We start from the raw sequence: 125,000 nt of genomic DNA, 5'->3' as shown, positions 1-125,000 counted from the left end.
ATCAGCAACCAGGCAAGTGACATATCGCTTGTTTGAAAAATCGCTCACTTTGGCTCTATTCTTGCAAAATTTCGTGCACTTATCTCCTATTTTGACCTATTTTTATTGGTCAAAATCATTGGTCAAAGTTTCATTGGTCAAAGTTTCATTGGTCAAAGTTTCAGAATTGACACTGACGTCCTTGACATTTTCCTTTCCTTTCCAGTAACACCAACCATTAATTAATTGAAAGAAATTAAATGACTGAGGAAATGATTAAAACTTAAGAAAATTACATTAGTTATGAATAAATAACTTAGACACTTACTCATTTGCAGAGGGAGACATCACAAGCGGTGCCAAAAAATTTAAATCTCATCCCCTCCATCGCTGGTGATGTATCTGGACAATTTTTCGCAATCTATCTGCGAGAGTTCATTCGCTCACTGTATGTTAGGAAGAGGTGTTATGCATTTGGTTGTGTGTGTGTGTGTGTGTGTGTGTGTGTGTGTGTGTGTGTGTGTGTGTGTGTGTGTGTGTGTGTGTGTGCCTGCCTGCCTGTGCGTGCGCTGACCTAAACCCCAGATGAACATTAGTAGTCAAAGCAGGAAATACATTCAATCCCTCAAGTCTGGCCTCTCAAGCCTTTGCTTGCTGTCATTAAGGGATGGCCACCTCTTTGTCTCACTGCAATTTCTGGATCACTGTCTAAATATTATTTTTGCCTGCAATGCAATGACTGTATTTCACACTCTGACACTGTAAAAATGACTATATTTGCTGATGATACAACACTGGTGGCACTGATTTCCTGTACTGATGAGACAGCTTATAGAAAGGAGGTCTCCTCTCTTGTCAGCTGATGTAGCAATAACAATCTGGAACTGAACATCAACAAAATTAAAAGAACTTCTGTTTGACTTTTGTAAAAATCAGAGAGAGCTACTACCGCTGGCCATTAACAACTAGGTGGTTGAGAGAGTGGATCATTTCAAACTCCTTGGGACTACCATCTCCTCCCTGAAAAGGGAAGACAACTCCACCACCATCCAGAAGAAAGCTCACCTAAGGCTATTCCTTCTATGGCAGCGTAGGAAATTTGGAGTGTAGTCTTTGTTGAGCTTTCTTCTGGATGGTGGGGAAGTTGTCTTCCCTTTTCAGGGAGGAGATGGTAGTCCCAAGGAGAACTGATTCACTCGCTCTACCACCTAGTTGTTAATGGCAAGCAGTAGTAGCTGTCCCTGATTTTTACAAAAGTCAACCACAAGTTCTTTAATTTTGTTGATGTTCAGTTCCAGATTGTTATTGCTACTCTACAGCCCACAAGAGGAAAAAAAAACTATTGGACAGAGTCGTGTGCACAGTTTCAAAAAGAATGGGCTGCGAACTCTCCACCAATCTGAATTATACCATATTCGCATCCAGCGAAAGGTTTTAAAATTTTACTGCTCACACCCAGCCAACCCCCTATTCAACCATCTCCCTTCAAGGTAAAAGACTCTGCAGTACTAAGACCAGAACATCTCACACTTCCACAATAGCACTTACCCTGAAGAAAACCGCATCCTAAATGCTTCACTGATTGTACAAGTATAGACTCCTTAAGAACATGCACTTTAATTTGTCACTTTAAGGGTATGGGACATATGGTTGTATTAACTGAATTATAATTGTAACAGTATGTTTCTGTAAACACTCCTCGTATGCATTGTGTCATTATATGTTTACTGTAGTTATCTTTGAGCACACAGAAACAAATTCCAAATCAACAGTAAAGTTGATATGGCAATAAATGATTGAATCTTGAATCTTGGAAGTGGCATAGTCTCCAATGTTAAAACTCTGCTATGAAAATACTATTTCAAGAGTATAATAAATCACCATCCCAGCTGGAAATCATCTCAGTACCTACAACTAAAACATTCCCCATGGCTGAGCTGTGGTTTCATGCCATTATGAATGAAAGTCAATCAGCAGAGCAGCCATTCATTTTATATCACGGAAACTGTGATGGTTAAACACATTTGAATGCTTATAATAAGGACTTTGAAATTATGATAGCCTGATCTCTATCATTTCATATCAGACTTGGTCGCTTTCGCGTGAGGGTTCACCTAAGAGGCTGCACATCTACAGGCTGATAGGCAAAACGCTTCATTAGGTAGATTTTTTTAGCTTGAGCGCTGTATATTTAAAAATGTTTTCCATATTTCCCATTCAGTCGACTTGGGCGCTGTGCAAAAGTCTTATAATGGCAGGAAACACAGTTTTTTTCTGTCCGCGAGTGTGTATATATATTTATATTTCCCATATTTCCCTTCTCCCGGTAGGTGAAAAAAGGGGTGGTTTGTCGCCCAGTTGGAACACCAGAGAAGGGGAGATATGCCTGGCGGAGATCTGCACTCTACTGAGCGCTCTCCTCTAGCTAGTTTAATGAATGGATGACGCAGTTCTTCCCACCAAGAACTGTGGTTTCAGAGACCATAATTCATAACTACATCATCCATAACTCATCGTTCCATCCTTCATATTCCCAAAAGCACCAGATTTATGATCATCTCTTCCTATGTCTATGTGTCACATTATACAACTTGTACTTTAATCTTTTGTTTTATCAGGATGGCCTTCTTGTTCTGCCCCCATTCAGACCCAGCTCTTTGGCTGGGCACACTCCTTTAGCTGGACAGATGTTTTCCCAATAGAACAAACGATAACATTCAGAACACACTGAGTTCATGGAAGAAAAGGCAACTTATTTGTAGTGTTTTTATAATGCTCACTTCATTGAGTTTCTTTGACATTGAGCAATTTAAGATATATGCCTGGAAAGTGTTTTTTAGACTTTTTATATGGTATTTTTTGGACGGGCATGAGCATAATTTCCTGGTCTCCCCGCCTTGCAGCCAACTGATTAGTAACTAGGTAATGCAGGTCCAGAGTACACAGATTAGATAGATGTGCTTGGTGCAGAGTTGATAGATGTCTCATGTAAAGACTAGCAACTGATTTCACCACAGTTGTAACGTTGTCAAATGAGACCACCCCAAATCTCATATAAAGGCAATCTTTAACCAGCACTCAGCAGACTGTTGCTTAATTAAGCAGAACTGTTTGATTTGAAGAAGGCTGTGGGCCAACATGTAAACACAAAATTATCTGTATTTCAAATCTCAATCTATTTTTACCTTTGTTTTGTTCGTCAGCAGGGATATTTAAGCAACATTAAGTTGACTTTTTTTCTGCGTTGTTGGACACTGACTGTGTTAACAATTTGAGCCTTTGGTTCAGTCTGCTGTGCGCCAAAATCAACATGAAACGACCAAAACTCAAAAAGTCTCCGTTGCAAACCTTTTCATTTGTCTCCAGTCATACATAGATGCAGACATGGGATATTGAGTATGAAGCCGAAGCTGGCCATTTCTACAGCATGACTTCCCCTGGCAAGAAAAAGGTCATAGAAATAGCCCAGGATGTTTTGAAGTGAAAGGATATCAAAAGCTACTCGTGTGTGCACATATACGAGAGAGGGAACTTGAACGTTCTTGGATCCTGAAATCAAATTTCCTTTTGCTGTACTGGTGGATTGTCCCCCCCCCTTTTTTTTCTCCCACTTGGCCAATTACCCCACTCTTCTGAGCTGTCCTTGTCGCTGCTCCACCCCCTCTGCTGATCCGGGGAGGGCTGCAGACTACCACGTCTCCTCCCATACATGTGGAGTCACCAGCCGCTTCTTTTCACCTGACAGTGAGGAGTTTCACCAGGAGGATGGAGCACGTGGGAGGATCACGCTATTCCCCCCAGTTTCCTCTGCTCCCCGAACAGGCGCCTCAACCGACCAGAGGAGGCGCTAGTGCAGTGACCAGGACACATACCCACATCCAGCTTCCCACCTGCAGACACGACCAATTGTGTCTGTAGGGACACCTGACCAAGCCAGAGGTAACACGGGGATTCGAACCAGCGATCTCCATGTTGGTAGGCAACGGAATAGACTGCTATGCTACCCGGACTGCTCTACTAGTGGATTGTTAAAGATAAAATGAAATTCAGACACCTTAGCAGCACCTGCATGCTGGAATGCATTGCCTCGGTTGTCTCGGCGCCAAAAAGAGCTAGAGTTGTGCGTGCTAAAAGCCAAGTGACTGGACTGGAAGAGACAGCTGCCCCCAAGTCTGACTACATTATCTAGTCACTTCTAGTAAGTTGCAGTGGCACACCTGACATCCCCAGTATCTCTGATCACTTGTTGGCGAGCGAGAATCTGTTAGTCAAAAGCCTCTGACCTCCTCCAGCCAATTCGAAGTAGTCCCTAGAGTTCAACCCTCCTTCACTACCTTCAGTTCACTTTGTTTGTTCCTTGTGTATCAGACCCAAGATTTACCCAACGACAGCAGACAATAGCTCTGAAAACCACTGCCAACAACAACAACAACAACAACAAAACCTTTTTAAGTGGGGCTGACAATTAGACGGCAGTGCAGGCCAACTAAATAATCTAGGTTGCATCATGACTGCATGTCTTGGTGTAGAAGTTTCTCATGCACGTCAACCACTTTGACATTTGTCTCAGGCAATCAAGAAACTTTATCCCCTCCTAAAGAGCGAGCCAGTCAGACGTTAATGAAAAGGGCATTTGCACGGCTGCCATGAGTGGCGACAGAGAGGGATGAAGAGGGGAGTGAGAGAGAGAAGAGAATGGATAGAATGAAGGGAGGAGGGAGCACTGAGGTAGTGCTCTTAAATCTGCATAATCCCCTTGAGAACAAAGGGCCGACGGGGTAGGGATGAGTGTGGACCACCCTGTTTCTGGCAAACCCCAAACAGAGAAGATAGGGGCAGAGGCGGCGCTATGCTACTGACAAGATGTGGCATTTACAGAGCAGCAGTGGAGCCAGTGTGGTCGAATTCCTCTGGATCACCGTCCTGCACACATGCACATGCACCCACACGCTGGAGGAGGAGGCATGCATAAACAGATCCACTGACAATACATACAAACACCTAGGATAGAGAATACATGCATACTCACAGAAGTGAAATGCTTTCACAGAGAGACACACACACACGCATACACACATTTTCTCACTATGGCATATCACACATCTTAAACACTGGCTATTTTGATCAGCAGCTCAAGCAGCCATCTTGCAAACCTGTTTCCTTCCTGTTTTTCCTGTTCCTACCTTTCCAGCCCCTCCGCACTCTCATCTTCTCTTTCTCTCTATTTAGTTGCTAATGCAGAAACTTAGTACGAGTTAAACTTGGTAGCTTACGAGTAGGTTTTTTTTTCCTTCAGTGTACCACTCTTTATAATCTGCATAGCCTCCAAGCTAATGCATTACTTGTGTTTGTAATCATCCTTCATTTGAGCGCTGGAACCATATGGCTCCCAAAACGCTGTTAACTTTCTCATATATCAGAGACCTGATGAGACCGTGAAGTGTTATTTGCGGATATCCGTGCACCACAGTGATTTCATGTGGTCACAGATGTAGTAAAAGACTCGTACGGTTCCCGAACCGGCACATCTAGTAACTAATGCCACTTACACGTTATAGTACAGCTGCTGAGAATGAGCAACGCATCCAGTTGTAGCAAGATGACAAAACCCAGGACATTACCCACACATGCCTTGACACATTCATGGCTTTTACAGCTTGATAAAGCAACAGTTTCTTGCTCAGGATACTGTACTTTATTTGCTTCTTTCAGAATCAGAATCAGTTTTATTTGGCCAAGTATGTGCAGGCCTACACATACAGGGAGTTTGACTCCGGTTCCTCCATTGAGCTCCATGTACTTACACAGAGCTAAAACAAAGACAACAAGGTTAACATAAACATTTAACATTTATCTATTAAAAAGTATATTCTATAAAAAACAATGACTTTGAACCAGGAAGACAATAGTGCAATGGTGCAGAGTGCAAAGATGCTGGAATATCTTGGCATGCTGCACTTTCTTCATTTTTATTCTTTCTTTCTATCTATCTATCTATCTATCTATCTATCTATCTATCTATCTATCTATCTATCTATCTATCTATCTATCTATCTATCTATCTATCTATCTATCTATCTGACTGTATGACTGTATTGTCAGTACATATCAGTGATGATCTGGCAGGAAGAAAAGGACACTCAACTCTCCTTAATCAATTTGTAGGTATGTAAATTGTATTTTTTTTCCCCCACCTAAGACTATTTGCGAAAGCGAGGGCACTTTGTGGAAGAACTAAGGTGTAGGAGTCCACATGCTTTTGGAGCATATCTGTGTTTGGTTTGAACTGTGAACTGTATAAATTGCAGCGTGGGGATTAAATTGGCTGGGCAGTGGAAATACTGAAAACTTTGACTTGATTTTCTGCTTTGCTGGGGTCCGTGCCAAGCTATGTATTGTAGGTCAGCTAAGCAAAAGTCCGTTATTATCAGTGAACCCTGCACTTGTAATTTATTTTTTGAAATTAGTGTTTTCTTATGTCATCCTCACTGGCCTGCGTCCGGACCATCCCATGTAATTTGTTGTTATTTAACAATAATCTGGTGCAGCTGTGAATGGCTCATTGTTTGGCCTCATCGCAGATCTCGGCGATCTTAGAAAAACACAACTTACAAAAGCATTTCTCTAATTCTATAGAAGCGCACGAGGCGCAGAAGACTTCGACACCTGTTTTCCATTTCTCCCTCAGCAAAGAGATGACGGTCTAATTGGGGTCACATGGCATCGTTCACAGTCTTTCTCATTTCTATCATGATTGTGTTCTTGAATTATAACCAACACCATGAAATTCCAGCGTTCATAAAAGCAAGCGAAAGCGAGACATATCACTGTTGCGTTAGAACATTTCAAGGGCAGAAGCACGTGGCTTACAGCAAAACCATGCCAAACTTTAAACTCCTACACACAATGACAACCAATTTCTTACTTAAAAACGTGCAAAAGACACGTAATTGTCTATTGCATATTTCATTGTACAGAGTTGTTCTTACTGTGCACAAATTTGCCATTGATAGTAACTAATATGTATTTTTATTTCATATAATTATAATTTTACATAATTAGAATTTCTGCCAATGCACTCCTGCAATCTATAAAAATTTTTTTTTTTTTGGTTGGAGTTTTCCCCCTTTTTCTCCCCAATTGTACTTGGCCAATTACCCCACTCTTCTGAGCCGTCCCGGTCGCTGCTCCACCCTCTCTGCCAATCCGGGGAGGGCTGCAGACTACCACATGCCTCCTCCGATACATGTGGAGTCACCAGCCGCTTCTTTTCACCTGACAGTGAGGAGTTTCGCCAGGGGGACGGAGCACATGGGAGGAGCACGCTATTCCTTCCAGTTCCCCCTTCCCCCCAAACAGGCACCCCGACCGACCAGAGGAGGCGCTAGTGCAGCGAACAGGGCACATACCCACATCCGGCTTCCCACCTGCAGACACGACCAATTGCGTCTGTAGAGATGCCCGACCAAGTCGGAGGTAATGCAGGGGTTCGAACCAGCGATCCCTGTGTTGGTAGGCAATGGAATAGACCACCACGCCACCCAGACACCCCCTGCAATCTATAAACTATGATACCAAATTAATATCTGACGTCATACTCGTGCATTTTAGCATTAGCTAGCTGCAATTCCAGAAAGGGCTCTTATCCAGGACCACCAGAGGCATGCGTAGTGACCAAGGATTCAATACGGTGGGCAAATGTATGCACGCAGGCTGGCCTTCAATTGTAAAAGGGTCACATTCACCCCTCGATTGGGCAACACATTGGCGGTCACAAGTATGACTGTCCTTCAGGACGCCTGCACATGACAGCTTTTTTTTTTTCTTCTTATTTTTCCCTTTTTCTCCCAATTTAGTGGCCAATCGCTCCCTATTTTAGTTCAAACACCCACCCTCGTACTGCATGCATTCACCAACTGCATCTCTCTGGCCAGCAGTCTCGAAGGAGACACCTCGCCACTTTTGTGACAAGGCAAATCCAGGCCGAACCACTGCTTTTTCCGACACACCCAGAGACGCATTCATGTGACGAACACAAGCCGACTCCACCCCCCTCCCGAAGACAGTGTTGCCAATTATTGCTGCTTCATCGATTCCGGCCATAGTCGGATCTGATGAGACAGGGGCGCGAACCCCAGTCCCCAGTGGGCAACTGCCATGTGACAGCTTTTTATATGGAGAGGCTGATGTGCCTGCAACCACCACACGGTCCTTGACAGGGGGTGGCCAGAGTCCAATGGCATGGAGAACCAAGACGATTGGGGACCATCCTCTATTCCAGCCTTCACCCGCCTTCACTGCCGTTGTGACCTGGAGACATCTCCCGCCAGTTCCGCTGTTGAGGTCTTTGTTGGATCTTTGTTGAATCGTGCTTCGTCTGAAACCTCCCCCTTGACCTATCCGCCTTGGGTGATCCTACCAGGAGCCAAGCTCCGGACGGCATAGCTCTTGGGATCATTGGTACATGCAAGCTTCTCCACCACAGCAAGGTGGCAATCCAGGTCAACACACACACACACACACACACACACACACACACACACACACACACACACACACACACACACACACACACACACTCATCATGTGTGTTTGTGCACTCAGACACAAAATTTCTGTCCCTTCTTCACCGAGCCGCTCCAAATATCGTTCGTTCGTTCGTTCTCTCTCTCTCTCTCTCTCTCTCTCTCTCTCTCTCTCTCTCTCTCTCTCTCTCTCTCTCTCTCTCTCTCTCTCTCTCTCTCTCTCTCTCTCCTCTCTCTCTCTCTCTCCCTGTTTCTCTCTCTCTTTCTCTGTCCCATAACACCCAGGTCCATCAACTTTTGACACAGTGAACCAGACACAACTACTGTAAACTGGCGTTCTTAATCACTGCCCAGACTCGAGGGGTGAGGAAATGACTAACAGAGGAAGAGCAAGACACATGTGCTTCTTCTAAAGCACTAGGGGAGCTTTAGGCCTTCACTTATAATTACATATATCCCATTAGAAATATGGTGTGGCCCAGGCGTGGGGGATCTAAAGGTGCTGGCCACTTTAAGCTGTGTACCCCATGCAAAACACCTTGTTGCTATTATGGCTATAAAAAAAAAGCTCACATCAAACCTTTAAACTGCATTGCCCCATAAGATCTCATTTTTATGGGGCTTGAGTCTGTGAAGCCGGCAGCGAGGAAACGTTCACCCAGTATGTGTCTGCTTGTTCAGACTTCAACTCTAAGGGTTCCCTCAGGAAGAGTCTAGCAGGGCTTAACAAGGCCTCGGTGAGAGAATTAAACTTGATTGCTGCTGGAAACCAAACTCTGACACTCAGCTCATTTCGTCTTACTAAACATAAATGCATTCACCGCACTATGGGGACTGAGTTCAAACTGCGGCGGAGGGCTGTATAATCAAAGCTTTTCACTCATCTGAAATGATTGTCATCAAGGTACCTTGTCATCCTTGAATACCATCTCTTTAGGTGTCTTGGCCATCTGCTATATCTTTATACTGCTATACTTGCAGTGCAAAGATTTGGACTGCATGTATAGACCATGGCATTTAAATGGTGCATCGTGGACAACGCTGCAATTTTCTGCAGGCGAGCGTTTCTCTCAGGTCACTTACTCACTCCTCTGAAGGCGAGAGCTACTGAATCCGCCTTTAGTCTCGCAGCACAGTGGCCCGTTGGTTAGCACTGTTGCCTCACAGCAAGAAGGTGCTGGGTTCGAACCCCAGGCCGTCCCAAGTCCTTTCTGTGTGGAGTTTGTATGCTCTCCCTGTGTCTGCATGGGTTTCCTCCAGGTGCTCCGGTTTCCTCCCACCATCAAAAATCAGAATCCGAATACTTTATTCATCCCCGAGGGGAAGACGTGCATGTTAGGGTTAATACTCCTGTCTGTGCCCCTGAGCAAGGCAATGGAGAGAAGAACTGCAGTTGGTCCCCGGGCGCTGCAGCTGCCCACTGCTCCTATTCAATAGGATGGGTTAAATGCAGAGGATGAATGTCATTGCAACCTGTACAATGACAAAATAAAGTGGCTTTCTTTCTTTAGTTATGTGCGTTATTATCATCATCATCATTATTATTATTATTATTTTAGAGGGGTTGTCCACAAACTTTCCCTCCCATGTTTTTCATCTGCAGCAGCCGTTGCTTGTGTGCTTGGCACAGCCTCCGGGCATGTGGTGGAGATCTCTTTCCATGTAAAATAAAACACGGAGATGTTCAAAAATGAAAGGTGGCATCACTTTTAAAGCTATCGTTATGTGGGGGAGGAGTGTCTGAGAAATTCCCTCCACAAAGGAAAACAGGGGCGGCCGTGTGTTTTTGTAGTTCTGTGCTTTGGACTCATCTTGAGGTTAGTCAAACTTCCCTCGTTGCCTCTGATAGCATCTCGTTGACGTTTTTCCTCGTTGCAAAACTGCAAATGCTGAGGGGCACTGAGCTCTGATGAGGCGACTTGGCCGCTCCCAAGTGATAGAAAGTAAACAAGAGCACAGTCCAACAACCTACTTTGCACAGAGTTTGAGAGAACAATGGAATAAAAGAGGTCTTGTTAGTCTAGCCGGTGCTGCCAGAGTACACTGCTAGTTTGACCTGATTACTGGGACTTAAACCAGTCGGAGGGATGACGAGGGGCGGAGCGCCACTGTTTAAATGACCTCTATAGACACGACAACCCAATGCTAAGCATGCACACTCATTTGGCATTCAGCTATGGCGATGCCCACGCAACCCCGGAGAGGCAGTCGCCCTGAATCCTCCCAAACACTTCTCTTTCACAAACAACTATTATGCTCGCCAAAGAAATAACACGTTGTCCTTGCAAGAGTTATAGGCTATGCATTGAGCTGAAATGCTCTCTTATTTGCATGCCAGGCATCAACAAAGTCCTCCCTTTTACCATACTTTTGGCCAGTGCTGTGTTGATATAGCATATATATACCTTTCAACCCTGCAGCAGCAATGTTATTTAATCATACCTAACCAATGTCTCAGCCTATAACTGCCTGCTCCCTAATAAGAAAAAGAAATGGTGTTCCAGGATGAGAAACACACACACACACACACACACACACACATGCACACACACCACGCAGACTGAGTGAGAGGCTGATAATATCTGCAGGGAGACCTTGCTCTCATCATCAGTAGGAAGTGTCACTGTGGGATTTGAACAAAGAGACACCAAATTACTTTACCTTTGAAGTGAAAGGCGAGGATTAACCTCCCCGGCAGAATTTTTATAATAATAATAATAATGATGTTATGCATTGGCCATCTAGGTTTGTCCCTTCTGAGATACTGTCACGCTTCCCTTGTGTACCTTGTGTGTTACGGTTATGCGGATTCGGGGGTTTCGACAAGAATACATACGACCACATGAAATACTCCTCCGTCTCCTGCCTCTATTTGAGGTTACACTCAAGTAGAAATAGGAGTATACAACAAATGATCATACATTTTATTTGTGGCCGCCTTTCAGAGCACTCGAGGGCACCTTACAGAACACAGTAAGAAAAGAAAAAAATGGAGCCACCAACACCACAGGCTAACATTGGGGTTGTCATAAAGGTGTGCATTGTTGACACGGATGAATGTATATTTTATCTCGTGTGAAAACCATAGCTTGCTACAGGGCGAGCCTCACAAGATACGCTGAGAGCAGGCGAAGTTGGAGATGCTGCGTAGGAAATGATGAGCTGTTACACTTGGGTGTGGCATGGTTGGTGGGAGCATGCCTCTTTCAAGACTAAAATACTGACGTCATAAATCCCAGATTGACGATTAATTCTTTCGCCTCCTCCACATGACCATGCACTTAGATCTATGTAGTAGGTCCAAGTGCATGTTCACACTGCACAAGTGCATGCTAGTATGGAACCTTTTGATGGTTTTGAGACCCTCCTCGCTGTCTGTGCTGTTTTGCTTGTGTCTTGTAAGACATGCAAAATCCATCTGTGCAACGTCATCCTATCATTGCTGGCAACCTCAAAGCTTGCTCGAGGCACATGTGTTTCTTGTGTACCAAACGCCAAATGGAATTGCCATCAAACCTATCCTGCAGCATTAGAGAACCAGAGCTCCTCAACTAGATAAAGTCTGGTCCCGTTAAGAGCACACAACAGACTATAACTCTCAAACCGAGGGATGCGTTCAGAACAGCAATATTGGTTTCACGATAAGCTGTCCTGGAGTCAAGAAACTCAGTAATGTTCAGTTTAGTATCATTAGCCTTCATCTCTCGCCAAGAAACCATTTCTTGAACAATCTGACCAGATACTGACCATGGGGTCACACAGGCAGCCTTTAGACAAAAAAAAAAAAACACAAAAAAGACATGCAAGACACACACATGCACGTTTAAAGAGCTGATCTGAAATCTGATCCAGCAAAAGGGGGATGGTGAAAGGAAAGTTACAGCAACCTCATGTGCTACACTGAGAGACCATCTCTAAAAAAACGCTTCACGAACAGATAAACCACACAATAGAATTGATTACCCAAGGATAACAAAGCTGAAGCTTATAAAGTCGTCGTCTCGGTCTTTAGTCTGGCCCGATGTGCAGAAAATCAGCTGATAGGACTTGAGCGTTGCCTTTTTGGCCAGATAAAACCTGCACCTTGTGCTCAGAGAACAGAGAAATCTCGCCTGGCTCCTTTTATATGTCCGTTTAAACGTCTCATTTGCCCCATTTAGGCTAATGCCATTGGTGGAATGTGCTATTTTACATAATCAGGATGATTTATGTCTTTTTTTGTAGTACTGTCAAAGCAACTTGATAGTGGTTATGCAATACCAAAAGTATAGTTTTTGAGATTTCTGAAAACAAAGGGCCCTTCATCTTTCATGGGTAACACATGACACAATAGATAGCGAGCACATTTGCAGCCACAGTAATGCATAAATTAGAATATCATCACCACTCCCAACCCTCTGAGGGAGAACAGAATACATCAAACTTTGCTCGATTTTTTTTTCCGTTCACAAGTTGATTGAGGTTTTGGATGCTATTTCGTTGTTGTCACCCACTCCACTGTTTTCCGTACGACTGCTGCCCGCGTGGTGAGTTTCATGTTTGGCTTCAGGCTCATCAACCATTCTGACTGTGGCGGGCCGCTATAGGGATCATTTGTTTGCCACCGGCCCGTTTCCCCTAGCAACATGCTTTGAAATTCACCACGGTGATGACTGTTCACAAGAGGAAGGGCCAAAATCTATTTGATGAAAAAAAACAAGAGGGGAAAAGACAATCAGACAGGACAGAATGACTTTTCCCCGATGCTCATTTCTTACTGAAAACCACACCTCACCCGGAAATAATGAGTGGTATGAATAATGAATTGTAACATCTCTTTCAAAAGGACTCGGCAGCAAATGAGAGTAGTGTATTCCCGTCTGCTGCTTTGCGTTTTACAGGGCAGTAATGTACTGGCATCCCAGAGACGGGGGCAGCTATAACCGTGTGGCTGTGCTGCGTGTTTATCACAGCCTGCTGTAATGGGAAAGGGTCTGTGGACTGTTAACTCTGCCACTTACACAGGACAAAAATGGATTGTCGATCAGGCGAAGACCGACCCCATTATACCCTGCAAGGTCCCATACAGAACTTCCCCCGTGTGTGTGTGTGTGTGTGTGTGTGTGTGTGTGTGTGTGTGTGTGTGTGTGTGTGTGTGTGTGTGTGATCACTGTCAGACCGGAGTTCTCATTTCACAGATAGATAGATAGATAGATAGATAGATAGATAGATAGATAGATAGATAGATAGATTTACTGACCACAGACCGACAGACAGGCAAATAGAGAGACAGACAGACAGACAGACAGACAGAGGGTCAGTGGTGAAGTACGTAGGTGGGAGTGGGCATGGGACAATGACCTCCCTGCTCCTTTAAGAGTAAGCATACGTCGATGGGGAAACCAGAGCCACAACAGCAGACAGCCGTGCAGAAGTTCGCGAGGCAGAGCGGTGTGAGTGACAGACGGCAGCGTGTCTGTGTGTGCGCGCGTGTGTATGTCTGTGTGTGTGTGTGTGTGTGTGCGCGCGCGCGTATACGCCGGAGAGGATTTTGCGCTCGAGTGTTTGGGATCGCAAGAGCAAGTCCACAAAAAAACAACAAAAAAACCAAAACATGTTTTCCTTTTCCTCTCACAAATAGTGTTTGGTAAGTTCACTCGGGCTGTTGTCGTTGCCTTTGGCCGCGTTTTGAAGCATTACGGGAGTCGGACCGGCGAGTCTGTGAACTTTACCGCCGAGCATGTCGCGAGTGGTTGTCTCGGTCGTGCGTTGCCGCGTGAGCGTCAGGTTCGTCATTTGAAAGGCGTCAGTAGGTTTTGCGCGTGCTGTTGTGTCGAGTTTACCGACGCGCTTATTCCCTCCATGTCGCCGTCTATGGCTCGGCGATCTCCGCGACGAGCGATCGAGTTAGCTGTGTTTTGAGAAGTCGGCTGTCGTCGTATTCAGTCGGCAGGTGTCGACGGGAGGTATAAATTGGGGGCTGCTGGGTGGCGAAGTTACGCTCGCGTTCCCCCTCATCCAGAGGGTGTGAAGGCTGAGTAGTCTGCGTGCGGAGAAGTTGTGAAATTAGAGACGCTGATCCGACAGCAGACGGGGGCATTATTATAAGAAAGCCTCCCGCTAATGGGCTGCAGCTATATTACGTTACGTTTTACGTGTCACCCAATACACCGGCACCGACCGTTTGCCTGCCTGTTATCACCAGTGCATCAGACAGCTGGTATCGTTGCTTAAAGACTCGATGCCTCCATGTCTCAAGTCAATCCAATCGACAGGTGTGTTGCACTCAGTAAGTAGGCCTGCAGCCGAAGTTATGGAAATGCATAGGCACCGTGCTCTGTTCAGATGTTTGTTTTTTTGATTCCTTCTTGCATGACCGGTTTACTGTGCAGCCTGCCTGCTAAAACAACCAAACTAACCAGATAGCTGGGGAAGCAATATTTGCATTGATTCCTCAGCACCGCTCCTCATATTTGGAGCCCAACCGTTTTCCAATTCCCCTTCGCCCCACATTTGTGTGGAGTAACTCCAGATGTTGTTTGTGTATTGTTTTTTTCCTGGTAGATCAAGGATGATATGACCAGCTGATCATGATTGTGAACAACCGCAGAAACGAGCCCGGTTCATCCACAGAGGTTGCACAATCGTGTTGTTTCTCTGTCCACATGATGTGTGATATTCGTACAAAGCCCTGGTCCCACATCCGGAGTCAGACCGAAGACTCTGTGGCGAAAATGACCACGCTGGCAGTGTTGTAGAAACACGGGGGCCCCTTTTCCCCTTTCCCAAGTTGAAGGTCAAGTTATCAGCTCGACCCCTTTGGATCTACTTTGCTTGAGGCAGCAACATCCTAAAACACCCCCCTCCCTCTCCATTCCTCTCGGTGGCAAACGTGCGTCGTCATCTTTGACAGCGATGACGGTAACCGCTGAGGCGCTGGCAGTCGTTAACGTCAGTGTCCTGTCAGGTAAGGAGACAACAATGGATCATCCCTGCAAAATGGTACCAAGTTGACGACCAGCTCTTCCCGTTTTTCTGGTGCTGTGCGACTTGACAATTGTGATAAGCTGTAGTGTATTTTGACCGCTTATGCATTTGTGTGCAGCCTTCTGGCAGGCCGCTATAGATCACTAACCTAGACTCTGTTTTTATCCTCATGAGGATCAGTGTGTGTGTGTGTGTGTGTGTGTGTGTGTGTGTGTGTGTGTGTGTGTGTGTGTGTGTGGTGGGGGGGTGCGCGCATTCATGCATGCACAAAGTGGATGTGCACGCACGCATAAGGTGTGTGCGGGTGCATGCACAAGGGGTGCATGCGTGCACTCACCCAACTACAATACAGTATACTATCCTGTTGAGAGTTACCAGGTTCTCTCTCTCTGTATTTCGGAGCAAGATATTGCCAGCAGAGGTTAGTTACATAAGCCTGTTGGGCGTTACATCATTGTTTTGGGGGGCCTCTGACCAGAGAATTGGGGCTTCAGCTTGGATGGGTCCAGGGGGGCCGTTGCCTCCCATAGACCTTATTTCTGAGGGGAGGCTGAGGGCTATTGGAAGCAGATGCTGGATGTTTCTCCCTCCCATGCTGGGAGACATGAGTCAGTTTGTTGTTAAATGGGGCTCCACCTGTAACATGGACATAAAAACTGGAGTATAGAGTTACCGCATGTATTCTGTGGCTTTTATGTTTTATTTATTTATTTATTCATTTTGACTGGCTGATGAAGACGGACGATTACGGTGGCCAGTGTTGCTGTGGTATCAAAAAGTAAATATGTGAAACAACATTTTTTTCATTGGTGTATACTTCCACAACCAGCCCCTCTCTTTTGTTCCAATAGGAAATCTATCTGCGAAGTTCGCAGAGACATGTAGTATAAAGATGTAGTGGGTCAGACCCGGTTTCGAAATGTATGGCTTCGTTTGTAAAGCATCTTATGTGAAATCTCCAAATTGAAATATTCAATACAATTTTGCAGTCTACACCAGTACCCTCGCCGTCCCTCCAATTTCTGTATACATGGGTGTGATGTTCGGAGTTAGTGGATGACTTCCTCTTGGTGCTTGTGTGATCTGCTCTGGAAATCCCAGACAAACAGAACGGAGGTAACATGAAGATGAAAGGCCAACAAGACTTTTACCTATGGCAAACAGTGAGCTTTTAAATGCACGACTTCACTGTGTGGCCCCATATTGTGTTCCAGATCACCGCTTTCATGCAAACATGTCTGTGCAGTGCGGTCGAGTCGCCCCTATTCTGTATCCTGCATTCAGCAACACCCCTTGCCTGACTCTCCTTAGGGGATTTTCTGAAAATGTCCCACCGAGGCGAAGACAGAAGTGCATTATGGGCTTGGCTTGGCATCAGTGGGGCTGCAGGGTTGTTGGGTTCAGAGTCCTTACCATACAGTAGGCACAACCACGGACTTGTTTGTCCTATTAACTAAAACAAAACGAGGAGATGGTTCCTTAATTGGCCAGTGGCTAGCCTAAGGTCACAGAGACAATGGTGCAGTATTGTCCATAAAATTACTGCAATGTGGTCTGCATCTGGATTTTAAGTGCTGTTCATTGCTGATGGCTTGAGGGCAGCTAAATGTGTGTGTGTGTGTGTGTGTGTGTGTGTGTGTGTGTGTGTGTGTGCGCACACATTTATAATCAATTCTTGGCCTTCTAGTGTTTACATTTTATTTAATCAGATCCAGATCCATACTTTTCAGTGTCAAAATAAACAATTGACGTGCATTTGCTGACTTGGTGTGTCATTAACCAAGACCAGTCCTGTGTGCATTTAGCCAGATGTTGGATATCGGGGGCAAAAACACAAGAGAACAAATGCAAAGCAAACAAAAGACCCAACATGAAAATACGAGATGTGTTGTTGTTTTTTTCCCCGAGAATGTCAACTTTAATAGATAACTGATTGTTGCACTAAGTGCTTTTAAAGTGGTTTGTTATGCAACAATAGTCAACAAATGTGGTTTGAGTGAATAAAATGTTGTATCAAAACAGTATTTTGATAACCTTTTCTGATTTAGCTGAGCCTTTTTTTTTTGTTTTGCATACAATTTCATTATGTGGAAATGAGACTGGACTGGGTTGAAGTTTGGGTTCTCAGGGCTGTCCTAATGAGCGCTTTGCATGTTTTATTTCTACTGTCCTGGTGGGCAGAAGAACAACCTGGTGCTGCTTAGTCTGCAGGATCTGGTCAGAGTTTCACCTCCCTCACAGCCTGCTAAGATGCTAAGTGAATGGTATTTTGTTTGCAGGACCAAGTGGCGTGCTCAGAAGATCGGATGCGGGGGGAAGAAAGATGAACATCTCTGAACACTTCTCTATGGGCATCTTGTAAGTACGTCTGTTAAATTCACATCTTCTCCTTGTAAAAAACAAAAAAAACTGCTTTCAACGAATTCATGTCCACTTTTTTTTTTTTGTTGGAGACAAGCTTAGGAAACAGACTCAATCGAAACGATATCGCTTGCAGCCAAGAATCACTGTTCATCAGAATCAGAATCGGTTTTATTTGGCCAAGTATATGTAGGCCCACACGTACAGTGATTTTGACTCCAGTTCCTCCATTGCTCTTCAAGTACTTACACCGAATAGACATACAGCTAAAACAAGGTAAACAAACATTCAACTACTATGTACAGATATTGATGTATATGAAAAAGTACATTATAAAAAAAAAGCAATGATGTAACAGGAGAACATAGTGCAATGGTGCAGAGTGCAAAGATGCTGGAGTAAATGTTAACAGGTTACTTTATATATATATATATATATATATATATAGATGGACATGACAGAATATGCATGTACAGTATATACAGCATGCCAGAATACGCATGTACAGTATATATAGCATGGTTAGATTTATTTTTGACAATATGTTTAAACTGTGTTTAAACTACAAGATATATAATTGTGTGTATATATATATAATTTAGATATTTAGTCGTGCGTGTGTGTGTGTGTGTGTGTGTGTGTGTGTGTGTGTGTGTATACATGCGCACACACACACACACACACACACAAACAATTTGTAGGTTCAGTGGATGTTCAGTGTTGCAGATATATTGCACGGGGATTGTTTCTCACACCGTATGACTGTTTTAAGTGTTCATCAGTGTGATGGCCTGCAGCAAGAAAGCATGACATAGCCATGACATAGCCAGTTGGGCACAGTTGGAAATGATGGTGTTGGCTGCTCTCTTGAGACACACACATACATATACACGCATACACACACACACACACACACACACACACACACACTGCTGTCAGTTATGCTTTGGTTGACCTCTGGTCGACCTTTTTCTGTTTTGGCATCTTTGCATCGGTCATTTTATGTTGGTCAGTGGTAACTATTTGTCAGTGACATCATGTGTAGCCGTGATGTGGTGAATCAACAACAGACCCAAGCTGTGTAGACTCCAAACTTTACTTTGTCACCATGGCAACGGCATGATGGGTCAGGGTTAGTGGTGTGTGTGTGTGTGTGTGTGTGTGTGTGTGTGTGTGTGTGTGTGTGTGTGTGTGTGTGTGTGTGTGTAAGGTGGAGGACTACGTGTTTGTTCAGAAGGGCTCGTCCCTCAACATGCTCTTTCAATTAGCCTGTCCTCCAGAGCCTGGCTGCCTCTATTTGGGCCAACCCTCCACACCCGTCACTAACCAAAACACTTTGTGTTAAGCTGAAGCTTTGGGTTTCACCTTCACCTCTGAGCTGGAACAGGGACTTTCTTCAGTATCAGTTAATCAGAATTGTTGTTTTATACATAAATATACAATGTGCTTTACATAAGAAGATTACAGAGATGGACATAAGATATACATAATGTAAAGGCTACCAAAAATGCATAGTCTGTGAATATGAAGCCCGATCTAAGGTTGAATGCATGCATGTAGATCTGACGGGCAGCGTTGGGGAGGTATACGGACCCATATTAGGGTAAAGGGAAGATGTCTGGGGGTTGTTAGGGTTGGGTTTTGTCCCACCTTGATGGGTAAAGGAAGTGTGTGTGTGTGTGTGTGTGTGTGTGTGTTCTACTGGTTAAGGGTGAGTTGGGGTCGATGCCTGTAGTTGGCCACATCATATGGCTGTACAGCACTGTGAGGGAGTTTATTGCCTCTAACCATACACTTGTGTGCCACCTCCATCCTTGTCAGCAGGTCCAATTAGCTGTATAGTTGCTGTTTCAGCTTCTTGGTTACATTCTAGTGTTTGGTCTTGTTAAGTTTTGTTGCCTGAAGGGAGGTGGGTTTCAGGAGAAGGGGATCTTGTGCCAAAAGACCTGAGGGGCTCTGCCAGAAGACCGCCATATTTAGCTCATAAACTAAGCTCGTTTGCTCGCGTTTCTCTTCAGTGTTTGTAATTGGCAGGCCAGCGATCCTCCTACTGTTGCTGTCCATGTCTTGCTCCAGTTTGCTGTAAGTTGACGTGAGCTTGGCCGACGTGGTTTCCTTGCTTGAGTACAGAGATCACCCCTGCGTGCCAGAATGACATTCCTCTACGTCGGCATGGATACTCGAGTGATGTAAATCAACTCGGTCAATTAAAATTCTTACATGCAATATCTCATTCTTTCGCTTGCACCTTGTGTGTGTGCGTGTGCGTGTGTGTGTGTGTGTGCGTGTGCGTGTGTGTGTGCGTGTGTGCGTGCGTGTGCGCGCGCGCTTAAATATTTGAGTGAATTTCAAGGGATTGGGAGCATGATCCAGAAAGGGCCGGTGTGGGTGCAGGTCTTTGTTCAATCAAGCAGTTACACACCTGAGTCTACAAATCAAGGTCGTTGGCAAAGACTATTGGTTGATTAATAGAATCGGGTGTGTAACTGCTTGGTTGGAACAAAGACCTGCACCCACCCCGGCCCCCTTCTGGATCATGTTGCCCATCCCCGCACGGTATAATTTGGTCATTCTTGGTCATCTATAATTTTTGAGGCATTTATTTATTTTACTTTTGCTCATGTGTATGGATAACATGCCCCTCGAATAACCTAATATGCTACTGGCATTAACACACAAGCACTCCATTGTTTGTTTTGTATGTCTTGTACATGCTGAGATGATGATTGGAGTTTAGCAGCTGCTGTGTTGACATAACAGACACTGCATTGCCTAGAGGACACATGCGCACATTGTTTCAGCTGGCCTAAGATTCGAGATTCTTTATTTGTTACGTCTCATTATAAACGTATGAGAGAGTAAAATTCTTGCGTTTCGGCTCCTTAACACTGCAGCAACAATGGCAATAAAAAACAACAGAGCAAAAAAGCAGTAATAATGAAAATAAATTGTGTGTGTGTGTGTGTGTGTGTGGTAAAGGTCTCGGGAGAATAACACTTTGAGGATCCTAATGGTCTTCTGTCAGACAGCTGGTGCTATTGCTCCTCGTTCTGCAAAGTTTGATCCAGTCACCATGCTTAAAATAACCCTCTCATATCCAGCCCCTATTGTTTGGGCCTGCCGAAAGCACATGCATGAAACCATGAGACTTTTCGACACATGCGTATCAACTAAAAGACCGGGATGTTTGTTGTTTAAAACCCCCCATATGTGGTTTATCAAAATAAATATACACTATAATAGCTGCCTCTCCTGTTGGCGTGAGTTAGACCTGACTTTTTGATTAGATTTGATTTTTTTTAACTATAAGCAGATCTGAACTGAAAAGAATCTGGAATAATTCTCGTTGGATAGAAACATTGGGAACGATAAAATGTGGGGTTTGCTGCACGGGAAAATGCAAGAAGGGCCAGAATGTTTAAAGCGACACCTCGGAGTATATGAACTGAAGTTTTCAATACTGATGTTGGTGTTGTAATTATTTACAAATACTTCTTGAATTGACCGACACGGTAGAGAGGGATGCTGCAGGCAGAGCTGAGGGTTGCGCGTGACATTCACGTCCCTCTCAAAGGGGCCGCTATTGAGCGGTATTGGGTGCTGCCCTGTTTTGGTAATGTTTTTTTTCCATAGCTAGGCTGTTGGCAATGATCTCACAATGGCGATGAGTTAAAAGAGTCGTCATGAAGCGTAGATTTTTGACTCGGCAACTGTTTTGAGATGACACACTCATGCAACACACGTACACCTACACCTGGTGCTGCTCATCATCGCCCTGTCCAACACCGTCCTGGACAGCTTGCCTTTTATAGGAAAGCATTCACACAACGCCCGGGGGTGTGTGTGTATGTGTGAGTGTGTGTGTGTGTGTGTGTGTGTGTGTGTGTGCAACACCACTCATCGCATATAAGTTAGCTATTTAGCTATAATTAATCCTATAAACTCGGTTTTTCTTACTGCTGAGAATCATTTTTAAAAAATCAAATGCTACAAATGGGGCTGAATTGATGAAAGTGATGTGTGGTGAGGAAGCTCCTTCACTTTGCAGGAGATTGGTAGCAGTGTTTGGTAACGGTCATTAACGGCCTTTGGCCCCTTCATAATTGAGATGTTGAGTCCTCGACTGCATCAGTGCCCATGAGCAAACCTTTGACCCATCAGTCCCCGGCGGCTCCTCTTCTGAGGCCTGCTGTACCGAGGATGCCAGACGGGCTGAGAAGATGCCCTGCTAGCATGTTTTCCAACGCGGCAAATCGTGTTGTTTACTGTGAAGAAGCTGACTCATTTGAAGTTACACAGGATTAGACAGATGCTTTGGTGAAACATGACAGATTGTGTTTATCTTAAGAAAAGAAACGATGTTTTCAGTCCAAGGCAGTTGATGGTATTTATGTGGGTAGGCCTTTTCGGCAACTTCTATTGCCGACCCCAACCTGTCATCTGATCATTCACGTAAGAACCCCGAGTGTACTTAACCTCTGACCTGGAAGGAAACCATATCCAAGCTGTCGAGGGGGAGTGATGTAGGACGCTGCCCCTGGTTTTGTCAGTTAACATTGTTGGCTTTAATTCATGAGGGGAACTTTTTCTGCCTGTACTGGTGCTTTCTCTTTTTTCTTTTTTCTTTTCATGTTTTACTGTCTCTCTGTTTGGCTCATCCTGGCAGTTGGACAGAACACAGAGAGATTCCTCCCTTCTGTCTACGGCAGTTGACTCACTCCCAATTAAACCAAATTGGAACAAATGGCCGTTCCAATTTCTTTTCATCAGTGTCATGGTGTCCGTTAGCGCTGTCAGACAGACTCCAGGTGTACGTCTCCTCGTCGCTGACACATGGCTGGCCGGGATCCTGGTGACCAGACCACTGCCCGGGCTTACTGGGCCAACACTGGTGTCCCTGCCAAACCCGTCCCTGTGGTTACTGGTGAGCCGCCGGTTGATCTCTTTTTGGTCACGTGACTACCAGCCCACCCCAAGTCCAACTGTACACCCTGGCAATCTCACTCCTTCTGTCTTCGTCAGTGGGTTTCACATGCCTCACCATCTCTTTATTAAATCTGTCCTTCCTGCTTTCTCTCACTGGACTCGCATTCGGTCTAGTCGCCAATAAGGACAGAGATACGTACACTGGAAAAGAGGGACACTATGAAAGGTACAGTCCCCCTTTTTGTCCTCTCGTTTTCTCATCTGGACCAATATCTTATCGTTTGGTCTCTTGTCACCGTTTTCTATTTGGTGTGATCAGTGCTGAGTGAGTGCCATCATCGCTCATTGTAGTGGACATATCCGCTCGTTAATGCACCACAAAAGCTCGTTTATCTGCCTTTTGTGGGTCAGGGGCCCGCGCAGCCGAACTTGATGGGAAGAGGGGTCTGGTTTGTGTAACGGCAATCCCGCCTCCATCGAGTAGACGTGTGGGTCATCGCAGAGCGGGATGGATGGGGGGGGGGGGGGATGGGGCAAAGGGGCTGGGCTCTGTCAGGATATGGTTTCTGTACTCTGTTTCTGTTTTTGGAGAAAAAACAAACAAACAAATAATAATTCCTGCTTTGTTCACCTGACTTGTGATTTCTGTCTCAATACCATTTCGTTCTCTCCGTCTGGCAGATATACTCTTTCACTCCCTCTGTCACCTTTTCTGAAATCCGTTACTCTCACCCCTCGCCTCTTTATCTCCCTCACTCTTATCCTACTCATAGACTGTGTCTATTTGTGGCCAAGGAATAGTGTGTGTGTGTGTGTGTGTGTGTGTGTGTGTGTGTGTGTGTGTGTGTGTGTGTGTGTGTGTGTGTGTGTGTGAGTGAGCACCAAGTTTTTCTATCCTAATGGGGATATTTGGTTTCTATTAGGATAGAAAAACCTGAAACCACCTACCTCATGGGGACATTTTATGGGTCCCCATGAGGAAAAGGGTCTATTTTAGTAGAATTTGGGTTTAGGGTTCAGAATAGGATTCGATTAAGTTTAGGTTAAGGTTAAGCATGTGGTCAATGAGGGGTCCCTGTGTGTGTGTGTGTGTGTGTGTGTGTGTGTGTGTGTGTGTGTGTGTGTGTGTGTGTGTGTGTGTGGTGGACTCTTCCTAGAGCTCTTGTCAGCTGACTTGCTGTGTGTGGGCGTGATATGCGGTTCATTAGGAGTATGATGGGGAATTGATTATGTAGCAATAGGGAGAGCTTTTTTTATATATATAAACCCACTTCTGGCTTCTTCGACTGATCACCAAGGATCTTGAAGCAACATTTTATGTCTGGGTCACACTTGTGGGAGTGATGGAGAGCACTTTGGTCTTCTTTTGCCATAATATAAACTTTTTTTTTTTACCATCACTAAAAGATCAGAGGTAATGGGAAAATCAGGTTATAATACTTGAGTATTGCTTTGATTGTTGTTTCTTGTCTTTTTAATTTTATTTGGTGCTCTTGAAAAGAAATGCGTGATTGTTTTGTGCGTCTCTTTATTTTTTCCAACCTGTTCTCATGTTGTTTTTCCTTTTTATCCATCCGTTGTTTTTTTTTTCTTTTCTGAACACTCGAGTTTACTCGCTCACTTTAATTGGGTGTGATGGCTCCTGCTCAGAGCTTGGAGTGAATGGTGACCCGATGATGTCGCTTGGGTCCACGTCCACGGCTGAGTAGGCCCAGTCTGATCTGTAGTCTCAGTAGGGAACAATGGGCCTCATTCATCAATTAATCATACTTACAAATTTGTTCTTACACATCCATGGGATTTTTAGCCCTGAAATTTCTCTGAGACCAGCGTAGAACCTGATTAACCCCTGAATTTAGACACCGATTGGCTAACGCTGATGTCTTTGCAAGCCTTGGTGATTGCTCGTTGCAAGCGATAGATAATAGATAGACAGACAATAGATGTTAGGGGGACGGAATTACAAATAACCATCAGGCTTTGTGTCTTTTGTCTGTCGGGCAAACTTCAGGGCTAAAAAATTCCATGGGTATTTGAGAACAAATTGATGAATGAGTGCCAGTTGGTCCTTCCACTGCTGCCTCCATGGCTCTGAAGGCTCGGCACAGAGGAACACTTTAATTGGAGTATTTCTTTTGTGTGTCCTGTATCACATTTTGGAGAACGCTATTGTGTAAAACAAACTGGTCAGCGTGAGAGATTGCCTGCATGTCTGATCTGTCTTGAAGTGGAGAGGTGGGTTTAGACATACACATATATTTCCAGTTTATCTCTGTCCCCGAGAGGTTGTTGTGGTCTGTCTTCAGCTGTTTACGGAAAAATAAGAAACACGATCTTTTGCCCTCAGCCTTTGCGTCTGTGCTGACAGCACAGTTTGGTCGGGGGCATGTGAGCAATCAACATTTCTCTGTCACCCGCTAAAGCATAAATGTTTCTGCGTTGCTAATTAGCCTTCGGAGCTGCTGAACCCCTTTAGCTGTCAGAGCTAGCAGTAAGCTCTCGAAAAGCTCAAAGCAAAGCCCCTCGTGTTGACCGGCCTCTGAAGAGCCTCCAAACTTGGCCTTGTTCCCAGCCTCTCCTTCCCAGCTAGCCGAGAAAGCAAGTATCGTCTCTGGGATTTTCCGTTTGCATACAGCCATAAATAAACCACTCGGGGGGGGGGGGGGGTCATACGGTGGGGCAGGAAATGGTGTTTTGATGGAGGGACTAGAAAACAGGAGTGGAATATGGCAAGGTTGTCAATTCTGAGGCTTTACCTGGTTTCCAGCGCTAGAGGGTGCTGTTTGATATAAAACTCAACCCAAAGGAGCAAAGACGAGGGGTCAGTGTTGGGCAATGCTGTTTTTTTTTACCTCTGATAAAGGTGCAAATAACTCTCACCATTATGACTCTTTGACAGTCCTCTGAGAAGGGCTGAACAATGTATCTCTTCAGAATCCTCATTGCCTATTGAACATGTGTTAATTGCAATGCATGTTTGTTTGTAGCACATTTCATACACACAAGGCAGCTGCTTTACATAAGGGCATAACAAGACATTAAATAAACACAGAATAAGATCAAAATAAAATTTCAAAAACTAAATTAAATAATGAAAAGGCAGAGGGATAAAGTAGTTAGAAAGGCTAATGAGGTGGAGGCAGAGCTTCCCAATATTCACATTGCAAAGGATGCAATATAAAGCAAGTTGGGCCAATTAAGTCACGTTAAGGCTTGAACTCTTATTGCTTGATAGAGAAATGAAATCTAGGAAAGTCTGCTTTTTTATGACAGCTCTTGAAGAAAATAAATAAGTTATAGCGCATGTGACAAATAATATAATTTTAGTTGGATTTGACAGCTCCCTTATTTCCCCCCACTGAAATCAGCCTGATCATTGCTAGAGTGATGAATTCTATGCAAATGGAGCTTTGGAAGTTACAAGCTGCACATATCTGGTGAAAGTATACTTTCTATTCTGTGTATAGCAACTCAACCCCGTAGCACTTGTGTGAGTTTGCTACCATCTAATGGTGAAATACCATCTGTAAGAGCTGGGCTCATCTTGGGACCAAAGGACATAAGCGTAGGATAATCATGGCTGCAGCGAATAAAATGAATGATGGGTCTGTTTAATTAAGATGTTGCAATGAGCAAGCATTGGCAAAACTACTGACTGTCGTCTGTGCTTGCTTATTTCCACAATTAAATCAAATTTAGATGGGCTTTCAACTTTTTAGATGGTAGTAAACACAAAATTGGTATAGTGTTTAGTTATTGCAATTGTATTATATCGCAAAAAAAGCCAGTGTGTTTGTTTTCAATATTGTTCAGCCCAATCTGAGGTTTGAAATATTCTATGATGGGATAAGTGTATAATATGGTATGTATAATAAAAGGCTCATGGTGAAATTGCAGTAACTATAAATCAGTCAGCCTGTCTCTCTACCTCTATTGTCTCCTGTTGACTGGCACCTTCCCAGTGCTCTTCTCCTTGCCCACTGTGTCCTTTATTCAGTGGCCAACTGTAACTGAGTCCTGTCCTTATCTTTGTATGGGTTTGATTCCTTTCCTTCCTCTCCATCTGGCCAATGCTCTACTAAATGGGAGTTTTGGACCTTAAATGTGTAATGATCAGTATGATGAATGAGCGGTTTGTCTGCTGGTTGAAGTGGTTGTTTACATCAGGTGTTTTTTTGTTTGGTTTTCCTCTCAACATGTCTTTGACCACTCAATATTCACCAAAGTCAAACTGGATGCCGTAAATACTTAATAATGTGCTTTTGAAACCCAGTTTTGTACAAAGCTTTTAATGTGCCACCATTGAGCTTGCTTTGCTTTTCCTTAAGCACTTGGAGAAAGAGGCCGGAGAACTTTTTCCAAGTTGGGTGATGAGGTGTCTGGCTGGCAGGGTTAATCTCTGCATGTTGGTTTTAAAAGCCTTTTGCCCCCACTGTGAGGGCTGGCATACTCCGTTGGCCCGGAGCAGTGGCATACCGCCACCCCGTCACTGTGAATCAACGGCTAGATATAACGCGTCAGATCAACCGCCTCCCATAGCTCACATTACAAACCCCCTATACCGTTCATCCCACCCATCTGGGTCGACGGTATGCTGTTGTGATGGCAGTCTCAAAATAGCACCCAGCTGAACCTTGCTATTGCTTGCTGTAGGTAGACCTTGACCTACATGGAGCTGTCACCTCTGCAGCCTCTGAGGATGGCTATAGTTTCCACTATCCAGTGCCGTGTTGTTGGCGATTGGGGTAAAATGTTTACCCCAGTCTCATGGAGAGGGTATGGCACATGCTGTATCTCACATCTTGGGCTTTGTGTTGAGGAAACTGTCAGGGCATAATTGGTACATCAGTATGTCAACGAGTTATTTTGCATGTGGCCAGTAGGACAGCTGATTTGATCCCCGTGATTTGGGGTAGTCTATTTTGGGGAGATCAAGTGCTATCAAAACCTCATCATCCATGACCTAAAGTGGGTTTTGGCATCCTTCACATAAAATACGGGCTGCATCTTTTTGGCCCAGGGTTCATGTATGCAGAAAGAAGCACAGAAATGCCAAAACACTTTGGCATCCACAGAGTAGGTTTATCTGCACTACTCTGTATCTGTGGTACTTTGTGTATGTTTTTCCCCTTGAGATTGACTCTTTTAAACATGTCTGTGAATGTTCTCATTCATCCAGGTCATAGTTATCCAAAGGAATTGAATCAAGTGCAACTGGACTTGGTTATATAGCCGTGAAGAGGATATATAACCTGCCTGTATAAAGAGGCAAAACTCTTTTAAACATGCTACAACTCCGGCCATATGAGTCATGAGTCAAATTTATGATCCATAACACAGGAAACACTAATTCTATGACGAGTGATATCACTTTCTTTTCATTTTATTGTTGACGTACGTCATTGTTATATTAGTCTTACGAGTAGAAATACACACCAACCTCTTTTTTCCCCCCGTTGTTTATTTTCATTTTAGCTTTGCCTTCTCTTTCTTTCATTCACTCCCATTGCCTATCGGCCACTCCTGTCTTTCGTCATTTGATTGATATGACCTGGCACTGATGGAGCGGGAAAGCACCGGTCTAAATTTATCAACACCCCTCTTCCCCCATCCCCCTTCCCCTTTTCAGTTTGGGTCCACTGCAGAGCTAGCCACCACACTTGTTCGCCCAAAGACGGATGTTGGCGAGCGGGGGTGAAGGGGTGTGTGGGGGGCGTTGGTCACGCCACTGGATCTGTCACTCATGCCTTATGTCCCAAGAGTCCCTGTCTCACCAGCCTTCAGAGCCCTGACCTTCCCCGGCACTGATATTAGTAGACCCTGAGAGACACTAAAAGACTTGTTCCCCTCAGTCCCATAAGACCAATTCTCTCAAACGACATGGCTTTCAATGCAGTCTGAGAAGAAGACCTGCTCGAAAGAGGTAAATAGTCACTTTTGGTCCGACCGCCTCGATGTTAGGTTGTGTTGTGTGTTGAACCGTCGCTTTACTCGTCATTCAGCTTTTCGTGATTTAGTATCAAATATGCTCTCAGTATTCCCATTGATGGTCGGGTGTAATCTTGATTCCTAATCTACTTTTAACGTAGCTTTACCATGTGTAGCTATGTGCTGTGGAAATGAGTGTGGTGGCATTGTCTTGTCTTCCAATATTAGCTGACAGTTTGCTATCAGAGGACGGGGATTTAATGATATGGGAAAATATCACCATACAGCTGACTTCTTGAGTTTTGATTTCATATTGGATACTACTTCAAATTTGTTAACAGGGGCTTCACTGTTGATCTCATGCTGTGATCACATGTTGTGTGAGTTTAAACATGAAAATATCTGTAAAATATCTAAACATCGGTTTTAATTTCCAGTCACCTTTGTGGAATCGATCTACTCGAAATCCATATTTGCATAAGGGTGCCCAGTAGCAAAGTTTTTCACTGGGTGAAGTATTTTGGAAGTGTGTATTTTTTTTTTTTTGTGCTTCATATTTAGTGGCTTTTGCTAATGTAATGGGGACAAGTGGGTAAACATAATAGTGGGCTTCTTTTTGTGTGTGGAAATAGTGGGCTTCTTTTTGCGTGTTTAATTCAGTAGTGAATGATGGGCTTTGAGACGGCAGTTGTTCATTGTATCCCACCTGCTCTCACTCAGTCAGAAAATGCAGACAGAAATAGCATACTGCCTCACAGCAAAACATGCACACATGCAGATATGCGCCTGCACAGACACACTGACACCCTTACTGCAAATCCAAGTTTTATACCCGCATGCTCTTTGTCCTTGATCATGACCCATGTTAAATCATACACTTTCAAATAAGATCTGCTTAAGGTGGAGAAACTACAGGTTTTTGTCTGAGAAATGTGTGGTTGCTGACCTTTACTCAGGAAAACCAGTTAAAAACAGTTGCTATCATGGTGCAGATTTAGGTCTGGTGTCATGACAGGACTGGCGTCCCAACACTTGCATATGTACGCGCTCAACTCACCCCTGTTTGCATTCATGTGCATCATTCAATGACACGTCACGCCCTTAGTGATGCGTTTTTATTTTTAGGGCACGCTCCAAAAATACAACGGCCCCGGGTTAGAGTCACTTAATTGGCTAAGGGGCTGATCTGATTCCCGGCTCGGGCGAGGAACCGTAAAGCAGGACTGTGATGCAGCCGGAGCCGCCTTCTGTTACACATCTTCAGCTGGTAACTGTTAGTCCAGTTGTGTCACCACCGCCACCTTGATGGTGTTTGTAATGGTGTCAGGTGGTTGTGGCCGTCACAGTAGCTTCACTTGTATCTGAAGCATCTGATCTTCTGGATGGATATCATGGTTCCTGCTTATTAAGGATGTGAACTTGGGAATGGATTGTGTGTTGGGGTGGAGAATGTATTATTATTATTAATATTTTTTATCATTGTATCAGTGTTTCAGCAGATAACACTGTTTATCGTTTTGAGAGTTTGGATTAATCCACCGTTCGTGTGTCATGGGGAGCTGACTGGCTTCATTTGATGGCCTGTTAATGTGTTAAGTCTGTTATCCAAAGCCAGTAAATGAGGGTGAAAGATAACTGAGAAATGAATAAACAGTCTCACATCCATCACTGTTGCATCTTAATGAGAAGTGGTTCATGGTGTAGATGGAGGCACCACTACTAAACATGTCTCATAATGGTGCTATTTTAGCTGGCTCATCCCCATGTCAGTTACATACTGAGTAGATGTAAACAACTTGGTTTTGTTTGCAGCCCTTCTCAGTCACTATAGACAAAACAGCCATAGCAAGTAAAAGTTCAAAATTAAAGAGGAAACGTTCACCGAATTTACTCCATGGCAGACCTTGCATCGTGGAAATTTAGACATGTTTGTCTGCCAAATCTATCAACTTTGACCTCACATGGACTGATGGTGTTGTGTGGAGTTATCGAATATTAACCGTACAGGAGCTGGGGTGCTGAGTGTATGGATCACTTGCCCTCCCTTGTTGTGGTAACTTGATCCCCCAACCCTCGACAGCAGAGTTCATGTGAAACCAAGGGCCTGGGCGGGGGTTAAACTCCCTGAGAAAAATGCCCCACGTCTCAGTGGTCCGCCATCCCGTAACACCGTTATGGCCCTGGGCCAGGCTTTATGAAGCAAGTCCTGGATAACTTGTTAGGTCAGCTGAGAGACTTATCCTTGGTGACTTTGCTTTGCTGAGGGTCTTAAGTGTGTAGATTTACCCCTCAAAAACACCTTGCATTTATTTTTGACCCGCCACTCCCAGTTTGAAAGCTAATTAGTGGTGCTTCATAATGAGCCACTAATAGAAAGAAGTACCTTGAGCGAGGGGGGAGGGGCTCTGGGGGGGGGGCTCTGCCCATGGCGTTGACCTCCAACTTAAACTCTGGAACGAGCCGTTTCAGATGCTGCAGACTCAATTTAAGACCAAGAAAATTCCAGCCGGAACTCGAGCACAGTCATGGTCTCCGTGTTTAGGACGTGACTTGATTAATGACTCAGATATTGAAAACATTTGCACACAGAATACATGCAGCAGCCATGAGTAGTTGTGGAGAGAGAGAGAGCAGAGGAAATATCACACGGCACCCTACTAACTGTCACGGCCTTCTCTAGAAGATTCCCACGAGGTCGGTCGCGTATCTGGTTGCAGTTCTCCCATAATGTCTTATGATCAGGCACTTCAAACCGAGCTGTAAAAATGACAACGGCTACACTCGTGTGACAAGACTTCATGTCATGTTGATGTTGTTTTGGACTCCCCCACCATGAGACGTCTCCAGTTTGGATGATGTGCTGCAGGATATCATTTTCTTTTATTTTTTTCTTTTTCAAAGTAACTGTTTGTTCCATCAACTGCACTGAGCATCACAAGAGGATTTGGAGGACAGAAGGAGGTAGAAGAAACAGAGGAAGAGAGAAGACGAGGGTGAACAGTTGAGCTGTGGCAACAATAGGCCTGCAGAAACCAGCTGTGTGTTGACAACCTGTCGACAAGCCCATTTAGATGCAGACACACAAACACAAACGCGTGCACACAGCCTGCACAAAAGGGAACAAACTGCTGTGGTTTGGATCACATGGTGGGAGAGAGATCCAGGGAAAACTTGGTTGAATTGCACAAAAAAAAAAAAGAGGGGCCATGACTTATTTTCAATTCGTCTGCATGTAACACACTCTGGTCTCCCTGTGTGGTTAAACATCTTTTTTTTGTTTTATAAACTACAGACAGATGCCAGTTATTCTTGTTTCATAATATGTCAACAAAGCAGAGACATCCACCATTGTTTATAGCCCATAAACTTCCCAGTTCTTTCCGTGGGAAATAGGTGTACGTTGCCAGACTCTGCTGCCGCTTCAGTTTGTTTGTCCTCAGGCCAACCTCGCATTTTGTTGACTGTTATGGTCAAATCCCTTAGGGGAAATGAGAGCTCTACACTTTCCAGTCGTTTCTCCATCTTCTCCTCCTATCCTGGTTCCCATCCTCTAAACAAGGCGGGATGACAGCTCTTGGGAAGGTGTCCGGCAGTTGGAAAAAATGCCACAAATTCCCTGGCAAATGTGGATCGGTGAAGGATGCTGGTGGTGTAGCTGCTCTGACCAGATGTGTTCTCACTCTCTCTGTCTCTCACTCTCTTTCGCTGTATCTGTCTCTGTCTCTCACGTGCACACACTTGTGCTCTTTTAACAACAGAAATATCTGTCTGTGTGTGTGTGTGTGTGTGTGTGTGTGTGTGTGTGTGTGTGTGTGTGTGTGTGTGTGTGTGTGTGTGTGTGCATATATACACACTTGGGTGCAGATCTTCCATCAGGGCTCCATTTCAAATCAGATACTGTCGACGTGTATTTCAGGTGCATCACACGCCTCGAGGATCACATCATCGTTTCATATCGCCAGCAGATGGTCCTATACTGCCTTTCATGATGGCAACACATTTTTACCACATTCACGTTAATACAGTCAGTATTTTCATGGTTGCCCTGAGGAAAGGAGGAAAGCATAGATCAATTTAAGGTACTTTATCTCATGTTAAAAGTGGAGTTGCGGAAGAACAGGTGAAATATGAGATGTTTGGGGTATTGTGCTGCTGCAACTGTGAATCCATGAAGTTCATTTTTGCACCTCGCCATGATCTCATGAACCGAATGTTTTGAGGCAAAGCATTGGAGTGACGCTAAATCAAGAAAACTTTCAGAGCTTGTATTTTGATCTGAGCAAAGCAAAAAGTTGTTCCTCTGAGCACAATTTGAGAAGGATGAGAAGACGGTTTGAGTTCCCACATTGGTGTTAAACTGAACTCGTGGCTAAAACAAGTGTGCGACCTATTCAAGAAGATGTTTATGTTGATGGTAGCTGGTTTGTAGCCTGTGCACAAATATATGCTGCACCCTTTGAGAGAACGCTTAGGCAAGATTGCAAAGCAGACATTGCTGGACCCCTTGGAATGACTCACATAGAGCCACTGAAGTCCTTGATAAGGACGTCATATCTGTTTTCTTTTTAGATAGCCTATACTGGCATGTCTGTATTTCAGTGTTGGACCACTGCATAAAAGGACAGACCTTTCTTTGTCTGTCTATTTACAGCAGTATGACTTGAGTTTTAAAGACGTGACAACAGAAAGTCGATAAGCAGGTAGGAACTTGTAGTCCAGGAGTGTCGAATGAAGTTTTATCATATCTGAGCTCAGAGGCCAGTGAAGAGTCAAGATACCAGTGAAGGTACATATATGTGATCCTTATGCAAACCTACTAATTCGTTTAACCTGCCGGGGGTAAATTTGAACTTAGCTTACACATACTAACACTTGCAAAAATACAAAAAAATGGTATTTGTCTTCCTTTCTGCAGGAGACTAGTGGTCGCTCATATAGTGACTCTGATCCCTGGAGTTGTCAATGGGTTATTGGAGTAAATGTAAACCTTTTGTTTCTGGGTGCACCACTCTCAATGGTGAAAGGGTAGAGAGAAGAATCTGTTTGTGTCATACTGGAATCCCATCATGCTTTGTAAAAGACATCAAACAATGCTGCCAATGGCGTTTTAGCCCTGGTTTTCCCCTCTTAAACCCCCTTTATGTATGACTATGAATATCTTTACCTTTCGTTCCCCACCCCCCACCCCATCTGAATTTATGGCTGACTAGCGCGGGCGCGAGTTCTGTGATGTGTCTGCAGAGACAGCATGGCCAAGTGCACTGGATCCATCCGCCGCTCTCTCGCCAGAATAGATGGATATCTTTCCTGTGGGATGCCATAAATCTGGACTTTATTTCTGAGAAGACTGTGAAAGAGCCCAGAGCAGGATACGGGCTCTGCTAATGCTTATTTCTCTCTTTTTCTGTCTGCTCTGTCTTCTCTTCATAAAATGATTTTCCAATCATGAAACGGGTGCAAACATTAAGTATTTCTTCCTTAGCCGACCTGTCGGGATGCTTCTTTTCGTTAAAGGTCATCCTAAGTGCAACAAGGACCATCTGGCAGTGTTTATCTGATGATGGGCCATTGACGGCTCATGTGAAGCTGTCCAGGCTGAAATAGCTAGACTTTGATTGTCTGGACGACCGAGCATCTGTGGTGATTATTCGTGGAGAGGTGCAGCTCTGATATGATATTTAACACGACTCTCCGTGGCTCTTGTACTGTTTAATTTCAAGATGCAGAAGTGCCTGTCTTGGATAGCCTTGCTGTGACAGGGCTGTATCAGTTTCACCACTTTATAATCAAGTCTTGCTGTCAGCTCACGTGGATCCCTTCCATTTTCATTCTGATTGACCTTTGAGCTAGTTTTTGTTCTCTGCTGTCATGTCTCTTAACCATTTTAGGCTACTTTTATATGCCCGCGAACATCTGTGCTTTTTTTTTTTACTTGTGCATGCTTGTGTATACATTTTTGGACTGTTGCGCTTCAGTCCTGCAGTCCACTTCAGAGATCTCAAAGCAAAATGTGCACTGTTGCATCATAGTCACGGCCTGCACAGTCTTGCCCATCTTTTGCAGTGAGGAGTTGTCATCTTTAATAACAGGGTAGAACCAGTCATTTGTCAACTGATCTCATACCTGTAGCAGGTGAATCATAAAGACAAACATCATTCACAACTCTGACTGCCGATCATCCAGTCAGCAGGTAGTGATGAGCAGTGTGCTGTGGACGATGGCAAGAGTAATAAGGCCATATTTGGTGTGTGTGTGTGTGTGTGTGTGTGTGTGTGTGTGTGTGTGTGTGTGTGTGTGTGTTTGAAATCAACAGTGACCCTGTATTTATTTTGCAAAGGTGTGTCAGAAGGACACATTTCTAGATCTCTCCTCTCTCATCAGCCGCTTCTCCGGGGGTCGGGTCGCGGTGGCAGCAAGCTAAGTAGGGCACTCCAGACGTCCACTCTCCAGCTCCTCTTATGAGATCCCAAGGCGTTCCCAGGCCAGAATGGACATGTAGTCCCTCCAGCGAGTTCTGGGTATACCCCGGGGTCTCCTCCCAGTTGGTCCTCCTGGACAAGTCTGCGATGCCGGAAGTCGGCACGCCACAGTTCCTGCCTTTGCCTGCTGCCCAGCCTGCATTGAACCCTACCCAAATGCTCATCACCGTGGGTGGTGGGTCCACAGGGTAACATTTCTAGATCATGTGACATTTTAGTAAGCTGAACATCTCCAAGGGGAGATTGAGTCAATGACTCAACATGCATCTAGTCACTAGGTATCTCAGGCATCAGAATAGGTTTGCAAATGATGCGCTATACCTAGTCGATCAGTCCTACTACCCTGTCTCTTGGAAACCCTGGCCTGCACCCCAGCTAAAAATTGATAGAATGAAACTGGAAGTTATTTTAGGCCATACTCTTGAGCTTATAGTCTTACAGGAGTCAATCTAACTCGGGAGCTAGCCAAAGTTTCCAGTTCTTTTACACGTTCAGTGCCAAGTCGTGCCAGTGACGTCGACCAGTCCTCACTTCAGCACTTTGTGGTGACATAAAGGAATGTTAAGTGTCTCATGGCCTGTATACTTCCTTATACCAATTATTCCTCAAATTCAAACTTAATTCTAATCATTAAGAAGGAGGAATTTGTCATTTCTATTTGTTTTATGTAGCAAATCAAATATGGTCAACTGAAGAAAATGCATATATTCTATATTCAACCCAGGAGTAAATCCAGTTGCCTCAAAACAGGATCAGTTTCATATGCATTCTTTCAAAAGTGGAGTTAGTGTCATGATTCACAAGTGTGAAACGAAAATGAAAAATTTCACCTAGTTCTGTTACTAGGAAACAAGTGACGGAAACTTTTCACGCCTAGTGATGTAAATAACAGGTCCAAGTTTTGCATGCAGGTAGGCTTTTTAACATCCTGTCTCTTCTAGCCGGAATTGGCAGGTTCGCTGTGTGCGCTTTTGTGCACAGTATGAGCTCACACGCGAGAGCAGATGAGCTCACCTCCTAGAGGCATCCAGATATGCCACCTCTGAAATGCACACACCCTAGTCTTGGTGCATTATGGAGGTGAACACACACAAAACAAACGTGCACAAACGGATACATGCACACCTGCCTAGATTTTAATAGCCAGATTAGAAGATTTATATGATTGGACAAATGTTACATCATAGAATTGTTCGTTGTGTGCGCTCGATGTGTTTTTGCATGCTTTTGGGCCAGCTCCATTTATATGAACGCATACCTCGTGGGGATCAGTGCTCATGTATGCCGTTTCTTTGTAAAGTGGGGGGTGAAATTCAGTCTCACGGTTCTTAGTGGTTTTACGTTTTCTTTATTCCCTCAATCTGAAGCCACAGAAATGACAACTTGACATTTGTGACCTGTCCTTTAAATCTGGCTTGTTTTGATGCCCAAGTCTTTTCATGGCGATGGTTTGTGTCTGTGTGTTGCGGGGAGATAAGATTGTGGTCACTCTTTTCAGGATAGGGTTTGAGAGGCAGCACTGGACTGCCAGGTACAGCAGTCCAGTACTGCTCACAGCAGAGAACGAATGATCATCATGCTGTCATGGCAGATATGGACTGAGGTGTGCCTGCAAGTGTATTTTTGTTTTTGTTTTTTTTTTTGTCCTTTTTCTGGTTTTTAGTTTCAGCACGGTCATGAGGGAGCAGACTCATGTAAGGCTCTTCGCTCACTGGCTTCCAAGGAATCGCAGTTTGCAAGCGGTGTGTAACAAAACATATAAATGCACACTCACATGCAGATGTTTGATGACTGTATTAAAGAGCGGTGGGGAGAGTTCTGAAACCATCCATAAATCAGTTAGCCCCCCCGCTCCCCACTATTCTTGGGGTTGCAGAAACATTCAACATAATGAAACCGTTCTCACAAACTCCCACAGCACCACTCACAGCTGATTTCACATTCTCTGTTTCCATTCTTTGCTCTCTCTGTCTCTCTCTGTCTCTCTCTTTCTCTCTCTCTCTCTCTCTCTCTCTCTCTCTCTCTCTCTCAGAAGGTGGGAACCCTGTTATTGTCCCTACCTCTTCTCTGCATGCTGCCGCTTTTTATTTTGCCCCCGCTGTGAGATGAGGGGAATTTCTCATTCGTCTGAGAGGGTCATTTTAACTTTCAGCTCCTCTCTGTCTCTCTCTCTCTCTATCGCTCGCTCACTTTACTTTGCCACACACACCCCTTTTTCTCCCTCCTCTGCCTGACGCTCTGCACCGGTTTCCCTGGCATCCCGTTCCCTTTTCACGAGCCAAGGGAACACAGCGCACTCCAGGGACTTCTTAATTATCAAGCTCCCCCCCCCACCCTTCACTTACCTCTCTCTCTCCCTCTTACACACACAATCTCTTCCCTGTCCATCCTGTTGAGCCTCCACTCTGCAGGATGCTGGGCTCTTTGCTCCAGTCTGTTAGCACAGTAGGGATGGGGCCTGATTTGCTTGTCTTGGCTAATGAGCTTAGCCTGCATTGAGCAGCTTTTAGCCCCTCAGCTTGTTTAGTGGGTAGCAGTTAGCCTGTCGTAGCTGGTGAGAGGGACAAGAGAAGAGGAGCAGCTCTCAGAAGGGGCTGCGCTGCAGCCACAGCTTCACCGCCCTCTCTCTCTTTGTCTCTCTCTCTGTCTCTCTCTCTCTCTCTGTCTGCCTGTCTGTATGTGTCTGTCTGTCTGTGTCTCTCTCGCTCTCTGTGACCGCTACTTGTACCTCCGCTGCCGCTGAGACTTGGATCAGCTCCCGTGCTCTCTCTCTCTCTCTCCCCTCCCTGTCCCCCCGCTCTCTCTCTCTCTCTCTCTCTCTCTCTCTCTCTCTCTCTCTCTCTCTCTCTCAAACCTTTCTGTCCCAGGGCACTGAGGAGCTGCGATTGTAGCTGCATCACCTCCCATGCAGCTGCCTGTCTACTTCTGCCCTTCATTCTACCTCTTTTTCCATCTCCTTTACCCCCTGTTCTCTCTACTTTGACCTCTCTGCCCCACCCCTGCAAGCTCCCTTACCTTATTGCCAAAATGTACCGGAACCCGTGGATCTCCAATTATCTGAGCCATGTCAAGTTTTGCAGCCAAGGTAAGGCAAGCAGCCCGGGCCTTATCGGTTTGGGTTAGAGCTGAGATTTTAACCTGAGGCTGGGTGTTTGGGACAGCATAGAGGGGTATCGAAGGCTGGATGCTGGAGCTGTAGGGAGTTGGCAGGCTGCAAACTGCAGGCTTTCTCTCTCTCTCTCTCTGTCTCTCTCTCTGTCTCTCGCTCTCTCTCGCTCTCTCTCCAGTTCTCCCTGTCTCTGTCCATTCATTGGCCCTGTTTTTCAGCCAGCTGCCCTTGCACTGCAGCTGTAGCCTCCAAGGACACAGCAAGGGACTCTTAGCACTGCAGGAGGCTTTGTAGGGAGGGAACTATTTCTGGGTGTCGTAGCTACTTTGTCTGAGACTTATTTAGGAGAGTGATGTTACTGTACATAGACTGTGTATGCACAGAGTTACATGGGCATGTTTTTTTTTCACGCTTCAGTACTTGCATGTGAGCCAAGGCCTGCGTGTGTGTTAGTGTGAGATAGATGACCTAGGCTTAATGCATGTTTGATTTACCATAGGTCCATGTGTTTTGGTCTGCGAGTGGTTTCCCGTTCCCACTCTCCTCAGTAATATTTCCAGAGTGTGGATTGAGTGTTGCAATATGGCTTGCCATGGTTAAATGTTTGGGAATCCACAACAGGTGTCCCACAGATTCAGACTTCCCCACACCCCTGATCTGGGATGGCATTTTCCAGCCCGTCGCAAGAGCAAGGAGCCTGGTGTCAGGGTTTGGGGGAGCGAGGTTGTGTTGAAGCCTATTTGGGAGTTTTGGTTACTGTTCCACATTTAACACATGTAACCGCGTTTAAAAATGCACTTGTCCCATCCAGCTGCCTTTTCTGCATTGTTTTCATTTATTGATTCAGTTTAAGTGCAAACCCAACTTGGAGTTGAAGCCGTTTTGTACAGTCGCTGGCTTTGGCATTTAGGATCTGATAGGCTTATTGTCCCCTCACTTTGTTAAGTCCACTGTTTTAAGGTCTGTCCAGCCAGGATTTGTGCTTCCTTGCCATTGATCCCTTTGTTTTTTAGTGCTTAACGTCATAAAGCCCCATCAGTGAGTCCTCTGTTACCTCTTGAGTCTCCTAGCAATCAGGTTGAATACAGAGCAGGTGGGACCTGGTGGGCGGCAGGGGCTCTATAAGCCTATGCATGTTTTAACACATGCACACACACATACACATACACACACACATATACACACACACACACACACACACACACAGTGATGTAATGCCATGGTTTAGGAGTGACACATTTCCTTTTGGGCTTGCTCTAATCCCAGGCGTGGAAGTTAATCCCACACTTTAAATTAGACATATGCTCACCCCGGATGCCTCTTTGGGAACCACAAATTGCAATTGTGATCGAGCAGCAACAGTATGTGTGTGTGACTGCTTATAAAGTCGTTTGTCTCGACATCAGTTCTGTTTTTATCATATGCAGTCACTCAGTTATTGCCCCTTGTAAAAGCTGTGGGGTTCAATGGGGACGCAGGTTATAGGACCGTTCATCAGAGAGGAGACCTGCCAAACATGGCTGCCTTCAGTTTCTGCATGGTCAATGTTGTACAGTCTTCGCGCCTCACTCCTTTTGATAGTGTCACATGAAAGGGCATCCTCGCTTCGGAGGTTGACTGGAGCGCTGCTGAATCATGAAATCATTTTATCCCCCTTGGTTTATGGGTGTCGACCCTTTTTTCTTTACGTCCCCGTCAACGCACTTGAGCCATCGATGGTGCCGTGGTATTTCTCCCACGTCGCACCTGCAGCAGCTTTACCCACCGCCGTGGTTCTGTAGATCACAGCTCGCATCAAAGGCCACCATCGCCGAGGTTTTTATGTCGGTGTGTGGAATGAGGACTGCGTTAAGGCAATGGGCTTTTCAGAGGTTACCTGCCATCCTGTATGGGTTAGAAATACCGGTCGGGCTTATGGATCTGATAAGTCAGAGGGCCCAGAATCCACGTCTGGAAAGTGATAACAAGCTTATGTTGCTGTCCAGGCCTGCAAGCTGTCTTTGCACTTGTCGTTTCACGGTCTCAGTCTAGGCTAATATCAGTCATAATATTAGTGAATACCTGATATCAAAGCCGTGTTTTGGTCAACTTTTATTACTTGCATGAGCCCAGTATCTTCTGTTGGCATTAACCTAGTTTAAAATCAATTTTTACATTCTCGAAAATGTGTTTTGTGTTTATGGGCGAAATTTATCGTCAGTCATCGTTTTTCTCAATAATTGAAAAGTTGAAAATCTCACCTCAATGGCACATTATTCTAATGAATTGGCGCTTTTGCCAATTTAGGAGTGAATGTGTGTTATGATAAAACTTGTGGTTTTGTAACTCTGGTAGTTAAACAATGTCAGTTTGGTGTTGGCGCACTTGTCAAGACAGATCCCTGAATTTAGATAACCGGGATTATGATTCAAGTCATGTCGGGAATTAGTTGTTTTTCCTTCAGTGATATTCCTCCCAGCTGAATCAATACACAACTATCCAAAACAGATCCAGGCACATAGCCCTCTCCAAATAACCCCCCCTTTTCTTTTTTTGCCTCAAATGATGTTTTGCTTGTAGGAGGGGATTTAAGCATCAATCCAAACATCCCTCATAAGGACTAACAGATCCGGGGTGGGGGTTCGCGGTGGTTTCAGGGAGAGATTGGGTGTCCGGGTAGGGGTGTGTCAGGCGGCCCTGAGGTGAACTTGGAGAGGGTGGTCTCCGGATAGAAGTGGAACCAGATGCTTGTCCCAAAATTGCATCCGCTGGCCACTCTTGTGGTCCAGGGCAGCCAACACGGCACGTTTGAGGTTTGCAGTCAATAACTGAACTGGACACCAGCGTTCCTTAAAGGGATATTCCGAAGAAATTGCATTCCTTAAAAGGCTGTTTCTAATGCTTAATATGCATTAATGCCTTTTTTTTTTCTGGGTAAGGAAGCTTTAATGATGTCTTTTTCCCCACAGGCAGGTGCTCATCTCATAGTTTAACCTACCATGTTACTCACGTCATTTGCCTAATAAACACCAGACGGTCATTAGCTAAACATGTTAGTAATGACCCCTCTTCTGTGTCGCTGTAATTGAGTTAAACTGTGATGGGATTCTAGGAGCGTTTTTATCCCATGGCTGCAAAAGAGCAACGGTGTATATCATTAGGATGTAGCCACCGGGCAACATGGAGTTGAATTTGTATGCGTTCACTTCATACCTTTCTCCACTGTCTTCGTTTTGTCTGCCTGCTTCCTATTTCTGGCTTGTTCGGGAATCCTGCTCTGTGACAATGTTGTAATCAGCCGCTGGCACCGTCCCAACCACCCAGTAAGACAACCTTTAACGTGTGATTAGACGTTATAGCGTATGTCTCAATGACACACAGGCAGCCACTCCTCCACAGAGCGCCTTGAGCGATGACCTCATACGCCGCACGCGGGCTGACACTTCTGGTGGACTATTTGTGCATCAAGAGCAATGGGGCTTGTGTATGTGCTGTGGGGGGTGGGGGGTTTCTTGCAAGACAGATGTTACTTTGGTCACTGGTTTCTTCCAGTGCACACTTCTTCTTTTTATTATTCTTACAATGCTTTGCAACACATCTCTCAACATTTAATCCTGAGTCATTTAGGCGAGCGCATTTTTCACTTTGGCCCGTCAGATACAGTTTCTTTTCCCTGTGGGTGGTCATTTGATTAAGGTGGTGTAGTGTAATGGCGTCCTGAGGAGAATATTTATTTGATCTTCAGATGTCTATCTGCAACGTGCAATTCTTTTCCACATCAGGGCCAAAATTGACGTTGAGCATTGCCTGTCTGCTGTGGTTGTGCTCGGCTGATAAAGAGCATTACCTCATCTTAAATGTCGTCCCTCTTTGTTCCACCCTCAGGACTTGGAAGTGAGACACCCATCAAACTTGGCAACCCCAGATTACTCCAGAAGAGGGCTCTGAGGTAAGAAATGTACGAAAACGGGGCTATTTCAGATAATATAACATGGAAGTGCTTTTGAGTCTTCATATAGTAAGACAATGCTAAATGCTTGCAATGCTACCTGTAATATGTGGTCTCAAGATCACTTCCCATGTGTTTGTTTGCATGAGCTTCATTTTTGTTTGCACGTGTGTGTCTTTTTGTACATATGACGGTGAGAGTGAAAACAGACAGCAGGATGTCAGACGAAGCTCTGCTGCATCACGCAGGGCTGCTGTCCAAGTTCAGTGAGAAAGTGAATGATAAGGTCATTGTGCTGCAAGGCTGTGTAAAAGCTACCGACTGCAGCATTACTGGGATTGCATATTGTCTCGTTGTTGGCGAGGCATCAAGTAGCCCACCCTGCCGAGATGCATAACTTCCTATTTATTTGTACAATGTACAGTTTTGACTTAACAGTGGTGAGAACCAAAAATGGACAAATGCTATTCAGAGAATAAAACAATCCGTGTACATTAACCAGAGATTGCTTTTTGGAAGGGATAAGACGTATAGCCGTGAAAAAAAGCTGCTGTTGTAGTAGCAAGGCTCTTGCTTGTCATCACCCATGGCTATGTCTGTCAGCACATTTGCAGCTCTGTTGCAAACTAGTTGTTGGGATGGACATAACCACAAAATTATGCTTTTGCATTTCTTGCTTGTTACTTCCCTAAGACTATCGACTGCCAAATTTCATAGCTATATCATAACTTGGGTTGTGGTTTTGAGTTCGAGTCCACAAATGGTTCCAGAATATTTCATAAAATGGCTGTGTGTCTGTACATTGAGCAAGTTTAATGCCTCCCCACAATGTGTCAATAGATAAATATTGTAGGACACAAGACTTGATGCAGAATACACTATTCTGTTACAGGTTAAAACACAAATGCATGGTTTGGATGAGGAACTGATAGTTTTTGAAGTCATCCCAAATTTACTCCCCTATTAACTGGATTCTTGAACGTCATTCAAACTGATCCTGCTGCCAGCACTGCTTTTCTTTTTTATGACCTGGATATCTCTAATCTCAGTGCTTAACATTCGCTGAATAAACCCATTGCAATTGCTAAAAAATTCAACTTATAAACACATGATTGTGTTACAACTCAGCCCTGCATCAATTATGGTTGATATTTTCTCTGCGCCCCCCCAGTTTCCAGAAAGAGTTCTCAATTGACGAGAAGGACAACCTTGCCAAAAGCACCAAGGATATAGATGTCAGTCTCTTGGCCAATCTCCCTAAAGGTGAGTAAGGGTTTTGTGTTTCTGCTTGCTTGCATGTAACCCTCCAAATGTTGACTTTCCCAAGGCTCTGTTGGTCAGCTTTCTGTTTTTCCATTGTGCAACAGCGGCCTCCATGCCAAGTGGATTTCTGACTAGATTATCTAAAAGTTTAATCCTCAGATGTTACTTAATATTATATTAAGCATTCCAATTTTGGTTAACTCAAACGTAGGTCACTTGAGACATCTTTTTTCATAGGCCACTGCAGGGATGGCTGGTACACATGGGCTAACAGGGCTAAGCCCTCCCAATTTTTTACAATAAAGATGATAAAGTTGTTAAAAAATCTTAGATTGTTTAGCATTTTGGTGGAACCTCGAGCAACAGCAGCACCAAATAGTCACAAGAAAAACACAGTAAACATTTAAATGGGTTTTATTTTTTGACAGCCAAAATACAGTAGCATTAGCTTCCATTCATCTTCGTTGTGATGTCTTCGTGAGTGACAGGCATCGCGTCATGCCCCCTTGATTTGCTGATCATTTGAGCTAAATTCATTCAACCCTTAAGCCGCTGACTTCCCCCCGCCGTTTTCTACCCAATTGTACTTGGCCAATTACCCCACTCTTCCGAGTCGTCCAGTTGCTGCTCCACCCCTCTGCCAATCCGGGGAGGGCTGCAGACTACCACATGCCTCCTTCGATACATGTGGAATAGACCGCCACACCACCTGGACGCCCCAGGCTGCTGACTTTTGACAAATGACAGCGGAAGTACAAAGAGTGACAGGTGTCATGGCACCCCCCCCTCAGGCTACTGACCTTTGACCAATGAGAATGGACAAACAGAGTAAAGCTAGGATCAGACTACATGATATTTTTGTCTTTCACGATGGTCACAGTATCAGATTAGGCAATCATAGTGCCGTACATATTTGCCGCGTCTTGGCTGGGAGACTGGCAATACTACAAGTATGACCCTGACCAATCATCGTATGCTGTCTTTCACAGTCTTGCGTGAGTTCATAGGTCATCGGGGAGGAAGGTCGAAAAATTGTCAGTCATGGCTACAGAAGAAAAAGAAGAAAAAACGATTGTGGACACTGTTGCGGCTAGTGCTACTGGGGAATGATAACCTAGCATAGCTTAACCAGCTCCTCACCAGCTTGCTGAAGTGTCTCTGCTATTTCTCACCAACATTTAACCAATCTTTTTTGACTCTATCATGGTCGTCCCTCAAGGAAGTGTAAAAAAAGGCAGGGGTATTGTTGCCGCTGCTCAATGAACCTTTCTTAGGTTTCGTTTTTCCACCTGACAGCAGCAATAGCAGCATTCCTCTTTCTGTTTGTCATGTTAACATACGTGCACCAGAGAGCACTCTGTCATCCTATTGGTCAGCGTCAAGGAACACGTCGTAGGAGATGTCAGACTGGGCAGGAAAATACAAACAATTCTGACATGCTAGCCTTTTCGTTGGTTTGTAGTGGGGCGTCCGAGATGCCACATCGCTCTTCTTCAATTATGTCACACTACACTGGGTAAAGACGCCCATTCGTCATTGTCGACATTCATAATTAGGCCCAACGCTGGAAATTTGTCGGCGACAGCAAAATCATATCAAAATTGGGCTGAAATTGTGTAGTCTGATCCCGGCATAATGGTACTGTGAGGTACTACTTGTGCGAGAGTGGAGAGGGGAAGGTGAGCGCAGGCATTAGCATGAACAAGGTGGAGATTTACTTTATCATCCATTTTCTTTGACATCTTTGGAGGGGAAAATTAGAAGTGAAGAGACAGGAGACACATCGTTCAAAGATGCTCAAATAAAACACAAAAAGACAAACAACAAAATCATAAGTTTGTGTTACTTGGTTTCAACGAAAGGACTGGCCAACTGCAAGTGTAGCTAAGAATTCACTTTTCTGTTTCCCATGCTTGCTTTGTGGAGGGGACACAGCTTGGACCTAACAATGACTTGTGGTTTGAAACATTTATCTGACAAAATTAGGAAATGTGTGTATATGTGTGTGGGAGAGAGAGAGAGAGAGAAAGACAGACAGAGAGAATTTTTTGGAATCAGACCATTCTTGTGGGTATTTCTCTGTAGTGTTGTTGTAGAGCACTTGCTATACAAGGTATATAGTGTCATTGCTGTAACTCGGTATCTCGGATGTGATTCTGCTGTTGCTGCAGCGTGAACTATTAATTGGTATAATGCATTTGTTAGCCCGCCCACCCAACATCTCCACCAGCCGTCACTGTGCCACTGAGTGGTGAGTACAGCCAGGGGCTTGATGAGCTGCTTAAGAGAGGCTGCTCACTGAGTAGGAATGACCTTTTTTTTTTACTGCAGAAGTTAATGTGTTTTATTAAATTGATTTCAGATTGAATGAAAAGAATAATTTAGCATCAAAAGGGACTCGGGTGGGGGGGGGCTTTCAATGCAGTGTAAATAGACTTCAGTTTATAATGTAAATCGCTGATGAAGGGGAGTCAAGGATCAAGTTTCCCACCTCACTCTACTTTAGATGACATTACAGCACAATTCTGCATTCACAACAGAAGACTGTTTGTGTGTGCATGTATACTTTGCAATATTTCTTTGAATACTGTTGCCATTTCCATCCAAACACTGTGTGAGATTTTTGATAGTGGATGTTGGGATCTTTTTAAATTCAATTTCACACTTAGTATACTTTGTAGTCTGTGACAACTGTTTGTTTTCACCCATAATCCAGTCTCCAGTTAGTAGATAAAAGTTGTAAACGAATATGCAAGAAGAGGCCCAGTCTAGTACTGGCGTCTTTATAATTCATTACAGATCGTCTGTAATTATTTGTCACCATTATATCAGGAACATCAGTGCCAGGACAATTCAGCTCTTTTTCTGTTTTTTAAAACCAGAGTCTGTAATGTCAAGTATTGGTGACTCAATTTTTTTACATTTTTTTACCCCCCTTTTTCTCCCCAATTGTACCTGGCCAATCACCCCGCTCTCACCCCATAAACCGTCCTGGTCGCAGCGACCAGAACAAATACCCGCAGACACAGCCAATTATATCTGTAGGGACACCCGACCAAGCCAGAGGTAGCACTGGGATTCGAACCGGAATAGATCGCTATGCTACCCAGACACCCAACTTAATTTATCTCATTATTTTGTTATTTTATTGTACTGTACATGACTGTTGTTTTGTTGTTGTGAGGTGTAGCTGTGGGGTGATGCTACACCCCTCCTATCCTCGATTCACCTGCTGAAAGTTACAAAAGGTGACTTTCTTGTACAGTAAAAATGTTGCAGGGTCGGCAGCAATGCTGAATCCTTTTTTTCAATTTAGAGCTCTCCATCTTTTGAACGCAAGGCTGATATTTGATGTAAGGGGAGGTTGGGGGCTCGGTTGTGCAAAATGTTGGCACAGTGCAAATCAATGAAAAGTCAATGAAAGAAGCAATACGGTGCAACAAGCTGCTCTATCACCCCAAGAAATGCAAGGCGAGGGAAGTGGTCACTTACTCGAGCTGAAAAATGTTCAACTCGAGTAACGATTTCTCATGTAATGAACTAGTCAGCATGGCTGACGTAGCCAGGATTTTAGAAATGGTGAGGTCATGAGTGACATTCCTTCTAGTCGGGTTTGCGGCACCCCCCCCCCCGAGAAAATTTTGAAGACTATAGTATAAATCTGTATTTAAATGCATTCTGAGAGTAACAGTAAACACTTAGGAAATATTGTCAGACATAGATGAAAATTAGACTAGAATCCAACGCAAGTTAAGTCACAAATATAGCCAATTTTGAAATTGCTCTTTTTCAGCTCAGTTCCTTACTGTATTGAAATCATTTTCACTCTCAAACAAATTGAGCAGAGGAGCGCATCTGCAGTATCTTCCAGGTTTTGCCCTAAATTATAACCTGACAAGTGTTCGAACACTCGTTACTCAAATTCAACCAGACAATAAGCCATAATCTAAAAGGTACACATGGCGTAACAGTGAAAAATTAGTGTATGAAATATAGTAGAACAAAGGAAGAAGCTTAATTTACTAAAGATATTTGACTGTTATGACCAGGACCACTGAACCCAACCACAACATAAAAAGGCAAGATAAAAAAAATATCTTTAAAAAAAAAGTAGACTTTATTTAAATAATAAGATGAGTGTGTGTGTGTGTGTGTGTGTGTGTGTGTGTGTGTGTGTGTGTGTGTGTGTGTGTGTGTGTGTGTGTGTGTGTGTGAATTAGTGTTTACAAAAGCTAAAAAAAAAAGTGAAAATCCATGGTGGCAACACCTATCTGCCAAACAAGAAAGAAAAGAATCATAACAATGGAAGCAGCTGACCGCAGCCTATCAGTGACTCATTTCCTGACTATTTCTTGTCTGTAAAGATTCTGGTACATGAAGGCGCAGCATTAGAGAGCAAAGGGAATCAGGAAATCTTGTCATCCCAAAATCTTTAACAGCACAATGACCCAGAAGAGACTGACTTCTCTCTCATAGATGCGAACATAGTATTTATTTTGGACATGGGCTATATATGCCCCGATGTGATCCTTCATCCCCATGAACCTCGTGCAAGTCCTGGCAAGGGCCACTTTGGGAGTAAGCTACTGTCATGCTGTGTATACTATAGCGTATGAACCTATTTCCCACCATGAATATTTTTGCCACTGAAAATGTCAGAGTAGAAACTCCTAATTGATTCTGTGCACAGAAGTTTGCCATGCACATGAGAAAGCATGGCAAAGCATGATGGTTGCACATGTCATGTTTTGAAAGCCTATAGATTAATAGTTTGTGAGCTCAGGTCTTAAATGCAGTTACTGCCTCTGTTCCTGTGGTGTAACTCGTAGTTACCTGTTTTGATTGTGTGGGTCAGGTGGAATACAGTCTATGGAAGGCCATAGCCAGGCCTATCATTCATTCCATTTACCAATCTTGCTTTGAGGTGTAGGCTATATATCTGGCGCATGCCTCCTTATTTATTGCCATTCTATATTGTTCCTAAGAGGATTTGCATCATCCGTGTTACCAATACCAGAATGACAGAATGTGTTGTTGCCTCAAGTGAAGGAGTTGAAGTATCTCAGGATTTTGTTCATGAGTGAGGGTAGGATGGAGCGGGAGATTGACAGGTGGATTGGTGCAGCATCAGCAGTAATGCGGACATTGTACCGGACCGTTGTGGTGAAGAGGGAGCTGAGCCGGAAAGCAAAGCTCTTAATTTACCAGTCAGTCTTCATTCCAACCCTCACCTATGGTCATGAGCTTTGGGTAGTGACTGAAAGGGTGAGATCGTGGATACAAGTGGCTGAAATGAGTTTCCTCCATGGGGTGTCTGGGCTCAGCCTTAGAGATAGGTTGAGGAGCTTAGACATCCGGAGGGAGCTTGTAGTAGAGCCGCTGCTCCTTCACTTTGAAAGGAGCCAGTTGAGATGGTCCGGGCATCTGATTAGGATGCCTCCTGGGCGCCTTCCTTTGGAGGTTTTCCGGGTACATCCAACTGGGAGGAGACCCCGGGGTAGACCCAGAACTCGCTGGAGGGACTACATGTCCAGTCTGGTCTGGGAACGCCTTGGGATTCCCCAGGAGGAGCTGGAGGGCTTGCGGGGGAGAGGGCACGTCTGGAGTGCCCTACTTGGTGTGCTGCCAATGCGACCCAACCCCGGAGAAGAGGCTGATGATGAGTTGAGAGATTACCAGTACCATATTGGTAAGGCCAGTCATGTGTACTTTGAAAGTGCAGCCTGTAGTCAGACACAGTGTTGGCTGATCTTGTAGTAAGTGTTGCATGTATGTAGGTTACGGCCTCCTCGCCCACAGAGTGAATAGAATGACAGGACCGTACTGTACGTGCACAACTCATTACATGTATGTCACATAACGTAATGTGTTGTGCCCTCGCTTGATGATGCCAACCTTTGTTCACAACACACCATACAACTATGTAGTTTTAGCAGTTCGTCACGTTAACATTGTATGAAATATATTTATATTAATTTTTTTTTAAAAAAGACCAGGAAAAATACCGAGGACATGACCTCGGTGTCCTAAATGGTAGCTATGGGCCTGGCTCCCTCTCAGTCAGTTCGGGGCTGAGGGTCTTGGTTGAAGTTCCTGTTAAGTACCATATGTTTACTTTGCGGGTGTTGACTTACCATTGTTTTGTCAACTATAAGAAAAGATTTATACATGGTGTGTGTCTTGGGGCATACAGCGGCTTGTTGCATCGTTTTGCCTCCTTTCGTTTACTTTTCATCGGTTTGCACTGTGCCATAATTTGGCATTGAGTTTGAAGTGAATGCAGTGTAAAACGTGGGTGCTTTTGTGACCAACCTGCACAACAAACCAAAATGAAGCAAAACGGTGGGGGGGGGGGGGGTTGCATAGAGGTCACGAATTCCACACATTATGGATTCTGCTTTTGAGCTATGATATTTTATCTTTTCTTCCTTCAGTTTCTGAACTGAGAAAGCGATTTGAAGGCATTACTACAAGTGCAAGCGATTGGGAGATGAACAGGTAAGAGGAAACTGTTAATGATGTATTTCTATGACTGCATGGGTGTACAGGATTGGTTTGTGGCATGTACTGTTGAGGTAATGGTAATGTAGATAGCCATGAACAATAACATGGCTGAGGTTGGTAAATCTTCCTTCTTGCCCGCTTGTGTGCAGGAAGGAGCGTATTGCCCGACGGTTGGAGGGTATAGAGGGTGAGGTACATCCCTCTCTGTTGCCCAGCTTGGTGGCCAATCGGCTTTTGGAGGAGGACACCCCACGATACACACGTGCCTCGGACCCCTTTGAGCCCTGTGGTGGTGAGATAATAGTACTTGGCCTAACTATATAGTTAACGTAATGGTTAAAAAACAAGTTACTGTGAAACATCAACATCTATTCAATATTTAAACCCATATTATGAGTTCCAGTGGGTTTATATGGGGGCGGCAATGTCTCACGAGGTGTAGCAGGTTGTTCGGTAACTAGAGGGTTGCTGGTTCCTCTGCTCCTCCTGGAAAAAATGTCTGTGTCCCTAAGCAAGACACCTAACCCCTAACTGCTCTCGATGAGCTGGTTGTTACCTTGCATGGTTGACACTGCCGTGTGTGTGTGTGTGTGTGTGTGTGTGTCCAAGTGTGAGAATGTGTTTGTTATGTTGTGTGTGTGCAAATGTGTGAGGCATTAATTGTAAAACACTTTGGAAAAAAAGTTCTACATAAATGTAGTCCAAGGGCGTCCGGGTAGTGTAGCGGTCTATTCTGCTGCCTACCAACACGGTGATCGCAGGTTCAAATCCCCATGTTACCTCCGGCTTGGTCAGGCATCCCTACAGACACAGTTGGCCATGTCTGCAGGTGGGAAGCCGGATATGGGTATGTGTCCTGGTCGCTGCACTAGCGCCTCCTCGGGTCGGTCGGGGGGCCTGTTCCGGGTGGGGGGGACTGGGGGGAATAGCGTGATCCTCCCACACGCTACGTCCCCCTGGCAAAACTCCTTACTGTCAGGTGAAAAGAAGCAGCTGGCGACTCCACATGTATTGGAGGAGGCATGTGGTAGTCTGCAGCCTTCCCCAGATCAGCGGCAGAGGGGGTGGAGCAGTGACTGGGACAACTCGGAAGAGTGGGGTAATTGACCGGATACAATTGGGGAGAAAAAGGTGGGAAAAAAACCCAAAAATAATAATAAAAAGAATAAAATAATGTAGTCCATTTACTATTTATATATCTTTAAAAGTCTTTTACCCAAAACGCATGAATAGAAACACAATTTTGCATGTTTCTCCTTTTGCTGTCTCATGTCAGTGTTGCTCTATGGGAATAACAATCTTTTGTTCTCCAGTCACAGTCCAACGATATGGCTCTGAGGACTTGGACAGCACAGACATGCAGCTAACTGCTCCAGAGCTGCAGTCCAGAGCCCGGTGTCAACCCGAACTTCAGTCATCTGTGCACCACGAGCCTGGCTACAGCTCTGGCTCTACCCCTGAACTTGAGTCCAAGGCTGAGCGCATCGCCCGCTACAAGGCCGAGCGTCGGCGGCAGCTAGCTGAGCGCTATGGCATCTCTTTGGATACAGAGCCGGACGTGGACTGCTCTGCACGCTACGCGCGTGGCCGGAAAGAGTCCGATGGCTCAGAGAGGCGTGGCAGGGGGGAGTTGTTGGGGGAGGAAGGGAGAGATATCACCTTGAGTTCCTATGCCAACACTTCTGCCATCAGCCCCAGAGCTGGCCGCACTGCACTCCAGTACAGCTATCCGGATTCAGGCTTTGAGTCAAGCCGGTCCAGGGTCGACTCGCTCACTGAGAGGGAGCGGCTGATGAACATGGAGAATCAGCGCAGGGCTCAGCAGGAGAAGGCTTTGCCCACCGACCCAGCATCCTCTTCCTCATACATGGACGTGATGTCATCATCTCAGTCCGCCAGGTTGCCTGCTAAGGATTACATGGTCACAGGGGTACCACCCAGCTCACCAAAGCTGAGCAGACACCCAACCCAGTCTTCGCCAAAACATGGGGTGTCCCCTGGGGACATATTCATCGAACAACAGGCCACTTCTGGGCTCAGCAGACAGGGGTGAGTTATCTCCATGTTTGTCTTACAATGTTATCTATCTTTGTTAATTAGATAGTTGATGGACACACACATACCCAATCAGTCTTTTTGTTGTTGCTTTGATAACTTATTCCCAGTCAAAATCATAAGATCTCTTAAAACATTACAAGACTTTAGAATAGAATAGAAGTTCTTATATGGTTGAGTCCCATTAATGGCAGGTAGCAAGCATCTTCCTCCTGAAGTGTCTTTGGCTGATAGGGAACCTGTCTTGCTCACTGGGATGGTTATCTGTAGTCGACCCAGTATGCTGGTGGAGTATTCACTGATATACACACAGGTCATAACTTCGTTTCTTTCTTCTTCTTTTTTTTAAATTTTTTTCCCCCTTTTGCTCCCCAATTGTACCTGGCCAATTACCCCACTCTTCTGAGCTGTTCCCGGTCGCTGCTCCACCCCATCTGCCGATCCAGGGAGGGCTGCAGACTACCACATGCCTCCTCCGATACATGTGGCGTCACCGGCCGCTTCTTTTCACCTGACAGTGAGGAGTTTCGCCAGGGGGACGTAGCGCGTGGGAGGATCACACTATTCCCCCCAGTTCCCGCTCCGCCCTGAGCAGGCGAGGAGGAGGCGCTAGTGCAGAGGAGGCGCTAGTGCAGTGACCAAGACACTTACCCATATCTGGCTTCCCACCTGCAGACAAGGCCAATTGTGTCTGTAGGGACGCCTGACCAGGCCGGATAACTTTGTTTATTGAGTTTTGGTATTCTACAGCCAGCCCAGCCCAGGAGAGCTCATGGCCTGTCACTCTCGATCTGAGATACATGCTGTGCTTCCACATCCGACCAGGATGTCGTCTTTTATCAGCCTCCCTTTTTTTGTCCTGTATCATCCTCCTTCTCCCCTTTTCCTTCCTTATCACTTTCTCTCCCTCACTCCTTACCCACTCCGTTCCCTCCCTCTTCTGATGCCCCCCCCCCAGTTCAAAACCTGGCTGCTCTGTGTGTTTTATGAAGGGGGTATTGTGTTACAGGGCAGCTCAGTGTGACGCTGTGGTCAGAACGGTGACTGCAGAGCACAGCTGGGCCTGATTTCAAGTCCAGTGAGAACTAGGGAAAGCATTGCAGAGACACGGAAGAGACATTCCCCTCTACATCTCTGTTTTTCACTCTTTTCTGTGGTTTTCCTCGTGTTTTTCTTTCATATCTTTGTCTATTTTCTTGTTCGTTTCTCATCAAATCTCAACCTCTCCACTTGGCGTTCTCCCTCCCATCTCTTTCTCATTTTTTCTTGTTTACTTTTTTCTTTGTCTTTCTCTCTATCTCTCTTTTTATTATTATTATTATGGGTTTGCTAAGACAAATGGCTCAGTGTCAAGGGGACAGTATGACTCACTGTCTTTGGTCTGTGTTTGAGGGGGATGGCATTTCCTCTTGAATATCTGCGCCGATAGATAAGGTCTTAGGTACAGACAGAACCGATTTGAAGGGACACCCCTTCCTTTAATACAACAATAGGTGATTGATGGTCAAGAATTCGTCGGATGTGTCCACTTTTCCATATACCGTCGGTAGAGTGCGTAGCTGTTTTTACAAGATGTGTGTGTTTGTTTTCATAGCTATGGCTGTTCGTTTTATTGTCCCCATTTCACTGCATGTGATACCTCTCCAAATACTAGAGAAACGGCAAACGACTGTCTAGTGGATCCCTTTCTGATGTATGAGTCAGCATCTCATGCTGGTCAAGCTAGCTCAGTGTGAACTCTGTGAGGTGTGCTTGTCCGTTTGGATTTGTGCACTACCACACAAGTGAACACTGACACTGAAGTATCCATGGCCCACCCACCCACTCATATGCATTCTCATTGGTGCAGTGCAGGGATGAAACTGAGCAGTGATTGGTTCCTCGAGACCGATGCTGAGGGTGACACCCATTCTCTTATCAACTGGCCATCCAGGTACCGCCCACCCCGGGGCGCACGGCTGAGTCTGACTGACACCCTCCCCCCAATCCCATCAACATTAACCTTTATCCTCTCATTCAACTGGATTACCAATAACTCATGGACCCATATGAGCAGTGTTTCTTAAACCATAGGCCTCGGTGGGACCCAGAATGCATTGGATGGTTCACAACAGGGCGACACAGAGCACTAACATCTTTCAGTTAACCTAAAGTTGAACAGGAAAAATGACATTTGCTTAGGTTGGGTCCCAACTAAAACAAGGTTTAAGAACCCCTGCTTTTGAAATGTGCAAGTCACCTGACATCACATAAAGACCAAATCATCCTTCATCCTTAATCCTCGTAAGTCCCAGTTTCCTTTGGTGGCAATCATAACTCTGCTCCCCTTCGTGTATCATGGACATGTTGTGAATGTGCAAATAACCCTAGTGTTGAAAAAAAATGTGGAAAAAAAACCCATCTATAAAAAAACAACAACATGCTTTTGTTAAACAAATGGCATTCAACGTAGGAAAGATGGTCGGGTTGCTGCAGTATTGCTCCTTTTCCCCAAGTAACACTGGTTTTATGTCAATGACTATGGGTTTAAGGCAAAACCCTCAGAGTAAACACTTTTCTGTGTGTGTGTGTGTGTGTGTGTGTGTGTGTGTGTGTGTGTGTGTGTGTGTGTGTGTGTCTCACTCTCTCTTTCTTACTCTTTCTCTGTTGCTTTATCTGCTGGTTTAGCAAGAAGAGGGTGAGGTAGATGCACAGTGTCCAATATCCTCTTTCTCTCTTTAAACGGATATGCTCACACACAAAGAAAACTGTAGATTAGTGCGGATATTAACGCATATTACTATCAGATCCTTTTTTCAAAGAAACTACACAACAATCATCCTTCTCTCAGGCATAACTGCAGCTTTGAATTTTGTGTACAGCTATAGTCGGTTTTGTTTTGGCAGCAACTATTATAATTGTGAATGAGGTGTGTGTGTGTGTGTGTGTGTGTGTGTGTGTGTGTGTGTGTGTGTGTGTGTGTGTGTGTGTGTGTGTGGTGAAAATGTTGTTAACTGCCCCCCTCTTTCCCTGAAGAGTACGAGTTAGGGAGAGGCTCGCCAGGGAGGAGGGCCACCAGAAGAGCCCAGAACTGGGAAGTGTTGTGGATGCCCCTGTGTACCGCAGACACCTCCAGTCCCAGACTGCCTCACGCCACCATACAGAACCGCCAAGCTCTCAGCTCACCCGGTCTGGGCAAACTGAGGGGCATGAGGGAGGTGGATACCCCAGCTATCTGTCCATGGCTACTAGCACTGCCCCTAAGGTGCAGCAGCAGCCCTTGGACGGAAAAGAGGAAGACTCCCAGGAGATGAAGACAAAGAGCCTTTTAAAGAGTAGGAGAGCCATGCTGCCCTCAGAGATCTTCTACAGGGAGACGAGCACTGAAGACCCACGGAGAGGAAGGGGGGATGAGTTCCTAGGCAAGACCAGGGAGGTTGAGGTGGATGCTCCTGCAAGAGGAGGCTTTGGCGGTAGAACCAGGCAACGGCGGGAGGATGTAGCTGATCCCGTCAGACCCACGGAGCACGTATCCCGCCTGCAGGCTGCCGAGAGCAGAGCTAGAGAGCGGGAGAACGCTATCTACAGCCACAGAGGCCTCGCTCCCTCCTACAACCAGCCTAATGTGGCCCATACAACAGTGTCTGACAGTTGCACCTCCAACCCAGTCTCGACATGCTCCCCGCCAGACACTGGGGCTCCACAAGGGCCCAGTCAAAGAAACCTGCACCACCAGTCCTCGGGGTCCAGAGCTGTCAGGGAGGGGGAGAGTTCCCAAGCTAGCAAGGAGAGGATAAGTGAAAAAGAGGATCACCAGGACTCCAAGATCTCCGTGGCCCAGCTCAGACACTCCTTCTTAGAGAGCACCAGCATCCCCTCGGCCACCAGAAGACCTGAGCTGTAGGTGGTACAGTAGAAAGATGCACTGCAATGTCCACCGCCTTGGAACTCATCAGTGTTTGTCAACTAACATCGCCTGCCTAATGAATGTCTAACAATCAACTAAACCTGGTTTGGTGATAATGCAAACCTGTGGATGATTCTGTTGTGCGTTTTCTAATCTGTAGAAATATTCATGCCTCATATGCTCATGAGCTGCCAATAGCCCATTAAAATGTATTGGCTACTGCATTTTGTTTGGTTCATAACTGCATCTAATGAAAGGGGGTATTTGTGTGTGTGTGTGTGTGTGTGTGTGTGTGTGTGTGTGTGTGTGTGTGTGTGTGTGCGGGCGCGCACTCCAGCTACTAGAGTAAATTGGGCTCTAACCGCTAACAATCAGCATGACTTGGCCTTTGCTCACACACTCAATTTAAATACCAGAGGTGTGGTTGCCAGAACATTCGAAGTATAACCCACAGCTCTGTTTTTTAAATGATGCCATCTCTTCTGCTCCTTCACATCCTTACTACACTGACCTTTCTGTTCTTTTGTGGGTATCTGTTTGTTCACCTTGGACACCCTTCCCTTGGGTGGTCTCGCAGAGAGGCCGAGGTAGACGGGCTGCCGGTGTGCCCTGAGGCCCCTTGGAGAGGGGAGAGGGAAAGGGGGCGCAGGCCCAGGCAGTATATCTACCCCGGGGAGGGTAGGAAGACCTCAGACAGATTTAGGACCCAGCCCATCACCACTGCTGAACGCCAGGAGACTGATAGGTATCTGGCTTGGTCTTGAATAAGCACGGCTTGATGTGCACAAGGATCAGTCAGGCTGGATAATGTCCACTTGATCATTTTATGCATGTCAAACGAAGCTGTAACAATGTTTGCTTGTGTCAAATTTGATTTAAAAAAAATATCCTAATCAGGTTTCTGTGACCTTAGCTAACCAATCAGTCACCTAATCAACAGTTAGCTTCTTACTGCACAATAAATCTATATTAAGTGATTAGGTGCTAATCAGATAAATGCCATGAATTGAATTAAAATACACTACATGGCAATGGGGGGCCCTCCACACACTTTTCACAAAGTATGTTTTGCTCCCAAACTCAAGGTAGACAAATGGTAGCTTAAAGCCTTTTGATCGGGCCTAACATTAGCCACTACATGTGACCGTACCAGGTTTGCATGAATCGGCCTTTGTTGACCTTTTCTTACTGAGGCTGTTGAACCTGTACACTTCTAATACGAGCTAATTTGCCAGCTTAGTTCGCTCTGCTAGACTCTTGAATTTCCTGTGATTTCCTCTGCTAACACATGCCACCACGTATACAATACACCTCAGCGAAAACTGCTTTGTCCCGCTGCATGTCTCCACCGGCTCTGTGCACAGCCGCTGCTTTTCTGCCCTTAACTACCGACATGACCGAATAGTGTACCGGACCGGCAACTAACTTGTGTTGATGTTTGTCTTTCCTCCTCTTTCCTTCCCATCTGTGAAGGTCCTGTGTGAGTTCAGATTTTCCAGAAGGTAAGTAGTACTTTGAACTTGATGAATGATATTTAAACTATCATGACTTCAAATAGCTGCACGTTCTTGGCCGGCGCCATAGAAGAACTTGGTGTGAATCATGTTGGGTTGTAAAATCAGCAAGTTTAGCATGCTGAGTAAACTGAATTTGTTTATTCACTGTAGAAGTGTTATATTATTAGACAGTAATATAAGGAGTGGGTCACTTTAAGTCTTTTATTACTTTATCATATCACTATAACATTACCTTGTTATCAACTTTTGAGTCTAATGCATCATTAGTTTTAAATGTTTAACATTGTTTGTGGACATTTTCTTACAGTTTTTAGTTTCCTTTAATCTAATTTTGTGAAGCGTAGACGTGATAATCAAAGGGGTTTTTAATGTTGAACTGAGCTTTCGATGTAGTTGAAGCCATTAGGATGATGTTTAATTTTTGCAAAATGGCATTTTGTCGGTGCTGGATGTGTTGCGTGACGGCATTTAATTAGATTCCATATTTCAGAAAAAAAAGCCTCCCCAAAAGTGAATGCGACACCTCATTAATGACGGGGTGTGTGTGATGGGTGAGGTCAGTGATATGTGACATAAAGATGCACACGGTTTGAAACGAAGGACTCGGACGAGCTAAACTCAGCTGCTCTCTGTAGGAGGATTTCCCATTACTGTGGACAGCCTGTGGTGCGAATAAACACCCAGTAATATTTTTATTTTAACATAAATAACATGCTTATCTAGAAATTCAGAGAAACCAAGGTGGGGCTAAAACCCAACGAATAAAAGTTGACTTTTCAGTGGTTTACATTAAAGCTCCAAGAATAAGCAGGAGGGCGGAGGCAAAATGACTCAAACCTCTTAGTTTAGCAGTATTTTTAATGGGAAAGCGCAACATTTTGAAGTGGGGGTTTATGGAGTCATTACTGGTGCTCACAGTAGCATAACATCACAGCAGCTCCACTGAGAGCAGAACCACCTCATCTGCTTCTTATAAGCAGACATTCACTCAATACGCTCCCAGACGATCTGGAATAAGAGGGAGCAGAGCTCAGCACTGCCGCACTGGTCAAAGGGAATAGTTACTAGGTGATGTCATGTCATCTGTCTTGCTGTGTGTGTGTGTGTGTGTGTGTGTGTGTGTGTGTGTGTGTGTGCGCGCGCGCGTGCGCGTGCGTGCTTAGAGCCATGCCCCTTGCACCTGTCTAGTCTTGCATAGTCTTCCCAATGACGGCACTCACAAGTGTTGAGATGTGGTTTATCTGAGCTTTCAACTAAAATGCCAGATGCTAATGGTGTTTGCAATGAAGGAAAACACGGTTTCGTTGTCCTAAGATCTTAATTATGATTTTGAGTATGTTACCCTGTTAACACTTGTACTACATAGGGAAGAGACAGATGTATTATATTCCAACAGAATGCCATGATTTTCCCCCCCATGTATTAAGCTCATTTATCATTCAAATCAGCTTCTTCTTTTTTTTCAAGCTAAAGTCTATCTAAAATGTCCTCTGGCAACCCGTGAGCCAAATGGTTACGGTGCATGCCACATAACCACAACATCCCTGGTTCGATTCCAGCCAGTGACCTTTGCTGCGTGTCGTACCCATCTCTCTTCCTTTGTTTCCTGTCTGCCACTTCACTATCATCTATCAAAGGCAAAAAAAATGGCTAAAAAAATATATATTTAAAAATGTCCTCTGAGACTCTTGTTAGACCTCTTGATTTAATTCCTATGTTGTGGAGTGGAAATGGTTGTGTGTTTCCAAACCCCTGCTGTCTCCCTCTCTCTCTATAGCTGATGAAGAGAAGCTTGATGAGCGGGCCAAGCTGAGTGTAGCAGCCAAGCGGTCTCTCTTCAGGGTAAGATTCAGCATCTGCCAGCTTGTCCCGTCATTTCTTAAACCACTTTATTGCATTTGCACAAATGGATACACAAGTGAGTGAGTTAGCATTCCTCTCTGACTACACGTACTGTACAGTTGTGTACTGGTGCTGGGCAACATGCACGGAGAGATGTGCTAACAATCAAGGGTGCAGATGTTGACGTTTTTTTCGTTTTCATATTTTCTTTTATTTATTTGAATGGATCTGTCTGTCCTTTCCACACTTTGAGGCTTTGAGAGCAGGACTTTTCCAGCACACATGGCTTGATTTTATTACACTGGTGGATCTCATTTGACAAAGGATTCAACGGGAACAAGGAATTTAAAGGAGCACATTACCAAAAACCGCCCCCAGTATGACCACTGTACAGTAATAAACTCATCATTATTGTCTCTCGGGGATGATCTTAGTTACTCATTCATCATGTATCTTTGATCACTCATTTCTTTAGTCGCACATTATCTTAATCTACTCCGGTGGCCAAGCCAATCGAGTCACCAACTCCGGCCCCACTCTCAATGCAAACAATCCTTTGTTCAAATCTAAAAGCCCACAATCAATATGACAGTTTTACTTTTCAGCCAACTCCAAAACATCTGGGTAAACGCTGCTAGCAGAACACTTTGGCCAGCTCGCGGTGTACTGAAAAAAATAACATTTCTTTTATTTCAATTTTTATTTGCGTTATTATTTTGTATTTAGCAGTATAATGAGTTACCTGATTTCCTCTGTCCCAACACCCATGTGCAGGAGTTGGAGAAGAGCATTGATGCTGGAGTTCCCAAATTGAGGTCCAGGAATGCGGCGGTGGAGAGGAGGCTGAGACGGACCCAGGACCGCTCCCGAACACAGCCGGTCACCACGGAGGAGGTGGTCATCGCTGCCACGTAATGCAACTCTCTAAATCCTCACACTCCTTCAAAATACTGTGTATTTCTTTTTCTAATTTGTCAAATATGAGAAATTGTTTTCAAAAGTAGTTACTTAATGGTTCTTGAAAAGTAAAATCAAGTGCATCCCAAGCACTGCAGATATTCGGAGCCTCTATATACAGTCGTGAGCTGTTGCCACTCTCATTTTCCAACATTGAACATCACTTTTTCAGCAACAGAGGTGACCTGAAATTTCATTTCTAAAGTTAACTCTATCAATACTGGAATGAAATTTTGCAGCAACACCTTTTTTAGATGTGGTTGTAGCCTAGAACATTTGTCATTCAAATGCAAGGCCACACTGCACCAATTATTAATTAATCAGTGGCTTCATTGCTGTACCGCCACACCATCAGCATGGTCTAAATGCCTTTATCCAAAATTTTTGACTTTACCCTTTTTAATTCATCACCTGGAAGTGATCTTGCATCCTCCCTCTCAGTCCCTTGTCTGTTCTTTCCGTCACCTATATGTGTGATTGTGTCCCCGTCCACGGCTGTTTTTTGTGTAGCGTCTCCACTGTCGTGACACAAATGGCGCCTGTGCACACTGCTGTAGCACGCATTCCTAGCCCTACGTTAGTCTGCAGTACTCTGCCCCCCTACAGGTATATGGCACACACACGTGCATGGGTATGAAGAGTCAAACTGACCCGTGACTAACACGATGGCAGCCTCACTGACGGTTGCATTTCATTCAGCACATTAGTGTTGCCTTGACAGAATGGCGGTGTCACAGCTAAGTAGTCCAATTTGAGTGTTTGATGCCATTCATGGATTTGGAACGTAAAACTGACTGTGTGTCTGTGGTGAATTTGCTCCAAGTGGTTTATAATTGGGGTTTTTTTTTGGATTTTTGGTGCCCTCCTGTGTCATGGAAGGAAACTACAGGACTGACTTTTTACTAAATGATTAAAATAATTTGGACTTGTTTGTTTTTTGTTCACTACCATTGGAAAATGTGTATGTTGTTAGTTTTGAGCATGGTTTACTTTGCATGTCGTCTTCCCTGTTTTGGAATTATTCTGATCTAACCTTTGAATCGACACCTCAGTGGTGATTACATCAGTTACTTTGCATTTTGTTCATCTTGGATACGCTCGGCTTTATATTACTATCCTCCGGTATGCATGCCATTTGCCAGCTTGCATGTGCAGCTTCCATGTTTACCAGAAGCCTTGTCTCCCTTTCTTCTCTTCTATATCTGGCTTTGCTTCAACACCCCAGCCTGCAGGCTACCTCGCACCAGAGCTCCACAGCTCGGGAGCAAGCGCAGGACACCTGGCAGATCCAGGATGTCCAGGAAGTCCAGCGCACCAAGCAGATCTCCCCAGGGAAGGAGGAGGGCCATGGCCAGATGCTGAGTCAGGACCGAGTGCAGGAGGAGCCCGACCTCTACACCCTCAGCCTGGCAGAGAAGATGGCGCTGTTCAACCGCCTCGCTCAGCCACCCTCCAGGGTCACCCGCACCAGAGGGGATACACGCCATCGCCGGGCCAATGCCCGCTACCAGACTCAACCTGTCACACAGGGGGACATGGAGCAGGTGGGGGGGAATAGATGACTTATGGTATCTCCAATAGAAAGCAGTTTTCTGTGTCTACTTATGTTGAAGGAAACTATGTAAGGTTGTACTCTTTTTACCTCACTTTACTTTGGACCAGTGCAAGCACATGCCTTTTCTTTTTAGTTTTTACAGTATGTTAAGTCTAATCTCACAAAACAAGCCTCAGCTAATCTCCTTATGGCACGGAACAGTAACGGTTTCAGCGAAAGTCCGTTTTAACCTAGTGGAGTTCATTCATGTCCGTATGGAGAGAATATATCAGGACTCACTGTTTTGTGGACAGAGTGGTAAAAACACCCTCTATTGTATAGGTTCTGTTTTAGTTTCTTCCAAAGGGCAATGTAATAAGACATTTAGTACATGTGCGTCTCTGCTTCAGGAGGCCTCAGACATAGACATCAGTGATGAACAAGAACTGTGTGACAGCCCGATAGAGCACCTACAAGTAAGGCTCCTCCATCTTTGTGGCTCAACTGGCTGCTGCAAGTGACACACTTGACTATTTTCATCAATGGTCATGTGTCTCTTTGAACATGTCCCATCTCCATGCTGATTTCATTGTGTATGGACAGTATATCAGTGCATGGCCCAGCTTGTAAGTCTGATTCAGTGGCACTTGTGGCTTTTTTGTACTGTACGTCAGCTCTTCATCAGTCCGCTTTCTCAATGAGAAGGCTGTGATGTGCGGATGATGGAGGTTGCTGCTGGCTGTATTCCAACTAAGCATGGGTATGAAAGAAGCCTCTTTGGTGGAGCAGAGGAGTAACACAAGAGTTCATGGCTTCATGCCGTCTTCACCCACGAATGGTCGGAGAGCTGCTATTTGTCATTAGCTCATTCAGATCGCCACCGCATCATGGAGGGGAATAACGCGGCAAAAGAGAAGCAGACATGATAAATAGGAGTTAGCGAAACCTTTGAAAATAAAACACCACTTGAAACGTAGTTTGTCAATCTGAAATTGTGTGTTTCAAGGCTGGGCTTGACATGGAGCAGTTTTTAAACCCTTGTCCATCTTCTATGATGACGGTGCATCCTGACTGAGAATGCAGTTGGGGGAAAAACATTTTTCACTTGGCTATGTAGATATTACCATTTTATACTCCTTTATAAAATCTCATTGGAAGATCAGATTCATTAACTGTTCAGTGATGGTGATGCCCTTGGACTTGGGTGTTTATTTATTCATTTATTTATGTTTCGTCATCTGGCTGCAGACGGATGCATTGTGCTCAGTCTTTATTCTTGGTTTCCTATGGATGTTGGGGTGTGGGTGGGGGTTGCTGGCATGGCTTTGTGACGTGGGCTGTGATTGACCGTGCAGACAAGCAGCCCTTTGAAGCACAGGAAGTCCAGTGAGTCAGTTAAGTAGTGATTACTCAGCGTGATTCTGCACCATTGTCTGCGTTGCCTGGCCTGTTTCTCTGTTGGACGGGATGCCTCGCTGCTATGGCTGCTTCTACTGAGCTGAAGTGACCCACTTTCTCTCTCCTTCTTTTTCTTTCTGTCTGTATCTCTGTGTCTCTCTGTATCCTCTCTCTCACTGCCTCTATGCTACACAGCTTCAGAACGGATTGGCGTCCAAGTTTGTGAACCTCCCATCCTCCTCCTCCTCTGCTCTGAGACCAGGAGGCACCGTCTCCTCAGATCACGCCGGAGACATCCATCTCACCAGGGTAGGAGCGCCGAATGACTATGCCCCCAGCCACTATGAGAGGCCTTTACCCGCTCACCACCCCAGCTCCCTAACCCAGTCAACTGAGGGCCCAGGCAGGAGGTCCCAAGTCTCTGTGGACCAGCAGATCCATCCCCACAAGGCAGTTGCCGGCCGAGCCGTACTGCCAGGAGAGGAGCCCGATCTGGAAGGAGGGAAAAGGAAGCTGTCCTTTCCTGAAGAAGCAGACAGACAGGCTGCCCAGTCCCAGCTCCACTCCCAGCTCCACTCCCAGACTGGGAGAGAGAGGGCGGAGGAGGAGCCACAGCGTCCGGCAAGGGGGAGGAGAGACGACGCTTTCCAGAGCTCAGAGAGCCAAACGCCTCAGGAGAGACGGGAGCAGAAGGGTTACATGAAGGAGAGCCACTCCTCACAAGAACTACATTACCCAGACACCCACAGGAGCAAAACCATCAGCGGAGGTAAGAACAGCACCCAGGGATTATTTTAGCTTTTTTTTTTTAATTCTCTTTTTGCTGTTGCACTTTATTTTGTAGAAAATTTTGTTCACTTTCAAAATATGGGGCTAACAAAGCAGTTAACCTGTGTTTTGATACTCTGTGCTAAATCAGGTTTCAATTCAGGGAAAGGGAATCACATACATACATACATACATACACATCTATATGTGCACATACATATACATTCATTTGCATCATGTAGATATTATAATAGTAATAAGATAAAGTGGTAATAAGTCATATTTTCCCATGTCTTACATATATAGTATGGATCATACTTTTTTATTGATGACATCCTTTCCCTTTTTTTTTTTCTTTCGTGTTACTGTAATTCGACTAGAAAACATTTTAAGAAAGCTCTTGTCTGCAGTCCTCTACTAATGAAAGCTGGATGCAGGATGAAAGCAAAAAGTGGGACACATATAAAGACTACTACTAATTATTTACAGGGTGAACATAATGAAGAGGATGTGAGAAAACCACCTTCACTTGAAAAGGCAGTCATCGACTGTCTGCCTTTTAACCCCATATCCTGTTTTGTCTGTGAAAACTGTTTTCACATAGGTTGTGGTTTTCAGGTTTTCCTTCATTTGACTGAACTGATGCGACTCTAGCTCGGTATTGGGTAACGTCAGTGTGCATCCGTGCCCTGCCAGACCTTGGACATAACTAGTGCGATAAAACATGTCACAAGCTAGATGGCGGGGAGAGGGCTAACTGTCCAGGCCAGCGTTTTGATGAGGAGAGTCCAACTCAAAGAGACACACATGCAGACACAGAATGGACAACCATGTGTCGGAGGACGAGACGGAGCGAGCCGTTGGCGTTTCTATGAGGCATTGCATGCTGTTACGGTTATTGTTGTTGCGTACACAACTTGTGAACCACTCGGGCCGAGAGGTTAGAAGCTGTGAACAGTGTCTGTGCTGTTTCTCGGCAGTTAATGAGAGCTTGTCATTAAGTGTGAAGGGTGTTTTCACCCACGCTGCCTTGTGTGCTGCTGAGTTTGCATCGTATTTGTGCACGTGTGAGTGAGTGCGAGAGAGAGAGAGAGAGAGAGCGCCAGGGTGAGAGCTATGATTTTTGTTGTATGGCTGTTGGTCAAACCTGCTTACTAGTAAGAGGTTATTGATTGCCCTCTTCTTTGTGTGTGTGTGTGTGTGTGTGTGTGTGTGTGTGTGTGTGTGTGTGTGTGTGTGTGTGTGTGTGTGTGTGTATGTGTGTGCACCCACCCTCAGAGCTGCTGGAGTCTAGCGTGGTACCATCTAAAGCAGCATCTGCTTCACCCTGGAGTGTGTCCCAGCCTCCAGCAGGGGACACACACATAGACAGCAGCGGACACTCACCCAGCCTGGTCCAGCCTGAGCAAGGAGACGAGCTGACAGATGCAATGACAGCCAGACAGATGTCAATCAAAGAGAGGTGAGCGTTTGGGCTTAGTCGGTGAAGCTTTTTTCTTTTCCCACTGACATAAACATGTGTGTGTGTGAATGAAAGATGAGTAGAAGAGATATTTTTCACTTTGTGTGTATCACAACTATATTTCTTTACTTTCCTTAATGACCATGTCTAGGTACTGTCATTTTTGTCAACACAATAGAATCTGCAAGTTTTAATGTCAGCAGTCTTTAAATGCGGTTAAACGAGGGAGAGGAGAACAACTCATCTTGAGTCCCCTAGTGAAATAAATGTAGGTTACTGGGAGGGAAAAAAAATGTGTGTCAGAGAGAGCAAACGGTACTCTGTGTTTTTATTTTGAGCCACTGCAGTTCGACTCCTCAAGACGACTGACAGCAATATTAACAGCAGCAGTTAGACAGAGTTTTTATAACCATGGAATTGGTAGTGATAGTTTGGGTATTCCAGTCCCAATTAAAATATTTATAAGGAAAGATGACTTTTTCTCATACGGTGAGAGGACTGTTGGGGGGGGGGGCTGCGGCATTTATTCTAGTGCACAACACTCCAAAAGCCTCCGAGATGATTCAAATTGATGGCCATAGTGAGACATTGTCTCACTAAACTTTTTTTTCAGCCATCATTCAATTTGGCGAGGGTCATGCATTGCCCCAAATGGTAATCACTGCTCATCTCGTTGACCATAAAATGACATTATCAAGCATTACCTGTGAGTTGTGGTGTAACTAAGAGATAATCTTGATAGATTGTCTACTCTGTATATTCTAATTCTATGACTGACACCATTGCTGTGTCCAAGTGGGAAAAGGAATCTGGGTGAGCCGTTTCTATTAACTGTCACTGTACTCTTCTGTAAGGAATACAGTAGATCATTCATATGTTACATGCATGATATGCATGCTAGGGTTAATACTCCTGCCTGTGTCCCTGACCAAGGCAATAGGACAAAGAACTGGAGTTGGTCCCCGGGCGCTGCAGCTGCCCACTGCTGCTATACAATAGGATGGGTTAAATGCAGAAAGCAAATTTCATTGTAACCTACAATGACAAACTAAAGTGGCTTTCTTCTTCTTAATCTTAGTCTCCTGTTAGAAGTGGTGTTGGTTATTTCTCACATCGTGGTTTACGGCAGCAGTTGAGTTCAGTCCTGTAGTTTACTTGACTTTCATGTTATCTGTCATTTAACCGGTATGCATATCAATAAATCCTTAAGTGAACATTTTTCAATTTTGTCATTTCTTTTCCACGTTGTGCATTTCATCTTCACAACTGAGGCCCGGTATTGGATTTCCCATAAAATCAAAGGATTATATAAGTCCAGTTATGTCAGACCTGCTGGTCTGACCGGTAAACATGTGAGGCCACAGATTGATTGATGACATAATGGAATTAAGACTGGTGACAATATCTGCAGTGATCAGGAGGGAAATCACACACTGTGTTTACTGTCATTATGTGTTTGTGTGAGTGCCGCCACGGCTGTTTATCTGTGTAATTTCTAATAGTCCTTTTATTCTGAATTCAGTATGTTTTTTTTATCCTCTATCATTAGGTTGGACAGAGTTATTATGGTTGGTGATTTTAATATTTTTTTGTAGCTTTGCTGCTGATTTTCTTAAGGTCACGGAGTCTTTTAATTTTATTCAACATGTCTCTTTTTCCAACCACATTAAGGGTCGTACCTTGGACCTTGTTTTTACACTTGGTTTAAATATTGATTCAGTTTGCTCTGAGGAGCTGCATATTACTGACCATGAATGTGTTTTGTTCAGCCGGTCTTTTTATTTAGAGTCTCTGCCTAGTAAATGTGTAAATTGCTCTTGCATCATAAATCGCCTCTCAGCTGAGAAGTTTTCTACAGCTTTTAACCGAAGCACAGTGTTGTCTTATAAAGCTGACGTTGCTTGTCTGGGCCATTCCTTTAATACCCATTGCTCTGCTGTTTTGGAGAAAGTGGCTCCTAAATAAATGAGACTTGTTCCCTCCGTCAATTCCTCCCCCTGGGTACACTATTCGTTGTTTCTGGCATAAATATCGAAGGGTAGAGCGACTGTGGAAGTTCATCAAGCTCCATGTTCGCTGTCTCTCTTAGAAAAACTTAACTGATTTTAACATGGTTAAGGATGCAGGAATGTCTTATTTTGATAACCTAATGTCCTCCAGTAAACCCAGCCCTGAAGTCCTGTTTGACACCATCGACAACATTGTCACTCCTGCACCTCCTGATGTGCCTATCTTTTCAAATAACAATTGATGTAAATTTCTCTTTCTTTGTGGATACTATTAGAGATGACAGGGCTAGCATCATCCCCCTCCCACTCCTTTTTCTGCTTATCCAACTTGCGTGTCAATCTTGGGCTGCTTCTCTGCTATTTCCTTGCAAGCCCTCATTGATCTGGTGGGCAGTATGAACCTTTCCTCACGCCCTGTAGAGATTTTACCAACTCGCCTGCTTAAAAATGTACTTGGGTCTATTTGTCCATGCCTGGAATGGCTCCCTGCAATCTGGTTGTGTCCCAGCTTATTTTGAACATGCAATTGTCCAGCTTCTTTTGAAAAAACCAAACTATAAGCCTATATCTAAGCTGCCTTTTATCTCCAAAATTATAGAGAAAGTTGTTCCCAAACAGTTTACTGCTGTCTTGACTGCATACAACCTTTTAGATAAATTCCAATCTGGCTTCTGTCCGAAGCGTTCCAGTGAAACTTCTCCGAGTCTCCAGCGACATAATGATTCCCTCTGATGTGTTTTGGTTCTGCTGGATCTTAGCGCAGCTTTTGATACTGTAGATCACAGCATCCTGACTGAAAGGCTTAGGCAGTGGGTGGGTGTCTCTGGGAATGCCCTGGACTGGTTATCCTCCTATCGCTTGGATAGGGGTTTTGCTGTGTCGCTTGACCCCTACATGTCTTAAACTGCTTCTCTTTCCTGTTGTGTGCCTCAGGGTTCTGTCTTGGGTCCTGTGGTCCTGTGTGTGTGTGTGTGTGTGTATATGTGTGTGTATGTAGATATATACACTCACCGGCCACTTTATTAGGCACACCTGTCCAACTGCTCGTTAACGCAAATTTCTAATCAGCCAATCACATGGCAGCAACTCAATGCATTTAGGCATGTAGACATGGTCAAGACGATCTGCTGCAGTTCAAACCGAGCATCAGAATGGGGAAGAAAGGTGATTTAAGTGACTTTGAACGTGGCATGGTTGTGGGTGCCAGACGGGCTGGTCTGAGTATTTCAGAAACTGCTGATCTACTGGGATTTTCACGCACAACCATCTCTAGGGTTTGCAGAGAATGGTCCGAAAAAAAGAAAATATCCAGTGAGCGGCAGTTCTGTGGGCGAAAATGCCTTGTTGATGCCAGAGGTCAGAGGAGAATGGCCAGACTGGTTCGAGCTGATAGAAAGGCAACAGTAACTCAAATAACCACTCATTACAACCGAGGTATGCAGAAGAGCATCTCTGAACGCACAACACGTCGAACCTTGAGGCAGATGGGCTACAGCGGCAGAAGACCACACCGGGTGCCACTCCTGTCAGCTAAGAACAGGAAACTGAGGCTACAATTCGCACAGGCTCACCAAAATTGGACAATAGAAGATTGGAAAAATGTTGCCTGGTCTGATGAGTCTCGATTTCTGCTGCGACATTCGGATGGTAAGGTCAGAATTTGGCGTCAACAACATGAAAGCATGGATCCATCCTGCCTTGTATCAACGGTTCAGGCTGGTGGTGGTGGTGTAATGGTGTGGTGGATATTTTCTTGGCACACTTTGGGCCCCTTAGTACCAATTGAGCATCGTGTCAACGCCACAGCCTACCTGAGTATTGTTGCTGACCATGTCCATCCCTTTATGACCACAGTGTTCCCATCTTCTGATGGCTACTTCCAGCAGGATAACGCGCCATGTCATAAAGCTCGAATCATCTCAGACTGGTTTCTTGAACATGACAATGAGTTCACTGTACTCAAATGGCCTCCACAGTCACCAGATCTCAATCCAATAGAGCACCTTTGGGATGTGGTGGACCGGGAGATTCGCATCATGGATGTGCAGCCGACAAATCTGCAGCAACTGCATGATGCTATCGTGTCAATATGGACCAAACTCTCTGAGGAATGTTTCCAGTACCTTGTTGAATCTATGCCACGAAGGATTAAGGCAGTTCTGAAGGCAAAAGGGGGTCCAACCCGGTACTAGCAAGGTGTAACTAATAAAGTGGCCAGTGAGTGTATATATATATATATATATATATATATATATATATATATATATATATATATATTCTTCCCTTAGCAAATTCAAAGATATCTCATATCACTGTTATGCTGATGATATTCAGCTGTATGTCTCTCTTAAGCCTGATAAGACTGACAAACTGTCTGTTTTGCACGATTGTCTGAGTGCCATTAAGGACTGGATTGCTAACAACCTTTTACAGCTAAATGCAGATAAGACTTAGGTCCTTATTATTAGTTCAGATAGTATATTTTTCAAGGTTGCTCAGTCTGTTGGGTCCCTTTCTTCAGCTGTGCAGTCTAACCTTAAAAATCTCATTGTTAGGCTATGTACTTCAATCATCATATTAAGTCATTGACGCGTACATTTCTCTTCCATTTACGAAACGTTGCCAAACTCAGGTCTGTTGTATCACAACCAGAGCTAGAGATGATCATTCATGCCTTTATATCATCCCTGCTAAACTACCACAATTACCTTTTCACCTGCCCCAGCAAGTCATTCCTGGACCATCTACATGTGGTCCAGAATGCTGCTGCAAGGCTGTTGACCAGGTCCAGCAGGACGACTCACATCACACCCATCTTATCTTCTTTACATTGGCTTCTCATTAAGTTTAGGATTCATTTTAAGGTTCTTTTCACATATAGAGCCCTGCATGGTCAGGTATCTGTGTACATCTGTGACCTGCTCCAGCCTTATATCACCAGTAGGCGGCTTAGGTCTTTTGACCAGGGCTTACTGGTTGTCCCTCGCTCTCAACTGAAAACTAAAGGTGATCATGCCTTTAAAGTTGTGGCTCTGACATTGTGGAATGCTCTTTCTATAGACATACAAGCTATGGTCTCTGCTGACTTCTTTAAAAAGCAGCTGAAGACTCATTTATTCAAACTGGCCTTTGTCTCACCCTATGCTGTGTACTGTAATTTTGTGTTTTTAAGGTTTTTTTGTCGCTTATGTTTTGTTGTTTGTTCCTTTTTTACTGTTTTTGTGGTCTTTTTCTAACAATTTTGCTCTTGTGAAGCGCTTTGTGACCTGTGCTGTGAAAGGTGCTATACTAAATAAACCTTACTTGCTAATTTCACACGCATTTGTTCACATTTCACACATTCTCTCATCTTGCCAACATGTTCCCGAGCCTCTCCCTCTAGAAGAATTTCACCGTATGTATGAGCGAGGTCCCTCTCTCGTGTATGTCCTAGATACAGCTGGAGATCTCTATTCAGTGTTACTTTTATCCTGTTTTTTTGGGGGGGGGCATTGTTGTCAAACCCCTTCACCAAGAACAAGGACAATCCCCTCTTTTTTTTTTGGACACAGAGGGGTAGTTGTAAGAGTGGCAGGGGTCAACGCCTACAACCCAACCCCCTCCTCTGCCTTTCTGACTAAGCTTGTTCCCATCTGAAAAATGACGGCTTAATAATTGAACCTCTTGTTCTTTATACAGTATGGTGTATGTTTTTGTGTGCCTCGGTATGTTTGTATGCATCATAGGGGATCCCTTCTCTAATGCCCCTCTCATACTCAACTGGCATGATTTAAATGCCTACTTGTGCATCGCTAACCCCAATATTGCGCCCTTGACATCACTTCTACTGTATATTTAATTCAGTAGTTTAAGTAAAATCCTAGTTCTTCGTCTAATCCATAACTCTGCTTTTTGAAGCTGACCTTAGCTGAAAGATGGAAGAACCTAAGAGCTAACTTAACTGTGAGCCCAGTGCTAGTTGACAATGACTGACATTTCTAAGTAATGTTTGGTCTGAATGTACTCAAGCTGTCACCGGTGTGTTTAACCATGTTCCAGAAATGAACAGTATTTCTAACCATGACTGCTAAATGATACACTATCTCACTCTGCTTAGTGTCTGTTAGCGTCACTGCAAACAGTCTGCGGTAAAGCACATTCCGCGCAGACTCGGAGGACTGTTGGGAACAGGAAACATCCCTGTTTTTGTTCAACTCAGTGTTGTGACAGTCTGAGGTGACAGCTAATGAGAAGTGAGGATGAAGTTTCGACAAGGCCCTTCATTTAGACCCTGTGCAGCGGGCTCTGTCTCCGTTCTGATTATTAACTGTTATCATTAGTACTATCTGCACAGTGATTTTCATGTGTGTGATTGTATACAAGAGTGCGACATCCCTTTAACGTGAGCCTGAGATTTTTCAATCTGCTCTCCACCATTACTCTCATCACCCTCCACAGGCTGGCGTTGCTGAAGAAGAGCGGTGAAGAGGACTGGAGGAACAGAATCAACAAGAAGCAGGATGTGGTGAAAGTCGCGGTGTCCGAACGCCATGCTCAGCTATGGGAGATGGAGCAGAGCTTCAAGAAGAAGGTAACCACCTGATCTCTATACACCCAAGGGCGACCGTATATAAAGAGCATGTTTATGAAGCGGCTGTGATGACGGTACGGCGGCGGCAACATTTCACTGGGGCTTCTGTAACATGATCTGCTCCAGCTCTAGATACTTAAAATGATTTAAAGATGCCGTGAGGTTTATTTTCTCTGTCATCCTTTTGAAATCGGGCCATTAATTGTAGCGATATGGAGACACTTGTGATTTATTGTCATTTTCTCAGACATGCAACACTGGAATCTAAGACATTTGAGATCACAGCGTGGCTAATACACCCGTTAAATATACTCTCATTTTTCCAGAAGTTGCATTCTAAGGTACTTCTACTCTATGAATATTTCTAAACAGAGAGGTTGTGTATTGTCTTTGTCCTTGTTCGATCTTTTCTTTCGACCTATGTCTTTTAATCGCTACTCTCATTTAAAACCTTTTTGCATGTTGAATGTGCTCAGACTGCATCAGGTATAATTACTTGCATACAAATTAATGGTAACATCTCTTCCTAGTATGGCATTTGTTAAAATTCAATATTTAGCGCTTGGCTCAACATCAGTCACATGGCATTTCATTGTAAGTAATAATGTTCATGGACTAAGTTTTAACTTTGTTTCATTGTGATTACAGTGGTAAAGATTGATTTTATTGGTTATACTACTGTCAAAAATTAACCTTGTGCCCAGTTTGCTCAAAATGTTGAACACTAGACACATTCTAGTATTATTTACAGGCCTGCAGACAACAGATTCAGTCTGTTGTATCACTGTGGTCTGAAAATGTATTACTTACACCAAAAGTTTATTTTTTTTATGTGAGAAATTCAAATAACAATGCATTTGATTTTTTTTTAGATAACATCTTTGTTATTACTAACTTTCTCTTCCAACTTAAACTTTGTATTTTTGTTAGACCTGTCTTTACTTTCTTCTGTCATTTGATTGCATGTTTAATGTAACATCTCATTCTTCTGTTTGCCTTCTCTGTTTGCATGTCCTTCTCCTTTACAAATAATAAACCTCATCTCATCCTCTGCCTGCCGAGTTTGGTTCTGTGTTGACATCCACAGTGTTATATGAGTTGAGGGTTGGGGTGGGACTGTACACATACCTCTCTGTTTAGATTTATTCACAGCCGCGTCCACCGTACCATCAAGCAGGAACCTTTATGTTATCAACTGCTTAAATTGTTTTTTTTTCAGCCGTGCCCGGATTAGTCCTTCCTCGCTCCATCTGTTTCTGGTTTGTCAGTTAATTTAAGATCTGCAACAGTTTCGCCTTTGTCGCTCTCACACTTTGGTGAGATATCAGAAACTCTAGCGTCGGATTGCCTTTTCCCACAGTGATTAGCAAGTCAAAAGAAAGGCATGTGAAATTGAGATAATCGTGACATGATATGAGAATCCCTAATCGGTTTCAAGGGGTCGACTTGGGGTTTCATTTGAGGTCAGGGAAGGATAACTGTTGTGCATTTTGTTTTCTATCCTCCCATTCAGCAGAGCCAGTGAACCCAATTCACTCCATTTCCTGTCTCAGATCAAAGAGGGGGGGACACTAAAGATTAAGCTAATATATAAGATTCAGCAGACAGGAGGAAATGGAAATAATAAGCATATAAAGACAGATGTTCTGCCTAATGACACCAGCTTTTGATCGAGTTAGCAAGCTGACTTAGCTAGTTCCTGTTTCTGTACTGCCCCTTAATCGGCTTCCGAAGAAAAGTACATTACTTGTGTGAACAGCTCCAGAAATTTCCTCATGGTACGTAGTTTCCATGGTAACACCTCGTTGGACGAGGATTAAGATGTAGCCGATTGTGTGATAGACATGGTACAGTTTGTCAGGACAAGTCAGACTTTGGAACGCATGTCCCTTTTCTCCCCGGCTGCTTGTCTGTAGGACGATGAAGCTCCGATGATAATCGATGAGTATGCTGGGCCCAATCAGCTATGGGTAAGGCCAGTGTGCTTGGCTAAGATCCAATGCACACTCAAAAAAAAAAAACACACCAAGGATGGTATTTATCAAGTTTCCTAAAACAGGGTGTGGGGTAACTATGCTTATAATTTATCACTATCATTTCCTGAACATCAGCCCATTCTCTTGATAAATACAACTCCTGGTGTACCACATAGATGGTGGGTTGTGTGTCCCTACATGTGGTACTATTTGTGCCATGCTTTGTGTGTCCTGTTACAGTCGTGGTGATGGTGTTGCTTTAATGTGTGTGTGTGTGTGTGTGTGTGTGTGTGTGTGTGTGTGTGTGTGTGTGTGTGTGAGTGAGTGAGATCGTTCCTCAGCCCTCTTCATTTTATCCCATTGCTGCACTTTGGGACCCAAATAGTTATTGGTGTTTTTGAATTTTTCAGCTTCCTCAAACACTGTTTGTTTCAATCACTGTCTTTACTTTGTGTGTGTTTTAAAAGGTCTAAAATCTAATTTGGGTTTGGTGAGATCGAACTTCCACAAATGTACACTGATGAGCCAAAACATTATGACCACCTGCCTAATATGCTGTTGGTCCTCCATGTGCTGCCAAAACAGTGCCGAACCGTCGAGGCATGGACTCTACAAGACCCCCGAAGGTTTCCTGTGGTATCTGGCACCAAAACATTAGCAGCAGATCCTCCAAGTCCTGTAAGTTCCGAGATGGAGCCGCCATGGATTGGACTCGTTGGTCCAGCACATCCCACAGAAGCTCAATTGGATTTAGATCTGGAGGCCAGGGGCCGTTTTACAGAAACATCCTAACTTGCAGATCCTGTCTGGTAACCATGGTAATTAGGGTTAGGACCTGATTTAGGAAAAAAGCCATTACAGATTAACAGTTCCAAAGTCAATGTTCCTATCCCAACATAAGATAGGAAAAGTGTGTTACACAAGCATTCCTAACTTCCAAACTTTAGGATAACCGTTAATCTCTCCTAACTTTCACTTTTCCACCAGGGAGTGTTAGCTAACTTGTTTAATCCGGCTGCCCTTTTATTGCTTTTACACAACCAACAAAATGTCAACAAGTGGAATTTATTCACTGAGAGATTTATGGCAGACCCTAATGATGTGTTGCGGTTTGATGATAAAATGTTCGTTAGTAGAGACAGGCTACCCAGGGCCATGTTCCTGCAGTTAACCGAGCAACTGCAACCAGCTTTGGAGAGGCCGACCCAGCGGGCTCTCTCAGTTGTGGTGCAACGGACAAATGTGCTTTGTTTTTTCGCAAAAAGAGGTTTTCAAAGTGAAGTGGCTGACATAACAATAATATCTATATATATATCTATATATATATAGATATATATATCTATATATATATTAAGATAGATGTAGGGATAGCAGTACAAGCTTGTACTGCTATGTATTAAAAGTTTTTTTTCCTACATCTATTTTAATATTCCACTCATTTGTTGAGCACTTTTGTCAACACCATTAACGGTTTCTGAAAAAATGCCAATTATATATATATATAGATAGATAGATAGATACATACATGCGCGAATGAGAGAGAGGACAGTGGAATGGTGAGGATTCAAGGAGTAGCGGTGACGAAGGCATATGAGTTTAAATACTGGTTTACAAGATGGTTGTGAGACCAGCTATGTTATATGGTTTGGAGTTAGTGGCACTGATGAAAAGACAGGAAGCGGCAGAGTTGGCAGGAGGTGGCAGAGTTGAAGATTCTAAGATTTTCATTGGGAGTGATGAAGAAGGACAGGATTAGGAACGAGTATATTAGAGGGACAGCTCAGGTTGGACGGTTTGAAGACAAAGCAAGAGAGGCAAGATTGAGATGGCTTGGACATGTGTGGAGGAGAGATGCTGGGTATATTGGGAGAAGGATGCTGAATATGGAGCTGCCAGGGAAGAGGAAAAGAGGAAGGCCAAAGAAGAGGTTTATGGATGTGGTGAGAGAGGACGTGTAGGTGGCTGGTGTGACAGAGGAAGATGCAGAGGACAGGAAGAGATGGAAATGGATGATCTGCTGTGGCGACCCCTAACGGAAGCAGCCAAAAACAGTGTGTGTGTATATATATATAATCCCAGCAGTAAGCCCAGTGACTGCTGGGATAGGCTCCAGCATCCCCGCCACCCTGAGAGCAGGATAAAGTAGTTTGGATAATGGACGGGTGGATGGATATATATAATCATTTATCTTGAAGTTAAGAGTTAAGCGCCCGTCGTTTTTGCTGCTTTTTTTGTGTGTGTGTATTTCAATGTATGTTTCAATGAGAAAAACCAATGGTTACGAAGTTGCTTAGCTTGGTAGGTAACAGACATAAAAGTTGATAAGCAATGTTGGATTGAATATTTAGGATTTCCTAACATGAGATAGGATGAAATAAGATAGGATTCCTGAAGGAATCTCTAGGCAATGGAAAGAAAAACTGGAGTTGGTCCCCGGGCGCTGCAACTGCCCAATGCTGCTATACAATAGGATGGGTTAAAGGCAGAGAACAAATTCATTGTAAGAATACAATCTCAAATAAAGTTGCTTTCATTCCATTTAAAGTTAGTTAGGACTTGCTTCTGTAATACCAAATTGGGGGAAAAAAATCTCATCTTAGACTCTTCCTATCTTAACTGAATACTTAAGGTATTCAGTGTCTCTAATTCAGCCCTAAGGTAACACCTTCAACACTTCATCATGTTCCTCAAACCATTCCTGAACTATATGTGCAGTGTGGCAGTGTGCATTATCCTGCTGAACGAGGCCACTGCCATCAGGGAATACCGTTGCCATGAAGGGGTGTACCTGGTCTGCAACGATGTTCAGGTAGGTGGCACGTGTCAATTTGACATCCACATGAATAGGTGGACCCACGGTTTCCCAGCAGATCATTGCCCAGAGCATCCTGGTGTCATCACTTCCCCAGGTGAACTGGGCACATGTACATGGCCATCGACATGACCTAAAAGAAAATGGTACTCTTTGGACCAGGCGACCTCCTTCCACTGTTCCAAGGTCCAGTGCTGATGCTCACGTGCCCACTGTAGGTGCTTTTGATGGTGGACAGGGGTCATCGTGGGCACTCTGACCTGCCTGAGGCTACGCAGCAGGGTGCGTTGCAGTATGTGTTGTGATACATTCCTCCCATAACCATCATTAAAATTCTCTGTGACTTGTGCGACAGTAGACCGTCTGTCGGTTCGGACCAGACGGGATAGTCTTCATTGCTCTCGTGCATCAGTGAGCCTTGGACACCCAACACCCTGTCACCAGTGTGTGGTTTGTCCTTCCTCGGACCACTGTCGGTAGGTACTCGCCACTGCTGACCGGGAGCACCCCGCAAGCCTTGCTGTTTCAGAGGTGCTCTGACCCAGTTGTCTGGCCTTAACAATTTGGCCCTTGTCAAAGTCGCTAAGGACTTCACTCCTGCCCATTTCTCCTGCATCCAACACGTTGACTACAAGAACTGATTGTTCGCTTACTATCTAATCTACCCAGACCTTGACATGTGCCCTTGTTTGGAGATGATCAACGTTGTTCGGTTCACCTGTGAGTGCTCATAATGTTTTGGCTCATCAGTGTTTATATCTATTGTTAAAATTGACCTGAGTGACTTTGATACAGATGGAAAGGTTTTAATGGGAGTGGAAGACATGATACAGTTGACCACAATCTTCCCATATTCAAAAACTGAGAGGACTTTAAACCGTTCGCTGCCATAATTGTTGTGGCCTCATTGACTCTGACCCAAACAGCTTGTCAAGTTTCTCTTCCCTTTTCATTTCCCTTAGAGTGGCAGGATTTCTAAGTATTGATTATGTTGTTCTGACTGTGTGTGTATGTTTTGCATCTCCACTTTTTATGGCTACACCTCCATAGGAGCCAGTCTTTGACTCTACTTTCTCCCCTCCTCTTGAGTCTCCTCTCCATACCTCTCCCTCTGATGAGCCAACCAGCCAGGTAGGAGGTTGCATCAGGTGTTGCTGCTTACATAGCCTGCTTTCTATCTGCCTGCTTGCTTGCCTTCTTCACCAAGCTGTGAAAAATCTATGCAAAAACAATAAACCCATTTATTAACGTACTTTTTTTAGTTCAATTAAAACAATTAGACATTAGTTGTAAAGGGAACAATAGCAAGCACATGTGAAGCACCCATTATAGAGAAGGAATTTGGCAGGTTTACACCTTTAGCTCCACTTAAGTAATATTGATAACTGAAAACACATTAGTCACCCCTTCTCCCCAACTGCTGGGCTGTCTCATTCAAGTCTCTCTGCTGCATCAGCTGCATTTATATTTGGCAAAAGAACATTTCTGGCAGTAGCCCTCCTCTGCCATCTCCACCACAGCCAGCTTCTGTGCCAGCCGCAAAGTGTTTAGTGAACACAATGCTTTCTCATGCCGATTTCAAAAACTCACACACTTTCCAGCGAAGACAGCATGGTAGTCCCTGCGCTCGCGATGAGTCTCAACATTTTCTTTAGCCAGCTGCTCTTTTCATCTCTCCATCTTCATCCCTCTCTCTTCCGTCCCTCACCTTGTCCCCGTGCTCTTGGTTGTGAAGGCCAACAGAACCCCTAGACTGCTGCAGGTGGATGAGAGACACCCTTGGAGACAGAAGGTGACCCCCCCTCCCCCCGCCCCACCCTCATCCCTATGAAAAATCAAATACTGTATGCACCATCTTTACTTCCGTGGGCCTATACAGTATAACCCCACCCCCACCACCACCTACACACTCCTTGTTCAGCAATTCAAGTAACACATGGCATAAAGAGTCAGTGGTTGTGTTATTAACAGAATTGTGTTAGCTGTTGTTTCTAAGAAAGGTTCGTATATGTATATACACTGGCATGACTGTGTTGGTGACATCTAACTGATTTTAAAGTGAGACACTAAAATGAGTTTGAAATCCATGTGACCTCTTCAGTGTCATTTAAACTTGGAATGACTCTCGTGCATTGATGTGCTTGGTGTGAGCGGCGTTTAATCATCTTCTATCAGAACAGAAATCAGCTCTGTATCTCATTTATCGGTTGAGGGCTGTTTTTGCGGGTAAGGGCAAGGAGTGATGTTCTCCATGTGCTTTTTATGCCATCACTTGGTGTCCTTGTTGTGTTTGGCTTCTGTGTACCCCTGTGATTATAGCTCGCTATGAAATGTAAAGTTGTTCAAATTGGCTCGACACGACTGCAAGCAACCTCTCTCCTCCTTTTTTTTTCTTTTGTCCTCAGAGGATGATCGAAGGTGAAATGGAGAGCCAACAGCTCGAAGCCCACATGTCCATCCAGGAAAGAAAGCAGTTGATCGTGGCCAGAGAGGAGGCCTGGAAGACCAAGGGAAAGGGAGCCGCCAATGACTCCACCCAGTTTACCGTGGCAGCGCGCATGGTCAAGAAAGGTCAGGGGGAAACCCGTCTTTTTATCAGAAACTGCATGCTCTGTTTTCTTTTATCTACTCATTTCGCATGCTTTTAAATGCACACGCATGCTCAAAATGCTTCTTAAAGGCAGCCGGTCGGCAGGAGCAAAGTAATGAGAGGTTATTCCACAGTTCACTCACGGTGTTTTGCTCTCAATTCCCCAAATCCCTCATCTCATTTAACTGCTGGTGAAAAGAACTCTCCCATTTCCTCAATCAGCCGCTACCCAGACACACCAGCCCAGATCAGCCGCTCGAAGGCCTCCGCTCAGGCAGAAAATAATTTAATAGTTGGCCCATTATCCTGTTAGAGTTTGACTAGGGTAGAGGTGGGTTTCATCACTTGTGTTTAGTCGGGGTGCTCGGTTGGTGGGTTTAGCCAGATTAGTGCTGATGGAGGGTGGCACAGGAAGGATTAGCGTCAGAACTAATGGCAGAGAAGGAATAGACTGCCAGCTTCAAGGGCTACTGCTGCTGTGAAGCCCCCTCGGAGATGGTATATGAGTCAGACACGTCTACTGTTTGATTGCTGCTGTGTCGCCACTAATTTCTTTTCTCAGAATCAACTTTATTGGCCAAGTGAGCCTAAGCCCACCAGGAATTTGACCCTGGTACACAGCAGCTTCTAGCACTTGCAGACATCACTCACACACACACAACAAAAAAACAAACAACAAACAAAAAAAGAGAAAAAAAACAGAAGAAATAAATTGAACAATAACAGGACTTTGGAGACAAGCATGTATGCCCAGCAGGTATATGTCACTATTATACAGAGTTTTGTTATGGTTAAATAATCAACAACCGGGGCGTCCGGGTATCGTAGCGGTCTATTCTGTAGCTTACCAACACGGGGATCACCGGATCGAATCCCCGTGTTACCTCCGGCTTTGTCAGCCTGCCCAACAGACAAAATTGGCCGTGTCTGCAGGTGGGAAGCCAGATGTGGGTATGTGTCCTGGTTGCTGCACTAGCGCCTCCTCCAGTCAGTCGGGGTGCCTGTTCAGGGGGGAGGGGGAACTGGGGAGAACAGCGTGATCCTCCCACGCGCTACGTCCCCCTGGCGAAACTCCTCACTGTCAGGTGAAAAGAAGCGGCTGGTTGACTCCACATGTATCGGAGGAGGCATGTGGTAGTCTGCAAGTCAAGTCCTCCCCAGATCGGCAGAGGGAGTGGAGCAGCGACTAGGACAGCTTGGAAAAGTGGCATAATTGGCCGGATACAATTAGGGAGAAAAGGGGGGGGGGGTTAAATAAATAAATGGCATCCCTGCAACCCTGAGAGCAGGATAAGCGGTTTGGATAATGGATGGATGGATGGATGGATAGAACAATAACAGGACATTGGAGACAAGCATGTGTGCCCAGCAGGTGTGTCACTACTATACAGAGTTGTGTTATGGTTAAATAATCAACAACCTATGCCCATATATAATGCCAGAAATATTGAGAACTGCTGCATATTGACAGCAAAAAATAGATCAAATATTATCAACCCCTTATTGGGGGGGGGGATTTCCCCCTTTTTCTCCCCAATTGTACCTGGCCAATTACCCCACTCTTCCGAGCTGCCCCGGTTGTTGCTCCACCCCCTCTGCCTATCCGGGGAGGGGTGCAGACTACCACATGCCTCCTCCAATACATGTGGAGTTGCCAGCCGCTTATTTTCACCTGACAGTGAGGCGTTTCACCGGGGGGACGTAGCGCATGGGAGGATCACGCTATTCCCCCCCCCCCGTTCCCCCTTCCCCCCAAACAGGCACCCCGACCAACCAGAGGAGGCACTAGTGCAGCAATTGTGTCTGTAGGGACGCCCGATCAAGCCGGAGGTAACACGGGGATTCGAACCGGTGATCCTCATGTTGGTAGGCATTGGATAGACCGCTAAACTACCCAAACACCCCACCACTTTTTTTGATGACCAGTGTTGGCTGAATTGACTTATTTGTTGGTACCAGCCATACTCTGGAAGAACCTACATCCAGGCAAAGTCACAACAGTGTTCTCCTTTGCGCTTATTCCACAAATCAAATTCATGAAATAATAGCCTTGAATATATTGTGTAACTTTTTTTCTTCTTTTTTAAATATAGTTCATACAGCAAGACGACCATGTCACAGTAACTGAATAACTGGGTTTTTGGTTTTGTCTCTCTGAATTGGGTAATCAGGACTGGCCTCCCCCGCAGCCCTCCTTTCTCCAGTATCATCCAAACCCAAAAATACCGCTCCTGCCATCTCCAAACCACAGGAAGGTCAGTAGTGTCTCGTCATCCTTGTCTTTGTCTCTCTCGCACAACCTCTGTTCACTTTTCATAATCCACTTCTGCCTCTCTGCACTCACTCTTTCCCCGTCTTTCTTTCCTATCTCTTATGTCCCTAATGAGAAGCCATTTTCAGCTCATGTACTGAAGCAAGGGTAGTGAAGAGTGGAGGCGAAGTTGTTGTAGAAATTTCGTTTTGCCTTAATGGCATGACTTTGTGTTCTCAACTGTCACCAGACAGACATTGGCCCAAACCAATTGTGTAACTGTGTGCCGAATCAAATTAGATTCTTGCATCAAATTTCCATTTCGAGTAGAAGACATGAAGCTAAAAACTCATCCTGCACTATTTAATTTATAATTTATTTATTTTTTAGAATTTACTGTGAGTTGCACTTGTGTATCTTAGATTTGTTTTGGAGACGATGTAATTGTTTATATCTTTCTTTTTCTTTCACAAGACCTGGATGAAATCTCTGATACTGAAGGTGTATGACCGTCTCTTTTTGGTCTTGTTCTGAATGCCCCGTGCATCATCACCAATATCATAAGATATCATAATCACTAATGTGTCTGCAGTTAATGTAATACTTCTATCCGGTTACCAATGCCCGATAGAAAGCATTGCTGTGGAATAGTGTGTTTGGTCTTGCTAAAAGCTGAGCGAGTCACAATTGGATGTGAAGTCATGTGTACTGAAATGAATACTATTCCACAGAGTGGCAGTTAACTGTATGCTATGACTGACAAATCTGGCCATGTGTAAATATTGATTTGCTTGTATTTGTTATAATCTCCAGCCATGCTTAGCAGTTGTTCAAAAGTCAATCACAATCATGTTGAGTGTCATGTGTGACTTTGGGATAACAAAATATCTGGATGCCTGCCTTGTTCATAAATGTACTGCAACCTGATACCAAATTAGCCATATCTGGTTGGGTCTAAAACTGGGTCTTAAATTGTGCATGGTTGTGCAGAGATCAAGGCCATACCAGACATGAACCTTGAGACGGACGGGAAGCTGGACAAACTGGAATCCTTCCTGGGCAAGCTCAACAGTAAAGGTCAGTTTTGTTGTGTACACTGTCTATAAGCTTCAGTGTGCTTCAGCTTTGTAGCCTGAATTGTTGCTGAAATTGGGATCAAGACACTTTACCCTAAGCCAGACATGCAGTAATAAAACTGAATTAGATACTCGATGCAAAAGTTGCATCAAGTACCTAATTGAGCCACTGTTTTTATATTATTAAGGTGGCACAAAGGTACCGTTCCCCTCTGAGATTCATTCATAACCCTTCCAATGTCTTGCCTTTTTTGCCCCCCATCAGTGTCCGGGCTACCAGAGGCTACCATCACGGTGACAGAGCAAAAAGTTAAGGAAGTGATGAGTCTTGAAGACGAGACATTCTCCAAGTTTTACCGCCATGTGGAGGACCTTCCCACCATCAACAGCAAGGTGGAGATAGACGATGACTTTGATGCCATCTTCGGCCCTCAGATACCAAAGTAAGCTCTCACGGTTGGAAGTTAAGCTACTGCTGCGGTTCGGTAAATAATGTGAGCCTTGACATTCTGAGTACAACAGTATTTTCTTCTACCTTGGTATGGTAGCTTGGAGATATTTTAAGCAGAAGAGCAACAGCTGTGACATCATAAACCCTAAGAAAGTCTTTGAGGGTCATGACCTCTCACCAATGACCTCTCACCTCTGCCTCATTCCCAGGCTGACTTCGGAGATGGTGCAGCATAAGCGCGCAGTGCGACCGGCACGTAACGTCCAGTCATCCAGGAACCCCCTGAAGATGCTGGCAGCGAGGGAGGACATCAGACGAGAATACACAGAGCAGAGGCTCAACATTGGCCTGCTGGAGAGCAAAAGAATGAAGGCGGAGAAGAGTGAGTAAGGATGGATGGCTTTTTCAGATGGATGCATTGAAGGCTTCTTGGATGGATGAGGATCTGGAGAATGAATGAGACAACAACAAAAAAGGCTCAGGGATGTGACATGTGACTGGCTCTTTCAATGAGAAAATTTTAGCCCCTATCTTCTCAATTTTGTTTGCATTACAAATTTTCCTTATATCGTAAATTTGCATTATAAATGACTACCTCAAGTTATAGTGTAATATTTGATTTCAATAAAGTCAAATCAAGGATGTTTACAAATTAAATCTTTGCAATAATATCCATTATCCAAGCTGCTGCTGAATTTTGCAAAATTGTGTCACATACAGCATTGAAATGTTTTGCTACTTCAACCACTTGTGGCCAGTCACATGGAGGTGTATTTTCAATAAATGCAACATATATTTGTCATTATTGTATTTATTAACTGTCTGTTTTAAATGGTAGATTGTCGAAACTATGCTGTAGGAACATTTTGAAGATTTGGGAAGGTGACACAGGTGCTTTTATAAATGTGACTTTACGTAAATGCTGTGACAAAAAGCTTCACTAAGAAGCAAAAGAAAAGTTGTTTTAATCACCAGTCGCAATAAATGTGCAGAAGTGGCGACAGACATGGGCGCAAGTCCATGAATACTGGGATGGCATCCAGTGCTTTACCTGTCCCCCCGTAGGATTAGTGGTTGTGTCAGGAAGGGCATCCGACATATAATTTTGCCAAATTGGGGCATCTGGGTAGTATTAGTGGTCTATTCTGTTGCCTACCAACACAGGGATCGCTGATCGAATCCCTGCATTACCTCTGGCTTGGTCAGGCGTTCCTACAGACCCAATTGGCCGTGTCTGCGGTTGGTAGCGGTTGGTAGTTGGTAGTGCAGCTACCAGTGTCCTGGTAGCTGCGCTACCGCCTCCTCTGGTCGGTTGGGGCGCCTGTTCGGGGGGGAGGGGGAACTGGGGGGAATAGTGTGATCCTACGTCCCCCTGGTGAAGCTCCTCACTGTCAGGTGAAAAGAAGCGGCTGGCGACTCCACGTGTATTGGAGGAGGCATGTGGTAGTCTTCAGCCCTCCCCAGATCAACAGAGGGGGTGGAGCAGCAACTGGGATGGCTTGGAAGAGTGGGGTTAATTGGCGGATACAATTGAGGAGAAAAGGGGGGATTTTTTTTTTTTTTTACTAAATCAGTATGCAGCTTGACAAAACCATACCGGGTCGGTTGAGGCCACCATTGATGCTGTGCCCTCACAGGGTACCGATGGAAACTACAACATCCGCTGTGGCGACCCCTGAAAAACAGGGAACAAGCCAAAAGAAGATGGTAAATGTACAGAAATGAGTCTTTGTTATGTAAGAGCAGGTACACACTGACAATATATGGAGATTCATTGTGCATGCTGGCATTAATGGTACAACGACAACAGGACCTCACATACGTTACAAAGGAAGAGGGCCTGAGACAGTGCATGACATGTGATGGAGGCAAACTGCACGTAATCACAAGCCAATTATTCTGTTGAAAATATAATGTTAGAAATGTCATTATATAATATTGACATACACATTTGATTAATCTGTAAATTGGTTCTCTATGCCTTAAATGGGACAACATATACTCAATGGGACAATCACAATTTCATTTAGCAGACAATCACACGAACTGACCTACATTTGGGACCTGTCTGTTTCCTGCCATTGTGCATAGCAATCCTCAAAATCTCTGCATTGTTTTAGTAAATGAAAACCACACATGGTCTGCAACCTGTTTTTAGAGGGACGTCGCTAATCCCCACAAAGTCAAACACCAGGTTACTCCAAACTTCCTCCATCTTCTGTGGCAACAATAAAAAGTACTTTAAATGGCTCTAGGCTGCTCTATATTTGTTTTTAATGTAGAAACCTTGCCCCTGTCTCAGGCCAGAGAGGTCATTGTGGTGGTTCTGATACACATAATGTAACCTCACTCTTACCTAATGTGTGTCTGGCTTTTATCATCACATATCTATGTACAGGATTGAAATGGAACAATTGGCTCTCTTCAATGTTTTGATTACCATTTTCATGCTGTTCCTGTTAGCTCATTTAAACTCTGCATGCATGTGATAACAACTTTTGTCAAATTGTGCTCTGTTAATTACTCGCCTGGGGCCACAAAGCTAGAATACCCATGCGTGTTTGCGTGTGATGCTACTTGTGTATGTTTTATCTACAATAACGTGCTCATATGGGCGTCCGGGTAATGTAGCAGTCTATTCCATTGCCTACCAATTCGGGGAACGCCAGTTCGAATCCCCATGTTACCTCTGGCTTGGTCGGGTGTCCCTACAGACACAATTGGCTGTGTCTGCGGGTGGGAAGCCGAATGTGGGTATGTGTCCTGGTCGCTGCACTAGCACCTCCTCTGGTTGGTTTGGGCGCTTGTTCAGGGGGGAGGGGGAACTGGGGGGAATTGCGTGATCCTCCCACTTGCTACATCCCCCTGGCGAAACTCCTCACTGTCAGGTGAAAAGAAGTGGCTGGCGACTCCATATATATCGGAGGAGGCACTTGGTAGTCTGTAGCCCTCCCCGGATCAGCGGAGGGGGTGGAGCAATGACCAGGACAGCTCAGAAGAGTGGGGTAATTGGGGAGAAGAAGGAGGGGGGGGGGTAAATAATGTGCTCATGTGTCTATGTATGTGGTATCTGTTTTTGTTTTGCCCTCTCATCTCCTCCTTTCTGTTTCTGTCCTGTGCACTGCAGTGAACAAGAACTCTGGTTTCTCTGAGGTGGCCCTGGCCGGCCTGGCCAGTAAGGAAAACTTCAGCAGCGTCAACCTGCGCAGCGTCAATATCTCTGAGCAGATGTCCAACAACAGCGCCGTACCCTACAAGAAACTCATGCTTTTGCAGGTCAAAGGTCAGTTGAGTTGACCAACCTAGGCATGCCGGCATTCAGAAGTAGATCCACCTGCATATTGAAATAGCCTCTCGGGATCCAGGTCAAATGTAAATTTGATGAGAGATGTGTATTAGGATCTATGGAGATGTGTGAGATCTGTGGTTTCCATCATCAATAGCTGATGGAAAGCATGCTCCCTTTAATTCTGACCCTCGACAGGTATAATAATCAACTGTTTTCTCCTTTACTATCTTACCGTCTGTCTTTTCCAAGACGTGTAATTATGAATATGCTGGTGCTTAGCAAAACAGTTTAAAGATGAGCTGATGCACCAAGACATCTACCACAAAGTCAGACAGCTTTCTGTTGTTATACTGATAATGGTTTGTCCTCAAAAGGCATTTTCCTTGGCTGTCAAACTGTGCAAAGAAATGCGTCTTACAGCCTTGTGTAAAATCCCTGCCCTAGAAAAGTGAAATTGAGGACAGTCTTCTCGTATTAGCTGTACAGATTTTGTAGTTTTTCCACACAGCCACGCTAAGGCCAACCAATCAAAATGATGAACAAAGTATCTGTCTAGCCAATGCTAATCTTCTAAATTACCTTATTATAATCTGTAACGACTTTAGACAACATGAAAGCAATCCTCTGGATGTGGTTACATTCTCCTGAATTGTCACCCATACTCATTTTAAAGGTCCACCAAGGGAGCAAAGAACCAAAAAAAAAAAAAAAACCCAAAACAATTCCTGTTTTACACAAAGCTGTGGAGGATGCTGTTTCAAGGGTGTCCTTTCCATAGGATATCTAAAATGGGAGGCCAGAGAGATGAGGTCTATTTTGGTGTCTTTGCACCTCCTCCACATGTCTGTGGGTGACAGCTGCAGCTTTAAATCATTCTCCCCCGGTCACCTCACTCTGATCTTCCCTTCCAGCCCCACTGTGTGTAATCCAGCCCAAATCTACTAAATCATGGTTACTCCTATATCTGGACTTCAGCTACTACGACTCTATTCTGTTCAAGTGTTTATTTACGACAGCTACCGCTGGATTCTCACAGTCTGGGTTAACCTGATATGCAGGGCACGAGCCTTTAAGGCTCTAGAGACCACCAAGGGTGCCGACATTCCCCCATGATCATGCATCGATAGAATTGTTATTTAGTTGTATATAAAGTCAGTTTTAATTGGCCAAGCATCATCACATGCAAGAAATTTGACCTGATATGCGGCTCTCAGTTGCACTTAACATGTACACATGTACCCAACAAAATAAGATTAAATAAGGTTAGTATCAAGATGAAATATAAGTATGGAAAAATAAAAATCCAAGTATGAGTTCAGATCTAAGTATGAGCAATATAGGGTTGTACCATAAGTAGGCTATGATGAGACCAGTCACTCAGAGAAGCATATCGTATTGCACAGTAAAAAATAATATTGCACAGATCCTGTCGTGTAGATTATTTCATATGTTGGCTATTGCATTGGTAGGTGTAGGAGTGACATTTGGATGAAAGTGAATAGGGCACAGTATTAAATGGTGGATGTGAACTAGATAGTAAGTAATAGTGGGTGACATTGTTTAACTATTTACATTAACTATATATACACGGCACATTCATTACACAGCTATAGACAGTCTTTAGATGTGCCATAACTGATCCAGTATGAGTCATTAGTTTTATTCATGTTCTGAGTAATGCCGTTTGCTCACCGCCTTGATGGAGGATTCAGAGACTTCTCGTCTTGACTGAGTATCCAGCTCTCCAGATGTGGTGTGGTATAATCATTAAGCATACAGCAACAGAAGACATTAGTGGAGGCAAGAAAGGAATCGCAACATGTGAAGAAAACCTTTACGGCTCATACTGTCATATCTACAGACTGTCTCTAGCTGTGTAATTTAGTTAATGTAAGTCATTACCCATTGTTTATATTAAGATGTTCTTTATTAATCCCCGTGGGAAAATTCATCCTCTGCATTTATCCCATCCCAACACACAATGTAGCTAGGAGCTATAAAGCATATTATAAACTAGAAGAGTGCTCTCAGAGTGCAGCTCTCTGCCAGGCATATTGCCCCTTCTCTGATGCTCGGACTTAAGCGAAAAATCAGCCGAGGAGTTAGCACTCAGCTGCGGTGTAAAACAGGTTTTTCAAAGGTTTTGAATCACCGCAGCCATGAGAGGTCATACAGTCATAACTGTGCACAAAGATTATTAGGCTGACAGGCCCAGTAGTATGCAAGATTAGCAGCGGACAGATACACGCACACAAAGACAAAAAAAAAAATCATTTTTCCTGCCGTTATAAGACTTTTACACAGTGCCCAAGTCGATTGAATGGAAAATATGAAAAAAAAGTTTTTAATATGTAGCATTCAAGCTAAAAAAATCTAATAAAAATATTTTGCCTGGCAGTCTGTGGATGTGCAGCCTCCTAGGCAGACCCTCACATGAATGCGACCAAGTCTTTTTTTATCCCCCCCCCCTCCCCTTTTTCTCCCTAATTGTATCCGGCCAGTTACCTCACTCTTCCGAGCTGTCCTGGTCACTGTCAACCGTAGATGTGAGTCACACATGTGAACAGTTGACTCAGATCGGGCAGCAACAGAGAGCAGTGTTGGTCGAGCGAGCTAGAGAGTGAATGTAATGAGGGAGCAGCGAAGGCGAGAGCAAACGTGTTTCTAAAGTTTTGAATCACTGCAACTATGAGAGGTTCATCATCATACAGCCATAACTGTACACAAAAAAACTTGAGGCTGATAGGTCCAGTAGTTTGCAAGATTAGCCGTGGACACACACACAAAACGCATAATCCCCTCCAGGCTATCCATCTGGTGGGGATAATTGGCAAAAGTATTGTTATGCATTTGAATTCTTGTTCAAATTGGTACGCTATCCCAGTTTCTCCAGTACTTGTTCATCAACAGAGCTTTATTACTGTTTTCCTAACCTTGGTGTTTGAGTGGGCACTTGGCCAGGTGGATTGAAGGGTGGAGGGGTGTACATTGATCATATTTACACAGGATTCCCAGCAGCGGAATAATCCGTGCATGCTGGCAGTGATAATCACAACCGTCACTGATAAACCACCTGTTTGTGTGTATCTGTCTGTGGACCGCCAGGCCGACGGCATGTCCAGACCAGACTGGTAGAGCCCCGAGTGTCCTCCCTGAACAGCGGGGACAGTTTCCTGCTCATCACCCCACACCACTGTTTCATCTGGACCGGGGAGTTTGCCAATGTCATCGAGAAGAACAAGGCGAGTGTGATTCTCGTTTCCTAGATTGATTTTATAAGGGAATAATTATATTTTATAATTTTATAATCATAATTTTAAACTGAATTCATAGCACCATGTCCTCCCCCAACCATGATCCACTGCTCAGCTCCCACAAAGCACTATAAACCCATGTAATAGGAGAAACATGATGGCTGAGATGACTCATTTGTTTTGTGTCTGTAGTCTATCTGCTGATGCTTTCAGTCAGACCACCCACCATGTGGTGGACACATAATACTACAGTAAGATGAACAACTGAGCCTACGAATGGACAGAGCCACATCCGTAGCCCCCCACCTCCGATTTCATTGGGTTGTGGGAAAATAATCTGTTAACTAAAACGAATTTATTTCAGCTATCTTCGGTTTCGGTCCGATTTAGCGAGTTCAGTAAGTAGACTTACTCCGTCTCTGACTAGAAACATAGATTTAGCTAATGAATCAAAACTGTTCTGAAAAGCTATTTAAACAAATGTTTTGATCACTCAGGTGTATTAGCAGTTTGGGTGAGGAGTCAGGCTTCACTTGCAGAAAGTAAACAGTCGTGGTAGGACGTAGCCGTGGTGTAGCACAGGAAGTGGTGTGTGGAGGGAAGTTGGAGTGTGTGTGTGTATGCGTGTGTGTGTGTGTGTGTGTGTGTGTGTTTGGGGGCGGATGGAGGGGTTGCAGGGTGCAGGAAGACCTTGTATGTCACAAAGCCCAAGGCTATTGTTCATGCTCGGGCTCACCTGATAAACTTTAGATGACTTCATGGGCCGCTGACCTCGTTCTATGGTCAAGCAAAGTCATTTATATCCATGGCCAAGTTAACTTATGAAAGGTTACAGTAAGATACAGTATGCCGTGGATATGTAGAATTACTCCACATCATGAGATCCATTCGTAAACACTGCCCCTATACATTAACACAATGAATCCAAGTTGGATCCTTTTAAAGGGACCTTTTGAATAATAAAAGGTGATTCAGATCTTTGCATGACATTATACAAAATATTATTTAAACTACCACTTCCAGTTAAAGACCACTTTGAAAATATGCAATGACAGACTTAAGATACTACCCCCCCTCCAAAAAAAACAATAGCAATGGTGCTTAAAAATTAATTCTTGAAATGCATGCTAATACTTTTTTTGGTGCACATTCTTTAATTATCGTGTGCAGTAGTTGTGCACGAGTAATTGATTTAAGTTAAATGGATTATTACTGTTTATATTAGTTATAATCAGCGGGGGTTACTTAATGAGGGGAACTCTCCATTTGAAGTGCTTGCATCTCTGTTGCAGGCTAAAGAGTTAGCCAACTTCATTCAGACCAAGAGAGACTTGGGTTGCCGTGCTAACTATGTTCAGGTCATTGAGGAGGCTGTCAACACACACAGCCATGCTGCAAAGGAGTTCTGGAAGATTCTCGGAGGACAGGCCAGCTATCAGTGTAAGGGTGCACACATGTTAGAAATATCATTCCCATCCCAAAATCGCTTAATAGTCATTAGATCTTGAAGAAGCGGTTCAAGTGTTGGGAATGTGTGCAGATGTCTTTGCTGCTCTTTCTGCAAACACCTATTTGGCAATGTTACACTTTGGCTTGCAAGTTTTTCCTTTTCCCTTGGCAGCTGCAGGAACACCAGACGAAGATGAGCTGTATGAGAGCGCTATAGTGGAAACCAACTGCATCTATCGTCTGATGGATGACAAACTGGTCCCCGATGACGACTTCTGGGCCAAGGTCCCCCGATGTTCCCTGCTTAACCCCAAGGAGGTGAGACACCCTGGAACCTGTAATAGCAAACCTTGATAGCACAGACTCTTTATTTATGTATTTCTGCACAACGAAAACAGCTTATAAGACTCAAGTGGAAAAGAGGGCGTTAACGGTTAAAGTACTCAAAACAAATTTTTTCCCACTCTTTATTTTTTGTATGCATTTTTGTTTTATTAGTCCCCCCCCCCCCCAGGGTAGAAATTCTCTCTCTGCATCAGGTAGAGGGTTTAGTATCTTTATACTTTGACACGTGTGGCCATTTCTGCCAAGTCTGCAAAGTGAGAAAATGTAAATCTTAAGTTGAGAAAGGACAAACTCTGCCACCTGTGTGCTTCCCCTTCCAGGTTTTGGTGTTTGACTTTGGGAGTGAGATGTACATCTGGCATGGGAAGGAAGTGACGCTGTCGCAGAGGAAGGTGGCCTTCCAGCTGGCCAAACACCTGTGGAACGGCACCTTTGACTACACCAACTGCGACATCAACCCACTGGACCCAGGGGAATGCAACCCCCTCATTCCCAAGTATGGAAACGCAAACTACTCAGCATGTATACACAAGACGGGGACATTCATATGTTGCACAATTTACATTAGGCTCATTTGCAAACGGCAAGCACAGGTTTGTTCAATTTCAAGTTTTTCTCCCTGTATGTGAGGTCTACAGCCAATTATTTCCAAGGGCTGAGTAAACGGTCTACGCTGTACCTCAGCATATTTCTCAAGCTATAAATAGGCAAGATCGTCATCTCCCTGCTCAGGCAATCTGCCTTTCTTCTTCTATGGAAAACCTTGTTCAGCAGATTGTCCGCCAAGTTACGGTACATAAATGCATAGCATGCTGAGCAGTAGTTTGTCAATTGGTTTGCCTGAATCTTCGCAAGTAGTTACTATAAATTTCCTGGCGTTTTGTTGTTGCGTGACTACACTAGCAGCAGAAATGCTGGTGCATCAGTATACATTTAAATGTTTAAAGCCTGAAGTTTCAGGAGTACATCGGCCATTCAAATTTCTGATATCTGACAAATCCTCTTTGCTTGTAGGAAAGGTCAGGGCCGTCCTGACTGGGCGGTGTTCGGCAGGCTAACCCAACACAACGAGACAACCCTGTTCAAGGAGAAATTTCTCGACTGGAGCGAATCTAGGAAGTCTCTGAGTCCCACTAAGAATGGCAACAACCACATCAATGAACAAAAGGTAAATGGACAAACAAAAAGATTTTCCTCATTCTTATCCTGTCTCTCAGACACAGAAATATTTCCTGTGCACGTTGCATGTATCATTGATGTCATTTAAATAATGGCCTTTTTTATTTCTTGTCTATTTTCCCCATTTTTCCACATTGCTGTTGCCCTTTTTCTGTTCATCTCCCTCTACCATTCCTTCTTCTCTCCAGGTGCAGACCAGCTCTGAGCATCCACGTGCATACAACGCCTCCCTGATGCTGCCGCTCCATAAGGCGTCCATCTGCACTGTATTAGACGGGGTCAACGTGGGCCGGGGCTACGGCCTGGTGGAGGGCGAGGAGTGGCGGAGCTACAAAGTCAGCACGCTGGCTGTGGAGGTGTGGCACATCCTGGAGTTCGACTACAGCCGCCTGCCTCGGCAGAGCATCGGCCAGTTCCACGAGGGCGACACCTACGTGGTTAAGTGGAAGTACATGGTCAGCACTGCAGGTTAGTATACGCCTTCTTTACCTCGCCACCCATCTACTCTCACCGGTCATGTCTTTCAGCAAGGTTATCAAACAAACCCTCTTTCACCAGACAGTCGTTTTAACACTACAATAAGCAAACAAACCCAAATCTATAAATAAAGCACTAAACAATTAATGTATGTGCCAACAAAATCGGATATAACATCACATTTTAAGACGGAACCAGGCAGACAACCAAAAATTAAATATAGTTAATGAGTCAATGCACATGCAATGTGTACTGGTGTAGGGCTGCAGGCATTCATGTATGAGTGTAGTGTAAGCTTGTGTGGGTGTTATATGGTGCTAAAAAACAACTAAAACCAAATTAACCAAATCAAACAAAAACTGCACGGGGGAGTGAGCCGGTGTGGACTAACACAGCAAAGGCAGGCCGAGCAGAACAGCTGTCACACATGGCTGTTGTCTGGATCGAACGGTGACTGTTTTGTAGGGCTATTCACTTTAATACTGTTGGAGGCAGCGTCACCACACCAACTTTCGCTTGCTGCATCATTCCTGCTCTCTCCTCCTGCCATTGTCTTTGGCCTGAGCTCAGTTTTCTTTGTCATTTTGTTGTCGTGGTCTATCTCTTCTGCCCTACCCTTCTAATCCCAGCTTGAAATGTCCTGTTCAGAAGCCATTTAAATAGAATGAACCCAGATTCCCTGTGAGATACTATATTGTCTATAATTACTACAATTTCCTCTCTAAAATACTGCTGACTCACTCACAACACACTCAAGCATGTCAAAACACTGGTCTCTCTTATTTAGATGCCCTTTCCCATTTACACGCCACATGGAGACGTGTTGCTCCCATGGGAATCTTAAATGGCCCTTCTCATCTCTTTAGTCTCGTCCTCCCTCTTTCCCCTCATCCCCTTTTTCCCCATCCCTCCCTCTAATTTTATTAAACTTCTCAGACAGAAAGGCTGGGGGGGTGGGGGTGGATGAGGGAGTAGAAAGAAAGCCCAGGATGGAGAGTGGCCCGTCTCACACTTTTTAACTACCAATAAAGGAGACTATCAAACATAATGAACAAAATAAAAACAAATAAATATTATTTTGGAATATCAGTAGCCAGCTTTCCAGGCTGCTTTTAACAATCTCTTATTAACTTTTTTTCCTCTTTCAGTTGGGAAGAGACAGAACCCAGAGCAAGTGAGGACGGCAGGAGCAGGGAAGGAGAAGTGCTGCTATTTCTTCTGGCAGGGCCGCAACTCCACTGTTAGTGAGAAAGGGACGTCAGCGCTCATGACAGTGGAGCTGGATGAGGAGAGGGGAGCACAGGTATGGCTGGGAATTGTGTGTGTGTGCGTGTGTGTGTGCGTGTGTGTGTGTGTATGCGCGCGCATGAGTGTGTGCATGCACACATGTCAGTCTGACCTCTCTTTTTCTTCTGATACTACTTCTCCTCCTGCAGGTGCAGGTCCAGCAGGGCAAGGAGCCTCCATGTTTCCTGCAGTGTTTCAAAGGAGGGATGATCATCCACTCGGGGAAGAGGGAAGAAGAGGAGGAAAACTCCCAGAGTAAGACCAGACTCCCGCTTAATTGTAATTTGTTGAAAGAACAATAACATGGCTCTGTTCAGCCATTCAGATTTTTTTGGCAGTACTTCAAGAACCGAACGACATTATACATATTGTTTTCTGGTGAGTTCGGTTAGATCAGTCACTGATCCCCTCACTGTGGAAAGTCCGAGACAAAGGAAATGGCGCTCAGAAAACACTACAGCTTAAATATGTATATACGTAGTTTGCTCTTCTGTGAGGCAACTGTTCCTTTAGTAGAATCTTCAATTTGGCATGTGGACCCTCCCTAGGAACGAATGGCTTCCTAACACAGGTTCTGTTTTTGTTGTTCTGTTAAGTTCCTTTATTTTTCTCATTATCCTCTGTCTACCAGTCTTTTCTGAGCTGTTGTCATACACGTAAGCCACATCAGTTCCAAAAGGATAAGGTTACCATTTTTCTTTAAACGGTAAATGTATGTTCATCTACCCATAATGTGCAAATGCATTGGGTCAAAACTAAAATGTTGGATGTTGAGAAAAGATACTTTGCAAGGAAGATAAACATTTACAACTTTTTTTTGACAACTAGCATCTTGTGGAGCAGTGTTTATCAAGCCACATAACAGCTGGTTTTCCATTCTGCCAGCCGGGTAATAACATTCCCCTGTTGTGTCAGGTATGCAGCAGTTAACATAAATAAACTAAATGGCTGAAGATTAAACCATTAGTACCGTGGGATCCTGAGGACCTGATTGAAAGCCACTGCTGTAGAGGCTTTGGGTTTTCCACACCTTCAAATAACATGGACATTTGTTGTTTAGGCTATGGGAACCAGTGATGCACTTAAGTAACTTCTTCTATCTTTAAAGTTCATGTATATACATAACCAAAACCCATTTCTCCCTCTCTCGCTCTCTCTCTCTCTCAGATGACTGGCGTCTGTACTGTGTACGGGGCGAGGTGGCGGTGGAGGGCCATCTGCTGGAGGTGGTGTGCCACTGCAGCAGCCTGCGCTCGCGCGTCTCCGTGGTGCTGCTGAGCGTCAGCCAGGCCCTCATCTACCTGTGGCACGGCTGCAAGTCTCAGAAACACACACGAGAGGTGGCGCGCACCGCCGTCAACAAGATCAAAGAGCTGTGAGCGGCGTCTCCCCCTTCTCCCCCTCTCCCCCTTCTCAAGTTATTCAGTATAGAAACTGTGTATATGTTGTGGGGGCGGCATGGCTCAGGAGGTGGAGTGGGTTTTCTAGTAATCAGAAGGGTCCTTGGTTTCTACCCGGTTCCTCCGGAGAGTTTGTTGACGTGTCCTTGAGCAAGACACTGAACCCCTAACTGCTCCTGATGAGTAGGGCGGCGCCTTGCATGGCAGCCTCTGCCATCAGTGTATGAATGTGTGAGTGAATGGGTGAATGTGAGGCATGCATTATAAAATGCAGTCCATTTACCGTTATTCTTAGGAAAGTAAACGTTCAACTGATGGATCACTCACAAATGTAGGTCCCTGACATGTTGACATTTTTTACGTTATTTGGCATTGTCAGCGGTCAGGATGACACCTTTTTGTGCGTTTGCAGTTGTCCTCTAGAAACGGGCCTCCACAGCAGCAGCAAGGTGACGGTCCGCGAGTGTGACGAGGGAGCCGAGGCACCGGGGTTCTGGGAGGCGTTGGGGCGGAGGGACCGGAAAGGGTATGACTGCATGCTGCAAGGTGAGCGCCCCAGACAGATGCGAGGCTCAGCTGTTGTCCATGCTATTCTTTAGTTTGGACATATTGCCGTAAATGGAGGTATAACTTTTTGAAGGTGCTCTGTGTAAAACGTCTGCTTTTCTGAAGCATAAAATGACCAATAAATAACAGCAGGGGTTGCTTAATGGTACGGTTCAAAATAAAGAAACCATCTCACTCTCCTCCCAGTTTGCCCCGGATAAGCTGGGCCAGCTGGCGTTGCACTGTTTTTTGGTTGTTGTTGTTGACACCCCCTGCCCCCATGAAAAGACCTTGGCCATTTTTCACTCAGCGAACTGTCTAGCAACCGCAGTAAACGTTCATAGATGGCAGATGTCAGCCAGATGTGCTTAGTATCAGTGGCCTTTGTGATGTATTTGTGTGTCTTGCTTGCTTTGATTTGTTTTTATTTACAAAGACTATTCTGACCTTTGACCCTCAGACCCCGGGAGGTTTAACTTCACGCCACGCCTCTACCAGCTGAGCAGCACCTCAGGCGAGTTCACCGCCGTGGAGTTTCTTTACCCTTCCAGAGACCCTGAGCAGGTCAACTCCCTGCCCTTCCTACAGGAAGACCTCTACACAGCCTCCCAACCAGGTACACACACACACACACACACACACACACACACACACACACACACACACACACACACACACAAACGCACACAACCAAAAGCAAGCGCACATTTACAGACAATCTTTTGTTCTTGTACACATTGAATGTTTCTCCCTCAGATTTGCAGTAGGAAGCATAAGTACATGAATGGATGAAAGCATTGTGTTACTGAATAGGTGGTGGGTTTTGTAAATGTATGATGTAATGCAGGACATTTATAAATAAAGGTTAAGAAAACACGTTTCTATGACCAGTATGATATAATCTCTCTCTGTCTGTCTGTCTGTCTGTCTGTCTGTCTGTCTGTCTGTGTGTGCATGCGTGCATGTGTGTGTGTGCGTGTAGCCCTTTTCCTGGTGGACAACCACCATGAGGTGTATCTGTGGCAGGGCTGGTGGCCCCAAGATAGCGAGAGCACCGGCTCGGCCCGCATACGCTGGGACTTGGACAGGAAGTGTGCCATGGAGACAGTGCTGCACTACTGCCAAGGTGTGCCACTGTACTTGAGACAGATTGTGATGACGCTGACAAACTGTGCCATCTGAGAGCCTTGTATAATGTTGAGTAGCAGACCTGAGCTAGCGTGTTTCCCATAAGCTCCTCAGTAACGGTGTACAGACCCAGCCACAAGGACTATATGTCACATATTTACACTTTCTATGCTGTACAACGCTGGATGAAGTCTCCGCAAACACATCCATATTCTTCCTCTGTTCACAGAAAAGAATGAGAAGAAGCCCCCTAAAGCCTATCTGATCCATGCTGGCCTGGAGCCGCTCACCTTCACCAACATGTTCCCCAGCTGGGAGCACAGAGAGGACATTGCTGAGATCACTGAGAGGGTGGGTGGAAAAAAACAACCTGTAACAGCTCACACAACTTGTAGGAAATTATAACTATTAGTTTCCATCTGAAGTCGGCAGTTTATACATGTTCAGTATGGTGTGTCAGGAATTTTTCATAATAAAGTGATTTTTAGCATGAAGTGTGTGTGTGTCCCTTACCAGGAGGCAGAGGTGTGTAGCCAGATCATTCTTGTGGAAGATGTGTTGGCCAGGCTTTGTAAGACCACATACCCGCTAGCAGATCTGCTGGCTCGACCTCTGCCCGAGGGAGTAGACCCTCTTCGCCTTGAGGTGTACCTATCTGATGAGGACTTTGAGGTAAGAGACCTGCGGTATGGAGTGAAACCAACTCAAACATTTCCGCTGCTTGTGTCATGTTGACCTAATTATGCCTTTCTAAGGAGGACAGCTGTCTTTAGCAAACATGTGAGGTACTAAGTACATGATAGGAACCATACAAAAGATTGGAGTCAGATATTGTGTTCTGTGTTCTCACCTCGACTTTGGATGTTTGATGATTGTGATGGAATCAGTTCATCTATCTTTTCATCTAATGTGTCCCATTCTGTCTGGTTAAGAGTTTCTTTGTGTGCAATCCATCCCTCTCTCCACCATCTATCTCTGTAACACATCTATTTCATTTACTCCACCCTCTAGGGTGTGGGGGCTTATGAGAAGGTGAGTTTTCTGCTATGGTGGGCCACACAAGTCCTGTTGCACAGCATCCTCACTCCTCATACAGCTGCATCACCCACCGTTATGCCTCTTTTCAACTCTGTTTCTCACTCTTTCACTTTCTTCCATCATATATTTAACCGTGACGGGACCTCTTTCTAACTTTTCTCATTGTGTTTTCAGCATGCTGTTCACTCACGTTGTGGAAGTTTTGTGGACACTGCACTCATCAGGGTGACAGTGTTTTTCAAGCTTGATTGTAGAACATGTATTTTTGGGATGTAAGTTGAAGAATGACGGCTGTGATTTTAATCTCACTCATGCACGAGTGTGTCCTCCCATGCTAGTTTTTTTTCCTTACATCTCTGCACTCCTCATCTGGCGAATGATGGGTTTGGTTGACGTTATCCAAAAAAGTATTGTGACGTTTAAAATGAATCTGTTTGGTGAACTATAATCCCGCGACTGTAAAACTCCCGTTGACCTGCTTTTCTAATGTTGCAGCGTATCATTCTTGCTGACATTCCCACAGAAAGCACTGGAGATGACGAGAGAAGAGTACGAGTGTCTCCCTGGCTGGAAGCAGGTGAACTTGAAGAAAGCCAAGGGACTTTTCTAGCAGGCTGGGACAGCTGATCCAAAGACATCGGAGACCACTGATGTACAGGATTGGTCAAAGAGGACCAGAACACGCCACCAAGAGCTCCCCCCCCCCTCCTCCATTACTGATGGAGAGGATGGAGGCTCAGGACTGGACTTTCCTGAGTACACCATAGCATGGCGTGATGAGGACAAGAAAAAGGTGGCGTATGATGAGATGGGTAAACAGAGGTCTGTCAGCCTCATGTGTTGCCATGTACTGGCCCTCCTTTCGGTGTTGGTTTTGTGATTGTTTAGGACACGAATGTAAGTGAATGCTATTCTGAGTGGGTAGTAGTGTAGCTTTTCCAACCTCTCGACACTAAGCAGTTAATTAATGTACATATATGTATATGCAGGCCAGTCTTTGCCCGTACACTGTCAGTCATGCAGCCATCCGTTGGGAGTGAGAGCAGGCCTGTCAACCTGTCCAACACACTCCCAAGTCTCACTCCTTGCCACTCTTGTATGTGTTTTTGTGCGCTAGAAATAATTTATATTTATATCAAATCAATAAAGGATTTTTTTTAATTCGTTTCCTGAGTATTGAGTCAGCTAGGAATTAAATTGTATAATTGACGACATGGAGGTTTGAGTTATGTGTTGATAAACAGCAGACAGTATAGTAATTCTCTCTTACCGCAAAACAATGTACAGCAGCACACCATTCGCCATCTGCAAATGCAAAAATGTGGCTTTATTCTGACATCGTTGCTTTTATTTCAGTTGGTCAACTGGAAGCAAGGCACATTTTACAGGCGTGAGCTGAAGCATGGAGCGAGAGCGGTGGCGACGTATTTGATTTACCTACATTGTATAGTGCCTTGCTTTTGTGTACAGTTTATATAAAAATCCTAGTCTACATTTTGAGGACTCTTTGTGATATAAAGACCTGTTAGAGAAATAAACACTGAAAGCTGTAAATCTACACACCTTGCTTTTTTCTTTTGCTTGACTTGAATCAGGAATCGGGAAGACTTTTGTCATTTTATTTCATGTACTTGTGCGTGAAATGAAGCGAAATATCGCTTGCCACAGCAGTGCAACACAAAGACAAAAACGCATATCCAAAAACTACAAGAACACACATATCCAAAACTAAAAAAATAAAAATAAAAAATAAATCACTGTCCAGGAGAACGAGCGCCAGCCAGGATGCCTGTGGGAACTTCCGGTCCGCATGGACTGGTAGATGACACTAAAAACACAGTCAACGCTAGGCGAGGCCGACGCCGGACCGCCCTCGGGTGTTATCGGAACTGCCGGTCTGCATGGGCTATGCACATTTAGCTTAGCTTGGCGGCCTGTCCAGGGTGTCTCCCCGCCTGCCGCCCAGTGACTGCTGGGATAGGCTCCAGCATCCCCGCGACCCTGACAGCAGGATAAGCGGTTTGGATAATGGATGGATGGATACCCCGCTTCCGCGCCCTTTCAGACCGCCCTCGGTGTTACCTCTTCACGCCCAGCTCCGGGCAGGGCCGTGGTCCCCGGGCCCACAAGACGCAGCAGACCAAGCTCTCCCAGCCATCAAACGAAGACACAAACTTAGACGTGGACAGAGACACTGTACTGACAGTATCGGGTGAGGCGGCCGCAAACGTCAATTCGCGCCGCCATCTTCCCACAGCGGAAGCGGAAGTCTGAACTCAACTGAACTGAATCAAGCCTGAACAGTTTTAATTGTACTATCAAACTCATCAAATGGCAAATGAGCATCGCTCATTGTACTTAAATATAGAATGATATATGATATTTATGTGCGATAAACATGCTCATTCTACAGAGATACGTTCTGGCTATGTACAAAGCGTGCCGGATCGATCAATTTAATAATAGTCATTCTGAGACAGTCCTATAGAGGGCAGTAGAGCACTGATTGTTGTATGAGGTTGGACTGGGAAGTATTGACAACACTGAACTTGCAAATTTTAGCAGTATTCTTACAAGATTGCATGATTCAAATGAAATACTGTTTTTACTTAAAATTTTGCGATTTAGATCAGATGGTCAGTAATTGACCGAATGACACTTAATGACAACAGTCAAACGTTCATAAATATTCCTTCATGTTCATGACGGGTGTCATGTCATGGTTATGACATTGTCATGTCAGTTTAAATGCACACCCCTTCAAATAAAGTGTGACCGATTGTGCTGAGCAGCGTGCAGGTGTGAATGTGCGTGACTGTCAGACTGTTTAGCAGTGTGTTGCTAAAAGGCAAGCATGCTTTCTCAACGAACCTTGTCCGGGTAAATTAACATTAACAGAGCGTAGTGCGTTTCCTGTTGTTCCCCAGTTACTACGTGTACCTAACGTTTAAAGTCGCTGTTTGCGATCGTGCCACACAGCCGTCATTATCGGTGCTGCGCAAAGTTCAATCTCTGTCATCATCAATGGGCTCCATGGGCTCTCACGTGCAGCACAAGTCTACAAGTCTGCCATGTGGTCTGCATGGCTCCCATATGCCAAGCAGTTTTTTATGGATTCTGGTAAAGGGATTTAAAAGGTCAATTAGCTATGTGAAGTCTCACACACACACGCACGCACGCACGCACACACACACACACACACACACACACACACACACACACAGAGGTGAAAGCTATACTCTCCCACACGACCTGTCTAGTCTCACTGTTCCTTTTTCCAGGCTGTCCTCCAAATCTACACTCACACATGCACACACAAACGCAAATATGGGCATTATTTGAAAGTTCTCAGATGTTCGCAATACCCCCCTACCCCCCTCCCCTTTGTACTATGTTAAGAAATGAGAGCAATTACAGAGGAGTTTCATGCAATCACTAAAGAACAATATACACAACAGGTATTTTGTGGATATAGCGCTGCTGCAGTCATTCAATGGGCAAGGCGATACAGCCTGACTGACAGCTCGACCTGAAACGCGAACAAGAAAAACAAGCCGCTGCTTTTCCAAAAAAGATGCCATGGTACAGACCGCCCCCCCCTCCCGTTTTCATCTCTCTCTCCTGCTGTCTCAATGCCCCCCTCTGCTTCTGTTGCATGCTAAATTGTAGGATGCCGAGCCTCTGGTGTGGCATTCTGTTACAGATGCCTCCTCTGATCTCTTCTGGCCTGTGAAGGGTTTTGATGTATGACATGTGAATCCGTCCACCCACCCACTTGCCTGCAAAATGCTTCAGCCCCCCCACCCCGCCCCATCTCCTTCAAATAGACAGACACACAGAGGAAGGCACAGAGCAGAGACTGCCAGGTGCATGTTGTATTTCTAAGCCCGGTTTGACTGGGAGCCCAGGTTCTGTGCAGAGCCCAGTGAGTCCCGGCCAACCTTTCCTTTACGATGCAATCCCTTTATGGGAGACAAAAGACGTGAATGCAAACTACCATAATGTGCGCGTACACAGGTCACGCGGAGAGCTTCGCGTGCGTCCGAACCCACCGTGCCGTTATAGCTGCACGGGGGCAAAGCGCGTTCAGCTGAGCCGAATGAGAATAGCGCGCGAGAAGTCGATCAGGATTCACAACTGCCTCGTGCCTCAAGTGTTTTATCGACTGAAATCGACTCTCGTCACTTCTCTTCAAGTCGTTTGCCACGATTTTCCAATCCAGTAAGTTTGGCATTTGTTTTGTTTGATCAGGGGTATGATCAGGATCACACACAAAAAGCATGAAAATAAGCAGAGAAACGTCATAAATGCCGTTAAAACAAACAGAACGTGTAACGATAACAAAGCAACAAAGGAAGAAACGGTTTCCTGAGTTCTGCACCTTGCGGTTATACTAAGACAGTGTTGCAGAGAGCTTAACACTGTAGGTTTGCAATTAGCTGATAGATTGTGCAAAGCACAATTAAAATATCAGTCAATATTTAGCCGGCCATATGCCAGAGGTGCTTGTGGAGCGGTGGCTTGCCTTTGCATTCTAATAGGCCAAAGTGGAGGTGAACTGGGGCCTCTGGCAGGTATCTCCCTAATGCTCTTAACCATCTGTCGATGCTCAGCCCACTTCCACCGCAACATCATCTTTACGATAACGGCGTTCATTCAACACACGGGCTTACGTGTGAAGCGCCGCCGTTAAGTTTTAGCACCGTTCATCCCACAATATTTGCATTTGGCCCGGTGCCTGGCCAACAACACCGCCCCTCTCTCTCCTCCTCTCCTCTCTCTCCCCTCCTGAAGCACACCGACGATGACAAGGAGCGAACAATGAGCACCGTAACAAGGCTTAGCACATCTTCTCCTGCGCACTGTGCTTTGCCATTTTGTTCGGAGTTTCTATTTATACGTGGATTATCACCAGCTCTCGGCATCACAATAGAGCTACGGGCTGTGGCTCTCCACCTCTCCTCCCCTGTTCCTCTCCCTCCTCACTCTTTTGGGTTGGAAAAAGCTCTAAACCCCTACGCTTCCTGTCCAAAGACTAAGAAAGCCACTTCAAAGACCTCAGGCCGAGATGATTTATGGGAAATGAATTTTGGAAAGAGGACTTTTTTTTTTCCTTCTCTCCTCTTTTCTGCTGCCCCGGGTTCTTAGTGGTGAGCTGTGCTTATTAACCCAGATTTAGACCGCTATCCTGGAGGAACCCATAAAAGTGGCGTGGATTTATAATGGGTAGAGCGCAGCCACGTGCCTCGCGTCCCTCTGCCTTCGGCGCAGGCCGGGCCTGGACAGTCGCTTCTTCAAAGCCGCGTAGGACACATTGACACCAGGTCTCTGTCAGTCTGCATATCACTGTGGGAGGCCTTCAGAGGGGTAACCCTGGTCTACACACCCACTAGAGAACAGAATCAAGTGAGTCTAGGTTGTAACAGTCTGCATTACCTCCGTACATTCTTCTCCTGGATCGCCATCTTGCTGCAGTGGAGAAGCTTGGGTGTACCACTGATCCCAAGAGCTGTGCCATCCAGAGTTTGGCCCCTGGTAGGGTCACCCAAGGCGGACAGGTCAAGGGGGAGGTTCCAGACGAAGCGCAAACCAACAAAGACCTCAATGGCGGAACTGGTGGGAGATGTTCTCCAGGTCACAACAGCAGTGAAGGCGGATAAAGGCTGCAACAGAGGGTGGTCCCCAATCATCTTGGTTCTCCATGCCATTGGACTCTGGCCACCCCCTGCCAAGGACCGTGTGGTGGCCGCATGCGCATCAGCCTGTCCACACAAAAAACTGTCACCCGCAGGCCTCCTCTCAATATGCAGCTCCAGGATCAGCCTCTACGCCAACCTGAGGACCCAGAGGGACCCAGAGGGAGGACAGTCAAACTCAACCCTAAGTGACTGCTGATGATGATGATCACGCACACACACACACTCTCTCTCCCCCTCCCTAACTCACTCTCTCTCTCTCTCTCACTCTCTCTCTCTCTCTCTCCCCCTCCCTAACTCACTCTCTCTCTCTCTCTCTCTCTCTCTCTCTCTCTCTCTCTCTCTCTCTCTCTCTCTCTCTCTCTCTCTCTCTCTCTCTATCTCTCTCCAGGTTCGAGGGTACATACTTGAAGATTCTGCCAATCACCGGACCAATCACGAGTGCCCTACCTCGTTAGAAGAGCCTCCCTACCTAGCTCTCCGCCATCAGGTATCCTTGTGTGGTAAATTGTGGTTGAATGTGGCGCGCATGCATGCATGCGTGTGTGTGTGTGTGTGTGTGTGTGTGTGTGTGTGTGTGTGTGTGTGTGTGTGTGTGTGTGTGTGTGTGTGTGTTTTTTATGTGCTCCAAATCCAGCCTTTGGACTGAAGTCAAGAGGCTGCCCTCCCACTGCCACCTGGCATCATTAAAGGGCCTGATTCTCTAATCAACACCAACAAACAGACCCCCTCCCTGTTTCAACTCCTCCACCCATGCACCTCTCCACCTCTCCATCCTGCAGCCCACCCCCAGGCCTGCTAGCCCGCTGTGGCGGGGGCAAACTGGATGAGTGTAGGAGGGGGGCGGGGTGGCGCGTTACTGCTAACCAGGTGGGTGATGATGAGAGCAGACATGGCGTATCCTCCGCAGGCAACACCTAGGGGGCTGGGGGGCTGGGGGGCTGGGGGGGTTGAGAAATAGACAGCCCAATTTATGAGAATGATGAGGTACACTGTTATCGATGGGAGAAACCGTACAACTAGGAAATGGTGCGCGCCGTCCTTTTCTGTTCAGTCTTCCCCGAGCTTATTACACGGTTTGGTTTTGCAGGGCTACACACCTGAGCAGAATTCTGGGGTTCACAAAGGAGGGAGCTGCTCGGCATCAAACGTTTTCGGTGCGCACGTTTGTGGAAAAGCAGGGGCTAGATGTACCATTTGAGATGCGCAGGGATCCAAATGAATATACTACAAATCAAGCAGTGTAACCCAGGGGAGCGAGGGACTCAGCCTTAGGAGCGACGCCTCGCCACTTTTCCCCTCCCTGAGCTCCCCTGTATCTTTTGAGAAACAAAAGAAACACTCCAGATGAGATGCCCGTTACTGTGACCGTAGTTAATAAGAGCAATGGAAAAGCTAAATAATAATCTGAGCAATTTGATTAATTATTTGCTGTCACTGTGATGGCACACAGCAGTTCACCTTCAGGTGACAAACGGGCTCATTTAATCCCTACAGAACACACACACACACACATACACACACATACACACACATACACAAACCTACACACATACACACACACCTACACACACACACACACACACACACACACCTACACACATACCTACACACATGCTAACAGCTGGCTCCTGTCTGAAGCATAATTAGGGGTTCATAAGGGGCTAATAAGGACTTCCCTTCAACACATAGCTAAATGGAATGAGTCGGGGGGGGGGAGGGGGGAGGATAAACAGTGTCTGAAAGCGTGATTGTACTCATAAAGAGTGTGACCTCAACATGTCCCCCAAAACTGATATAGTCGGGGGGGTGGGCGGGGGTCGAACCTTAAGAGTTGCAACAAATTGGCAGCAAAATGGGAAGTGTTCAGGATGGAGGGGAGTGAGCACGGTGTGATGGGACTGAGTTTCTTGTGTATAACACATATCGCAGTGTGTTCAATTACACTCCACGTAGATTAGAAGCTATCGAGAAAACCTTGATTTTTTTAACCCTTTGTTCCACCACTCGTCCACACACATATCGTTTTGAGTATGCTAGGCCGAAACAGGCTCTTTGGACGTTGGTGTTTGATTTCCATCCATCCATCCATTATCCAAACCGCTTATCCTGCTCTTGGAGTGGCGGGGATGCTGGAGCCTATCCCAGCAGGCATTGGGCGGCAGGTGGGGAGACACCCTGGACAGGCCGCCAGTCCATCACAAGGCCCACATACACACACACACACACACATACACACACACACACACACACACACACACACACACTGTGCGCGGCACCGTGGCTCAGTGGTTAGCTTGGTCTCTCCACAGCAAGAAGGTCCTGCGTTGATGTTTTGATTTTCAATTGTTTTCAAAAATATTTAAAATTTGCAGATCTTTGTCCTTTTTTTGTCTTCTTACTTCTCGTGACATTTCTGCTTTAGCAGACAGACAGCAAATGGTATGCAGCAGACATTGTGAGCCAGATTCACACCAATGAGGCGTATGATTACTGCAGTTTGATGATGGCCTGTCCAGGGTGTCTCCCCACCTGCCGCCCAATGACTGCTGGGATAGGCTCCAGCATCCCTGTGACCCTGAGAGCAGGATAGGCGGTTTGGATAATGGATGGATGGACCATCCTGCTTTCCATCCCCTTCAGGTTAATGCGATATATCTTAATCAAGGAGCATCATGAGGAAATCTATAATCCATATTGAAGTTCAATCCAGATTAGAGTATTGCACACCAGGAGCCTTACTGGGGCTCCTCCATAACATCAAATCCAAAAGACTGAGGCTATGTGTGTACCTGGCAGCCCTTAGATTGCTTCGAGAGTACAGTTTGGTGAAAGGTGAAAAGTCCCCCCACCACCACCACCTGGATGGCTGTCCCCACCATGCTCCTTGAGATTTGCTTTACACATTGAGCGGTGGAGGTCATATTGGTCGGAGAGGTTGCTGGAGATCCAAGTGGACGAACAAGAGGAAGAGCAGCACGTTGGCTCGCGAGCGCCTCCCTAACGGGTAATTAGGGTCTGGGCTGAGACTAGTTGGAAGTCATAACTATAAATATCGCAATAGTTCCTATCTCAGTTTGCAGCTTACTCAATCCTTTCCCCCCCCCCTCCACCAAACAGGCGTCAGACCTCGCCCCCTCCTCGCTGCTGAGCTCTTTGCTACCTGGCCTCCTCTCTTCTTTGCTATGACGGCCTCCTCCTGCGCTGTCAGAGCCCCTTTCCCTCAGGAAGACTGCCGGGCTGATTTATCCTCGAAACCTCGGGCCCAGGACAGATAAATATGTATGTGAAGTCCGTAAACTCCTACCATCCATAAAAATGATTAAAGTGCCTATTTTTCGTTAACTCGGTGCCCTCCCACCGCACGTGGATTTGATTTGCCTCTGCAAACCAGACGCAGGTGATGTTCCGCGCGCTCTTCCAGAGATGCACTAAATCAAAAGCTGAGTGGGAACGGATCTGACGAGCGTTACAGCTAACCCGATACCCATCCCGGCTCTGGCTCGGCTGCGCCTCAACATACCTGCGGGGGGGGGGGGACTTGTATTCGTGGACCGCACACAGGAAGACGGCAGATCCTCTGGGGACCGACGGCGCGCCGTCCCTGGGTGTCGCGTCTGCCACCTGGCGGCCGCTTCGCAGCAGCTCTCTGGCAGCCGTCTCGTCAGCCCCGGTGAAACTGGGGCGCAGCATGATGCAAGGGGAGGCAATCTGCTGAGCGCGGCTAGGGCTCCCCCTCTGCTCCGTTCCGCTTTCAGCGTGGCTCCGATCCCGCACCGTCTACTCTGTGGGACGTTGTCAGGTGGTCCTACGCAGAGGAACGTGCAGCAAACATGTTTCGGATATGGGATGCTGCATATTGTCTCGTCGTCATGTGTACTTTCTGGTTTTCACATTTGAAGCGAGTTGGGTTTTTTCTTTTGACCCCCCCCCTTTTTTTTCTCCGAATTGTACTTGGCCAATTATCCCACTTTTCCGAGCTGTCCCGATCTTTGCTTCACCCCCCCTGCTGATCCGGGGAGGGCTGCAGACCACCACGTGCCTCCTCCGATACACGTGGAGTCGCCAGCCGCTTCTTTTCACCCGACAATGAAGAGTTTCGCGCTATTCTCCCCAGTTCCCCCACCCCGAACAGGCGCCCCGACCGACCAGGGGAGGCGCTAGTGCAGCGACCAGGACACATACCCACATCCGGCTTCCCACCCACAGACACGGCCAGTTGTGTCTGAGGGGACGCCCGACCAAGCTGGAGGTAACACGGGGATTCGATCCTGCGATCCCGGCGTTGGTAGGCAACGGAATAGACCGCCACGCCACCCGCAACGCCCCTTCAAAGCACGTTTAAATGGCGACGTCATGTTTGACAGGAAGGTGTCGCCTACTTTGCAAATCAGGAATCTGGGCTGTGTCCACGTCACGTCGTTGCAGAATAGCGCCCCGTGTTGATCCTTTCCAGCAGCAGGTATGAATCCCAACATCCCGCGGGGGTTTCACGGGTCCGTGCGTTGGTATTGCACACGTGTGCCTCGACACGGCTCTCAGGTGGTGTATTATATGAATACTTCAGCGTCGTGTTTTGGAGTGGATAAGACAGGGGGGATGTGTTTCCACCAAGGCGTCGAGTCTGTGGAATAACCATTTAATGAGGAGTGACGGAGGGAATTTCCCGGGCGCGAGGAGCAGCGGCATACCTAAACGAGCATAAGCGTCGCTGCAGTTGTCAAAACCAACACCCCCACCATTTTATTCCTCTTTTATTTTCTGAAATGCAGGATAGACCTGAGGAGTGGAATATCCATTAAACCAAACAATGGCCCCAGTTTTCTCTGGCAAACAGCGGAGCAGGGAGCTGCTTTTTGGATGAGGAGGAGAAGAGAGTGGAAAGAAAACAGCCATGGCGGTATTTCGTCTTCTTCTTCTTCTTCTTCTTCTTCTTCTTCTTCTTCGTCTTCTTCTTCGCGGGGGTGTCAGGTGCCATGGTAGGGAGCTCCGAGCCTGTGGCGCATGGCAGCACATCCACATGTCATCTCTGTTTAGACACACCTAGGAGAACGTGACCTCCTTCTAAGCCTTGCTTGGCAAGGAGTCCGCCGCGCAAGGAGGAGAAAACCTGGATTGGGACTAACCCGTGCCAGAAAAACCCACCCCCCACCGTGTGTGTGTGTGTGTATGTGTGTGTGAGAGAGAGAGGGAGGGAGGGGGGGTCAAACAGTAGGTGTAGGCTGAGGAACATGCATTGACGTGTGTGTGAATGTGTGTGTACATGAGTTGTGGGTACATGTGTGTGCGTGTGTATGTATGTGAATCAAACAGCGTGATGATGTTGGCCCCTGCACGTGGAGAGTTGGCCCGGGGTCCGTTATGTTACAGTATACCACTGGGGGGGGGGGGTCACAATAAAACAGCTAAACACATAACAACTTGGTTCAAAAACTCCCTATCATTTCATTTGAAGAGACGGCGTTCACTTTTTTATTTTATTTTTTGAACATGTCCGCCTATAGGACTGTTACTAGAGGGGGGAAAGTATTTAAGATTTCCTCTTCTTTTAAAAGGTGATCCCCCCCCCCCTCCTTTTTTTTCCTCTCCGATTGTACCCGGACAATTACCCCACTCTTCCGAGCCTTCCCGGTCGCTGCTCCTACCCCTCTGCCGATCCGGGGAGGGCTGCAGACTACCGCATGCCTCCTCCCCCCATACATGTGGAGTCGCCAGCCGCTTCTTTTCACCTGACAGTGAGGAGTTTCACCAGGGGGACGTAGCGCGTGGGAGGATCACGCTATCCCCCCCCCCAGTTCCCCCTCCCCGAACAGGCGCCCCGACCGACCAGAGGAGGCACTAGTGCAGCTTTTCACCTGACAGTGAGGAGTTTCGTCAGGGGGACGTAGCATGTGGGAATATCACGCTATTCCCCCCAGTTCCCCCTCCCCGAACAGGCGCCCCGACCGACCAGAGGAGGCGCTAGTGCAGCTTTTCACCTGACAATGAGGAGTTTCGTCAGGGGGGCGTAGCATGTGGGAATATCACGCTATTCCCCCCAGTTCCCCCTCCCCTCCCCGAACAGGCGCCCCGACCGACCGACCGACCGACCGACCGACCAGAGGCCAGGACACATACCCACATCCGGCTTCCCAACCGCAGACACGGCCAATTGTGTCTGTAGGGACACCCGACCAAGCCGGAGGTAACACGGGGATTCGAACCGATGATCCCCGTGTTGGTAGGCAACGGAACAGACCGCTACGCTACCAGGACGCCCCCTAAAAGGTGATTTTAAGATGACAGCTGAGCTGTCAGGGGGTCACCTGTGAAGTCTCAAGGTCAAGTCCGAGTAAAAACAGGTAATCGTGAATAGATGGTGCTTTCAGCTGTAGCAGGTTTACAATGAAGGGGGGGGGTGTAGAGATCCTCTGCGTATAGGCGAGATGTGCAACCCGTCCGCCTCACAAACTATAGACACAGCAGAATCCTGCTCCCTGCCCATCATTTGGCCCCTGGCAGAGAAGGCTAACTGAATTACAGCAGCAGCGAAAAGCTAATCTCACTTCCACCGTGGGATGGGTGTGTGTGTGTGCATGTGTGTGTCTGTGTGAGTCTGTGTGTGTGTGTGTGTGTGTGTGCATGTGTATGTGTGTTCATTAGTACAGGCCCAGCATGTATGTTGGACAGACTACCACGCTGACAGTGTGAGTGTATGTTTACTAGATGATGATGGGCTCAGATCCAGCTGTCCTGCAGTGACCAGGAGGTGAGGTGTAATAGAGGTGAAGAGTTTTCCGAGCTTGTGCAGCGTACGTGCACGCCTGCAAGTGTGTGTGTGTGTGCGTGCATGCGTGCGTGTGTGTTGGCGTGCGTGTATCTCTGCAAATTCCTCCGCGTGGCTCGTTATTTAAGTGTGTGCATTTGAAGAACACACAATCCCAAATATTATTCTTTGCTGGACGTCCCAGCTCACCTTGGAAGCGGCAGCTTATGAACAGCAGAGCGTGGCCGGTTCTCCTTCAGCTCCGCCGTGATTAGAAGTGGCTGTCTGGGCCCGGCTGGAGTCGAGGTTCCCATCCAAAACCTGGAGAACTGTACCGTGAATGTGTGCCGTTCCGCCAGGGCGCTGTGTTGTGTTTTATCTTGCGTTCAGCGTGTGCTGTGACTGGGATTTGGGGGGGGGGGGTAAAGTCCGATAGTCTTCCGCATAAGCCCTGCTTCCTGAGACTTGAGGGTTGTGTTTGTTTGTGTATGGGTGAGTGTGTGCACTCGGCTGTTTGTGCTCGTGTTTATCTGAACACGAATGTCTGCCACTAAAATGTCAGCAGCTCCCAGGCTATCAAGATAGCCTGCGATAACAACCAGGCGTGAGAGGCCTCGGCGTTATAGCCGTGCTGCAATTAGCAGGCTAGCACTGGGCAATATACTTTATAAAGTGCTTAATAAGTGTTGACTAATTACCTCATTAACGGTTAACAACTTATTTACTAATGCACTATAAATCGGTGATTAGATGTCATAAAGAATTAAGAAATAAAACCTTTTTGGGTTGCCAGGTTGGGAGCCCATGTGAAGAGACTTGCTGTAGACATTCTCTCAGAAACCATGTGATAAGTCTGATCCATTGTATGGCAGCCTCACTAACCACCGCCTAACCTTAAACCCCAAATTTAACCACCGTGGCTGTAGTTGCTGTCACTATTGTGCAAACTTCGGCTTGTGCATAGGCACCTTTGAGATGCGTGACATTTTCAAGTTGTGTTATTTTAACGCTGCTCTCGGAGAACGCGCGCGCACTGGAAATCCTCATAGGCGGGTCTACGTTGATGCCTATGGAGACTCTCTGGTACCCATACAACGTGGGTGGGCTCCAGTTTGGAAAGCATGAAAGTCTTTCGTGTTCATGTGTTATAACATCTTATCACTGGTTTATAACATTGATAAAGGAGTTATTATCGTTAGGAGAGTAATTGGGAACTACTTAAAAGCTCTTTATTATGCAGCAGCATGATTAGTGGTTTACTTGGCCGTACCACATGGCACACACCCATGTGTTTGTATTTGTAGGTTGTAGATCATTTTTGGTACGTGAAGCATCTTCACTCCTCATCTATTTCACTTTAAAAATCAGCCCTATTGGGCGTCCGGGTAGCCCAATACGGGTCTGTTCCGTTGCCTACCAACACGGGGATCGCCGGTTCGAATTCCCGTGTTACCTCCGGCTTGGTCGGCCGGCCCTACAGACCCAATTGGCCGTGTCTGCGGTTGGGAAGCCGGATGTGGATATGTGTCCTGGTCGCTGCACTAGCGCCTCCTCTGGTCGGTCGGGGGGGCCTGTTCGGGGGGGGGGCTGGGGGGAATATAGTGATCCTCCCACGCGCTACGTTCCCCTGGCGAAACTCCTCACTGTCGGGTGAAAAGAGGCGGCTGGCGACTCCACATGTATCGGAGGAGAAAAGCCTGCAGCCCTCCCCGGATCGGCAGAGGGGGGTGGATCAGCGACCGGGACGCGTCTCGGAGGAGTGGGGTAATTGGACAGGTACAATTGGGGAGAAAAAAAAGGGGGGGGGGACAAAAAAGAATAACATTTAAAAAAGAAGAAAGAAGCCCTATTCGCTCTTTTAACGGAAACAAAGCTGACAAGGTAAACAGGCCCAGAAGAGGAACTCGTTCATTTGGGTTTTGACTGCACACCTTGTGTCTCTAATCTGCTTGTCTGCACCTGCCGTCACAGTGTCCTGTCTCGTGTGCTCCGCGAGGCTGATATCTGCAGAGGAGCGCCTCTCCGAGAAGCGCGCGGCGCATTTCAAACGGCATGCGCCGAGGAGGAGGGAGGGAGGGAGGGAGGGGGGGATAAACCTGAACGATAAAAACCGTCCCCTTAATCTTACCTTGAAAGCCGCGGTAGAGGGAGCCGCCCCTCGGAAAGACAAGCGCGCGGATTATTTCCATTTGAGAGAACACGCCACATTACACCCATGCGCTTTCTCTTCGGAGGCGGCGACACACGGAGGCCGGCGGCCCATCGTGAAGACGGCAGAGCTTACTGAAAGGCCGCGGGAGAGCAGCGCCTGGCCCAGGTGCGCGCCTCCGCTCCCTCTCTACGGCGGGTTGAACGCACGGCGATACTGCGAAGAAGGAAATGGCCGCCGCGCGCTTTATCTTTGCCGGGGTTTGAACACAGTGCCGTGAGCGATAATAGGAGCGGCGCAGCGAGGGGAGACTTGCCAGCCGGCTGTGGAGGATGAATGAGAATTGGGACGCGGGGAGCTTGACTTGGGTGTTTTGTTGTCGAAGTGAATGCGCCGGCTGTTTGTTCTGAGAGCTGAGCTATACGCTGCTCAAACCTGTCCTTTTGTTCAGCCATGAACCCCCAAGACAAGGGGTTTATCGAGAGTAAGCGCGCACGCGCACGCACACGCACACACACACACACCGATCAGTCAAAACATTAAACCCTCTGACAGGTAGGTGAATAACATTATCCCGTTACAGCGGCACCTGTCAAGAGGTGGGATATATCAGGCAGCAAGTGAACAGTCAGTTCTTCACTTGATGTGTTGGGAGCAGGAAAAACGGGCAGGCAGAAGGATCTGAGCGACTCTGACAAGGGCCAAATTGTGATGGCTAGACGGCTGGGTCAGAGCATCTCCAAAACGGCAGGTCTTGTGGGGGTTTCCGGGTATGCAGTGGTCAGCACCTACCAAAAGTGGTCCAAGAAAGGACAAACCGTGAACCGGCGACAGGTTCATGGACGCCCGAGGCTCATTGATGCGCATGGGGAGTGAAGGTGAGCCCATCTGGTCCGATCTCACAGAAGAGGAACTGTTGCTCAAATTGGTGAAAAAGTTAATGCTGGCTATGATAGACAGGTGTCAGACCACACAGTGCATCACAGCTTGCTGTGTATGGGGCTGCGTAACCACAGACCGGTCAGAGTGCCCATGATGACCCCTGTCCACTGCCAAAAGCTCCTACAATGGGCACGTGAGCATCAGCACTATATAAAATGCAACTTGATTGATTGGTTGACCATGGAGCAATGGAAGAAGGTGGCTGGTCTGATGAATCACGTTTTCCTTTACATCATGTGGATGGCCGGGTGCGTGTGTGTCGTTTACCTGGGGAAGAGGTGGCACCAGGATGCACTGTGGGAAGAAGGCAAGCCGGCAGAGGCAGTGTGATGCTCTGGGCAATGTTCTGCTGGGCATCACATGGTGCTGGCATTCATGTGGATGTCACTTTGACATGTACCACCTACCTAAACACTGTTCCAGACTGGGTACACCCCTTCATGGCGATGGCAGTGGCCTCTTTCAGCAGGATAATGCACTCTGCCACACTGCAAAAATTGTTCAGGAATGATTTGAGGAACATGACAGAGTTCAAGGCGTTGCCTCGGCCTCCATATTCCCCCAGATCTCAATCCGGTCGAGCTTCTGTGGGATGTGCTGGAAAAACAAGTCCAATCCATGGAGGCAACTTACAGGACTTAAAGGATCTGCTGCTAACGTCTTGATACCAGATACCAGAGGACACCTTCAGAGGTCTTGTGGAGTCCATGCCCCCTACAGGTCAGCGCTATATTGACGGCACGAGGGGGGGACTTACACAGTATCAGGCAAGTGGTTTTAATGTTTTGGCTGATCGGTGTATACATAGTGCATAGCTTCTACCTCAGGGGTCTGTGTCAGGAGGATGGAGTGTTTTGAAGGAATGTCTCTCCGCACGTTCTGTTTTTAATTATTCAACAGACATTGCTTGCACGCGCACGCGCACACCGCGGCCCTTCCCTCTCCTCTACCCTCTATCCATTCCCTGCAGCAGCCTAGATGAAAAGCGGTAATCAAGAGCCGGCGGCAGATGAGGGCCATTTACTCAGGTGAGGACCGGGGGGAGACGGGGCCTCTCCAGCACATGCGAAGCCTTGCCCCCGCCCGGGTGCCACTCTGTCATCTCCAATCAGGGATACCTGGAGAGGTCTCCGAATGGCATATCACATCTCCACCGCGCCCCCCCCACCACCACCACCACCGCTGTGTTTCAGTGGCGCATTCAGCAAAAAGGGTCCAGGAGAGGTGAAATGAAAACCCCGAGATGTAACACTAGTTCCCATTAACCGACCTTGTTGGCGTCTTTTCGACTGACAGAGCAAAAAGCATACATCACTCGCTCGCTGGCCGGCTTGGCATTGCTCAAACAGGGCGGCCACACAGAGGGAATGAACTGACAGCGCGATGAAAGGAGAATAAAAAGGAGAGGAGAGGGGGGGGGCTTTCTGACAGAGATGCCCCGGACCGCCGCAACGGCAAGCAGACTCCGCTGATGAAGATACAAGCCAGGAGAGGTAGAGCGAGCCTCACCTCCAACCAGCCAATTGGCTCGCTCTCGTCTCCCTCCCTCCCTCCCTCCTTTCCCTCTTTTCTGCTCTCGCTGTGGCATTTGCCAGGGGGGGGGAGGGAGGGGGGGGGAAGAAAAGACAGGCATTGAAGTCGATCTCCACTGTGAATAAAGCAGCCTCTGAATCCAATTTCTGTGAAAAGAGCCGGAGTCAGCACCAGGGTGGTGCCATAAAGAGGCAGGTACGGGCAGATGAATCAGGAGTCGGGGAAGCCTACGGCTGGAGAGATCAAAGATGGAAAGGGAAAGAAAGAGAGAGAGAGAGAGAGAAAGGGAGAGTTGAATTATTTTGGAGGTGTTTTTAGGGGTATTTTCCATCCAGCGTGTTCAACCACGGAGGTACGTGGTCTGCCAGGTCTCTCAGCGTGCACACCACGTGCGTGTGTGTGTGTGTGTGTGTGTGCGCGCACACACACACACACACACACACACACACACACACACACACACACACACACACACACACACACACACACACCCCAGACAAAAGGGTCCCGGCCCCTGAGTCTTGTTCGCGTGGTGGTTCGGGGGGGGGGGACTTTGCAGCAAGGCAGCTTTGCCAGACGGCGGGACACGCAGCTGCTCCGGTGTTGACGTCTCTCTGGACATGCGCTGCGTTACAGCACAAAGGGCTGGATGATAGAAAACCTGATTCAGTGTTGGGCTGGCAAGAAACCGCCTCGTAAGATCGCTGCTGATTCAGACACGCTGGTGAATGTGCAACGCTAAGGGGTTCGCCGCAGGTTCAAACGATAACATGAACTGACATTTTTCAACTTTTGTGAAACGCAGCCGGGCCGAATATGTAAGGCGGAACAGCGTCACGTCGGCCTTTGCTTGGTTGGATCCTGTGAAATGTTTGTCGTCTAATGTCGGTGAGAAATGAGCCACCTCTGAACCTGTGCTCCTGTGGAGCTGATGACCTAAAAGAGCCATATGGTCCCATGATTCTTCCAACCTACAACCCTGGGTCACGTCCAGCTAACCATCGTGGCCTTTGTGCAGGCGCGCGCGCGCGCGTGTGTAAGTGTATGTTCGTGTGCATGTGTGTGCGTGCATGTATGTGTGTGCGTGTGGGCGCATGTGCGTGTGTGACTGTGCACGCGTACGTGTGAGTTCGTATTGCATGTGTGTGCATGCATTTGTGTGTACGTGCCTGTGTATGTGCGTGCGTGCGTGCGTGTACGTGCGTGTGCGTGTGTGTGCAGAGAGCAGTGTGGTAACAGCTGTCTCCTGTTGAGCTCTCTGGGGAATTGATGACCTTAAGCTCCTGTGGTGATTGGGACCACGTTGCTCTCTGATGGCGGCAGCGTCGTCTCTTTCTTCCAGAGTCGGTCCCGAGTAGTTCATCTTGGGAGCCATTACCTTTGAACTAGGATTGTGTTTTCCCCCCGTAGCTCCCTCTACGTCACTGTCTAATTGTGCGTAATGATCTCGTCTGTGAGGGGAAATTGGTTTTGAATGGTAACAGAAGTACGATGAAATCGCTCTGCCCTTCATTTATGTTTGACATTTACAGGGATTGTTAGTTAATCGAGTAGCCATCACCAACACCGGTCGAGCATGAGTAGAAACGGTATAGTCTTGTGCGAAATGTCTGCTGTTGCTCGTCTGATCCCAGGTCGCCGCCACACGGTGTCTCTGTGGTGCAGCCTGTCGGCGTGTGAAGGATGCGGTGCAGGGGGAGAGCTGGAGCCGGTTCGCTCCAGCGTGACTCAGAGGGCGCTCATCCAGACGCCGTGAGAGAAAACGCGAGGGGTTAAAGGAGCAAGGGCTTTGCGTACTTACTGGTCTTCAGCTGCAACAAAAGAAAATGTTGGCTATAGTAGCACTTTTTTGTCTTTGACCAAAGTGTGATGTGGGGCTGAGATATTGTTTCCCAGCTTTGTAGGGAACAGGTGCACTCACCAGTTGTTCTCTTGGCTCCATCAGGTTTCCAGGGGATTGAAAGTAGAGCCAGCACCTGTTAACATTCCTCAATGGTTGTGAAAGAAACACAAGGGGGGGGGGATGCATTTTGGTGAAATGTAAATTGTGTACGTACGAGCTGAGGTAAGGTGCATCTCAGACATGCGACAGTTTCTTAGCGTCCCCTGGCCGATGAGCAGGTCAGGCAGCAATTTCAGTGAGTGTTGTTTGGAAGGTTTAGGTGGGATTGATCCTGGGTGTTGCTCTGCTCTGGCCACAGCTGGCCCCGGCTGTTGAGAGGGTCTGATGTCATGTATAATGGGGGTCCGCTGGGAAGCGGGGGGGGGGATTGAGGGAAGGGAGACATGAGGAGGGGTAGAAACCAGATATCTGCTTGCCCTGTGTCGCGCTGCTGTGGCTGTGGGTGAAGGTTAACGTGGAGCTACCTGCTGCATGCATGCTGTAGACGCGGCAGCTCTGAGAGAGAGAGAGACAGGGAGAGACAGGGAGAGACAGGGAGAGGGAGAGAGAGGAGATGGGTGGAGTGTGTGTATAGAGAGAAGAGAAATGGAGTGTTTGTGTAGGTGAGAGAAGAGGAATGAAATGTCTTAGTGTGTGTGCGTGTTGTGTGCGTATGCGTGAGAGAGCGAGAGAAAGAACGAGTGAGAGAGAGCTGATGGCACTTTAGTTCACAGTTTACATGTTTGTGTGAGTGTTTGTGTGTGTGTGTGAGAGAGAGAGAGAGAGAGAGCGAGAGAGAGAGAGAGAGAGAGACAGCTGATGGCACTTTAGTTCACAGTTTACATGTTTGTGTGAGTGTTTGTGTGTGTGTGTGTGTGTGTGTGTGTAGTGTGAGAGAGAGAGCGAGAGAGAGAGAGAGAGAGAGAGAGGAGAGAGAGAGAGAAGAGAGAGAGACGAGAGAGAGAGATGAGAGAGAGAGAGAGAGAGAGAGAGAGGAGAGAGAGAGAGAGAGAGAGAGAGAGAGAGAGAGAGAGAGAGAGGAGAGAGAGAGAGAGAGAGAGAGAGAGAGAGCAGGGGATGCATGAGGGAGGCTGACAGTTACGGTGACTTAATACCGCTTGATATTTCATGGCTGGGGGGAAGGTGGAGGCACTCCCTGCTTTATGGAGCTGGGCTGATCATTTAGCTGGATGAATCCGACCCAGAGGAACAGCTTGAATGATGTCATGCAACACACACACACACACACACACACACACACACACACACACTCTCTCTCTCTTGTCCCCGCGCAGTCGTGCTGCGGCTTGGACTGGGAGTTTTAGGCGCCGCGCGCCAGCCGGGGCTAACACGGCCCACTCCACCTTCTTTTTTTCTGGGACCCCTTTCTGCTGCGCTGTTGACGCCACCATGTTGTCGGAGGAAATGGGACGGTTCGGAGAGAGTGATTGAGAGGTGTTGCTTAATTGGCTAAGTGGATCTGGACGGAGAATAAGTGGGTGGGGTGTATCATAAGAACCTGGGTGGATTTCACAGAGAGCGCCGGTGGGAGGAGAGACTCTGGGGAACAGATGTGCGTTTGGAGAGAGCGAGAGAGAGAGATGAGGGAGGGATGTGGGTGTTTAGGGGCACTTGTGGTTCTCCAGTAAGGTGACCTCACAGGGCATATGTCGTTTCTAACGGGGGGGGGGGGTGTTTGTGCGTGCATAGCTATGGGCGTGCGTGCGTGCGTGCGTGCGTAATATGTGCGTGCGTGTTTGTGTTGCGCAGGGGCGAACCATCTGCACTCATCAATGTCTGGCTTAATGGATAGACTCGGGTTCTCTCCTCCCTGCTCCTCCCGTGAAAGGAGCATGCTAGCATGCAAGTCCCCCCTCGTCTCTCCTCCATATAAGAACCTAAATATGGAAACAGTGATTGGAAATTGTTTAGACAACCTGAAATGGTTTATCCCGGGGCTGAGCAGGGCTCCAGATCAAAGCTCAGGAAACATGAATCATACAGCGTTTCTGTGCACAAGCGATGCCTTTCCGTTTCCCTCTCTGACATACAGACACGCGCACACACACACACACACACACACACACACACACACACACACACACACACACACACACACACACACACACACACACAAAAACACAAACACAAATAAGAATGTCAAAGAAAAACAAGGATGAGGTGCAGACATAAGGAAAAACGGGCTTCTCTGAATGCAGGGATACCTGAGCTTACACGGCCTCTGAGACCGACCCCCGACCCCCCCCCATCCCCAGGCCCGGCCAGCCTCTTCTCTCCCGCCATTGTGACACCACATCACTTTAGACCTCACCTCCACCACTCCGAGGCCGGTCTGACAGATGAGGAGAGAACGCCACATCAGTGTGCGGATCACCTTTTGCCCCTCGCCAGCTCCCCGTCTCATCTGCACCCTCTGCTCTCCCCATAAGCACCCCCCCTCCCAAACGTGTGCTCCTCCACCTCCATAAAGAGCAGCTCCGTGGCTCTCTGGGGAGCAGCGTCGGTTGCAGGTATCACCTCCTATCACCTCAGCGATAACTGATCATTGCCCCTAAGAGCATGCCCGTCTTCCAGCCAGCTCAGCTTACTCCCCGGGGCGGAGAAATGCTGCCGGCCCACCAGACTGGCACTAGCCAAAACAGCAGCACAACCCCCCCCCCCCGCCATCACCACCCTTTCCTTACTCTCGTTTTGTATGGAAGGAATGTCCGACGCCGTAAAGGGCCTTCTGTCGACTTCCGTCAAAGTAAGAACAGACTCTCTTATGGGGGGGGGGGGGTGATGAAGCCTTTTAAACTGGCATAACTTTCTTTTTCCCTAAATCTGTCCGTCTCTCTCGTGTCCTTCTCATCCTCGCTGTCTGATGTGGCCACATGTGGTGAGAGGGAGAGGGAGAGGAGAGAGGGGGGGAGAGGGGGGGAGAGAGAGCGCGATGGGCCCGTGGGACCTGGTCACTCTCTCTCTGATCTCCTCGCCAGCGCTGTGCCGAGGACGGATCGCTGTTTGATCAGCCCCGGTTCGCAGCCTCCCAGCGTCCTTCCCTCCGAGCCGAGGAAAGCGGCGGAAGAGGAGTGAATCAAGAAGATGATGCGTCACTTGGCGTCTGAATTATTTATCGGGAGAAGAATTGCCGAGTGTCAGGGGTGTGGAGAGAGTAAAACATCTATCCATCACTCACCTCTCTCTCCTTTTCCTCATACACCGACGTGTCTATTTTCTTTCTACTGTGCACAACGTGTCCCCCTTTACTTTCTATACCACTGCTACTCTCCTGTGTGTGTGTGTGTGTGTGTGTGTGTGTGTGTGTGTGTGTGTGTGTGTGTGTGTGTGTGTGTGTGTGTGTGTGTTCATTGTCCAACATCCTCCCCTATCTTCATGTCGCTCTACCTTTCCTTTTCTGTGTCCTTCTCTTCTACCCCTCCCTCTCCTCTCCTCTTCTCCTCTCCTGTCCATCCACTGTCAGACCACCTTGACATCTCTGCTCCCAAACTGACGGGAGCTGCTGACTCAAGCGTTTCGGGGCAGCGGAGCTGGGGTGATGATGTCATGGTGATGGACAGAGCGGTCCTCGGTGAAGTGGTCCAGGAAACACAGCGGGGATGGTGTCAGAGCATGAGGGGATCGCTCTCGGCTGACATGGGCGTGAGCTGATGTCAGCGTCCGGGGGAAATCATCCAGCATATGACGTCAGCGTGGCTCAGGTATGACCGGGCACCCTGGAACCACCCCCTCCCATCATTCAAAGTAATGTGAAGGTGACTTCATGTCCTACTTTGGTGTTTTTTTCTGATTCCGTGGACTGCACACTTCGCCCGTGCCTCCAGTAGAGTAAGCACCTCGACGTTACACACTGTACTTATTGTGTAGCGTGTGCACAATACGGTCACGTCTAGCGACGAGCAGGTTCGGTGTTCGGACACTTGAGACGGTCGCCGCGTATCACTTTCTGCTGATCGTCCGCTTCATGGTCATCTGAACATACAAGACACGTGGGGGTTTAGCGCCTGATTGGGTCACTTCCGCCGTTGCTCGGTGAGCGGGCTGGGCTCTAGCAGGCTTAGCGCGGGCGAGAATTCCTTCTTTGTAGCCTCGTTGCCAGCGGTGTAATGTGGCTGAGCCCTCTGGAGCCTTGGCCCTGACCACTGGGCAGGTGCACAGACCCCCCCCCCTTTCCTTGCACACACACACACACACACACACTCGTTCTCAGTCACACGTGCACATACCTGAGCATGCACACTCACTCACACACACGGAGAGTTCTCAGGTTGCGCTGAAATGAGATACGATCAAAGATCTATCATCAGAAAAATAACAAAGTAATGACATACCTAACTCCCTGGTGTGTGTCTGCGTGTGTGTGTGTGTGCGTGTGTGTGTGTGTGTGTGTGTGATTGTGCGCCGCGTGTGTTTGAATACATGCACTTAGTTAGTGCATGTGTGTATATATAGCCTGTATGTGTTTACATAGTATGTGTACAGATGTAGCCAAGACAGCCCCTACCTCTCCACAACTTGCGCTACGCCTCATTTGCTTCTCGGCGAAGGGGCTGATTAAATATTTAAAGATGGGGTAGGCTACTTTCCCCGGCACCAGGTGTAACTCCTTCCTGTGATCTCGGATAGCGCTGCGATTACAGCGCAGGGACCGTAGCCCGGTTCACGGAGGGGAGGGGGCTGCGGCGTCCGCAGCGTTGCTGCTGATGCCTGTTTTGCCACCTCTGCTGTTCCCTGCACCGATTTCCTCCACAGCACCGCTCCTCACCGGAAGGGCTAAAGGTTTAGCTGTTGCCTTCACGTAATGTGACCCGCTCCCACGTGCGTGGGCACTTGGCAGCGGCCTTACGCAGCCAAATTCTCATGTGGGGATTACCTAAGCACCGGGTGGACGTGCACGGGGAGGTGATTGATCAACCGCTATGTTGAAATGAAATGTAACGCTTTTACTTGTTTTGTTTCTTTACAACAAACCTCTCTCTCTCTCTCTCTCTCTCTCTCTCTCTCTCTCTCCCAGTTGTATCCGGCCAATTCTACCACTCCTCCGAGTCATCTCGGTCGCTCTACCCTACCCGGGGAGGGCTGCAGACTACCACACGCCTCCTCCGATACATGTGGAGTCGCCAGCCACTTCTTTTCACCTGACAGGGAGGAGTTTCGCCAGAGGGACGTAGCACGTGGGAGGATCACGTTATCCCCTCCCCTCCCGGAATAGGCCCCCGACCGACCGACCGACCGACCAGAGAGAGGCGCTAGTGCAGCGACCATGACACACACCCACAGTCCGGCTTCCCACCCGCAGACACGGTGGCCAATTGTGTCTGTAGGGACGCCCGACCAAGGCGGAGGTAACACGGGGATTCGAACCGGCGATCCTCGTTGTTGGTAGGCAATGGAATAGACCGTCCAACGCCACCCGGTACGCCCAAATCTCCTATTCTGGTTGTTATTAGTAGCATTGTTATTATCATCCATTCGTTCTTGGCCTTTACCTGCTTCATCCAGTTCAGGGTTGCAGGGGGCTGTAACGAGATATCCCAGCATGCATGGAGGGCTCAGACATACGAAGAAAAGGTAACCAGCCATCGGAGGACACACAAACACAGACACACACACACAGACACACACACACACACACGCATGTCTTTGGACTGCTGATGGAAAGCAGAATATTTGGACCCGAACCACTAAGTCGCTCGAGCTTCACCCCCCCCCACCCCCCCCATTTTCTGTCAATTCGTTTGTGGTTTGATTTATTATTTTGCCTTTTGAAATTCCAGATAATTGTCAATAATCTCAAACACATGGATAAAACACGAAAATCCCCAGATCCCAAGAAGCTATCTTCGGAGAGTGAGAAAGAAAAAAAAGGAAAGACAAGGCTGAGGCCAAATGCGTTGAAGACATCATTTTATTAAACTAACTTGAATCCGAGGCGAAGAAGCTGCACACAGTCACAGAAAGACAGCGCTTGTTGTCGAGAGAATCGTGAATTTAATCCATTTAGGCGGCGTGCCCCCCCCCCCAAAAAAAACCCCTCGGATGTGCGATGAGCATTAAAAGGAAGAAGGAGCCACATTTGTGATGCTCCCTTAATCCCACACACACTTGCATTTCAGTCGCTAATCTGACAGTATTACACCATTTCATCACCTGAATACGCCGCCTCTCCACGCATTTCACCTCCTGCACACAAAAAAGGAGACCCCTCCCCCTCTCCTTTCATGGGGGAGCGTGTTGACGCGGCTGTGTGAGAAGCGTTATCTCGGACGGCATAATACGCTGCCTTGTCTACGGTGCACTCACACGCTGCCTCAAATACATGCAAAGACCTTTTCTTCTTCTTCTTCTTCTTCTTCTTTGTTTTAAGACCCCAAAAACCGTAGTGAGCTAAAAAAATCCCAAATACAGTCTCTGTTTCTTGGATACCGTTCCCATTCCCTCGGGACGTGGAATAAAAGTCTTGTAATTACCCTTCCACAGGAAATTATGTTTTGGGCTCGGGGGGGGGGGGGTGACAGTAATGACCTGCTAGAGCCGGGCCCTCCCTGGCTGCGTGTAGCCTGCGATACGTTACTGGGCAGGCATGTAGTGGTTGGGTCCAATGACGCTGCTGTGCACGTTCAGAGCCTTTTCCTGCAGGCACCGAGGATCGTGTACTGTACTGACCCGTTTCCATACAGAACCGGGGCTCCACCACTCGAGCTTCCCGTGTTCTTTTTCCGGGGGGGTGGGGTTGCCTTGTTATTCGGTTACCGCTGCCAGGACTATTCAGCTGTTTCTGGCGGGTTACACGTTCAAACCAGCAGACTCGCTCACTGTTTCCACAGCAGGGCCGCCACGATCAATGAGGTCTGTCAGCATTGGACTCCAATCCTGGACCCCCACTCGTGCCGAGCCGTGCTGCCTGGGCCCCGAAAATGCCGATTCCTATCATTCCTTATACAAACTGAGTAATTGGGCGTCCGTTTAGCGTAGCGGTCTGTTCCGTTGCCTACCAACACGGGGATCGCCGGTTCGAATCCCGTGTTACTTCCGGCTTGGTCGGGCTTGACACAATTTGGTGGGAAGCCGGGCGCGGTGGGTAACGGTCGGCGGCGCCTGTTCGAGGGGGGGTGGCGGCGTGATCCTCCCACGCGCTACGTCCCCACTGGTGAATCTCCTCCCTGCCAGGTGAAAAGAAGCGTCTGGTGACTCCGCATGTATCGGAGGAAGTATGCTGGTAGTGTGCAGCCCTCGCTGATCGGCAGAGGGGGTGGAGCAGCGACTGGGTCGGCTCCGAGGAGTGAGGTAATTGGCCGGGTACAATTGGGGAGAACCTCCCCACCCCCCCAAAAAAAAGAAGGAGTAACTTCTTACATGTGTGCTGTCTGTGAGGGTATCAGTCCAGAGGCTGTGACACCGCGTTGGCTTGACCGCGGTATCAGGCGAACTGATGAACTGACTTTGGAGGGATTGGATGTGTTTAGCGGCGTTTCTTCGATGACGCAAGCGCGAAACTCGGGCGTTTGGCTCCCGCCG

At 46.2% G+C, this 125,000-nt stretch overlaps 2 protein-coding genes across 4 annotated transcripts; both read left to right on the top strand.

Annotated features, from left to right (window-relative positions):
- The first annotated feature begins 38,191 nt into the window (after window positions 1-38,191).
- Window positions 38,192-60,183, top strand: LOC130129620 (supervillin-like). Its single transcript, XM_056299212.1, has 11 exons — window positions 38,192-38,249; window positions 42,138-42,201; window positions 43,373-43,464; window positions 49,899-49,962; window positions 50,118-50,260; window positions 51,282-52,017; window positions 53,873-53,956; window positions 55,039-55,902; window positions 57,383-57,411; window positions 59,204-59,268; window positions 60,043-60,183. The coding sequence occupies exons 1-11, from the start codon at window positions 38,192-38,194 to the stop codon at window positions 60,181-60,183; spliced, it is 2,340 nt and encodes a 779-aa protein (XP_056155187.1).
- Window positions 60,110-100,063, top strand: svila (supervillin a). 3 transcript variants are annotated; one of them, XM_056299922.1, is made up of 28 exons: window positions 60,110-60,179; window positions 60,736-60,831; window positions 61,451-61,769; window positions 63,353-63,926; window positions 65,204-65,387; window positions 71,834-71,966; window positions 77,805-77,885; window positions 79,160-79,325; window positions 81,516-81,599; window positions 82,586-82,672; window positions 82,937-83,114; window positions 83,332-83,504; window positions 86,250-86,405; window positions 89,517-89,653; window positions 90,958-91,105; window positions 91,287-91,432; window positions 91,780-91,955; window positions 92,474-92,627; window positions 92,827-93,106; window positions 94,264-94,418; window positions 94,552-94,657; window positions 95,570-95,777; window positions 96,215-96,348; window positions 96,809-96,964; window positions 97,331-97,474; window positions 97,706-97,827; window positions 97,993-98,148; window positions 99,038-100,063. In XM_056299922.1, exons 2-28 carry the CDS (start codon window positions 60,758-60,760, stop codon window positions 99,122-99,124), a joined length of 4,518 nt encoding a protein of 1,505 aa, XP_056155897.1. In that variant the 5' UTR covers window positions 60,110-60,179; window positions 60,736-60,757; the 3' UTR covers window positions 99,125-100,063. The 3 variants fall into 3 exon arrangements, with proteins under 3 accessions (XP_056155897.1, XP_056155898.1, XP_056155899.1); XM_056299923.1 differs by lacking the exon at window positions 77,805-77,885; XM_056299924.1 differs by lacking the exons at window positions 60,110-60,179; window positions 60,736-60,831; window positions 61,451-61,769 and adding an exon at window positions 78,490-78,546 and having other exon boundaries at window positions 63,271-63,926.
- The last annotated feature ends 24,937 nt before the right edge of the window (window positions 100,064-125,000 follow it).

The sequence above is a fragment of the Lampris incognitus genome, chromosome 19 (genome assembly GCF_029633865.1).
Source record: "Lampris incognitus isolate fLamInc1 chromosome 19, fLamInc1.hap2, whole genome shotgun sequence".
Lineage (NCBI taxonomy): Eukaryota > Metazoa > Chordata > Actinopteri > Lampriformes > Lampridae > Lampris > Lampris incognitus.
This window is presented reverse-complemented; position numbering and strand designations above follow the sequence as displayed.

Bases quoted from the DNA above. Each gene is read 5' to 3' on its own strand.
- LOC130129620 (XM_056299212.1), top strand. From the start codon at position 38,192: ATGTACCGGAACCCGTGGATCTCCAATTATCTGAGCCATGTCAAGTTT. The intron at 38,250-42,137 runs GTAAGGCAAGCA...TTCCACCCTCAG, and splicing joins TGTCAAGTTTTGCAGCCAAG to GACTTGGAAGTGAGACACCC. The intron at 50,261-51,281 runs GTGAGATAATAG...TTTGTTCTCCAG, and splicing joins CCCCTTTGAGCCCTGTGGTG to TCACAGTCCAACGATATGGC.
- svila (XM_056299922.1), top strand. From the start codon at position 60,758: ATGGCGCCTGTGCACACTGCTGTAGCACGCATTCCTAGCCCTACGTTA. The intron at 71,967-77,804 runs GTAACCACCTGA...ACACCTCCATAG, and splicing joins AGCAGAGCTTCAAGAAGAAG to GAGCCAGTCTTTGACTCTAC. The intron at 81,600-82,585 runs GTCAGTAGTGTC...ATGGTTGTGCAG, and splicing joins CATCTCCAAACCACAGGAAG to AGATCAAGGCCATACCAGAC.